This window comes from Pinus tabuliformis, chromosome 3_1 (assembly GCF_031772625.1).
Source record: "Pinus tabuliformis cultivar Carrire ecotype Pingquan chromosome 3_1, CPIR1, whole genome shotgun sequence".
NCBI lineage: Eukaryota > Viridiplantae > Streptophyta > Pinopsida > Pinales > Pinaceae > Pinus > Pinus tabuliformis.
In genome coordinates this window covers 108,427,675-108,571,853 of record NC_142301.1, presented here as the reverse complement: position 1 = coordinate 108,571,853, position 144,179 = coordinate 108,427,675, and the positions used below count along the sequence as shown (strand labels likewise).

General features: G+C 39.2%; 1 pseudogene; it reads right to left on the bottom strand.

Moving 5' to 3' along the window:
- Positions 1 to 55,356: 55,356 nt before the first annotated feature.
- LOC149186011 (uncharacterized) lies at positions 55,357 to 125,375 on the bottom strand (annotated as a pseudogene).
- Positions 125,376 to 144,179: the final 18,804 nt, after the last annotated feature.

Sequence of the window (144,179 nt, the reverse complement as noted above, 5' to 3'; positions counted from 1 at the left end):
CCTTATTCAATCCTGTTAAAGCATGTAAGGGAGATGCAATCAAGGAGAAGTTAGAAATGAACTTCCTCCAATATTATGATACTCCTAAGAAACTTCTCACTTCTGTAGCAAACCTGGGTTTAGGCCAGTTCACAATGACTGCCACTTTAGAGGGATCTATTTTCAATTCATTTCCCCCTACTATATGACCCGAGTAGTTTAGATATGTTTTGCCAAATTCACATTTTGAGAGTTTAACATAAATTTTTTCTCTTTTCAAAACATCTAATGTATGCTTAACATGCTTTAAATGTTCTTCCCACGTTTTACTAAAAATTAGAATGTCATCCAGATACATAATAAAAAAATCATCAAGAAAAGGTCTGAGTACATCATTCATTAATCTCATGAAAGTAGCAGGAGAATTAGTTAAGCCAAAAGGCATAACTAGCCATTCATACAATCCCTGCTTTGTTTTGAAAGTAGTCTTCCATGCATCTTGCTCTGCAACTCTGCCCTGATGGTATCCACTGTGCAAATCCATCTTGGTGAAATAAACAGCTTCTTTCAATTGATTTAAAAGATCATCTATGTGAGGAAGGGGATAACGATTCTTGATTGTTATCTTATTCAGTGCTCGGTAGTCAATCCACATTCTCCAAGAGCCATCTTTCTTTCTCACCAAAATTATTGGTGACCCACATGGTGATGTGCTAGGCTTGATGAAGCCTTTCTCGAGCAACTCCTGCACCTGCTTCTTGATTTCAGTGTCCTCTAAAGCAGACAACTTGTAAATCTGAATGTTAGGCAATGGAACATCTTGCTGCAAAATAATATCATGTAGTATTCCCTTTTTGGGTGGTAGACCTTTAGGTTCCTGAAATAAAACATCATACTCTGAAACAAAATTTTCTATATCAGCTTGCTGTTCAACATTATAGCCCTCAAATACATTGGTTTTATCAGGTTTCTTTTCCTTTACAACCACCAGTAAGAATTGTTTGCATGAATTTATCATTCTTTTCATCTATCCTGAGTTTATGAGAGTATAATTATTCTTGAGCTTATGAGCTCTTACAAAGTATTCGATTCCATCTTTAACAAGTAGATACTTGTTCTCAGCTCTATAGAAAATAGCCTTTCTATCATATAAGTAAGGACTTCCTAAAACAATTCCACATATATCCAAAGGAATTATGTCTAACTCAACCTCATCTACAAACGCTGATCCAAAAGAAACTTGAGTTTGCACTGTCTAGTCACTTGTAGTTGTGCTTTATCATTCAACCATCCTAATGGGTATGGTTTCTTGTGAGGTGTAGTTGCTAATCCCAATTTCTTTACAATTGCTTCAGAAATCAAATTTACTTGTGAGCCACTATCAAACAAAGTATCAATCTTTTGATTCTTGGAAATAACTCGAATATGGAAAAGCTCATGTCTTTTTCTCTATTTTTCTTCATCAATAATAGATTGAGTAGAATTACTAGTAGATGCTTTAGAATTCTTACCTTTTATACATGTGGCTGCTATAGTTGTTTCATCTCCTGAGTCTGACCCCAAATCTTTCTGAATAGCTGTAGTTGTCTTCTTCTTCTTTCCCTCAGACTTCTTAGGTCTCAGCTCTGGATGCAGAATCCAACAATGCTAATCATCATGCCCCTCCTTTTTATAGTGAGTTCATGAAGCTTTGGCTTTCTGTGCAGTTTTAGCCTTCCTTGATTTTCACTTCTACTTTCTTTTCTCCTTGCTCTTGCTTACAGTGGGCTGGGATGGTCCCCCAACTTCTGGATTGCCATTCTTTCCTCTAGCTTCTAGATGAGTAGCTTGTACAGATACCTCATCTATACTAGTGGTATTAAACATGAGGATGGTATGCCTCATGTAGCTGTGTAGACCACCAATGTACTTCAAAAGAGTCTCTGGTGAGTCTAATGAGATACCCAACATCAATGATTTCTTTCTGAATTCTTGAGTATACCCTTGCACACTTTGCCCTTTCAACTGTCAAAGAGTTTGCCAACTCATCATGGCTTGTTGCACGTAGGCCAATGGATAGAACTACTTTTTGATTACAGAAACAAATTTACTCCAGAAAGAGATGATCTTGCCATGTCTTTTCAGATCAGCTTTGGTTCTGCCTTCCCACCAAACCAAGGCAGTGCCTCCTAGGCATAGGCTTGCCAGCTGGATCTTACTCTTGTCTGAGTTTATTTTCTGTACCTTGCAATACACATCAATTTCTCTAATCCAATTGCCCAACTTTTCAGCATTTAACTCTCCATCATATATAGGAAAATAAAATTTCACATCTAGCTTAATCAAAGATGCTTTCTTATTATGCACATGGCTATTAGGAGGTGTTAGAATGCTTTCCTCTTTCCCCTTTCCTTTGGAGTGGTCATGGAAGTGAGACTCATCTTCTTCTTTATCTTGTTTAGAGCATGATGAATCTTCCACCATTTGCTTTCTAAAGTATCTGTAAATTTCTTCAACCATAGACTTTATAGCTAGGAAGCTCTCTATGAATTGAGGGTCTAGCCCTACGGAACCTTCCTCTGACATTGTCTTTCGAGGATAGACTCTCCCAATTTTAGGATTAGTTTCTACCAACTCTCCTTCTCCTAATTTGACCTTTGATCTTGTGAGCATTCACAGCTAAAACCAACACAAGTTTGTCTAACCTTACAACCTAGAGCTCTGATACCACTTGATTTGATATTCACCCTATGAGTGACATCAGTTAAAGATTTATTAAACTAAGGTATTACAGACTCATGTGCTGGTGTGTGTTTTGTGTTATTGAAGCAACAGATCAATCAGATTGCCAATACATAGACAATAAAATGGAAAGACAACGGAGAAATACAGTAAGCAACACAAAGACACAAGACATTTTAATAAGGAGTTCACCCTATTCTCCAGGGCTACGTCTTCGGTCCATCATTCAGTGATGGCCTTGTTTTATTGTGTCTTTAAGCAGAAAAATTACAATACAGGGACTCAATGTGAGTTCTCCTGAAGCAGATTTGCTTGGCAAGGTGGTTCTTGGATTCCCCAAGCCACTGGAGTGCACAGACTCTTCTTCTTCCTACCATCTCTATGACCTTCTGGTCTACAGTGGAAAGAGCCAAATGTGATGCTAAGTCCGGAAAGATTCCTCTATGGGATGGCTTGAATCTTCAAGCTCTCTGGTGCTCGATGTTGCCGCTGGTCAGATCGGCCGTCTGTCTCTTCTGCTTTGCTTTACTGTTCTCTGTGTTCTGTCCTCCTCTCGAGATTCTGGTTCCTTTCTATGTCTCCTTTTGTCTCTTGGACTTCGACTAACTCAACTGATTTGACTGTCTCTGTTCATGGCTTTTAGCCATTCATTCCAATGCCTGTTCGGTTCCTCTTCCGCCTCTGTCGATTCCCCTTCTGTTGTTGCGCTTGGAGTTTCCTGTTCGGCATCATCATGAACGCTCAGGAAGTGGCCACTTGTCCTTCTCTAAAAGGCACCGACATGCTTCATAGGTTCGTTTCTTCAGTTACATCGTGGATGCATTCTTCCTCCAGTGGGGTGGTCAAACGGATTCCAAATCCCTCTAAAATGCGGCTTAATTCCCTGTCGATTCTTCTTCCTCCATCGGCCGCAATCCAAGTCCTCCAAATCTGATGCCATATGCATGTTCCACAGGGTTGACTTGCTCGATTGATAGCACGTGATCAATGATGGTTTTCTCTCACCTCCGCTTGCCACGCGTCGATCGATGTATGGAATCGCTCTGCTCTCGTCCAAAACCTCTTACCATTTAAGGGTGCCCCAATCAAAACTGTCGGTTTCCAGAACGTGGGTCCCACCTTGTACTATCAACGCTTTTTCCTACCTTGTACTATCAACGCTTTTTCCTTTTCCACTCGTGGTCCTCTGGTTCCCCCATGCGATCGAGTGCTCGGGCTTTTCCTTCATGGCCCTGTTCGCCTAGTGATGCATAATTAGTGCTAAGCGATAATCGCGCATCAAATTCCACCTCCTTTTCCCATTCCGGGGCTCCCAAGGGCTACTTTGACCTCTTGTGCGGTCTCCATGGGCCTCAGTTAGTGTGCTTTGACCAAGGTCCTCGTCGTTCCACATTGGCTGCCATTGCCATTGGTTCAGGGGTGTTTTTGATTTCTTTATAGATTTGTCCCAACCTGATACAATCATGGTTCTTTGACAATCTTTTATGGATCCAACTCGGATCACATAGAACATTGATTTATATGGAAGTGTGAGCTAGTTAGATGATACATAGAATCTTGAGTTATGGTTTGGTAGGTTAGCTTCTTGTCTGCAAGTAGATTTGATAACTAGATGGTTGATTGCAAGATAATGTAGTTTCCTTTTTGCAAGTAGTGTAGCTCTTATCTTTTCATGAATTGATTGAATATCATTTGCAAGTTGAATTTAATAGCATTCCCCTATTCATATTTAGAGGTAGCTTCTAAATTGCACCTTCATTAGCTAGTTTTCATTCTAATTCAGTAGGAGGAATGGTCTTGGAGCACTATTTATCAAATGTCCTAGTTGAGGGTGGCATGAGTAGAATCCCATCTACTATGCATATAGCACTGTCACCTTGAAGTTTATACGAACCCCAGGTTGATAAATAGAGTTGAGGAGCCCTTCGGAGTTGCAACACTCTTGGTTCAATACCAGGGCTCACCACTTTTTGGCGCCATTGTTGGGGAGGTGTCTAGGTAGATTTTATTTCTGCTTAACCATTGTTTTAGGTTTTGCATAAAATTTTGAAGAACATAAAACAAAAAGAGAAAAAAATTATTTCATGCCTCGTAAGAGTATAGATACTCAATGAAAATTCTTGGCAAACACCCCCACACTCTCAAGCAGTCTACCTTCACTCTTCTTCAGTGACTATGAGCTTCCCTCTTTGACTATAGGGGAGTTAGAAGGCCCTCTAGGTGAGCAACCTGAAATATTTGAAGAACCTATTGGGGAAGAAGAAGAACCCACTTCACCTACCCAACCTATGGCTAAAAATAGGAACAATGAGGTTTTCTCTATCAGAGAGTCTAGTGGAGAGGCTAGAATGAAGAATATAAGCCCCATTGGCCTTCCACACTTCCATAGCTTGACCTCTAAGGATCTTGATACCTTCATGTTTGAATTTGTTTTTTTCTATAGGACCTACGACTATGCCTCTAATGAATAGAATTTGAAATTATTCCCCTCTACCCTTAAGGATGCAACCTTGCGCTAGTTTATGGGTATGTCTGGGGGTAGCATCACTACTTGGCCTCAAATGCAACAACCCTTGAAGGAAAAGTACAGGGACTACTATAGGTCCAAAGAAACCAATGAATAAATATTTATAATGACTTTTGGACTTTATGAATCCCTAGAATACTATGAGGATATATTTTAACTCAGTTATAGGAGGTCCATATGCGCCCTTGATCCTGAATCACTCAAACTAGTTCTTCTCTGAGGTATCAGGAAAGACATGTTGGAGACTCTAAACATGATGTCTAGGGGAGATATCTATTAGTTATCCTATGGTGACATTAAAATTGTGTTCAAGAATCACTCTAGGATTGTTAGAAAGAAGGGTAGGGCTATTCAAGGCTTGGCCAATTCCTCTCCTTCTACAACATACATGAAGAATGAGATTGGGAACATCTTGGAGGAATTTAAAAGTGAAATTATGCATATTTTTTCTTTGCAAATGGGTACCATGTAGACCAGGAGGAAACAAGAGGAAGTAGAGAGAGCCCTAACTATTTTCTTCCCTAAATGCACTAGAAGGCACCCTGAAAATGAATGCCCAATAAATGTCATAGAGGTATTCTCAGTCTGTGAGGAAAACCATGCCAATGATAAATTCCCTTCTTTTCCTGGTTTGAAATCTATATACCAAGGGGAAGAAAGTGGTGCTGAGCAACTCTGATTTATAAATCAAAGGAGGCTTGAAGGAACTCGGCCATACCAGCAGGTCATGCAAGGTGTATCTTACTCTTATTACCATCCCAACCAGAATGCACCCTTGCCACCGTGGTACTCTTCCACTCATCCATCATGGTCCACAACTCCTTCTTGGGTGTATGCTCCTTAATATCCTGCTCAACCTGTCAATCAACCATTTCAGCCATATGCTCCCCAACCTCCTCAATGGAACAACCCATCAAAAGGGTGGAGGCCTCAACTCAACCAACCTCCTACTTTACTACCTCCACCTGAGTATCAACCAAAACTCACTCATCTTTCTCCACCTAAGAAACCTCAGATGACTACTCAACCTAATCCAAACCCGAATAACAAGCAAGAACAACAGGTATATTGTGGAGAGACATCTTACCCTGCCTATGCTGTGGAGATCCAAGAGATCAACCTTAGGTCTAGAAGAGTGCTTCAACTAGATAACCATCCACCATTTCCACTTGAAGAAATTGAAGAGGAAAATGAAGAGAGTACCCCTGAAGTAAATATACCTCCTTTTCCTGAGAGATTGATCCACCCTAGCCATCACACCCCAAAAGAGATTGAACTTCTGGGAGAATTGAAGAATCTGAGTGTTAAAATACCCCTTCTCCAGGGTATTAAGGATCTTCCCATCTATAATAATCCGATCAAGGAGAAATGTTTCAAACACCCTGGGAGAAGAAAAAGAGACACCCCCACTATCAATTTTATTAGTCAATTATCTAATTTGATGTTGGGGAAAGTGATTTGTCCAAAATAATGAAACCTTGGAAGTCTTATAGTGGATGTGCACATTGATGGCATCATTTTCCCTCATACCTTGATTGATCTTGGGGCTTCCATCAATGTGATGAATAAAGAAACCATGTTAAAGCTAAACCTCCAAGGAGCTTTGAGAAATACCACTACAGTGCTGCAACTTGTAGATAGATCTACAATAGCTCCTAAGGGAGTTGTTTAGGATGTCATGGTCTTCATTGACTCTTGGGAGTATCCTGCTGACTTCTTGGTTCTCCAGCCCAAAACCAAGTTAAATGGGTATCCTCTTATCTTGGGAAGGCCATGGTTAGCTACTATTGATGCTTACATTAGTTATAAGGTTGGGAACATGACCATTAAGAATGGACATTTGTCCAAACAATTGGTATTGTATCCTCCTACTAAACCATCCATTGAGCATGACTTACCCTTGTGGCTAGAGGAGGAGGAAGAAGATGAAGTGTATCATACAACATCCTACCCAATATGTACCTGTAGTAGTAGCTGAAACACCCTCCAAAATTTTGGCCCGTACTCAAATTTCGGAGCCTACTGTGGATCTTGTGATCAATCGTTCCTTAATCGCTTATCGGTAAGCTAATGATCTCAAGCTCCCCTCTTAGATCTTAAGAGTCATTCACACTTTATCTTATTCAACATGTGTCATCTTTGGGCATGAGGATTATTGCTTGTCATGCAAAGGGAAGTTTTTTCTACTTCAAGGGGAAATCTTTTTGCGTATGAGTTGTTCTCATCACATAGACATGTCTTGCACTTAGTTGACAGACTCTTGTCACAAAGGTTGTTGCATTAAGCGAATTATATTCATATGTTCTATATGGTCTATGTTGTGTCACTAAGTGTTCAAGTGTGTCATTGTAGTCAAGTCCTATCACTGTTCACATCGGCCTCACTAATCCCACACTTAGGCCAAATTTTGGAGTTCTTCGAGTAACCGAGCCTCTTCTAGCTTTCCTAAACTGCTCACTTTGCATCTGCAATCCTCAAGCTTTTTCCCTTACCTGTTGGAACTGCGTAATGCGTAGAGACCCCAGCCTCCCTTGGCATCCAAAACCATGTAGTTGTTTCATCAAGTGTCTTTCCCTCACCCAGAAGCCACTATCTCCAAAAACTGTGCATTGTTGTCCCTCAGCTACCTAGTTTTCCTTGCATCCAAAAACTATGTAGAGGTGTCCTCCCAGAACCTCATCTCGTGGCAGTGTCTTGCATCCCAAAACTACGCAGTGTTGTCCCTCAACTATTGAGTCTGCCTTGCATCCAGAAAATGCTTAGATGTATCTCTCAGTGACCACAAGGAATGATGGCATTCAGATGACTCTTAAGGAGTTGAAGAGAAAGACCAAGGAACCCAAGTTATGATAGAATATCGGGACCGTATGAAGACTCTGTCGGATCCATAACCCTTTGGTGGGTAGGTATGGTAAGAAAAGAAGATATTTTTGATATACATCTCTTAGTGTAGCTTGAAAGACTTTTGCTCATTGTCATATCATTATGTCTTCAATGACATGCATGGTTGCAAGCACTAAAAATCATTCCATGTGTTTCCTCTACATGTCTTGCTCCTTTTCGCTTGTTGGACCAGTTTTCATATTTCGAATGTTGATTGCTTTGTTATGCTTGTGGTCTTGTTTTGGTGATTTTGAAGGATTGTCTTTGTGTGTTTGGTTTGTCTTCGCTCTATGAACATCCTTCATACACACATACAAAGTTGTTAGAACTGTCATGCAAGTGTCGTCACAGTCGTCCAAACGTTCATCTCAAGTGCCATGCTTGTCGCTCTTAGCTTTAAGACGGTCTCACAGGGGGCATGTTTTGTCTTATTGTCTTGGTGGTATATGTTGTCATGCCATCGAATCATGCTAAGTCTGTGATCAAAATGTCAAGTCTGCACAAGTTCACTTGCCTCCCACACTTAGCCATTTTCTTGAAGATCTTTCCGACTGGACAACCCTTTTCCACTGGGCCTTAACTGAGTTGCACTGTAGAGTCTCAGCCCTCATTGACCATGCTCTACTACCTGGAACTACACAGTGCTTGAGGTTGTCCTCTGGTTCAGTTGCATTGCGCAACCCCAGAGGTGAGAAACATGTCTTCCTCCCCAAAACTGCACAAAAGCTGCCTCCGTGCCTGATCTGAACAATGCATTCCGCAAGATCAATCATGAAGCTTCCTTCATGTCTGATGGAACCCCGCATTGCATAGAGACCTGGGCCTACATTTCTCTCAAAAATTATGTAGAGAATTCCTCCCAGCGACCTCCCTCAGTCGGGACTCACTGCTCTCCAAAACTGCGTAGAATTTCCCAGTTGTTCCTCTATTGCCCTGCTTTGTCTTCCCTCTAGAAACTGCACAGAACTGTCATGTTTCTCTGACCTTTCTTCCTCCCTAGAATTGCACAAAATAGCCCAGCATGGTCACACCTTGTAGCTGCCACTGGTGGTGTTCACTACACAATTATGCCTTCCAGTTACCACTGTGCTGTTTTCCCGGATAGTGAATATTATGCCTGGAGTTCCTCATCCTAGCCTAAGCTATTCTTTGTGCTGTCTCAGTGATTTGTCCTCCCTCTCTGTCACCCAAACATGAAAACAATGCATCATGCTAGACTAGGAGGTTTTGGATTTGATGTTGTCTCGTCATGAGTGAATTGCAAGAATAGGTACATTGATGGAACATGGCGAGATGATGAACGAGATGAAGAAGGGGTGCACATGCTAGAAGACTTACTTGTAGTCGGAGGGATGAAAAAAGAACATCAAACAGAAAGTGAAAGGAACACATGCATGGAAGCATATTACATGACCAAGACCATTTAAGACCTCGCAGAATCAAGCCATGTAGATAAGAAAACAAAGCATATCCAAGAAAACATATATCACTCAGCATTGCAACAACTTGGCATGGACACCACAGTCAACCAGTACATGTTAGTAGTGTGATGTCGAGTTGTGTCATGAGTTGTCTCGTCCACATCACTACTATGGGCCATACTTGTTGTAATCGAATGTAATGTAACGTGAAAGTCTAATGGACACACACATGAAGTTGAAAAGTCATAGGAAGTTGAATGATCATGAGGGAAGTCCAAGAGTCACAAGGGCCAAGAATCACCCTTGGTTATATATATCCCCTCATTGTATGAGCAAAAAGATTTTCGCCTTGGCTCCTCCCATGAAGCATAGAGAGTTTCCAGTTATTTCTTTGAAGAGCGAGGAGTGGCTCCAATGTCCTACTACTGGGGCTAGTGATGTATGATGTACATGTTTGCTTAACCTGTACTAAGATAGTTAAACTACTTTGGTTGTTTTAGTACTTACATTGTTGAGAATGTGTTGTATTGGTTATTAATGTTGTCTCACTCATGTGGACTACTATGTCGGACACTAGATAGACCCATCTTGTTTACTGATTATAACGACCATCACATCTATGTGGAATACTCTACTAGATGGTATACGTGTTTTCCCTTGCACTTTGGTTTTAACGATTATCGTGTCCACTGTGGACTATTCTGTTGGATGCTGGATAGACCATTCCTAGTTTTCATGTGTCTCTTCTTAGGTGGTACTACCACTTCTCACTTAGAGACTCACTTTTCTCCCCCTTTTATAGTAATAGAACCTTGACACATTTACATTACACACTCACCAAGCACATGTACCTTATGTAACACTCTCATGTGCTGACATCCAGAGCCAAGGCAGATCTCTAAGTAAATGGAAACTGGGTCATCATACCATATGGGACTCCTACACAAAGCGGTGTAAGATCTAGTTGGGACTTCATACCGGGGAGATCCCCTGAATGTTGGCAGGTCCAACACCGTCAACATTGCTGGCGCCTAAAGGAGGGCCACACTACAGGCTATGCCCGTAGAGTCTGGTTTGAATCTCTTATTTAAAAATGGCTCTTCTTGACATCATAATCCCATGATGTATTTCTACAAAGTTCAAATGTACGATCCCCGTGGATGTTATCCATGACCTATCCAAGTTAAAGTTCAGTGGTGAGGGTGAACCATATTTTCATGTGCATGTGCGCCAAGTTATAAATTTTTTCATATGCCACAAGATAGAGTATGAAGATGTATGGACCGTATTACTCATCCTCACATTCAAAGGTCATGCTCAATGTTGGTGTTACGCATTACTCTTTGCCTCTATCGATTCATTTGGTCAGCTTGCCGAAATGATGATTAAAACATTTGATGAGTATAGCCACCGGGATTTCCATGAAAAAATGTGTTGTTTAAGTATAGAGCCTGAAGAAACAGTTGCGGACTTTGCTAATCACTTCCTTAACCTCCGTTACGAAATTCTTGAACAATTTGTGAACTTTGACTTCTTGAGAGAAGAGTTTAAATGATTTTTCGTAGTTCTCAATACAATGAACCTCATGATTTCCCTTCCTCCTCAACTCTTGTGTATCATGAGTAACCTCAGATTGCAAAGGAGGAACCCAACACCCTATTTTTTCCTTGTCCTCCTCCCTTTCGAGTCCCAATGTCGGTGCCCCCTTGCGGTGATTGCAAAGCTGAGAAATCTGCGCAACATATCCCCAACCCATCTTCTCATCTGTCTCCCGATTCAATGGAAGAAATTCTAGAATGGCTCAGGAAGCCTACAACGAAGACTCACTCCTCTATTCCTCAAGAGAATGTCACCATTCATAACTCAAGTCTTGAATCTAATTTGCATCTCTTCCATCCTCCATCATTTACAAGCCATGACTCCTTGTACCATGATCCGCTTGATCAATCTGCTTCACTAGCTAGTTGTTCACATTCACTGATTCTCAAGCTGCTGGATCAAATTGCAGTCAGGTGCAAGGAAGTCACATTACATAAGTAGAGGACCAGAAAGGTGAGGACTCTATCAATATTCCCTCTCTGTTTCAAACTTGTCCGTATCAAAATAATGAGCTTCCATTCTTGAACGATACTCAATTTGATAATCCTAGTGGAATACCTTGTACAATCAATTCTTTCAATCAACCCCCAGTCTTAGGAAATCCTCGCTCCCATGATTCCATATGACATGATGAACACTTAAGAACATCATGTGATTTTCCATTTTCTCATGAATACTTTAACTTAGATCTAGAATATGCTTCAGTCAAAGAATATGTCCATATCAAAACTTCCTCTTCACCTCACTTGCCCTTGTGTCCTACCATTCACGATGCATCTACATGCGGCGAAGATACTCCATGTTCTCTTACTTCTCCATCCGATGATTTATCTCCTCAATTGACACAAGGAATTGAGTCTATCCATGATGTAGTTGAAAACAATTTAATCATTGAGTGTTCTTCCCATACCCCATCATCTCTTCATGTGCATGAAGACGACTCTTCAAATTAGCTTGATGAAGCTGAAAAATCTGGTGAAACCTGTGATAGAGATGGCTTCCAACTTGAGAGTAGTTTTGAAATCAGCAACAACAACCATCCTCAAGCCATTGATGATCTAGTTCAGGCTTCAAAATATGATTCTACAATTCTAGAAAGTTCTGGAACATACCAAGGAGTCAAGGCACTTCAATTTCTATTGATGGTTATGCTAGGACCTAATGACTTTGGTAAGCCCCCTGAACTAAATCAAATCTGGTTTCTCACGTATAATCTATCTACCTACATGGTTTCATTCAGTGTGGATCGTCGTGTAAAAAAATTTTGGTATTCCGGGTGTGATCTTTCAACTTTTAAAAATTTTACTTCTGATTGAATCCACAAATCTATTATAGCATGTCTATCTTCGTTTACATCTCTTACATCAAACTGGGTTTGGGAATGTACATATCTCATGAAATAATGAAATTGTGAATTCGATCATCTCAAAGACTATCTTTGCTCGCAATCATACTTATCGAATTTTCCCTCTCATGATCAGCTCCTCAGTCTTCTTGTACTACAAATCTGCCCACTCATCACACTATAAATCCCCCAGTGTGATGATGCACACACGAGCTATCAAATGAATAAATTTCCTCTCCCCAATTGGTTTCATGCATTCACAATGTTGGCATCTCTTTTAAATTCTTGTGATGACCATGATGCCTACGCAGTTTTTCACCAGTTGCAGGAAGGTGGTCCATCATGTCTAGCTCATAGTGAACTTGGTTCCATTGTTTAGAGAGTTCACAAGATTGTTCAAATGAATTTTTCTTTGTTCATTTCAAATAGGGAATCTGATGTCTCAACTAGATCATCTAATCATTCCTCTATCTTGGGCGACTGTCACTCATCTTATCATTTTCCCATCAGCACATCCAATGATAGTTGCTTTGCACTCTCTGATCTTCATTGTTTAACATCTTTCTCTTCAGATTTCTGTCAAGCATATGAGGCACTTCAGCCTGCACTGATGGTTATGGTAGGTCCTCATTGTCTTGGCATGACTATTGAGGATGATCAGATTTATTTTTCCTTACAAGATTCCCATCGTGATCCTGTCTGTCAAATAAAAAATCCACCCTTTCATAGATCACGAGGTTGTCCAAACAACCATTATGAATTTCACAACCCAATCGTTAAATGGTTGGAACAATCTTACTTGGAAAGCCATGTTGTAGGTAACAAACTTAAATCCTTCCTCGTGCTTTCTAAGAAGCTTGGTGCAGATAAGGACACATTCGCAAGAAGCTTCTGAGGTTTTTTAAGAAACGGTATCCATCATAGAGGTAAGCATGTGTATTGGGTGGTTGTGACACATCTTTTTACCCATAGGCAAGACCCTCCTTTCTGTGTGCAGCTTGTTCTAGTTTTCGTATTTTCTATTGCACACTACTGTTTATTTTTTTTAATTGGTTATATATTTGTGGGTGTAGGTCGGGAATAACTATGGTGGCTTCACTAGAAATTTCATTTCACATAACCCCGACCATGTAGATGTTAGGATAGGAGTAGAATTAGTTGCATATTAGTTTTCAATTCCTTGCACTCATCTTGTCTCGTAGTCCGTTATGGTTTTCTTATTATGGTTTTACATCATGTTTTCTTTGGTCATTTTGTTCTCTTGTCTTTTTTATTTTGTTTCCTGGTTCTGTGTTTTCTGCCTGTCTGCTTTTTTATCTCCCTTGTTGAATTTTCCTTTTGCTTCATTACAAGCATGAGTGTTTTTCCTTACTGTGTCCTAGCTCCTGAATGTGAATGTGGCTGGATTTCAAAGAGTCTTGTGACACTATAGTGCTTGGCTAGTCCTCTTTCTATCTTTCGTGTGTTTGGTTCCAACTTTTGGCTGATGACGTCTTGACAGAAAATACGATCCATCCGTAAGGAGAGCTTTGGTCCAACCATGAACCTATGTCCAGTCTGGGAACCTCATTAATATACTTAGTTTTCTACTTTGGTGTGTTCAAGCTTATCCAAGGAGAAGGGGAAAATCTAAATGAGCAATCCTAAATTAGAGGTCTTTACATGCTTCTCTAAAGGAACAACCTCTCCTGCTCTCAATAAGTTGGTATCCCTCTTCCTCCCCAAAATAAATAAGTGCTTATGCACATTTATCTTTCAAAAATAACAAAGGTGTGAGAAGAGAAAGGCTTCCTATATAGAGAGGTGAAGCAAGCAACTCCACCCGAGTACTGTCTAGGCTCACTGGTAGTGGAGAAATTATTGTGCTCCTGCATGACTCCATCGGGTACTGTTCAGGCTTGCTGGTAGTAGAGAAACACTAGAGATGAAAAACTTATACTCGAAAAATCTTAAGATCGTGAGCTAAACTACCCTTTCCAATTCAAAACACTCTAATATGGATGAATCTTATATCGTGTTCAACTGAGAAGGCACACAGGGGACCATGTATGCCATGGGGTAAGTGGGGAAGCAGAAGTAATATACACGATGAATCAATACTCCTTGATGGACCAAGGCCCTGCACTAAAACGAACCAAGACAGAGAAACTGGAATTTATCCAGTGTGTCGCCAAGTGTTGTAGTCGCTGCAACACCCTCCAAAATTTCGGCCTGTACTCAAATTTTGGAGTCTATCGTGGCACCTGTGATCGATCGCTACATAGTCTCTTATTGGTAAGATGATGATCTCAAGCTCCCCTCTTTGATATTAAGAGTCTTTCACACTTTATCTTACACAACATGTGTCATCTTTGGGCATGGGGATTATTGCTTGTCATTTAAAGGGAAGTTTGTTCTAGTTCAAGGGGAAATATTTGTGGGTATGATTTGTTCTCATCACATATACGTGTCCCACTCACTTCACACACTCTTGTCACAAAGGTTGTTGCATTAATTGCAGTGTGTTTTCATATGTTCTGGATGGTCTATGATGTGTCACTAAGTGTTCAAGTATATGATCATAGTCAGGTCCTATCACTGTTCACATCGGCTTCAATGATCCCACACTTAGCCAAATTATGGAGTTCCCCAAGAAACCTAGCCTCATCCAACTTTCCTAAACTACTAACTTCACATCTGCAACCCTCAAGATTTTTCCCTTGCCTACTGGAACTACACAATGTGTAGAGACCCTAGCCTCCCTTGGCATCCAAAACTATGCAGTGGTTTCCTCCAGTGTCCTTCCCTCACCTGGAACCCACTATCTCCAAAAACAATGTAGTCTTGTCCCTCAACTACCCAATCTACCTTGCATCCAGAAACTACATAGAGGTGTCCACCCAGGACCTCATCTCATGGCAGTGTCTTGCATCCAAAAACTACACAATGCTTCCCCTTAGTTGTCTAGTCTTCCTTGCATCTAGAAACTGCTTAGATGTATCTCTCAGTGACCACAAGGAATGATGATATGCTAGATGAATCTCAAGGAGTTGAAGAGAAAGACCAAGGAACCCAAGTTATGATAGAAGATCAGGACCGTACGAAGACTCCATCGGATGCATAACCCTTTAGAGGGTAGGTATGGTAAGCAAAGCACATATTTTTGAAATACATCTCTTAGTGTAGCTTGAAGGACTGTTGATCATCATCATATCATTTTGTCTTCAATGACATGCATGGTTGCAAGCACTGAAAGTAATTCAATGTGTTTCCTCTACATGTCTTGCTCCCTTTAGATTATTGGAGCAACTGTAATCTTTAGCATGTTGATTTCGTTGTCATGATTGCAGTCTTGTTTTGGTGATTTTGGAGGTTTGTCTGTATGTTTTTGGGTTGTCTTCGCTCTGTGAAAATTCATCGTATGCACAAAAAAAGTTGTAAGAATTGTTGTGCAAGTGTCATCATGGCCGTCGAAACATTCATCTCAAGTGTCGCGATTGTCACTCTTAGATTTAAGACAATCTCACAGGGGGCATGTTTTGTCTTGTTGTCTGGTGGTCTATGTTGTCATGTCATCAAAGTATGCTAAGTGTGTGATCACAATGTCAAGTCTACACAAATTCACTTGCCTCCCACACTTAGCCATTTCCAAGAAGATATTTCCAACTGGACAACCCTTTTCGACTGGGCCCCAACTAAGCTACACTATGTAGTCTCAGCCTTCGGTGACCCTAATCTACTACCTGGAACTGTGCAGTGCTTGATTTTTTCCTCTAGGTCAGTTTCACTACACAATCCTAGAGGTGAGAAGCATGTCTTCCTCCCCAAAACTGCGCAGAAATGGCCTCCATGCCTAATCTGAATTGTGCATTCTCCAAGAATAGTCATCAAGCCTCCTTCCTGTCTGCTGGAACCCCACATTGCATAGAGACCTGGGCCTACACTACTCTCAAAAATTGCGTAGAGATGTCCTCCCAATGACTTCCCTTAGCTGGGACTCACTGCTCTCCAAAACTGTGCAGAATTTCCTAGTTGTTCCTCCACTGCCCTACTCTATCTTCCCTTTGGAAACTACACAACATTGTCTTACCGCTCTGACCTTTCTTGATCCCTAGAAATACGCAGAACTGCCCAGTTGGTCCTCTACAACCATGTCTTGTCTTCCCTCCAAAAAGTGCGCATAACTTCCCAGTATGGTCCCACCTTGCAATTTGCATTGATGGTGTTCACTACACAATTCTGCCTCCCAATGACCACTGTGTAGTTTTCATGGATAGTGAATATTGTGCCCAGAGTTCCTCATCCTATCCTGAGATGTGATCTTCAATATCTCAGTGAATTTTCCTCCCTCCTTGTCACTCGATCATGAAGAAAATGCATCATGCTAGGCTAGGAGGTTTTTGATTTGATGTTGTCTCATCATGAGTGAATTGTAGGAGCAGGTACATTGATGGAACATGGAGAGACTACGAATGGGATGAAGAAGGAGCACACATTCTAGAAGACTTACTTAGATCTGGATGAACGAACAAAGAACATCAAGCAACAAGCGAAAGGAACAAATTCATGGAACCATCTTGCATGACCAAGACCATTGAAGAGCTTGCAACATCAAGCCATGAAGAGGAGAAAACAAAGCAGGTCCAAGAACACATCTATCACTCAGTAGCGCACCAGCTTGACATGGACACCACAATTAGCCAGTACACGTCAACAGTGTCATGTCGAGTTGTGTCATGAGTTGTCTCGTCCACATCACTACTATGGGCCATACTTGTTGTAATCGAATTAAATGTAAAGTGAAAGTCTAATGGATGCACACATGAATTTGAAGAGTCATTTCAATTGAAAATTCATAGGAATTTGAACGATCATGAGGGAAGTCCAAGAGTAACAAGGGCCAAGCATCACCCTTGGTTATATATATCCCCTCATTGTATGAGAAAAATAATTTTCACGTTGGCTCCTCCCACGAAGCATAGAGAGTTTTCAATTAGTTCTTTAAGGAGCGAGGAGTTGCTCCAATGTCCCATTACTAGGGCTAGTGATGTATGATGTACATATGCGTCTTGGAAACTTTTCTTAAAGCAAAAGCTTGTTAAGGCCAACATGTTTTCATGCATATCTTGTAGATGTTTGTACGACTATTCTTTTGGCATTTGCAATGCATGTTTGCTTCACTTGTACTAAGATAGTTGAACTACTTTGGTTGTTTTAGTACTTACAGTGTTTAGAATATTGTGTATTGGTTGTTAATCTTGTCTCGTCCATGTGGACTACTCCCCCAAACACTAGACATACCCATATTGTTTACTTGTTATAATGACCGTCACATCCATGTGGACTAAGCTCCTGGATGATGTACATGTTTTCCCTTGCACTTTGGTTTTAATGACCACCATGTATGTTGTGGACTATTCCAAAGGATGCTAGATAGACCATTCCTGGTTCGCGTGTGTCTCTTCCTCGATGGTATTACTACCTCTCACTCATAGGCTCACTTTTCTCCCCATTTGTAGTAATATAACCTTGACATAGTTACATTACATACTCACTAGACAAACGTACCTTGTTGTTTGAAGATACCAATGTAACAATCTCATGTGCTAAAATCAAGACCCATGGAAAATATCTAAGTAAATGGCAACCGGGCCATCGTACTAGATGGGACTCTTGCACCAAACTATGTGAGGTCTAGTTGGGACTTCATACTGGGGAGATCCCCTGAATGTTGGCAGGTCCAACACCATCAATAGTACCCTAGATGTTGTTATAGGAGGGGGGAAACCTGATGAAGATGAACTCATTGAACAAATCCTTTAGAACCAACCCCCTAATACCATGCCTCTTGATGAGCTAGTGAAATAATATGAGAGTATTGAGTTAAGCTCTGTTGACCCAAGTCCTGCCCATGTCAAAGTTCTACAATTTGGCCCATCTAGAACCTTGAAGATTAACCCCTCTCTCCCGGCCAATCAGGAAGAGAAATTGTGCAAGATGCTGAGAGAGAACTTAGATGCCTTTGCCTAGAACTATAAAGAACTGAAATGGGTGCATCTCACGATTTATACTCATCACATCTACATCAAGGAGGGATGAAAACCTGTACGACAACCTCAAAGGAGAATAAATCTAGCCCTCAAGGTCATAGTAAAGGAATAGTTACAAAATTTTCTAGATGGAGGGTTCATATACCCCATCTCAGATAGTTAGTGTGTCTCCCCTCTAGTCTTAGTCCCAAAGAAGAATGGGAAGTGGAGGATCTATGCGGATTACAGAGAACTAAACAAGGACACAAAGAAAGACCATTTCCATTTACCTTTCATTGACCAAGTTTTAGATGGTCTTGCAGGGAATAAGTTCTTCTCTTTCCTGGATGGATTGAGTGGTTACAATCATATCCATAGCAGCCCTAAGGACCAAGAAAAGACTACATTCACATGTCCTTGGAGTACCTTTCCTTATAGGGTCCTTCCATTAGGTCTATGCAATGAACCTGACACTTTTCAAAGGGTAGTTCTCAACATCTTTGTTGAGCTTGTCCATGACTTTGTGGAGATCTACATGGATGATTTCACTCCATATGGGTGTGACTTCCTGGAGGCTCTCTCTAATCTAGGTAAATCCTTGAGAAAACGCATTGACATGAACCTCTAATTGAGTCCTTAGAAATGTTAATTCTTAATGAATGTAGGGATTGTCCTTGGACATTCAATATCTCAGGAAGGGATACAAGTGGACCCAAACAAGATTGCAATCATAAAAAGGGTCCCCACTCCTCAAAGGCAAAGGGATGTTAGGAGTTTCTTGGGCTTAGCTGGATATTATAGGAGGTTTATCAAGGATTTTAGTAAAGTGGCTTCACCATTGTTTGGATTGCTGGGCAAGGACTTAGAATTTTGTTGGACAAGTAGCAGCCAAGAGGCCCTTGAGGTCTTGAAAGAGAAATTAACCACTGCACCCATACTTAGGGGTCCCAATTGGGTTCTGCCTTTCCATATCCATACTAATGCATCATAAAAAGATATGGGGGCAGCCTTGGGGAAAATATATGATAAGTTACCGTATGCCATTTATTTCAATAGTAAAAATCTATCTAAGGATAAAATGAACTACACTGTCACTGAAAAAGAGCTCTTAGTTTTTGTACACCCCTTAAACAAATTCAGGCACTACATCATTGGATACCAAACTTTTGTGCATACTGATCATGCAACTATTAAATATTTGATGAATAAGGATGCTTTGAATGCTAGAATCATTAGATGGTTGTTATTGTTACAATAGTTTGATTTGACTATCATTGGCAAGCTAGGAAAAGAAAATGTAGTTGCATATTTTTTGTCTATACTTACTTTGCCTGCAAGTGATGAAGGGATGGTCAATGATTAGCTTCCAGATGAGCACCTATTTTCTATCTTGGTTCTCTCTCGGTTTTCTGACATATCCAACTACCTAGTTGTTAGGATATTTCCTCCAAATCTGTCATTTAGGGAGAAGAGAAGAATTGTAAGGAAAAATGCCCCTTTCACTTGGATTAGGGGCAATATTTTCAAACTGGGACCAAATCATATTTTAGGGAGATGTGTCTAGGAAGAGGAATTATTTAACATCCTCTTAACCTTCCATGATGGGCCGTGTGGGGGTCATTTCGTTGCCAAGATAACAACTTTTAAAGATTTACAAGTTGGCTACTATTGGCCCACTCTCCATCAAGATGAAACAAGGTATACCAGCAGATGTGATTAGTGCCAAAGGATGGGGAAACCCACACCCAGGGATGAAATGCCTCTACAACCTCAAGTGGCCTTAGAGCCATTTGACAAGTGGGGCATGGATTTCATTGGGACAATTGATCCACAGTCAAGGAAGAAAAAGTACGTCATTGCGTGCACTGATTACTTGACAAAGTGGGCTAAGACAAAGGTTGTAAAAGTAGCAACAGAGGAGAAAGTGGTTGATTTTTTAAGGGAAAATATTTTCTACAATTTTGGGTTTCTAAGGGAGATAGTCACTTATCGGGGGGCTCAATTCACATCACATTTGATTGAGAATATTTTGAGGCAACATAGTATCAAGCAAAGAAAATCTATTGCTTATCACCCCCAAGAAAATGGGAAAGTAGAGGTTACAAATAGGGCATTGAAGGGCATCCTCACCAAGGTTGTGAGCAACAGGAGGAGATATTTGGAAGACAAATTAGTGGAGGCCACTTGGGCCTATAAAACCACTTGGAACACAACTACTGGGTTCACTCCGTATTATTGGCTTATGGGAGGAAAGCTCTTCTTTCTATTGATTTTGAATATAACACTTTGAGAATTGTAGCCCAGTTGGATTTAGATGTCACTAAAGCACAACAAGAAAGGTTGCTCCAATTGAATGGCTTGGATGAGTTCAAAATGCAAGACCTCCTCCACACTGAAGTTATACAATTACAAAGGAAGGTATGGCATGATAAGAATATCAAGGAAAAGTTTTTTCAAGAAGGGGATTGGGCATTATTATATGATTCTAGGTTCAAATATTTTAAAGGAAAACTGATGACAAGATGGTTAGGCCCATACCTGATAGAAAAATGTCATGACAATGGAGTTGTTCAAATCAGGACCATTGATGAGGAAGGGATCCCCTTGCTTGTCAATGGTTATAGGTTGAATTTATACAAGAAACCTATGTCTAAGGCAGAATTCATTAGTACAATCAACAGAGAAGTCAATGTGATTGAGAGTGTCATAGCTTCCAGTCCACAACACTCCTAGATATTTTTGTTGAAAAGAAAGAAAAAGAAAAAAAATAGGAAAAATGCCTGGATGAAAACCTTTATGAGGCATCTGAGGCCAACTCCTGGGTTGAAAACCTCTCTGAGGCCGTCTAGGAGCAAAAAAGAGAAGAAAAAATAATAAATATCCTTAGGTGAAAACCTCTCTTAAGGCAAATAGGGCAGGGATACAGGTTGAAAACCTCCTCTGAGGTATCCTGTGTGTCTTAAGAAAAAAGGAAGAAAACACAAAAGAAAGAAAAAACACAAAAAGAGGATTTATACCATGTCTGCTGACCCCTTTTTTCATTTTGAAGGATTATATACAGTGGCAGATTTCATGGCTATAGAGAAAAAATTCTGAAATATTTCTTTCATTATTCCATCCATCCACTTCCTATCCATCATCTCCACTCATGTGATCACCTTTCGCCACCATCCCATCAACCTAAAATTCAAGTTTCACCTCCTCTTTGGATTGCTACATGAAGGACCTCTAATTTCTATAGGAAGGTCCTGTGGTGCTACAATAGGGATCTGAAAAGCTACAGGAGGAAGATATGAGGACAAGGGCAGTGCAACGGGGACCCTATGACCTTGAAAATTATGAATAAGGTTCACCCATCATGGTCCATCATCCATCTATCACTCATCCACCTCATTTCACAAAACAATTCACTCAATTCCTCCACTCTGTCTTACCCCTGTTAAAAATAATAATAAAAACACAAAAGCCAGTATCTTCATTTATAGAAGTATACACTACTCCTTGATGGTCCTAACATTGTCCTCATGACTTTTTACAACTTCTCTCATCACCCCCATGCAGATTGAAGACCCTAGAGGAAAAGTAAAGCACTGCTATAGGGAGAAAACCTCCTCCTGTAGCAACCTATGCACATGTCACAGAAAGCATTGATCTTATTTTTTTCTCATTAGTGGGGGTGTGATGGAAACTTATGAAACCAATCTAACGTAGTCATATCACTCCCAGGAGGACTTTCCACCATAAGTAGCAGCTTGAACATCAACGAGGTACCTGCACACACAACAAACACAATAGTCAAGTATCATTAGGAGAAATGAAGAGGGACACAGGAAATAAGACAACAAGTCAACTACCTTGACACCAATGATATGGTCTAGCTCCAACATGCAAATCCCTGTAGCAGTTCAATCGTGAGGTGTTAGGGCCTAAATCTACCTCAAGCCGAGAAAGGCAGGATCTAGGGTAACATCAAACCATGCTTAACTTGGTAGCTAGCCCTACTAGGTCGGGAGAGGGCTCTCTCCTTGTCAATCTCAGAAGAATATGGTCAATAAAGCTTGATATGACTGATATTAATAATGATTTTAGGCTAGATATGTAAGCTAAGGAGTTTGATTGAATTTAATTTTGTTTTGCTGGCTCAAATGTGAAAGGCAGATTTGGGTCCGGGGAATGGACACAGTCTTGCAAAGATCTCTATGGGGCGAGGTAGGAAATTGGTTTAGCACTTAAAATTGATTGAGATGGAGAGCTTTAAGACTGGTGAGGAGTTGGAGAGGGCATGAGAGTCTTAGGGATCCTCTTCAAACAGCTGAAAACATAAATAACTAAACAAACCCTAGGTAGAGCACTGCAACTTCAATGAATTCTACCTTTATCCTTGTTTCATTTAGTTAAGATGAATAGAGAGAGATGATGGCATACATAAAACACATGTAAACTTGCAATTACAAAAGGAAACACAATACCATATTAGGTTGCCACAAGAATCCCATAAAGTGCTACAAACCCTGGTCTATTCCTTTGCCAAACTGCTGAAATGAGTGTACAATAATGCTCAAAGCATTCACAAGAGTCCAACCCTTACCAATGACTGAAAAACTACTAGATATAGGCAAAAAATAATTTATGCTAGGCTTTAGGGTCGAATTCATGAGTTTAGGAGCTATTTCAACAAGATCTAAACTAAGAACTGAAAAGTAGGCAGTGGAACAACTTGCCTCTAAAACTTAGGAAACTGATTCATTCAGTTGCAAACTACTTTTTCATGATGAATCTACCTCTATGAGTGAAAATTTAACATATTTACATCATAATCCATCAAGTCACATTAAATTACATCATGATTTTTATTATTAGAAAGAGAAAAGTCAAATTGTGAAGAAACTAGGCGAAAAATAGAGTTTTTTTTTGCCAAAATGAGAAAATTTCATCCTGTGTGCCGCACTCCTGTCCCTGTGCGCTGCGCTACTTTGGAGCTGATTTTGGAGGCCTTCCCATGCACAAAATTTGCTCTAAGTGGGCTTGTTGGAAATTTCTACCTGTCTAATTTCTAGAACAAGTGGAATTTCTGAATTTTGTCTCCATTTTCCTGTCCAAAAATGAGTTCTCCCAACATTTCTTCCTGTGTGTCCAAAAAGGGGCAGAAAGGTCATTTTTGAGGTGTGTTTGACCTTTTAAGAAGCTCAAAACTTATCAAAATTTCTTGGCCATGTGAGGGAATTCATATTTTTCCATGAGGAATCCAAAAATGTTGAGTTTTCCTCAAAAGGAGGTCTCTAGCAAAAGTGCGCACTAGGTGGCGCGGCGCACCAGGCAGAAAAACCTGTTTTTAGGCCAAAAATTCAAAATTTGCAATTTTTTTTCCAAATTTCTTGAAATTTGAGCTGATTGTTCTTCATCAAGTGCTGTGTTGGGCTAAGGAAGCCTCAGACAAGATCTAGAGTCTATCTTGCTCTTTTCTCTTCCTCATGGCTTTCTTCAACTTGGCCTTCAAAATCCTGATTCTCGCTTTGCACACCTTGTTTCTCGCCAAGTAGTGGTATGCCATGTGCCTCAACATATTTTTATCTTGGTTTGCCTTCTCTAGCATCTTTTCCAAGTGCATGTTTGTCATCTCGAGCCAAGATTCACGATCAGCTTGAATTTCCTTTTCGACTGTTGTCAACTTGGTTTTCCTCCTCTTGGCAGCTTGCCAGTTTTTCTTTATGTTTTTAAGCTCCATGATGGTTTGGTGATCCTCTAGCTGTTTTTTCCTCAGCTTAAAATAGTTGATTATCCACTTGGCTCTTTCCAGGTTGAGAGAAAAATGATGAATTTCATCTCGCTGTTCCCGAATGATCTCTTTGAGCTTTGAGCTCAAATCAGTGTCATCATCCTGAATGAGGATGAAATCTGCCTCTTGACCTCCTGAAGGTCCCTCATCATGCAAGGGCTTCTTGCCCTTGTCCTGTACCTACTCTGTTGATGGAGGAAACGAGACCCCTTCCACCCCGGGTGGAGATAGTACTCGTTTTGCTGCTGCAAACAATCTCCTAGTGCCCTTTTGGTATGTGACAAACACTGGCACACTAGTGGTTTGTGTCTCATGCACCTCTTGCTGATGTGAAGGCTCTCCTACCTCATGAAAAACTAATGGGGGCACTTGAGGACCTGTAAATACCTCATGTGAAATGAAATCCTCCCATGAGATATTCAGTAAACCAAGCTGATGCAAAACCACAATTTTGATTAGTGCAAAGTGATAGATGTTGTTATACTACTGATGAGGAGGCTTCCTTTGCACTAATGTGGTCATCTTCTCAATATTCCAGCAAATGAAATAGGGGATGTTCATCATTCTCACCCTAGTGAAGTGCATCAACAATATGATATGATAGGTGTACAAACAAGAAAATCTGCCCTCACAGCTGAAATATTTAATTATGAGTTTCATCAAGGGAGCATATGCGTCCTATAGGTACTTGAATGGGAAGACTCTACTGACATGTCTTTGAAAGCTAGCCTTGATATAAGGCTCATAATGATCTCTGTCAACCAGCTGCCCCTTATTCCATTGTTCACCTACATTCGGAATACCGGTTGGTTGAGCTATAGTCTCAGGTGTCAAGGTGAATGTCACACCTGCCAAATTGAATTGGCCATTGTGAAGATGGAGCACAAACAGTCTGGTAAGCTCATGGTGGTATTTGAATCTTTCCACCATCTCACAAAATTGAGGAAAAATAAATCACTGAACATGTGATTATGAATAGGCACAGGTATGGAAAAATATTACCTCCTCCCTATGTATGAATAACGAAAATGTGTAAATTTTGAGACAGTATGTTTTAATAAGATGGAGGTGGTAAATTAACTTGGCCACCCTTAGCTATTAAAATAAAAGTGATGGTGAGCTCTCATGCAATGTGGAGATGTCACATAAACTGAGTTGGGATCACTAATAGTGGGTGGTGATTATGAGAAAAGGAGAAATAATTACTCAGAGTGGGGCCAACTGTCCAAAAGAGGAAACCCTGTGTGACTGCTAGGTCAACAAAGCGCTCCAAGCCTCAACCCAAAAATGGCATATTATGTACTTGGGCTCGGCTTCTTTTGCATACTCACTCATTTCAAAAACAGTAAGGGAGAGGACAAGATCGGGGTGCCATCGAGGAGTTTTGAACCCCATTATGCAATTTCTACAGGAAAGCCTTCAATTGCTACAAGAGTGCCGAGAGACTGTTACAGGAAAGTTGAGAAGGTGGAGAAGAGCCACATAGGTTTGAATTGATCTTTGAATTACCACCTTCATCCCAGACTTCTTGATAAGAAGTAAGTGCCACCATCTCCTTCATCCATCCATCATATTGCATGCAAATTTTACTTCAATTCTACAAGCAGTGGCAGTCTAATTGTGAAATTAAAAGGTCTTTTTGAGTAGTAGAGTGATGGTAATATAGGCAATTGTCATTAACAAGGAATTTTTAACCCATGGCTACCACTGAATTACACATTGAAGCTATAAAAGAAGTATATATCCCTCACTTAATTAAGAACATTGAGAATAGATGGGAGTAGGATTTAATAGGAGGGAGCCCTTAGATACCAAGAGAATCCACCTACACCCTCATATGGTAGAAATTTTTAAAAGACACCAGTGGCTAGGATTCTTCGAGTTATTGAAAGGGTATGATAATGACCTTACCTTTGAATTTTCCATGGCTCTGAATTCACAAATTGAGGACAATGTTACCATTGTGGTGAGGGGGGTGGTTTTCTCTCTTAGCCCTAAAATAATTATCAGGGTAACAAAACTACCTCTAGGGATCAAGTGGAGCGGAGAAGAAAAAGCCACCAGTTTCACTGCTAAAAATAATTTCTTCACTGCCAATGAGATGCCTCTTGAGGAAAAGAATGGAGAGAGGAGGGAAAGCTTAACTTATCCTTGGGATGCAGTCACCTACTGTTATGAAACCAGCTCAAGAAACCAGCTCAATAAAAGATAGAAAAGATAGATCAATGCCTTAGAATTCAGCCTCTTCGAGGGGGCAACCTCCTATACATTACATAAATGAACAATTCTTGGATGATTCAAATGAAAAAACCTCCTTTATATATATAGGAGTCTAAGGAGTCACAATATAATCCAGCCGACCTACCAATAATAATATAAAGCCACAACAATAACAATAGAGGGATCCTAAGGGGCACAATAATAACAATATGGGGGCAATAGGGGCACAACAATATTAATAAGGGGTATAAATACAATAGTAATGGGGTAATCACTAGTATTATGGGGACCCAACATGCCCCTCTCCTTCAAAAAAGTCTTGTCCTCAACGCTTGAGTAGTTCTGGATACTTCTGCATAAAATTCTCATCCTCCCATGTGGAATCTTTAGCGGATAAGTTCTTCCACTTGATAAGATACTTTGAAATTGATCGATTTCGTAGCTGTCAAGTTCTTGTTTCTGTGACTGCTTCCGGTTCCAATATAATTTTTCCTTCCTCGTCAAGTTCTGGCAATATTGTTTGAACTGGGAGCTTGTCGCCTATAACCTTCTTTAAACATGAAACATGGAAAACTGGGTGCAATAGAGAAGCTGCAAGAAGCTCCAATTTGTATGCCATAGTACCAATATTTTGCAACACCTTGTACGGACCATAATACTTTGGTGATAATTTATTATCCTTCTTAGCTTGCTTGAGGGACATTTGCTTATATGGTTATAGCCGTAGGAATACCCAATCACCTACTTCAAAACTTCTTTCACTGCGATGTTGATCTGCCTGTTGTTTCATTCTATTCTGTGCCAACATGAGGTTATCCTTTAAGAGTTGGAGGACTTGTTGTTGATGTTCAATGTGATATTCCACAGCCTGAACCTTAGAATTTTCTCTTAAATATGGTGTGATGGATGGTGGTTGATACCCATAAAGTGCCATAAATGGGGTCATTTTTGTTGCTGTATGGAAGGAAGTGTTATACCACCATTCAGCCAGAGGCAACCATTTGACCCATTGTGTCTATTTATCATATACAAAGCAACGAAGATATCCTTCCAAACATTTGTTTACTATCTCAGTTTGCCCATCAGATTGAGGATGATAAGATGAGCTATGAGCTAACTGAGTACCAAGACAAGAAAATAATTCTGTCCAAAAATTTCAAGTGAAAATGGGATCTCTGTCACTTACAATAATCTTTGGGTTTCCATGTAGCTTTTGAATTGTTTCCATGAATGCAGTAGAAATTGTACTGGCTTTAAATGGATGTGATAATGCACAAAAGTGTGCATACTTGGTAAGTCTGTCAACTACCACCATGATGACACTCTTTCCCTCAGACTTGGGTAAAACTGTGATAAAATCCATTGAAACCTCCTCCCAATGTTGGCTTGGAATGGATAAAGGTTGTAATAGACTCGGTGTCTTAATTGTTTCAACTTTATTTTGTTGGAAAACCAAACATTCCGCCACAAACTTTTGAATATCTGATTTAAGGCCATCCCAAAAAAATTCCTTCTTAACCCTGTGGTAAGTTTTTAAAAATCCTGAGTGCCCTCCTAAGGGAGAAGTGTGCAATTCCATAAGAATCTTTTGTTTTAGCTGGGAATTCTTACAGAGGTATAAGCGATCTTTGTACCATAATGAATCATTTTGCCAGCTAAATGTATCAGACATACTGGAATCTTGTTGTAACTTTCAAATAAGTGCCCACACTTCTTTGTCATTCTTCCATTCCTCCCTTGCTTCATTTATCCAATCTAGTTGGATAATAGAAATGGCGAACAACAATGCTTCCACATCCTCATCCTTTCTTGAGAGTGCATCTGCCACCACATTTTGCTTCCCTTTTTTGTAGATGATTTCAAAGTCATAACCCAACATCTTTGTGACCCACTTTTGTTGCTCTTCAGAGGATAATCTTTGTTCTAAAAAGTATTTAAGGCTATCATGATCTGTTTTTACCTTGAAGTGTCTTCCCATTAGGTAGGGTCGCCATTTCTTAAGTGCATGGAGTATTGCCAACATTTCCTTCTCATAAATAGCTTTGCTTAAAAACTTTCCCTTGATTGGACGACTTTCAAAAGCAATGGGTCTTTCATCTTGCATTAGAACAACACCAATTCCATTTCCTGAAGCATCACATTCCACAATAAAGGTTTTTGTGAAGTCCGGTGTAGCTAAGACCGGTGCTTGGCACATTGCCTCTTTAAGATGTTCAAAGGCCTTTGTTGCTTCCGGAGTCCATGAAAATGCATCTTTCTTCAATAATGTTGTTAGAGGTGCTGCTATTCTCCCATAATTCTTAACAAACTTGCGATAATACCCTGTCAACCTGAGAAATCCTCGCAGATGCTTTATGGATGTGGGGATTTTCCATTCCTTAATGGCTTTAATTTTTCTAGGGTCTACCTTAACTCCTTCATGAGATACAATATGACCCAGATATTCCACCTCCTAGACTCCAAAGAAAAATTTGGATCTTTTTGCATATAATTGTTTCTCCTCCAATAGTTGTAGCACCTTGTCAACATGTTCAACATGATCCTTCCAAGACTTGCTGTAGATTAGTATATCATCAAAAAATACTAACACAAATTTTCTAAGGAATGGTTTGAAAATTGAATTCATCAAACCTTGAAATGTTGAAGGTGCATTGGTAAGGCCAAAAGGCATGACCAAAAATTCATAATGACCCTCATGAGTTCTAAATGTTGTTTTCGGAATGTCTTCAATCTTCATTCTGATTTGATGATATCTTGAACGAAGATCCAACTTGGTGAAGTAAATTGATCCATGCAATTCATCTAGTAATTCATCAATGACAGGAATGGGGAACTTATCTTTAATAGTGAGCTTGTTGAGCTCCCTATAATCCGGACACATGTGCCATGATCCATCCTTCTTGTGCACCAATACTACTGGAGCAGAGAAAGAACTTTGACTCGGTTGAATTATACCAGCCTCTAGCATTTCTGCAACCATACGTTCAATTTCACTCTTTTGGACATAGGGATATCTGTACGGCCTGATGTTTGGAGGAACACTTCCTGGAATCAGATGAATAGCATGATCATGATCACGCATAGGTGGGAGACCTTTGGGAGTCTCAAATACCTTGGAATGATTGTCCAAGACTTTTTGGAGATCTGGAGAAATAGATGATTCTGATGTGGAAACATCTAGCGAACATAATTGTGCAATTACACCTCTTTGCTCCTTTTTTAGAAGCTTTGTCATACCATTAGAGCTGATTATCTTTCCTGGTTTCCCTGCAATACCCCTTAATTCAAATTCCTTTCCTTCCGTAGAAAATTTGATGAAAATTTATTGAAAATTTATTGAAAATTAAAAGCTATTGTACCCAAGGATTGTAGCCATTGGACTCCTAGTACAACATCAGCACCTCCCATTGGAATGGAAAGCATTGGGCTAGTCAATACATATTCTCCCATGGATAGCTTGATATTATGGCACTTTCCAGAGCAATTTATTGTTCCTCCATTTGCAATCATCACTTGACACTCTGGTGCTGGATATAGGAAGCAATTCAATTCTTTTGCTACCTTACAATGAATAAAATTGTGGGTGCTTCCTGAATCAATCAACACTATTACCTTTTTCTTCTTGATTTGTCCTTCTATCTTGATGGTTTGAGGAGTGGTAATTCCCGCCAATGCATTACAAGATATGGTCGGATTTATTTGTTCTTCATCTAGGCTTTGTTCCTGGAGTATATCCTCTTCTTTTGACCTTTCTTGCTCCTTTTCTTCTTCCTCTTCACAATCTATGTAGAATAATTTCTTCTCAGCACACTTATGACCTTTAGTGTATTTGCTATCACAACTGTAACAAAGCCCTTTTGCTCTTTTTTCTTCCAATTTTTGTGGTGTCAACCTTATAGGTTGTGGAAGACTAGGGGCAACAACACTTCCATCTTTATAGTTGTGAGTGGTATGCTTCCTGGTTGCCATAATTTTGCTTTCCATTTTTCTTGCTAACCTGAATGCCTTCTCTAATGAATCAGGTTCCCAAAGGTGAACATCATGTTGGATATTATCCTTTAAAGACCCTATGAACACATCAATCCTATGCTCCTCTGGAATATCTTTTACCCTTATGTTCAATTTTTGGAACTCCTCAATGTGCTCCATTATTGAACCCTTTTGTTTGAGACTTATCAATTGGCTAAAAAAAGTGTTGCTTTTTGTATCCTCATAATGTGCTATCAATTCTTCCGTAAAAATTGCCCAAGTGATAAATTGTTTACGAGAGCAAAGCCATTGATACCATACAAACTGATTTGGTTCCAAATATAAAGTTGCCATACGTACCTTTTGTGTGTTTTGCACATTATTGAGATCGAAGAATTGCTCCATCTGTAATATCCATGTTGCGGGATCCTTGCCATCAAACTTCCTCATATCAATTTTTGGAATATGGTGGGTCTTCGATCCAACATTAGAGTCTATGGAATCATGATTAACATTTCTTTTGTTCTCATCATGAGTTTCCTTTACTACCCTTTCACCATTAGTGACCCTTTCTTGTAGCAACTTCTTCAATTCTTCCATGTTTGTCTTCAAATCTATCTTCAAATCGTCCATCTTAGCTTCTACACCTTTCTTTAAACCATCCATCTTAGCTTCTACATCTTTCTTTAAACCATCCATCTTAGATTCTGTTCCTTTTTGTGCAAGTGCCACTTGTCGCACTTGGTCTCGTAATTTTGCTATATCATGTTGCATTTCTTCCTCTTCTTCATAAGTCATGTTAGATATTTCAGGTTTCTTACTAGGTGTTTGCATTTTCTTTCCTGGGGCATCAATTACCGATAATAATGCTTTACTATGCCCTTTGAATTCCAAGCTTACGCAAAAATTTAAAAAAAAAACTACACACCTTTTTTCACTTTGTAGAAGCCTGATATTGAATCTGATGTATATCTGTAATTTTGAATCATCCAGTTCTAAAATTGTGATTTGTAGTAGCCTTCTTTGTCCTCTTTCCAATGCCACTAGTCTGATCAAAATTGGATTCTCCAAGAAAGAGTTATGCACAATCTCCCGCAGTGACCTGATTGTAGACTAGTTCAGTAGAGAGAACTTGTATGAAGTGCCACGTGTCACTATTTCAACCTTTGACTCTGAAAAATATATACAAGAAAACTACATGCTGTCCTCTTTCTATACCTTCTTGTGAAATTTCAATCTGATGCTGAGAAAGAAAGTTATGACAATTTTCCGCAGGTCACCGGTTTGGAATGTAATTCAGGAGTTTGCAAAAAGACCAACTTCCTCAGATCATATCTCCACAAATATAGTGCAAAAAGCTCTGAAATTTGGACCCAAGGTTCAGCGCGATTTCTTCTCAAATGGGTTTTTTTTGCAACTTCTGAAACGTTTCAGAAAAATTTTTATAGGGAAAATGCCACAATGACCTGTTTGGAGCAGCGAAACCCTAGAATCCAAAACTCTGATACCAAATGTTATGAAACTAGCTCAAGAAAAGATAGAAAAGATAGATCAACGCCTTAGAATTTAGCCTCTTCGAGGGGGAAACCTCCTTTACATTACATAAATAAACAATTCTTGGATGCTTGAAATGACAAAACCTCCCTTCTATATATAGGAGTCTAAGGAGTCACAATATAATCCAGCCGACCTAACAATAATAATATAAAGCCACAAAAATAACAATAGAGGGATTCTATGGGGCACAATAATAACAATATGGGGGCAATAGGGGCACAAAAATATTAATAAGGGGTATAACTACAATAGTAATGGGGTAATCACTAGTATTATGGGGACCCAACACCTACCATATTTTGAAATACATATCATGTGAGGGAAGAATGAGTGTGGTATATTCTTACCACTTTAGATTACTTCATGAACTCAGGTTCCAGGCAGAATTACCTCTTTCCAATGAAAATCCTCTTGAGGACAAGAATGGAGTTAGGAGGGAAAGCCTAACTTATCCTTGGGATGCGGTCACCTACCATATTTTGAAATACATATCCCGCGAGGGAAGAATGAGTGTGGTATATGCTTACCACTTTATATTATTTCATGAACTCAGGTTCCAGGAAGAATTGCCTCTTGCTCAAAGACTTAGTGTGTCATACTTCCTCTTGTAGTCCATCAGGGAAATGAGTCAAAAAGTGAGAGAAGGAAAACACCAACACCTAGGCCACCATGGCCTCATTAAACTAATAGTGGTGGATTCTTTGAGAAATTTGAGAATCCCTGTCCTTTGGTCCAAATTCATAGACATGGATAGAGAAACCTTCATAGAGACACAAACCCTCACACTAGGTGAGACCCCAACCTCTAGTGTTGGGGGAAGAGAGGGAAAAACAAAGGAAGAAGAAGAAGGGGCAAGGACAGAAGAGAAAGCAGCAGGTTTAGAATAAAAGGAAAGAGAGATATAAGTATAAAGGATGGTAAAAGAAGAAGAGATGAAAGAAAAGGAGGAAGAAGAAATAGAGGCAGAGGTAGGAGGAGCACAAGATGAAAAATAAGAGGGGGGGAATAGGAAAAATCAAGTCCTAAGAAGACTACTAAGCCCAGAGAAATAGAGATACCCCCAAAGCAAACAAGTTTGTCTCTAGGAACCACTGAACAAGAGGTAGCTACAACTTTAGCTACCTTAAGCACCCCAGTCAAACCTAAAAGGAAGAGACAAAGGCAAGCTACCTATATTTTAAGACTAGGAAAAGAACCAGTATCAAGCAAGGGAGGCCACAAACTCCCACAAAGGTCCCTATCACAATTGAGGAGTCCCAAAGAAAGAAATAGGAGGTAGGACCAACTGAAGGAAAAATCGAAGAGGTCACCTCTCCAAAACCCACAACAAAGACTCTTTTCGCATATGTAACGAAGCCTACAACCAGATAAACGTCCTTGAAACAAACCAAGACACAAAAAACCATCTAATAAGAAGAAAAAGGGAAGTTATAAGAGGGGAAGAGTATGCTACAAGAGGAACAAAGTATTCTACAGGAGGAATAAAGGATGCTACAATAGGGGGAAAATGAGCTACAAGAGGGGAAGAATGTGCTGCTAGGGGCAGAATGTGACACAATAGCTATAGGAGGCAGAAGCCTCCCAGAAAACATTTGAGAAGGACTTCCCAGATCGCGATGAGCTTATTCCAAAAATTAGCCTAATCTCCTACTACAAATTCATTGAAGGAGGGAGGATTATTCCCCAAAACTTTGCAGTCCCACTTTTTTATGAGCTAGAAATAGAAAGAGGAAGAACCCACAGGCAGCTGTAAATTGCTAAGTATAAGAAGGTAGAGGATGTGGGCCTTGTGGAAGAAAAGATCCTTGAAATGAGTAATGAATTAAGTGAACTGAGAATGAGGGATTCTATAATGAAGGAGAAACTACAGGTAGAAAATGTGTGGTTGAGAGAGAAGTTTCAGGAGAGAGAAACCCAACTTGCCACCATGGAGGCATTATAGTGCAAACATCCATCAAATTCGTATGCACTCTTTCTCAAATAACAATGGTTTCAATTCTAAATCAAAACCTTAACACAACATGGATCTATGATCTTTTAGGATTACAAACAATTCATTGAATTTTGAAACCAATCTAGCATGGAGGACAAAGAAAAATTGCTTGAGTTTTAAATACACAACCTCACTTTGATTGATATGAATTTTTGGGATACCAATGCAAGATTGGGGGATACACACCTGATGGCCTTAGCATCCAGGATGATTCATGAGGAGGAAAGAGTTGAGGAAGTGAAAAGTGTAATGGCAAAGGAGGAAAATAAACCATTATATATTAGCATAGAGCTAGTGAGCCCAATGGTTGCCATTAGAAATCATAGAATCATCTCCAATGATGTTTATTTAGCACCTAAATACCTTTCCAACCAGGAACAAGCCATCCTACATTTTGAAGACACATCTCGGTTGTTGGGAATAGAATTCTTGCAAGCCTTCCATAGGAGATGGCATGCCTTACCCCATAGCCTCTAGATCAAAGAATATCACTCTCGTGAAAGGCTAAGGAATGCCTTGGAGAGTAAACCCCTATACAAGAGGATCATGCAAATATTGAAAGTTAATTGGATAGAACTCAATATCAATCCACCCTTGCTTCTAGGCCTACAGGAAGGAAGAGATGAAGCAGAAGAGTATAAGGAGTGGATAGAAATAGAAAAGGACACATGTTTCTATCCCCAAGAAGGCAAACCATCTGAGGAGCCTTGGGATATCTAGGAGGCCACCAAGGCCATGAGAGAGATACATATGGATGATTGAGTTCCTTAGAGGATGAGCAAAACTTTCAATAGGGGGGTGATGTTAAGGCTCACAACAGGTAAATTATAAGGGTGACGATGCCATCCTCCAACTTTAGAACTCTCTCTTTCTCACATTTATTTACCTTTTTTTTTATATTATGCTTAAAGAGAAGGGTAAAATATGTTGGCTATGTAATGTGGCCTAATATGGTTTAATTGTAGGTAATGGATAATTTTTTAGATGATTTCTATGCAGGGCCTTGGAGTAGATAGTAGGGAGATATTCTAGGCGGTTTTCCACCTCTTTAACTCCCTCAATCAACCTAAGATCACAACACTCTCTCTCATCAGCTCGAGGTCATTGGAAGTCAAGCAAGACGAGGTCATTGGAAGCCAAGAAAGTGCAGTTAATGAGGAACAAGATCCACCATTCTCGAGTTATGGGAGACAAATATTCATATTTTCTAGGGAATTGCTAGTAGATACCCTCTTGTATAAATATGCATTTAAAAGAGCTCATTAGGGTTCGAGTTTTGTTTTTAGCTAGCTAGCTATTAAGGTCAAGTACTTGACACTGTTATTTTTTACTGTTATTTGATGTATTAGACATTGATTCAATGATAATGAGAAGTTTCTTATTGGTTCATCACTGTGTTAGTTCCAAGGGGTCGAGGCTCTTGGGTTTAAGCCCAACCCTAGTGGCTTAGGTCCCTCTTGTGTATGTGTATCTCTTTTTATTTCCAAGTGCTTATTAGTTTCTTGCATTTCATTAGAGAATAATCCATCAAAAATATGTGATTGCAACCTCTACCTCATCTCTCTCATGGGGTCATGAATAGAAGGACTTACAACCACAATCCAAAAGTATTATGTTTATGATTTCTTGGAAGAAAATTTATGTTGTTCATCTTGTTTTCATGTACTTACTGTAGCTTAGGAGTTGATTTATTGAATAGATCAGAGTTTTGGCATAGATTATATAACATTTAAATTCAACTCATCCTTTCCACTACTAGTTGTTTCATTTTGTCAATGATAAATGGGTATATGCATGTGATGATTGCAGGGTTGTTTGGATCTATAGGAAAGGTAGCCTTCACCACCTTCATCTTGGACTCCCTCACCTTCTCTTATGAATTCAAAATTTTGTCCTAAATTTGTGTTCATGAGATCATTTTCCTAGATCATCGAGAGTATCTCTCCTAGTGAAAAATAGGCCTTCAAAAGGCTATGAGCTTGGCTAGGGACTTTGGCCACCCTTCACTCATCTACCTCAACCTCCATCCACCTTTCCATACCTTGAACTCATCATTTCCACCTCCTAAACCTTCTCGGCAGCCTTCCTGTAGCATTACAGGCCTTCCTATAGCAATACAGGGCACATGTAGCAGCCTCATGTAGCACACATGTAGCAGATTGTTTCTTCACCTGTTTTGAACTTTACAGCCATTTGGACTTAGTTTAGAAGGATGTTGGCCACTAGTTGTGACTCTATGATCAAGGGAAGCTTCTAGGCCACTCCAAACCCTCCTTTTCCTTCACTGCAAAACATAATAGTGTTAGTTTCCTTATCACAGATTTGGCACAAATAGAACATTGATTTATATGCAAGTGTGAGCTAGTTAGATGATACATAGAATATTGAGTTATGGTTTGGTAGGTTAGCTTCTTGTTTGCAAGTATATTTGATAACTATATGGTTGATTGCAAGATAATGTAGTTTCCTTTCTGCAAGTAGTGTAGCTCTTGTCTTTTCATGAATTGATTCAATAACATTTGCAAGTTGAAGTTAATAACATTTCCATTTTCATAGTTAGAGGTAGCTTCTAAATTTCACCTTCATTAGCTAGTTTTCATTCTAATTTAGTAGGAGGAATGGTCTTGGATCACTATTGATCAAATGTCCTAGTTGATGGTGGCATGAGTAGAATCCCATTTACTGTGCATATAGCACTATCACCTCGAAGTTTGCACGAACACCGAGTTGATAAATAGAGTTGAGGAGCCATTGGGAGTTGCATCACTCTTGGTGCAATACCAGGGCTCACCAATTAGTTCAGAACTAGAATGAGAAATGACAAAATTTCACCTACATGTTGTAACTATACATCTTGCACCATCTGATAATCTCGAGAAACACCATTTAAAACATGCAGAAATTGCTCTCAATTTTAGATCCACACTAGATCAAACCAAATCTATGTTGATCCATCTTCTTCACAAGTAGATATCCTCTTCTTTTACAAAGATGTGTCCACAATGGAACTTGACACAATAGCAACAACAATGGATCTTCACAATTCTCCTTTGCATGCAACTATCCATAATCCACACACAAATCAAATATTCACAAAAATAATAAATCAAACGTTCTATTAAACCAATCTATGTACAAAGGAGTATCATGGGTAAAATTGCATGATCTCAATGCCTTTCTTGAGAGATTCAAGGTTGAACGAACTTTGATACCATGTTAGAAATTAGAGAGTGAGGCCATGTTAAAAATTAGAGAGTGATAGAGCGATTAAACACAACACTAAACACACTGTGATATATTTATTGATCACAACAGTTACAAATATATAGGACATAAAAATCTGAATACCACACATCTAGATCATAACTACAACTCATACATAGGAAACAACAACTTCTAAATAAACACTTAAGAACTCTCAATGATAACTCATGACAACACATGGAAGCTTTGCTTCCAATACTATTGTCACTAGACTGAGCGGTACTCGATTGATCCCTTTACACACAAATTTTCATCATTGATGTGTAATGGAATTGTAAGTTCCCTCACCTCGCTCCCTTGGTCAAGATCATCCACCTTTCTTTTATAGAACCTCCACATAAAAATTCAAATGGAAGAACAATAACACAACATAGCACCGATTCAAAAGAAGTATTTACCAAAAATCCATAGCTTGCTAAGGCACTGTTCATTCATATTCATGGGGATTTCTTAAATCAATTTCACACATGCCTTCATGACAGAGTTTCACACAAGAAAATTGGACAAATTATCCAAAATGGATCCTAGAACACCCTCTAAGTCTTCTAAAGATCAAAACTATCGCAAAAGAAGAACTATTAGAAATAGCGAATAACACTATCGGGAGTGAAGAAAACATGAAGAGATAGTGGAAAAAGAGAGTATCAGTGGTTTCAACAACTTTGCATAGGAGCTGACAGATCTGGCCGATCAATGGTCTAGATTCGATTGACATATCGCAATCATCAAAGGCAGGTGGAGGCTATCAGAGGCGAGCATATAAATGTTACGATAGCGATCAACGGGGCCAACGAGGACCGTCGATCAAGCACGCAGATCGATGATCTAGGTTAACCCGCCATATCACATCAGCAGATTACAAGGGAGCACTTACAATGGCCCAGGGACTATGCGATGTGTGATTGTGATATATATCGCATCACAATATCACGTCGGAGAATTACAAAGGAGCGGGGCCGATAACAAACACGACTTGCAATAACTAGGCCCGATAAGGTTACATATGATATTTTATATATTTTGAGATCTAAAAAATAGCATTTTCCTGTGTATTTTGTATTTCTGCTAAAATGAATGAAATACAAAGGAAATGCGCCGATGAAATGAAACCGGACCCGAAAGGGTTTATTAATGTAGTTGTATATTATTTCAAGTCCAATACGAGCCATTTTGCGGGATTTTTAATGTTTTAATTTATTTTTCAAATACAAAGGGAAACCAGAAAATGAGCGAGATTTCGGGCGGGCTGTAGGTAGTAAGTGGTTTTGGCCAGGCTCTGCCCGAGCCCATAAACTGGTTTCCACGTGGCCAGGCACCAGAGAGAGAAAACCACCCTTTTCGGGCGGTTAACACCCGTACGCATGAGCTGCTTGAAATGAATCTCAGCCGTTGGATCAAGTTCTCTCAAATCAATGGTGGAGATGCGATAAGCGATATAAAGGCGGACCCGATAGGAGTTATAAGGTGGAATTTATAATATTTCAAATCTGATAAACGATAGAATTGTGGATTTTCACAGTTTTTAGTGTATTTCTCTGTGTAAACAGAGAACGCTATTTTTGGGGATTTCAAACGCCCGATGGTCCCTTATGTTGCAAAACAGGTGGCCACCTTCCCTGAAGACGTTATGCCATGATTGCTAACTCTTATAAGGGAATTTGAGCAGATAGAGGCCGGGAGCCAGAGAGCTTGAGATGAGGAAACAAACTGACAACACCAATTGGCTTTAAAGCTGTAGACTGACAGAGATAGAGAGGAAGCAGTACTGAGATAGAGAGAAAACAGAGACAGAGAGTGAGAGAAAGAGTCTGTGTACTCAGAGAGGCTTGAGGGATTCAAGAAAACTCCTGCTGTTTTGTATTTGTTGTGTTGAGACTCAATTTGAGCTCACATTATGTAAAAATCTACTCTTGAATACATAATAGAGAGGTCACCATTGAAGGCTGGACCAGGAGACGTAGCCCAGGAGTTTTGGGTGAACTCCATATTAAATTTGTTGTGTTATGTGTGTTTGTCTATTATGTTTCTTTAACTGCTTCATTGCCTATATTATTCACAATTTTATTGATCTGTTGCACTAAGTAATGTAGGAAAATCCATGCACATGAGTCTGTAATACCTTAAAAGTAATCTAAGATCTTAATTTCAGATCAAGTGGTATTAGAGCTTTAGGTTTGCTAAGGTTAGACAAGATTGTGCTAGATTGTTGAATGCTAACTAGGTCAAAGCTCAAACTAGGAGAAGGAGAGCTTGTTGAGGCTAATCCACAAATTGGAAGAGTCTACGCTCAGAGGAGAATGGCCGGAGAAGTCCCATTGGAATCAGAACCTCAGTTCATGGACAGTTTCATGACCATAAGAGCCATGGTGGAAGAAATGTATCGGGAATTTAAGAAGGATCGAGGTGCAAGCACCTCAACACCTGAACAAGGCAAAGGAGTAGGGGAACCTCTTCTATTTGCCCATTCAGAAGGAAAAGGGAGAGGGGAAGAGCCTCCTCCATCAACTCCTCCTTCTAGCCCTGAAAAGAAAAAGAAGAAAACATCTTTGATTAAATTAGATGTAAAATTTGATTTGCCAATCTATGATGGATAATCAAATGTAGAAAAGCTAGATAACTGGATTATACAGATTGATGTATATTGCAGGGTGCAGAACATTGATTCAGAAAGGAGTAAAATTTAGCTGGCTAGCCTTTGCCTTGGAGGAACTACCTTAGTGTGGTGGGAAGGCAAGAGACAAGCTGATTTGAAGAAGCATGGTAAAATTCTTTCTACCTGGAGTGAATTTGTTTCTGCCATTAAAAAAAAATTCTATCCATTGGCTTATATGCAACAAGAAATGATGAGTTGGCAAACTCTTCGCCAATTAAAGGGGTAAAGTGTACAAAGATATACCCAAGAATTTAGAAAAAGAGCTTTAATTCTAGGCATTTCTCTAGACTCACCTGAAACTTTGTTGAAGTATATAGGTGGTTTGCATAGCTATTTGAGGCACATTATTCTCATGTTTAACCCCACTAGCATAGATGAGGTATCCGTTCAGGCTACACATCTAGAGGCTAGAGGTAAGAATGTGAACCTAGAGATTGGGGGATCATCAAAACCCACTGCAAGCAAGAACAAGGAAAAGAACAAGCATAAATGGAAAGAGAGGAAAGAAAATACTGTACAGAAAGAAAAACCTTCATGCACTCACTGCAAGAAGGATGGACATGATGATGAACACTGCTTGTCTTTGCATCTGGAGCTGAAACCCAAAAAGTTCGGTGGTAAGAAGAAGAAGACTATTGCTGCTATTCAGAAATATTAGGGGTCAAACTCAGGTGATGAAACAACAGTCGTAGCTACAGGTATAAAAGTTAAAAATTCTGAAGCATCTACTAGTAATTCTGCACAACCTATTGATAATGAAGAAAATGAGAGGAAAAGACATGATCTTTTTCATATTAGAGTTATTTCCAAGCATCAAAAGATTGATACTTTATTTGATAGTGGATCACAAGTAAACTTGATTTCTGAAACAATTGTAAAGAAGTTGGGATTACTAATGACACCTCACAAGAAGCCATATCCATTAGGTTGGGTATGTGATAAAGCAAAGCTACAAGTGACTAACAATTGTAGATGAGGTTGAGTTAGATATAGTTCCCTTGGATATATGTGGTTTTAGGAAGTCCTTACTTGTATGATAGAAAAGCCATTTTCTATAGAGCTGAAAATAAGTATCAACTCATCAAAGATGGAATAGAATATATTGTAAGAGCTCATCAACTCAAAAATAATTACACTCTCATAAACTCAGGGAAGATGAAAAGAATTGTAAATTCATGCAAGCAATTTTTACTAATGGTTGTAAAGGAAAAGAACCTTGATAAAACCAATGTATTTGAAGGTTGTGATGCTAAACAGAAAGTTGATTTAGAAAAAGTTGTTTCAAAATATGATATCCTATTTCAAGAACCTAAAGGTCTGCCACCCAAAAGGGAAATAGTACATGATATTCATTTGCAGCAAGATGCTCCATTTCCTAACATCGAAATGTATAGGTTATCCACTTTAGAGAATGCAGAGATCAAGAAGAAGGTACAGGAGCTGCTCGATAAAGGGTTCATAAGACCAAGCACAACACCATGCAGATATCCAATCGTGTTGGTAAGAAAGAAAGATGGTTCGTGGAGGATGTGCATTGATTACAGAGCATTGAATAAAATAACGATCAAGAATCGTTATCCTCTTCCTCGTATTGATGATCTATTAGATCAGCTGAAAGAAGCTGTTTACTTTTCCAAGTTAGACTTGTGTAGTGGCCACTATTAGGTCAGAGTTGTAGAACAAGGTGCATGGAAGACTGCTTTCAAAACAAAGCAAGGGTTTTATGAATGGCTGGTTATGCCTTTTGTCTTAACTAATGCTCCTGCCACTTTCATGAGAGTTATGAATGATGTACTCTGACCTTTTATTGATGATTTTGTAATTGTATATTTAAATGACATTCTTGTTTTCAGTAAAACATGGGAAGAACATTTAAAGCATGTAAAGAAGACTCTAGATGTTTTGAAAAGAGAAAATTTCTATGTTAAGTTATCAAAATGCGAATTTGGAAAAACATCTTTAAATTATTTGGGTCATATTGAAGGGGATGGTGAATTGAAGATAGATCCCTCTAAGGTCGAAGTCATTGTGAACTGGCCTAAACCCAAATCTGCTACAGAAGTTAGGAGTTTCCTAGGAGTAACACAATATTGGAGAAAGTTTATTGCTAACTTTTCCTTGATTGCAGCTCCCTTACATGCTTTAACAAGATTGAATAAAGTGTTTCAGTGGGGAGGCAAACAACAGAAAGCCTTCAACACCTTGAAAGGAAAAAATATTACAACACCAGTACTAGCATTGCCAGATCTTCAAAGACCATTTGAGATTGAAATAGATGCCAGTGACTATGCCATGGGAGCAATGTTGATGCAACATGGTAAACCCATATGTTATCATTCTGAGACATTTAATTCTGCAGTATTTAATTATCCCACATATGATAAAGAATTGTATGCATTAGTACAGAGTGTGAAAAAGTGGAAACATTACCTAATGGGCAAAGAAACAATTATACATACTGATCATCAACCACTTCAATATTTACACTCACAAACTAAATTGCAACAATCAAGACACTATAGGTGGATGGGTTTTCTACAACAGTTTCATCTAGTCATCAGGTATAAGAAAGGCATACACAATAAGGTTGCAGATATGCTATCAAGACCAATCATAAATGCATCTACTATACTTAAGCATAACTCAGTATTGCATGAAAGCTACATTGAACAATATGCTCAAGATGTAGATTTTAAAGATGTATATGAAACTTTAAGTCATGGAAAACAAGTAGAAGAATTGGATTATCATGTTAAGGACCAACTCTTGTATCATTTGGGAAAGTTATGCATTCCTCAAACTGAAAGAGTTAACATAATCCGAGAAGCACACACTTCTCTAATATCAGGTCATTTTGGTGTAATTAAAATAGTTGCACAGCTGCAAAGGTTCTGTTATTGGCTAAGAATGCATGAAACAATTTCTAGATATATTAAATGGTGTACCATGTGTGCTAAAAGCAAGCCCAACAATAGAAAATTAGGCTTGTACACTCCACTTCCAGTTCCTTCTCGTCCTTGGGAAAGTGTTTCCATGGACTTTGTTGGGGGATTGCCAAAATCTAGAAAAGGTCATGACTATTTATATGTTATTGTGGACAGGTTCAGCAAAATGTGTATTTTAATACCTTGTAACAAGCAGATTACAGCTGAACAAACAACAAAGTTGTTCTTTCAGCATGTATGGTTTCATTTTGGGTTACCCACTTCCATTGTATCTGATCGAGATTCCCGATTTGTTGAGAAGTTTTGGTCAAGTCTATGGGAGTTGATGGACACCAGATTGAAGAAGAGCACAAAATTTCATCCACAAACAGATGGCTAAACAAAGGTGGTCAACATTATAGTAATCCAGTTGCTCAGGGGCTATTGCAGCAAGCATCCCAAGCTTTGGGATGAACATTTGTGTTATGTGCAGCATGCTTACAACTGTGCTAAGCACTCTTCTACACAAAGATTTCCTTTTGAGACTTGTTTTGGTTTTACACCAAGGTCTCCCTTTGATTTTGTCTTTAGTAAAGTCATAGCAGTTGATGGACACAGTGATGTGGACAAAGCAACCAGGTTCATTGAACAGATCCAAGAAATTCACCAGGCGGTGCAGGAACAGCTGGAGAGAAGCCAGGCCAAGTACAAGGCAAGGCACTATAAGCATCGAATTGAGCATAGCTTCCAAGTTGTTGATCAAGTCTGGCTGTACATCAACAAAGACATAATGCAAGGTGAAGGTAAGAATATGAAGCCAAAAAGGTATGGGCCTTGAAAGATACTTGAGAAAATTGGTGAGAATGATTTTCGCCTTGATTTTCCAGCTTATATGCATATCTATTCAGTCATTAATGCAGAGAACTTGAGACTATTTGAACCTTCATTGATTGAAGATCCCGAAGAGCAAAGTCAGTTGCCTTCTATTGATGATTTGTTGCCTGAATATCTCAATGAGTTGCAGGAAGATACAGTTCTGGACAGGAAGGTGAGAACTACGCACAGAGGGGATGTTGAGTACCTCAGAATTAGACTCAAAGGTTCAAAACCAAGCAGTGCAAAATGGATAGAGATTGGACAAGTGAGGAAGCTGTATCCTCACTTGATTGATGCTTAAAAACCAACTTTTGGTGGTCCAAAAGCTTTTTCAGTGGGAAGGTGTGATCCAAAATGGATCCTAGAACACCCTCTAAGTCTTCTAAAGATAAAAACTATCGCAAAAGAAGAACTCTTAGAAATAGTAGATAACACTATCGGGAGTGAAAAAAACATGAAGAGATAGTGGAAAAATAGAGTATCGACGGTTTAAACAACTTTGCACAGGAGCTGTCAGATCTAGCCGATCAACGATTCAGATTCGATCAACATATCGCAATCGGTGAAGGCAGGCGGAGGATATCAAAGGCGACCATATAAATGTTGCGATAGCGATCAGCGGGGTCAATGAGGACTGTCGATCAAGCGCGTAGCTCGACAGCCCAGGTTAACCTGCCATATTGCATCGACAGATTACAAGGGAGCACTTACAATGGCCCGGTGACTATGTGATGTGCAATTGCAACATATATCGCATCACAATATTGCGTCGAAGCATTAGAAAGGAGTGGGGCCGATAAAAAACGCGACTTGTGATAGCCGGACCCGATAAGGTTACAGATGATATTTTATATATTTTGAGATCCGAAAAACAACATTTTCCTGTGTATTTCACATTTCCACTAAAATGAATGAAATACAAAGGAAATGCGCCGATGTGATGAAACTGGACCCAAAAGGGTTTATTAATGCAGTTTTATATTATTTCAAGTCCGATATGAGCCATTTTGTGGGATTTTCAATGTTTTAATGTATTTTTCAAATACAAAGGGAAACCACAAAACAAGCGGGATTTCGGGCGGGCTGTAGGCAGTAAGTGGTTTTGGTCGGGCTTCGCCCAAGCCCATACACTGGCTACCACATGGCTAGGCATCGAAGAGAGAAAACCACCCTTTTCGGGCGGTTAACCCCCCTACGCATGAGCCACCCAAAATGAACCTTAGTCGTTGGATAAAGATCTCTCAGATCAACAGTGGAGATGTGATAAGCGATATAAAGGTGGACCCGATAGGAGTTATAAGGAAGAATTTATAATATTTAAAATTTGATAAATGAAAGAATTGCAGATTTTCATACTTTTTAGTGTATTTCTCTGTGTAAATAGAGAACGCTATTTTTGAGGATTTCAAAGGCCCGATGATCCCTTCCGTTGTAGAACAGGTGGACACCTTCCCTGAAGACATTATGCCATGATTGCTAACGCTCAGAAGGGAATTCGAGCAGACAAAGGCCGGGAGCCAGAGAGCCCGAGAAGAGGAAACGAATAGACAATGCCAATGGGCTTTAAAGCCATAGACTGACAGAGACATAGAGGAAGCAATATTGAGATAGAGAGAAAATAGAGACAGAGAGTGAGAGAAAGAGTCTGTGTACTCAGAGAGGCTTGAGGGATTCAAGCGAACTCCTGCTGTTTTGTATCTATTGTTTTGAGACTCAATTTGAGCTCACATTTTGTAAAAATCTGCTCTTGAAGACATAATAGAGAGGTCACCACTAAAGGCTGGACCAGGAGACATAGCCCCAGAGTTTTGGGTGAACTCCATATTAAATTTTTTGTGTTATGTGTGTTTGTCTATTATGTTTCTTTAACTGCTTCAGTGCCTATATTATTCGCAATATTATCGATCCATTGCACTAAGTAATGTAGGAAAATCCATGCACATGAGTCTGTAATACCTTAAAAGTAATCTAAGATCTTAATTTTAGATCAACAAAGGAATAGAACTGTGGGAAAACATTAAATTTAATAGGAAAACATAACACCAGAAAACATGTTAATTCTATTAAAGTGAAAACCATTTAGAGAGAGATGTATCATGGGCTCTCTACCCAAATAATCTATCTAAAGCTACTTGCTACTTAAGCTTCTATCTCTCTTCTCGAGAGCTCTTCATAATATTTTCAACTAAGAAATATCTTCAATGGGAATTTAAAAAAAGGGGACACTTGTCCCAACTCTAAATTTATTTAACACCTTAACCAATATTTTTTACAAATGCAAAGTCCAATTGGCTTCAAATAACAACTCATCAAACTGATTAATAACTTGTTAGTCTCCATATTCTTCCAGGATTTGGACACTTGGCTCTACACTAAATTCTGTTGATTTTAATTTATACAAGATTACTATTGGAGGAAATTTATTTCCCCTTTGAAAATTTTAGAAATCTTTGGGGTCTAGATCAAAGTGCACCACTTAAGGATGATGATCCTACATCATTTTAATTTATTTATTTTGCACATTCTTCCCTCATAGATAAGTATAGGAAGCATAGTTTGCATCTCATCTTCCTTTCATTTGGTATTAGTGCTTGAACACCTCAAATCCAAGTTGTAAGATTAATTTTAGTTCCTAAGACTTAGACTAACATGAGTTGATCTTCCTTTCATTTGGTATTAGTTCCTGACAACATTGAGCTTTGGAAGCTTAATATGGAGGATCTTCTTGTAGATAGATATGTATGGATTGAAATATAAAAAAACTAACCCATTAGTATGACAGATGAAAAATGGGTGGCATTGGAGAGAAAGGAAATGAGTCTTATTAGGATTTTCTTAACTGATTTATTATCATTGAATGTTTCTAAAGAAGAAAACTACAACCACTCTTTGGAAGAAGTTGGTGTATTTTTATCAAGATAAATCCCTAATGAATAAACCTTTTCTACAAAAAAGTTGTTTTCCCTGTGAATTCATTATGGTGATTATGTATTTGAACACCTAAATGTTTTTAATACTATTGTGACTAATTTGGTCTCAGTTGGAATCAATATTATAATGAGGAGGATTTTTGTATGACTCTTTTGTTTTCCTTACCAGATCCATGGGATAACCTAGTAATGGCTACCAAAAGTGTTGTAGAAACATTAGTGCTCGATAAAGTTGTAGCTACCTTACTATAAGAGGAGGTGAGGTGAAAAGATTTTGAATCCACCAATGAGGCTTTTACCATTCATGGAAGATCAAAGGATAATGGAAATAAGAGAGAATATAGTATATTAAAATATGAAGGTAGACGAAAGTCGCCTGAAAAGTCAAAATTGAAATGTTAAAATTGTGGCACAGTTGAACATCTCAAAGGGGACTGTAAGGAACAAAAGAAGAAGAAGAAGAAGAATAAGAAATAAAATAAGTATTCTTATAATGGCTCAATAAATATTCTGAATAATTTGACGGATATGCCTTTGTTGCAACTTTGGCAACACATGCATGCAAATGGGCATGGTCAATAGAATTTGGAGCTTCCTACTATATGAGTTCTCATTAGTGATGGTTTTCAGTATATGAGAAATATGATGGTGGGTATGTCTGCCTTGGTAAGGAATCTTCTCTCAGCATAATTGGTCATGGCAGAATCTTAATTAGTTTACTTAATGGAAGAGTAAAGAGGATTAATGGAGTTTTTCACATTCAAAGTTTAGCACGAAATCTACCATTAGTAAGCACGCTTCATGATACAAGGATGCATGTTGTTTTCTTTGACAAAGTGTGCAAGCTATTTCATGGAGATATGGTACTCTCTAAGGATGTACATGTTGGTACATGTTTTAACCTAATGCATACACAATTGTGTAATTTTTCTTAAAATTTTGCAGTAGAGAGATCTAAGGATTCTACTATTTCACAATCAAAACCTCTTGAAAAAGCTTTGAATTAAAAAATTAAGTTACCTATGGATAAGACAATGCTATAGAACAATATATTGGCCCATATAGGTGAGAAGCGTCCAAAAGACGTGAAAAAAGAATATTGTTGTTGGATTGAATGATTGATATATTAAATTTGATTTGTGAGCATTGCACATATGGAAAACATATCCATGTTCAATTTTATTTTAATTCTCATAAACCTTAAAGGTTGTTAGACATAATTCATTTTGATGTATTCGGTCCAATTAAAGTTCCTTCAATTCCAAAGGCTTTGTATTATATGTCATCATTGATGATTATTCTAGAAATACATAGGTATACTTCCTTAGAACTAAATTTGAGGTTTCTACTTGATTCAAGAATCTTAAAGCTGGCTTGGAAAATCAGAGTGGTAGGAATATTAAGGTGTTGAAGACTGATAATAGTGGTGAGATTTCTTTTATGGAGTTTGATAAGTTTTGCAAGGAGAACAAAATTAAAATACATAAGAAAACTCTATACACCCCTCATCAAAATGGATTTGCAGAACATATGAATAGAAAATTGATTGAGAGAGATAGGAGTATGCTTAGTGGATTCAGCCTCGAAAATAAATTTTAGGCTAAAGTAGTTGCTAATTCCTGTTACTTGATAAATAGGTCTCCCACATCATTTCTTGTGGGAAATACAATTATGGAGGTTTGGACAGGGAAGAAGTTATTTGTTCAACATCTTTGTGTCTTTGGTTGTGAGGAGTATGCTCTTATGCCTAAGGAGAAGTGGTCTAAGTTGGATAAAAATATAGTAAAATGTATCTTCATTAGCTATAGTGTTGGTATGAAAGGGTCCAAGCTTTGGCCATCTATGGTTGTAAAAGTTATATATAGTAGAAATGGTATTTTTAAAGAAGCTAAGCATTCTCCCATAGTGGAATAGCTAAAAGAGGATGAGGAGAATTTAGCTATTTATCTACCACCAAATAATGAGAAATAAAGTGAACAAGAATTTCATGAAGGAATGATAAGGAGGGTTCAAAGAGTATAGAAGGAAAGGAAGAAACTCCACCTCAAAATTTGAGGAGATCCACTCATCAAAGAAGACAACCAAACAAGTAAATTATAGTCCTAATTTCATATGTATATTTTCTTTATCTACTAACACTAATGAGCCTAGAACTATAAAAGAGGAAATGGTTATGGAAGATAAGGATTCTTGGAGAGTGGTCATGGATGAGGAAATAGTCGCACTAAAAAAGAGCGATACGCGATACTTGGTCTCACTACTTGATGGATAGAAACCCATTGGCTATAAATGGGTATGCAATATGAATATTGAGAAGCATAAATTAAGGCTGGTTAGAAAATGGTATTCCCAAGTTAAGGGAACAGATTCTGGTGAGATCTTCTCCCTAGTTGTTAAGTTAACATATATTAGGTTTATATTATATGTTATAGCAACCCTTGATTTAGAGATAGAATATAAGGATGTGAAAATTATATTCATTCATGGTGAATTGAAGGATGAGATTTACATGACAAAGTTGGAGCACTATGTTGAAAGAGGTAAAGAGTTAATTGTTTGCAAATTAGAAAATATTGTTATGGTTGCAAACAATCCCTAGAATGTGCTACCAAAAGTTTGATTCTTTTGTTTTGAGATTAAGAATCCTAATATCCAAATCAAATAGTTGTTTGTATTATAAATAATAAGGTGATTGTTTCCTTATTATCACTATATATTTTGATGATATGCTTTTATTTGATATTAATAAGGATGTGATTTGTGATTGGAAGTCTCAACTTTTAGCCTAATTTGGAATGAAAGCATTGGGGACTGTAAAATATATCATGGGAATCAATACCAGGAGAGATAGAGAAAATAAATTACTTTGGTTGTGCCAAGTATGTAAACTCTATGCTACAACATTTTGGGATGGTAAATTGAAAAACATTAACTATTACAATTTTTCTGGGAACTAATCTTTCAGTTGAGTAGTGTCCTACAACATCCAAAGAGATTGAGAATATAACATTTATTCCTTATGCTAATGCAATTGGTAGTTTGATGTATGTTATGGTCTATACTATACTAGATATTTCCCAAGAAGTGGGAGTCTTGAGTGATTTCATGGCTAATCCTAGACATGAACAATGGGCTACAGTAAAGAGGGTCTTTAGATATCTACAAGGTACCTCTAAGTATTTCATTTTCTCTCATGGTAATATTTTATGGGACATAATCCCAATATGTATTCAGGGTTATGTGGACTCTAATTAGGCAAGGGATATAAAAAGAAGGAGATCTACTAGTGATTATGTATTTTCTTTGTTTGATGGAGTGCTAAGTTAGATCAAAGAGAAACAAGTTGTGGTCACATCTTCTACTCTAGAGGCAAAGTAAATGGTAATTGTTCATGCATGTAAGGATGTTATATGGCTTATGAAATTTTGTTCAAAAATAAATTTAAGTAAACGAGATATCATAATTAGATGTGATAATTATAATTCCATTTATCTAGCTGAAAATTGAACCTTTCATGCAAAGGAAAAGCTTATAGATATCCAATGCCATTTTATTAGGGATATGGTCAAGGATGAAAGGTGATACTTGATAAAGTTGACACTACGCAAAATGTTGTAGATTCATTGATGAAACCAATGAGTGAAGAGAAATTCAAGTTGTGTTGTGAGTCCATGATCCTTCTAGGCCTTAGCAATTAGCTTACAGTTTGATGGGTTCTCCTCTTTACGCTTACAAGGTGGGAAAATGTTGGGAAAGGTGGGATACACCATGAAATGCTACAAAGCATTTTTGTAATGCTATGGAGAAAATTGTACCACTATGAAGAAATTTTATAGCATTGCTAAGAACATTATAGTGTTGTGAACAATTTGTGCAGCATTGCTAAGAGCATAATAGTGTCATGGAAAATTTTTATAGTGTTGCTAGGATCATTACACTATTGTGGAGGATTTTTGTATTGTCGCTAAGAATATTACAATGTTGTGGAGAATATTACATTGCTGCAAAGAACCCTTGTAGTGCTACTGAAAACCTTATAGTATTGTAGATAACTTTTGTAGTCATAGAAATATTCAGTTGTCATGCAAAAAATATTTTAATAATTAGAAGAGAATATTTCAACTAGAAATAAAGGTGGGATACACCATGCAATGCTACAAAGCATTTTTGTAATGCTATGAAGAAAATTGTACCACTATGAAGAAATTTTATAGCATTGCCAAGAACATTATAGTGTTGTGAAAAATTTGTGCAGCATTGCTAAGAGCATAACAATGTCATGGAAAACTTTTATAGTGTTGCTAGGATCATTACACTATTGTGGAGGATTTTTGTAGTGTTGCTAAGAACATTACAATGTTGTGGAGAATATTACATTGCTGCAAAGAACCCTTGTAGTGCTACTAAAAACCTTATAGTATCGTAGATAACTTTTGTAGTCGTAGAAATATTCAGTTGTCATGCAAAAAATATTTCAATAATTGGAAGAGAATATTTCAACTAGAAATAAAATATTTTGTTAGTGTTATGTTGAGAATATTTCAATGGTTTTGAAGAAAATGATTCACTTGTTGTGAAGAGAATAATCTTAACAATGTGTAGGGAAATATTTTAGCAATGTGCAAGGAATAATTTAAGTAATGTGTGGGGAAATATTTCAGCGATTTTGTAAAGGAAAAATTCGAATTGTGGAGAGAATTATTTCAGTGGTTAGCAATGGCATAGAATAAGAATAATCTACTAATGGTTTTCTCTATGAAAAATAGAAAACCGTAAATGATTTATGGTTTTCTTATGCATTATAAAGTAATCGCTGATTAGTGGAATAAATTGTGAAAGTAATTTTTACCATATAATTATGCTCCCATTTTTTCTCTAGTGAACACAAGTAAATTTTACCTTATTGTTATACTCCCAAATATTCTTCAGAATTAAACCATTGTTGAACACTCTTAAAAGAGCAATTTTTTTTTTGTATTGTAACCATTAGTTGCTAAATAATATAAATGTATTTAGAGTGTGAGGTTTTTCTCCCATACTTCTACTAGTATATCTTCATGTTAATGATTTGATATGCATCCGGTATGTTTGCAACTATTTTACATCTTGAGTGGGTGACATGGTTAAGATCATATGTTTCCTCATAAAAGGTCACAGGTTAGGTTCAAATCTAAAGTGGGTAGGATATGTACACCTCCTTAGACCCTTGTCGTACAAACAAAGGGGTTTCATACACCAATTTTGTGTCTAGCTTAGTGGCCACCTTAGAAAAAAATTATTATTAATTTAAATTTTTTACACATTCTTCTATTATAAATAAGTGTTCTTTTAATATTGATATTTTAATCAAACTCAATAATGAGAAAAAAACAACATAAATATAGTAACGAAAAAAACATAAATATATAAAGAAAATTAAAAAAAAACAACCACAACAAGAAAAACAAGTGTAATATGCAAGGTTGCTGCTTAGTAACTACCTCTTATGCAAAAAAAATTAATTAATGATTATATATATATATATACAACTTGAGTGGGCATAATGGTTAAGATCATGTGTTTCCTCTTAAGAGGTTCACAGGTTGCAAAACAAGAGGGGTAGAGTATGTATGCCTTCATAGACTTAGCTAGGAGTTAGGTAGGCCCCTTGTCCCACAAAACAAACAAGGGGTCTCATACACCAATTTAAAATTGGATAATAATAATAATATTAAATTATGGTGTGCAACTATCACATGGCATTGTCTTTTGGAAATATTGCAAAAAACAACAATTATTATGAAACTTGGTCAATAGAAATTTTTTTAGATTTTTTATTTTTAATATAACTTTTATATCTCATAATTCAATTTAAAATTAAATAGTTAGTCAACAACTAATTAGAAAAATACAATTTAAGCTTTAGAAAAATAATTTTCAGAAAATTCATTTTAATAATTTTTTTTTTCAAAATTTTAATAAATTTCATAAAAAAAATTAAAACTCACTTAAAAACAATAAAAATAAATAAAAAAAAAACCTAATAAATATAATTTGAAAATCATGTTAGTCATTTTTAATTTCTTAAAAAAACTGTAATTAAAAATAAATAATACAACTTTTTTTTATTTGAGTTTAATAAAAACGAATTTATGTTGCCAAAAATTTATAAGTGATATGGCTTTACAAATTAAATATAATATAATATATTAAGAATGGACCTATCCATTTAGGTCAAAGTATTAATACAAACTTATGTTTGGAATGAGCTATATATATATATATATCTGTGGCTAGTATCTGCGGCTCTGCGGCTCGTATCTGCGGCTCTGCAGCCCATAAGTTTTGGGTGACTAATAGCGGCTAGTATGTGTGGCTCTGCAGCTCGTCCAGGCTCTGCGAGAAAGAGTATCTGCGGCTCGTCCAGGCTCGTATAGTTGACCGGTATAAATTGGGGCATGGTTTATATAAAACATTTTTAATTCATTGGAGCAGCGTTAACTAGTATACATTAGATATAGAGCGGATCTCGCTTTTCTAGTAGTGTATCGAAGGCCAGGTAACGCACCGAGAGCCTATTACATGGAATAAATGGAACATTTTCATCATCAGACCGAGCATTGATTTTCTTTTTATTTTTGGCCGATCTGCGGCTCTTTATATGCTCTACGGAGATATGCGGCTCTGCGGCTCTCTAGATCGGTGGCCCTTAACAGAATCGATTCGCCACCTCTGAGATCTAGAACGTCCGTGGGTTATGAACCTTCCTGTATGCCTCAATCGCTACGGCAAACCCTAATTCCATAAAGTCAAAGTTACCTTGCTTGCTAAGGAGAACATTCTCTAGATGGCTTCCAGCTTCGCGAAAATAGCTGTTGGCTCTCCGTCCGCCTCTGGGGGGCAAGCTCCTGCCCATATCGTCAGTGAAGCCCCAGTTCCCACTGTCCATGTGGTTCAGGCTTCACTCGATGAGGCTTTGAAGTTCTCTGAAAGTGCCCTAATATGCCGATTCAATGGTTTTTGGCCGCGGCTGACAGCTCTCCACAGTTGGATCTCGGAGGTATGGAAGCCTCTAATTCCTGATGCAATTAATATCTACCCCTGTGCTAGGGGTTTCTTTATAGTAGATTTTGAAAACCGTGAAAGCAGACAATGTATTCTAGATTCTGGCCCTTGGTTCTGGAATAAATCAGGCCTATTCATGAGGCCATGGAACCCATCTTTTGATCCCTCAACAACAGTCATAACCTTAGCCCCAGTTTGGGTGAGATTGCCAAATCTTTGGAATTTCTCTTTGCTAGAAGCCATTGGAAATGCAATTGGGAAATTTTACTGCAGGTGCCCAGAAACAGAGGAATATGCCAGAACCACGTATGCACGCATCTGTGTGGAAATGGACTTCAGCGCCGGATTCCCAGCGGAAATACACCTAACAAGTAAAGACTATGTGTGGAACCAGAAGTGTCCTCTTCAAATGTCGATCTTGCTTTGAGACAGGCCACCTAGCCAAAAATTGCCCAAAAACCTCCCAGAAAAATTTTGCTAGAAAAAATCACCACAGATTTACATGGTGGGAAGGAGCACAAAAAGAACACTACACTGTGATCTAAGAAGAATACTCTCGAGAAAACTCTGAATTACAAGAAATCGGGCAAGATAGAAACAACTCTCAAGACAAGCAGGGGAAAGCCCCGCCCAACAACAAAAATGTGAACTCAACAACCCCTCAAGCATCGACAGTTATGAGGTCTTGAATAACGCGCAAAATAAATCTTCATTTAACAGCGAAGCAGATCTCCTAGACCAAACTTCTTCTCCGACTATCTCCAAAAGGACGAACACAATAGATAGCGAAGCTAAGACACCAATGTCCCAAGAACCAGAAAAGATGAGGGAGATGCAAGATAAAGGAAGTTGGAAGACTGAGAAGAAAAAGAAAGCTACATCACCAATCTCGCCAAGAAAAACAAGAAGCCAAACAATTAAAAATTAAGAAATTATAGGTGGACGTTAACTACCATCATCATCATATATATTTACAAATATTATTAATTTAACCTGTATGTATTGGTGTATACTGGACCCAAATTGAATATCTCCACACCAAATGAATTGGACATTGAACCCAATTAAATATTTCAGTAACGACGTGTTGTGCTCTTGACTCAATATTTGATACGAGCTTCATAACCTATGTTGCCAAATATTTGTGCACTCTGGATCGGTATACCATTCCTCTGTTCAGTTTTATAAGCAGTGAGACATTGGGTCATATCAATAACTTATATTTCCAGCTTGCAGATGCTCTAATCTATGGGGGACAATCAAACCAGACCCAGACATTTCTTTCTCAACTATAGAAACCATAAAAAGAATGCGAACAGTAAACAGAACAGCGTTTCGTTATACAGGTACCAGAACGAACCATGACAATAATGGAAACAGTGACTTTAAAGGCTTCTCGTTATACAGATAAGCAAAACAAACCATGACAATAATGGGAACAGTAAGTAACCACAAAGGCATCTTGGTATACAGAGAAGCAAAACAAAACTAGATTTTTTTACGATAGGAGGATTATATAAACTATGCTAAAAAGAAAATTAATGTTAATGAGATTTAACATGGGTATTACATATTAACTCCTAGGTAACTCAATTGGTGATAGTCTTCTTGATAATGAAGTACATATTACATAAAGAAGTACATACTACATATAACAATAATTTTAGATGTCAAATAAATGAAACATTATAATCGATCGTCTTGATAACCAACTAATAATACATACCAGATGTGACAACAGTAGTTCTAGATGTCAAATAGATGAAACAGTGTAATCGATCTATGGATAAACTGGCTATAAGCTACCGCAGACTTATACATTTCTCTGATTATATTTTAGGGTTTTTTTCCGAAGGACCGGGCGAAGGAAGTGCATTGAAAACCCAAGTAATTGCTGAAATTTCTGCTAGAAAAGAAGGCGGGTGAAGACATGTACATCATCATATTTGCATAACTGTCTCTCAGCTTGGCTAGCAGTGTTTTAGGAGAAGCCCATTCGAATCTCAATTTGGGCACCGCTCTTAATCTCCAAACCCCGGATCTTCGTTTTGGGATTACCAGTTTCCACACTCTAACCCTCTTTCTCCTTTTATCTCTAAGTCGCTCGTATTTTTTCAAATACAAACAACTCGCAACGAAGTTGTAAAACGACGCAGACACTCCTGCCAATGAATTCAGTCCCATTCTTGCTTTTACCTTCGATTTCTGAATGCCTGAGTTCGTTCCTTGAAATGCAACTTCAAGCTCTCAATGCCTGAGTTCGTTCATTGAAATGAATCTGTACATGACGAAGAAATCTCAGTAGTATTATAGTCTCTAGACCCCGTGACAACCCTGGATCATTGGCTACAGTTCACAGATTTTCAACTGAAGTCTTTAAATGCCTGTTTCACAACCGAACTAGTTCACATGTAATGTAATAAACACCGATCAATGTTACTGTACACCGTCTCACATTGTTTCGTTGATATTGACGGGCTACTGAGATAATGACTTTGACATACTAGTTTACCAACTAAATGAGTAGAAGCCAAGCCCGCCAAATAGTTTCTCAAGTGAATATCTTGTCCAAATTTGGTTGCTGACATAACATTCTAACGGGCCATAGATTAATGGAGAGAAGTAATCTTCATCGTTATTTATCTCTTTTAAAATGGTGGCTTATCTAGGTTTTGTTACCCATAGAAAATTGTGGTTGAGAATGCCAAAACTTTTAACTTCGGCCAAAAATATAACAACACCAACTTAGAGTATTCATCGAAGCACTATTCCAAGGCAATGATCTTATTGAATCTTTTAACGAAAATTCATGAATGTTATTAAAAAACATAGAACAAAATAAGGAATTTACATTGGCATGAGTTAGTACAAAGTTAGGAGGAGGGATATCACCTTTCAAGTTAGTTTATGGTTTAGAAAGGGTTTTACCTATTTAGTTATATTTGGTTGTTATGAACTTGCAGCAAGACATGGTGGCAAAGTCAAACAGGATCATTGGTTGTTATGAACTTGCAGCAAGACATGGTGGCAAAGTCAAACACTATCATTGGTTGTTGTGAACGTGGAGCAAGACATGGTGGCAAAGTCAAACAAGATCATAAAAAGGATAAATCATGAGGCTTTAAGGTGCAAGAGAAGGAAAATCAAAGATATGATAGATTCTAGGGATATCACCAAAGGGTGATTAAAATCATTAATAAAAAGGCCAAGCTTAGGAATTTTGAACGAGACTTGGTTTCAATGTGAGTTTAAAAACTTGAATGCTCTCACAAATAGGAGCAATTTGAAAATTCATAGATGAGGATTTATATAATTGATTATATTTGTTGGAAAGAATTCAACTCTTTCCATTTAGCACACTTGGATAGAGAAATGATAAAGTGTTTTTTGTCAATTGTGGGTGTTATAGGCCATTTTGTCACATCTGGCCCATAGGCCTACAAACTGGATCCATCAACATCCATGAACACCTTGTCATCATCTCTACTCAATGCCCGAAGCATGACTCTTGAATCCCTAAGTTTTTGGCCTTTACTACTTCATTTGAGTGCTTTTAAGGCCAAGCACACCTTGGCTCCTTAGTGACCAAATTTGAGTGGCAGGTTGCTTAGTTTTGCACTTGCTCAGATCATAGTAGGTTTTCCCTTGTTGGGGGTGTGCTGATCAAGAAAATTTGGGAAAAATAAAAAGAATCCTAAAGCTCCCTCTTCCAAAAGCTTCGAGGATTTGTTACCACCATTTACTTTGGATAAGAACTTTGAATCGTATCTCCCCTACCTTGGAGTTTTCACCTTCTTATCTCTTGAGCTCATCCTCCCATCAGGAGTGGAACTCAAGCCTAGATCGGTAAATGGATAAGAATTTCTAAACTTCCATCCTCTCCTATATATTTATTGCCATCCACAAGCTAGAGGTTGGCTTGGGGAGATTAATCATACCCTTATGTTGTTGCTTTGATCATAAGAGAGACATCATTCCCATGCGTTAGGTGGCTTTGAGGCGTACATTGTGGCAAGGAAGGACAAGTAAACTTGGGATGTTCTCTACAAGATCAGCTTCCACTTTTGGTTGTAAACTACCTCCCTTCCATTTTAATACAAAGAGTATATCATTTTCCTATATGTGTTATGCTATGTTGTTTGTTTGTGTAGGTTCTAATTGTAGCATATGGAGCTACGATTGGAGCTGAAAAGCTGAGAGGAGAGAAGAGCTTGTGACGGATCACAAGTAAGTCATTTTTCCATTCTCCAATTCTTCTAAGGAAAACTTTATAGTCTTTGATTTATGTTGTTCTAGACTAGGCCATTAGGTCTAGGGAAGATACTTTTATCCACAGTCATAGATTCCATATAACAGATTGACAAACATATTGGGGATTAATTTGTAGTATACCTAGGGGGGATAATATGGGGTACAGAGGGAGGTACCCAAGGGAATAATGTAATAATGGGATGGGCCATAGTAATAAATAAGGTGGTTAACCCGTATCATGTAAAGGACCACAAGTAGTTAATAATAATGTAATAAGCCCATGGTATTAGATAGATGGTATTGAGGGAACCATGGTAATGACCCATGGAATTGTATGTATGAAGCCTATATAGAGGCTAGACACTCCCCATTGAGAGATGTCAAGGAATATTGTATGAACAGACATATGGTTTATGGAGTATTCTCCTCCCTTAAGGAGTGAATGTATGGTGTTGCTTTACCTTAAGGGTTTGATCAATAAAGAAGCATTTCTATCTATTTCTATCTTATTATTTGTGGGTATATTTGTATTTTCATAATTTTCACGTCAGATCTATAACAAGTGGTATCAGAGCACTTTCTTGGGCAAAGCAGATTTTTTTTTTTTTGCAGGAACTTTTTGTGGTGGCAACTTTGCAGATCAGATCTGTATGTTTTGGTGCAAAATCTGCAGAATCTAATTACAGGTCTGAGTTTTTGGCAAAATAATACCCAATTTAAAAAAAAAACAGCCGAATCGGAGTCCGGATAAGGGAGATATCGTTGATTTAAAAATCAGCTGTGTTGTAGACATTTTTCAGGGCGACGAGTTTGCAGATCAGATCTGTATGTTTTGGTGCAAAATCTGCAGAATCTAATTGCAGATCTAAGTTTTTGGAAAAAAAATACCCAATTTCAAAAAAAAAATCAGTCGAATCAGAGTCTGGATGAGGGAGATATCGTTGATTTAAAAATGAGTTGTGTTGCGGACATTTATTGGGGTGGTGAGTTTGCAGATCATATCTGTACGTTCTGTGGCAACATTCGTAGAAGCTAACTACAGATCTGGATTCTTTGCAACAAAATACCCAATTAAAAAAAAATTAGTTGAATTAGAGTCCGGATGAGGGAGATCTAGCTGATTTAAAATCAGCTCCTTTTTCAGAAATTTTTGTGACAGTGGGACAGCTGAAGCACGAATCTGAAATTCCAGTGCCTAGATCAGAATTTGATGAAGATGTACAAATTTGATGGCTCTGAACCGGAAATATGGGTAGCACAAATGGAACAATATTTCACTTTGAATCACATCATATATGATGAAACTAAACTAAGTGTGGCAGCCATTTACTTGGACCAAGAAAGATGGCAATGGTGGCAGTGTCATCAAAATTGCTATCCAAGGACAATTACTTGGTAGATGTTCACAAAATCCATTTGTGACCGCTTTGACCCTAAATCTAATTATTTGGGTCCTCTTACTAAGCTTAGACAGATAGGCACACAACCTAACAAAGATTTTATTTTTACAGGAAAGAAGGAAACCAAGAAACCTAAAGGGTTATTATTTGCTGGTATCTCCTTATTGTAGGTTCATGGAAGTATTCAGAAGGAGAAGATCACTGTGTCTATAAATCCTAGTTGCAAGCATAATTTTATCAATGTTAATTTGGCAAAAAAATTGCAAGTTCCAGCAAAACACATTGAAAACACACAGGTTGATGATGAGGATGTTCAAGTTTATAAGGATTTGAAGCTTTCTATGGATAAGTATGTGTTACATTGTGATTTTTATATTTCAGATATGAATAAAATGGATGTTGTTTTGGGATATCCTTGGATGGAATCTGTGGGTACTGCCAATATTAATGTGCAGAAGAAAATCATGAAACTCTGGTATAAAAAGAAGAAAATAACATTGCAGGATATTTCTATTAAGACCCCCACAGAGACTATGGAGGTAGAAACACAAAGCTCTAATGACACTTACACATCAGATGATGAGCATTTGATGGTCAACAATCAAACACAAACATCAAACCAGGTTCCAGAAAAACAGGTAGTGTCCAAAGAGGCTGAAGCAGAAAAGGTTACAGGTACTGATACATCAGATGAGGACTCAGTGGTTGAAGTAATATTGGAAGATAAGAAACAATAGCAGGCACCACAACATGTACTAGATACCAATAAACCTCCATTAGGTGGTGAATTAAATAAAGATATATTGTTGGTTAACACTTCAGCATATCACCACCCACATCACCCCGCAAGAAAACAACTAACAAGATGGAAATGAATTAGCCACAAGGACAACAACCCCCACATGACAGATAGAGAGGAGCGATGATCCACCTACTACACATCAACACAAAAGAGCCGCCAGTGTCAACTTCCATCTCAAGCGAGCGAGGCACTAGCTGGATCGAGGGTTTGCCTTTCTCTTGGATGGCTAGATGCACATGCATGGTACAAGTGGACTAGTCTTTTGAGTAGATCTTATTATTTGTGTTATTCGTATGTTTCAGGGATGAAACACGTTAAGGGGGTTGGAATGTAATATACCTAGGGGGGATAATATGGGGTACAAAGGGAGGTACCCAAGGGAATAATTTAATAATGGGATGGGCCATAGTAATAAATAAGGTGGTTAACCCGTATCATGTAAGGGACCACAAGTAATTAGCAATAATGTAATAAGCCCATGGTATTAAATAGATGGTATTGAGGTAACCATGGTAATGACCCATGGTATTGTATGTATGAGGCCTATGTAGAGGCTAGAGACTCCCTATTGAGAGATGTCAAGGAATATTGTATGAACAGGCATATGGCTTGTAGAGTGTTCTCCTTCCTTAAGGAGTGAATGTATGGTGTTGCCCTACCTTAAGGGTTTGATCAATAAAGAAGCATTTCTATCTTATTATTTCTGGGTATATTTGTATTCTCATATATTTTCAGGTCAGATCTATAACATAATCATACTTTTATGTTGTTTCTTTAATCATAAGAGAAACATCATTCCCATGCATTAGGGTGGCTTTGAGGTGTACATTGTGGCAAGGAAGGACAGGTCAACTTCAGAGGCTCCCTACAAGATCAACTTCCACTTTTGGTTGTAAATTATCTCCCTTCCATTTTAATACAAAGAGTATATCATTTTCCTACATGTGTTATGTTATGTTTATGTACATGTGTTTCATTTTTATGTTGATCCATCATATAGAATGACTTGATAATGCTACATATATGTCTTAGATCTTTGGCTTGTGTTGTTTCTTTTTGCAGGTTCTAATTGTTGCATTTGGAGCTACGATTGGAGTTGACAAGCTGAGAGGAGAGAAGAGCTTACGATGGATCACAAGTCATCTTTCCATTCTAAAAATTCTTCTAAGAAAAACTTTATAGTCTTTGATTTTTATTGTTCTAGAGCAGACCACTAGGCATAGGGAAGATACTTATGTTTGTGGTCGTAGATTCTGTATAACAGTGGGCATCTCAAGAATTAATTACATTAAAAGGGAAAGTTAAAGAGAATACCATCTTGTACCATAGAAAATTAAAGTTTTAACTCCTTCCTAGTTTTCCCCTTTTTCTTCTTTTCAAATATTCAATTCTTTGATATCCTTGAAAAAATTTATTATCAACATTTTGACTCCATAAACCAATGCACAAGGCACTAGCTTCCTCTATAAGGAGATTGTTCTTGGAACTTTGCAAACAGGATACTTTTCGTAGTAGGTTGATTTTGTTCCATGGAAACATGAGAGGCTCAAAAAATTTATCCTTTAGAGACCTCATATATCTATGAATGAGCACTAAAGATGTTTTCTTCACCACCAAACCAAGAAAATGATTTTTCATTTACCTAAGAAAAGGATGCGAACTTTCCAACTATAGTCAAATCAATGGTGGAAATAGAAACATATTGAAAATGGTAAATGCCCCACAATAGTGACTTATCTAGTGTTAGAAAATAGAGAGAGATCAAAGAGTGATTACACATGACACAAAACACACCCTGTGATATCTTTATTGATCACAACAATTACACTTTTTTAGGAAATAAATATTTGAAATCAACACATTTAGATCATGACTACAACTCATACATAGGAACAACAACTTCTAGATTTAGGCTTGGGAACTCACAACAATACATGCAAACATTACTTCCAATACCCTCCTTTAATGCTTACATGGAAAACATTGAAAACACATATTACAACAACAAGGATAATCTATGTTTGAATGGTCTTCATCAACTCTCACACCCACTCTGGAATCTCGCAAACACCACCCTTTCACCACCACATCTTTGAGATTTCCCTTGACCTCCATTTAAAATGTAATCTTCTCTGACCATCTGTAACAACCCTGGTGAAAATTTCATGTAATAAAAGTTAATAAAGGAAAAATAAGACCACGGTTAAGGGACACTTATTCCAAGCTGGATGTTGGGAAAATATATCCTAGTGGGCATCACTAGATGTGTGTTATTGGCTAAGGAAATTGGAAAAGGCTAAGGAAAAGGCATTAAAAGGCAAAATGCCATTTTTGTCACATTTATTTATGAAAATAAAGGAAATTAGGAGAAAAGTAAGGTGATAGGTCACAGGTTGCATGTGAGGAGGAGATTGAAGGAAAATAATGGAAAATGAATAAAATAGAGGCCTCATTAATAAAAAGGCTTCTAAGGATCAGTTGGTAACCTTTTTTCAGTTCAGCTTTGGAGCTCTCATTATTCTCTCTTTCTCACTCTTGGTCACTTAGAGTTTTCTTGGAGCACTCTAGCTTTGGATCAAGGAAGGGAAAAGAAAGCAAAGGGAAAGGAAGGAAAGAAAGGATCAAGGAAGAAGAGTAGGATCAAGCAGCTTCAACAAGAATACTTGCAGGTAATATTTTGCGACATGTGTTCCTAGCTAGTTTGGACATGCATGGATTTACATGTTGGTGTATGCTTCTCTTGTTGTTGATGACATGGTTTTTTCAGGTTATGACAATGGCTTTCAACCTAGCCTTGCCTTTTTACAGATGCCATGGTATGTTGGGATGTTCATCTCGATTTTGAGCTTTGGTTTACCAGATGGATTTCAGAATCAGGAGCGAAGGTGGTCACAAGTTTCATTCCCAAAATCATAGGAATCCCTTGACTGGTTTTCGCGAGATACATGGTAAATTCTAAGGGAGAAGTCTCGGTTTAGGGCCTAGTGATCCACATTTGGATTGTAGTAAATCCTGAGAGACTTGTCTCGGTTTAGGGCCTATCGATCCAGGATTGGATTTCGTTAAAGCCTGGGAGACAAGGAGACAGAAAATTCCTCAAGGATAGTGATGGATTTCAGATGGCATTCCAAGTTCAGTTTGGTTGGGATCAGAGAAATGATTTTGGTGTGATCACAGTTTGATGAGGTGGAGGTGGTTTAATCTTTGGATTCCCTTGGTTGTTCAGGGATTAGTTGTTCTATGAGATCCCACATTCATGCTTGGAATATGGTATGGGGGTGACTGGTTGAAAGAAAGATTTGGTTCAGCCATGTCTATAGTCGGGTGGTATGTGGAAGTCCTGAACCTGGTTAGATTTTCCTATGATTAATAAAATCTAAGTTCTCTTAATTTTTCACTTGTTTATAAGTGGATTTAATGGTTGTCATGTCTCTGATATTTATATGGTTTTATGTTGGTTATAAGCATGATTAAATGATTGGTTCATGTCATGGGTATTTCATGTATTTACTTGTAATTGTTAAATGGATGAATGCAAGATCTAATTGATGTTATAACAGTTCACTGGAGAAGGTGGTGATCCTTCTGGTTATGTTTAATAAGTTCTTTCTGTCATTTATGCTTTGTCTTGTATCCTAAACCTGTAGGTTACATTGATGTCAAGTGTTTGAAATAATGTCAATCTCGGTTGGGGATGCTTAGTCTTAGTCCTGAGGTTGATTTTTGATTATTTTATTTTGTCATCATGTCTTTAATGGATTCTTGGGGTTGTAACAAGTTTTGGGCATAGGTAGGGATTCTAGGCTAGAAAATTGGCTTAAATCTTGAGGACGATGGCACATGTCTCCTGGAAAAAGTCTAGGGGTGCTGTCACATAGGCCTTTGAGAGTGACTTTGGCTTTTAGTTGTTGTCTTGCCTATAGAATGAGAGCGACTTGGGGTTAAAAGGCTTAAATCATCTGTGGGACTTAGGGACAGGATGTCTGAGTGGTTGACATGTCTCCTGAGGGTGTTGTTACTGATGTGGATGGGTTTGTTTGATATGTTCTGTCAGTTCCATTTCTTTAAGGTCACCAAGGAAGTTGAATCCCTTATAGTAGCCTCTCTCGTCACATGTTTACCTAGGCTATCTAATTGCTTGTGTGGACCTGTGAGGAGGGGGTGTTACAGATTAGTATCAGAGTGTGGTTTCACTCTCCTTGGGTGAAAGTGTTGGCTGTGCATGCATGTCAGTTGCGTGTGTGTCTCTTACACTTACATTCCACGTACTTGTTGTATTGCATCATGTTGATCATGATTATAGTAAGATTGTCATTAGGAACTTGGTGTGATTTTGTGGGATGCATCGTCAAAAGTATATGATTGGTTGCATATGGTATATGTCGCTTACAGGTTGATTATATGTCACTTGACTACATCCTTGTATGTCATGTGCATTCTTGAATGTTTTGATTACATGTATCAGTCTTGTAGGTTGATTACGAGAATTGGTCATTTATGCTCAACCACATGTGTTCATACGTATGTGTAGTTGATTAGGCATTTCTTATGCTTGTTGATAGTTGCACGTGGAAATGTGTGCAATGGAGTAATGGTTGTTGTCATGCATGAGTTCATAACATGCATTGTTGATATGGCATTCCATTGATGACTGGGCCCTAACTAGAATGATGTTTATGCATTGATACACGTATTCGATATATGTCTATATGATGTTATGATTATGTTATACGTGTATCACTCTGATTTCATGATCTTTCTGACAAGGTATCCTCCTAGAATTATGCTAAGGCACATTGGTTTATTGTGATTTGGTTTAGCTGACATAGTATGCCTTGCAGGAAAGACAACAGATTGTTAGCGAGGTGGTAGACTACATATAATTTCCCTGTGCATCAGATGGGTAGCATGGTGCAGGTTACTTTCTAAATTGGCAAGCACATTGAGAAGCCTGAAGGAAGAAATAAGGAGTTGCAAAGAAGACTATGACAAAATCATGCAGGAACAAGACAAACAAGTAGAGGTGAATGTGGTACTACTTCAAAGTTTGTCAAATTTACAGTGATAGGGACCACTTTGGATTAACCATGGACATGAGGACACAACTAATGGGCATATGGTAGTAGGTATCCTAGTAGACACAGGTCAGATAGATCTGATATGATTAGAGATTGCAGGTTGTTGGACATGCTTGATAGGAGAGGTGATCGACACATGTACTATTCTAGTTATGGTTTTGATAGATGTCATGATTTTCATCATTATCCTTAAAGTATGAGTGATAGGGGATAATTTTCGGATGAGTTTAAGAAGACAAATCCACCTACCTTTGATGGAGAGATTAAAACATCACATGTTGTAGAAGCATGGTTACTTGGTATGAAGATGTTATTATGATTGCATGATATTCAAAAAACATGAAAGAAAAGATAGCTACTTTCAGTATCAAAGGTAAAGCAGATATTTGGTGGGAAGGCATGAAGAATGTCAAACGTATACATGAGGAGGATTTAACTTAGCATGCATTTGAAAGTATTTTCAAGAAGAAGTACTTGTCAGAGAGGTGCTATAATGATACGGCTAGGGAGTTTTATGAGTTGTGGATGGGTTATATGACAGATGATGAGTATACTAGCAAAATTTTGGATTTATTGAGATATGTGCCTTACCTCAGGGAAGAGAAGGCCAAGGTTTAGAGATTCATTAGTGTACTTCCAGTTTCATACAGAGACCAGATTGAGTTTGATGAGCCTAGATCATTGGAGGAGGCCATTCGAAAGTTGAAATATTGTTATGAGTAGTCGAAGCGCAAAGTTGAGCCTAAGCATGACTTGAAAAGAAATGAGAAATCTAAAGGAAAATGGCCACCAAAGAGAGGAATACCTCAAGATGCAAGTGAGAAATAAAATGTAGTTCCTTACAAGAGATTCAATACAACTGAGAAGGGACATGGAGAGCAGAAAGCTAGAGGCGGTGTTAGGGAACCATTGCAGTGTTGGATATGTGGTAAGGATCATCGTAAGAGGGATTTTCTGTAGTATTAGAGTGTTGGTAGACCCTAGATCTATAGTGCTAAGGAGGCACATACAGTTGGTGATGTTGGTCGTAGCATTCCTCGAATCTATGTGGCTATGGAAAACAGGTAGGCGAACCATCAAGCATCAATCATGGAGATAGACGATAAGATTTGTGATCAAGTTGTTTCTATTTTGCTTGATCTTGGATCTAACTAAAGTTATATTATTCCTGACCTAGTGGATAAGTGTGGTTTGAGAAAAGAAATGCATGCAGAATATTGGTTGGTACAATTGGCTATAGGTACGAAGATGACAATTCACCATTGGGTGAGAGATTGTGAATTTGAGTTAAATGGTATTCTTACAACAACACATTTGAATGCATTTCCATTGGGATCGTATAGTATGATTTTGGGTATGGATTTACTATACTGTCACAGAACCAAAGTGGATTGCTTCGATAAGGCCGTTGAGTGTGTGGATGATAGTGGGGAAAAGAGGACTTTGTAGGGGAAGAAGAAGCCTACATCAGTGAGGATGGTTATCGCTATGCAGGCTAAGCATAGTTATAGAAAAGGTCATGTGATGTTTGCAGTGCACATTTCTAGTGATAAGGGTAAGGAGGTTGAGGATGTCAATGTGTTAAGAAGGTACCCAATTTTGTAGAAGTTTCAGGATGTATTTCCTGAGGACATTACAGAGTTGCCACCTCACAGGGAGTTAGAATTTTATATTGAGTTGGTTCTAAGGCCAACTCCAACATTAAAAGAAACTTACAGGATGAGCACATCTAAGTTGGTTGAGTTAAAGTTGCAGCTAAATGAAATGTTGGACAAGGGGTACATTAGGCTGAGTGTATCACCTTGGGGTGCACCAATGTTGTTCATGAAGAAGAAAGATGGTACTCTCATATTTTGCATTGACTACAGGCAGTTGAACAAGGTAATGATCAAGAACATGTACCCTTTGCTGAAGATTGATGATTTGTTTGATCAGTTGAAGGGAGCCGCTATGTTCTCTAAGATCGACTTGAGATTAGGATACCATCAGGTATGCATCAAGGAAGAGGATATATTCAACACTGCGTTTAGGACTAGGTATGGGAATTATGAGTTTGTTGTTGTTCCATTCGGTTTGACTAATTCTTTGTTATAGGAAAAATTGACCTCCTAATCAAATCAGAGGAGAAATACAAGATGACTGAAAGAATGACCACAGTTGCAGACCTAGAATCCACACTAATGCTCTCTATACACTAACAACCTCCTTTATAAAGCTTGTTTACAAGCATAAAGGAGCATTAGTCAACCTGCTAACTCTTGTTGTTAGACTTGGGGGAGCGTTAGCGAAATTTAGTGATGCTCAAGTGGTTATGTCAACGAATCCGCCATTAAATATATAGATATTATTTCCCTAAATTTGTGCAAGAAAAATATGGAATCTCAAAAAATCAAGATATTTGGAGAAATTCTATTCCGGAAATAGAGGGAAATGGAAAAAAGTTGGTAAACGAGGAAGGTTCATGGTTTTTACCCAAATGAACTACAGGGGGAGTTGGGCAACCCTAAATCGATTGCTATATAAGCAACGAGAGGGCCATTGCAAAAGGGTCAAAGAATTTAGAAGGATAGTACATGGTGTTGTTGTGATATTGTCATATTGTTGAAGGAGCTAGCTGAAAGAAGGAGAGAGAGAGAGAGGAAGAAGGGATAAGGAAGGTTGATACAACAGGGTTGTTGTAATCACTCTTCTATTCTAAATATAGGACTGTGGTTGTGTTCCCTACTCAAAGTGTCGGTGATATTGCACATTTATTTGTTCATTCTAATGCTTGTTGTGTTGAATAGATAAGTTATACATTTATACTTGTTTTTTACAGATTCTTACATTAATTTGCAGAAGTATATGATGTGATTGGTTTGCTTCATTCTTTTGTGAAGGAATTGTCTTGGAGCTGGTCAGGAGGAGTTCTTCTTACCGCACGGAGATCCCCAAGCGAATCTAGAAAGAGCCAAAGGTGATCCTTTCTCCATATCCTGTCAATATATGTCAGATAGATGAACATGTGTGTAATAGGTACCTTTTGCACATAACCTTACAATCTGTCGAAAGTCCTGGGAATACTTTCGAGGGTAGTTCATCCGGTGCATTTTACCCCATAGCAGAATTGGCGACTTCGTTGGGGACTATACATTTAGTTCCTATTTATCTGGACTCCTCTCAGATCTCTTCTCTCTTCTATGAGCTTCCCGCTTCTTCATATACTTCTCTGATCCACCATCTAACTTGTTGCATTCGGTAAAGTTGCTTTCTCTTCAGAAATTGATCCAAAAAGCCCACCTTTTGAGCTCCTTCCCTCACTAACGCATGTTGCTGGTCTACACAGAGCTTTATAAATCTCTTTGACTATGCACAGGGTGTGTTAGTGCCCAAGCTAAAGCTCTGTTTACACACAGACAGAGCGTTAGCCTCCCATTTCCAGGTTTTTCAAGAGATTTTGTGGACCAAAAGGGGGGGGAACTTGTCCCAAGGGTTAAATTAAGATCTGAAACAATATCATGCTAACAAATTTGGTGTCTTAAAATTTATTTTTTAAGAAAATGCTTTAGTTTTTCTCTCATAAAAGGAATTTTTGTTGAAAGAAAAGTTGATAAACTGTACATCTCCTTTTGTCAAATTAATTGTAGGCTGCTTTGTTTTGGTTCAATAGTTGTTAGGGAATATTGAGAAAAGGAACTTTTGGTTATGCAAAGTGTTGAATGACTTTAGATGCACTGACGAATACATGAATATGTGAAATAATACATGTGTAGAATAAGACTTGTTTGCATAAGAAATTGAATTTTTTTTAAAGCATTGTTTTGCACGGTTTATTAAGTCGAGAGTCTCATCATATTCATACGTCAACACCCCCTCCGAAGACAAATAAGAAAGTACACTAAAATTTACACTAAAATCAATTAGATACTCTTTTTAGAGCAAACCAACATTAGATAGATTAGGACCTTGGGATAAGAGAGTGAGTCAACTACCCAAGGTTGAAAATCAAACTAGTGTCGTTAAAGAGTGAAAAATCCTTCTGCACTCATATTACCAGGACCACTCCACTCACAACAGAGCTAAATACAAGACAACATCGGATTGTAATCGAAGGTAGCTTGCCTTCTTTTACAACTCCTTTGGGCATTCTGTGTAACGGGGGTCCCTTCGGGTATTTCGGAACTGATTCGTGGACTTAGGTATCCTACCCACATAGCGTGCTGTCTACGACTATGTCCCCCCTAATAATGTCTGTGATTTGAGGTATCTCTAGTGGCTAATACTTCTAGGTACTTACCTAAGGTGACTAGGATGGGCTGTCCTGGTACCTCAAACAAACTGACCTACTTTGTCTTCATTTTTTGGGAGGGTGCTCGTCTTCATGAGAATACTTGGCCCCTCAATCTGAGGTTCGGGCGAAGCTCAAAAGTAACCATAACCGTAACCATACATTTGGCCATCCTTCTCTGTTACTCATTGAGAGACTGGGTTTCATCTCCAACAATCGGTGTTTATCAGACAAGGTAATTTCACTTTGTTTGCTGACTGTCATTTTTAGTGTTTTTTTCTTTTTAGGTACCTGAGTGCTATCATTTTTGAGACTTAAAGAATATCACCTTAAAATTTATCTGATAAAATTTACTAGTCATTGTGGCTACATCCAGCCCTCACCGTCAATCCAGACGGTTGTTAGGACTTCCTCCACTCACTGTGGAGGATCTATCGAGATCCACTGACTCGGATTCCTCATCTTCAAGGAATCAGTCTCCTAAATCGCACACAGGATCATTCTGGACGACCGATGATTCTAGTTTGCCGGAGGATTTCTTCACAGAAGGATTTCTTCCTCATTTTAACACTCTGCTTACAAATCTATCGGATCCTGTTATTTCTCCCGTCATACCAGTACTTCACTCTTCACTAGGAGGAACTCTCCCATCTATTCAGTCGACACCTCAAGGGTTGTGGAATTATAGAGACACTATGAGTCCTCTACCACTTCCCCAGTTCATGGTCATCACAACACCGGCAATGTGGAACCCTGCAATCCTGTTTGTCCCAAGTACTGCAACTCACATAACACCCTCTATCAGTGGAACCCAACAGATTCCAGGTTCCACTCCTATGGTGCACCAAAGCATACCTTCAACTAGTGCCACATATAGTGCTCCATATAACACTCAATGTGGCACTATGGGCGCAGTTCCAGTTTACCAAAACCGAGGTCGGCTGCCAATGTATGGTTCTAACCCCCAGATTCAGATATCTGGGGTGGTTCCCAATATGCACATGCCGGCGGGGAATCTCACAATCCCCTCGCCGTTCTCAGGCATGCATGGACAGTCACTGATTGACATGAGTTTTCCCTCTGTCAATCAAATCCATATGGTTAGTTCAGTGTCGGTTGGGAATCCACAAGGGATCCCCACCCAATCCATGGGGGCACCCTACTCGAAAACTCAGATGAGTCAAGAGGGCACGCTTATACTGGGGGCAACTTCATACCCCAGTATCAAAATCCTCATGGTAATCCACTTTACAACACCGTACCATAAAGCAACTGCTACACCATGCAACCCATGTACACCATGGGGAACCAAACGATGGGAGGAGTGTAGAGATCCTCAGGTCATCCATCATCACAATGGTCCGAGTCGGGGGCACCCAAAAATTTGCCTTTTTTGGCAACGTTGGATATCCCCAACTTATACAAGTTGACTAACGACCCCATCTACCATAACCTACAATGGCTGCCGATCTCGCATAAAATACTGGCGGATATTCCTAAGTTCGACGGAAAACAAGGGGAGGATCTGGGCACTCACATCACCACCTACCATCTATGGTGTGTTTCTAACTCCATGGTGGATGACAGTGTCCGGTTGTGTCTTTTTCCCTGCATCCTCACTGGCAATGTTGCAAAGTGGTATATTGAGTTACCATGTGCGTCAGTGAATACCTTTGACGCTTTAGCGATGGAGTTCCTAAAGCACTTTTAGTTACCTACCCATTATGAGACAGGGACGAAGATCCTTACTTCCTTTCGCTAGGATACCGCCACCCACATCTCCGATCATATCCATGAATGGAGACGTAGGCGGAGGTTATTCAAAGCCCCCATCCTTGAATTTCTCTTAACAGACTAGTTCTGTAAGTCGTTACTCCTGCAAATTGCTAGAGATGTCGCTCTAGGTGGTGCGGTCACGGAGGACCAATCCATACGTCGTGCCCAGCACTTGGATTTAATCTATTCACAGTCTGGCACTCTCTACGACATTATCTCCTATGCTCCTAGTAACCCCAATCCCCCCATCACTCAGCGCCCTGGAGCACATGCCGACGAGATCATCGATGCAACCTCCACGGGCACTGTAAAACAACTCAATGGGTCCATTGCCAAGTTGGCAGTGGACCCCTCTACCAAAAAGGTTGCTTTTCCTGCCTCTGCGATTTAGTCTATGCATTCTACACAGAAATCTAGTAGCAAGAACAAGAAGAAACAAAACAAGACCACTCCTTCTGAGGAGTAGTCATCTAAGCAGCCCAACCAGAAATAGAAGGCTGTTGCACCTATTGATGTGGAAAAGGATAAAGGCACCAACTATTTGTGCTAACTCTATCTTGAAGATCACGTAACCTAGCATTGTCTGCATCTTCAAGAATGCATGGATTACCTTACCAAGAAAGATTCTGGTAAGACACATGCGGTCCTATGAAATCCTTTTCCTAATCAACAACAACAACATCTCGTTTCCAACCAACCGCCACCCACGTCAGGGGGCAGTGATTGTTCGCAACAACCTTCAGCTGGCGAAGGAAGTTCTACCGTTTACATATTTGAAATGGTAGACCTAACCACAAGAGCCAAATCATATGAAGCTCATGTCGCTCTGGCAGCAAAATCATTCACAGGTCAAAACCCATCGCCGCCAAATGATTTGCGAATCAAAAGGCCGGTTGAGGACTTTGTAATTTGACCCCCGAAGGGGGCACTTCGATGCACAACACACAACACATCTACATGTGCTGCCCAACACTACAACATCGTAGAGGATTTGGCGCAAGCGCCATCGGCCATGTCGGCGCTCAAAGTATTACAAACATGCCCCAACCAAAGGAAAGCTTTGCTTTTGGCTATCGGGGTATTGACCCTATAGATTCCATGCTTGCCATTTTCGACATGGAAAAGTGTAAACCTCCCCTTTCCCACCAGCTTGCATTTCAGGTGCATATCACTTCGAAAGGTAAAGGTATACACCGAACTGTCATCGACGAAGGTGCTTCAACCTGCGTCATGTCGGCTTCATGTTGGCTCACCTTGGGTTCTCCAACCCTCTCCCCACCGTTAAACTCCCTTAAAGATTTTGATGGCCACACCTTTGTCCCAAAAGGATACTTAGCCAGTTTTCCCATCACTTTGGCTGGGAAAATAGTAACGGTGGATGTAGAAGTCGTAGACCGAAAACTCGACTATAATCTGTTACTAGGTTGTAGTTGGACATATGCCATGATGGCCGTCGTATCCACTGTCTTTTGTATCATCCTATTTCCATTTGATGGAAAGGTCATAACAGTGGATTAGTTGTCTTTCTGCACCTCTGATTATTCAACATTACTAAACGGCTCCGTACCCCTGGTAGGAGGTGTAACTGATAGTTTTGTCAGTATCGGTACCGGTCTGTTGAAGGCTTCCTCCTTGATGGGTTGTTTTCCTCTACGGCCACCACGGGTTCCACAAGCGGTCAACATGCTTTCATCAATTCCTCATGAACTGACCGATCCATGGATCCCAATGGCACCTTCATACCTTGACACATTCAGAGACCAGATTTCGTTGTCATCAGCTGAATCAACCTACCAAGGCATTCAATCAGCATCCACATCTCCAGTAAAGTTGGCTATCACCGACAGTACCATCCACCTTCCCATAACGCTCTTCCTTTAGATCCATGCGATCAACTCCCCTCAATGGATGAAGCCGTTAGAGAAATCATGAGTTTTGGAGAGAAACATTGGGAGGAATGGCATATTCGGGGTTCGACATCTGATTCAGACAAGATGCCTCTTCAAGTCTTGTCCTCTGACACAAATGAAATCATTTCCCCACCCTATAAAAGCATCCAAACTTATGGGTTGGAAGAAAATATGGACGACACTTTTAGGTCAATTCCCATAGATATTTCAATCACGACAGGCACCATGGAAGATACCCAAATGATCACAGATTGTAGTCTTGAGGAAATTGCAAACTCCACCTGCCTACATGAGGAATTCCATGAAGAATTTGTTTGGTCTCAGGAAGAAATGCCTGAATTTAACCCATCGTTTGTCGCGCATGAGATCCAAATTTACGATGGGCAAAATGGAATGGGTGGCCACTTCCTTCCCTCGATATAGTCGTTGAACCCATGCTCGACACTACGGCCGAAGAAGAACGCCTACTATACCTCAAACAACTGGATAAAACCCATAGAGCTACCGATTTAGCACTCGCAGCTCACAAGGAGCAGGTACAAGCCAGATTTGCACAAGCAGTTAGGTTTTCTTCTTTCCAAGAGGGTGACTTCGTATCACTCTATCATCCAAAAGATAATATCTTGGAGGCATGCACTTTTCAACCCATTTGGCTAGGTCCCTATGTCATAACTAAAGTCCTCCCCTCAGGGGCATATGAACTACAGGACTAGGATGGAAACCCACTTAAGGAGCCCACATACGAGCTCTATCTGAAAAAGTATACTACTAGTGTCATGCTAGGTAAGTGCTCTGTAATTTTATGTATTCATAACGTTTTGCATCCCTTTTTTGATGTGATTGGATTGTTTTGTTATTTAGTGGAGTACTTGTCCCATGCATTCTGTTCACAATGCAGATGTTGTAGTTGCCCCTAGCGTACATAGGATACGTGGATGGTGCCATTCGTCACACATGACACATTGCATCAGCTGCTTGGGTCATCTATACACCCGAGTCAGAACTATTTTGCTCCGGGGGGACTTTCTTGGTACTGCCACCAACAACATTGCTAAGTACATGTCTGTCATTTCGCTTCTCACGGAAGCGTCATAAAGGGGCATCTCCAATCTAGTGGTCAGGTTAGACTCCCATCTAGTTGTTATGCAATTGACCAATCATTATCACATCCATAATCCAACTTTGTTACGTAACTATCTAAGGGTACGCTTCTTGGAACGTTGATTTGACACAATCACATATGAGCATGTTCCTTGAGAATTGAATACTATCGTTGATTCATTAGCTAACTATGTATTAGATAGAAATTTGTCACATTTGTTATAATAGCATGCATGAGAAGTAAAAACATTTACTAAAGTTAAAAATTTGTCACAAAAAACATTTTTTAAACACATTTACACCACCAAAAATACCAAAAAATATCTGTATATATATATATAGATAGAAATCCAGTTTTTTACATAAAAAATATTCCAAAACTTGGATGAGTTAAGTACAAAATGGCTCAAAGCCCAGCTATAAATGCTCATATGGCTATGCCAGAACACCTGCTAAAATGAGCCTATTGCTCCAGAAAAGCTAAAACAGCTCTAGCTACCCTCCGAAGAGGAACCAGAAACTGCTTAGGTACACCAACGGTGTGTCGCTACATATGAGCAGGAATCTCCCTCATAGGAAGGGGGGGGGACACCCATAGTCAAACCCTCTAGGTTCCTCAGAACCTCACGGAGACTGTCGGCATCGCCCCCTCCAGCATGTAGTTGGCCACCTCGTCGCACATAGCGAGGTTCACCCACTGGTTGTACTGGCACCACATCTGTAAAGTTTCATGTCAATTCTTATCTCATCGTTAAAAAACACTACATATACATTCAAAAGTACAAAAATACTTAAGTACTATCACAACTTATTCTCACCTTAAGGACCCCAGTTGGTCTCGGGCGGTAGCATCAATTCCGGGTCTTCGGTAAAGTCCATGCCTTCATAGGCATAGTCATCAACAATCACAATTTGGTTGCGAAGCCACTAGAAGAAGTCTTTGTCAAAAAAATGTTGGAGTGGTCCTCCTCCTGTGTGAGGATCAAGTGATGACCAGCAACCCTACCTCGGCTCCCTCAGATCAAAGGGACCTAAGCTCACCCATGGGCGCATAACAGGTACCCTATCAAGGAAAAATGAGACTATGATAGTACCGTACCCAAAACTGTGTTGGCTACGGGTCCTGCATGCTGTTAGTTTTACCTTCAATTGGCGAAGCACTGCTTCACACCAGTTGAACATCTAGGGTTGGACATAGTCAATGGCAAGCAAAAGTTGGGCCTTTGTTGCTACGTGGGGACTTTTTGACTGCCAAATGCACAATCAACCATAAAACCGCCCTCATAGACCGAGATCGAATCCTCTCTGTTGGGACTCTATTGCTAACTAGTCCACTCCTAGGGATGCAGTAGATATCTACCAGCTCTGAAGTAGATTGTGGATTTGACTTGCCACCGGTAAGGTTTGCATGTGCCCCACGACATGAAAAACCAGTCAAAAAGTAAATTTCATCCCAGTCAATTGCCAACTCTTAATATCTAATCCTGAACACTTGCTTGTGTTCATCCCAGCGCTGTATGATCCATCTCAGTAGCTCCTCCTGTCCTTTCATCAACTCTAGTCTTTCATATTTCAACAAACCACAGTGGTGCAATGCAAGTATGCAAGCTGGATCATTTCACATCAGCAATTCCTCATTGTCATGGGCCCGTTCTCTCCATAGGTGAGTCATTTCAGCTCAAAACCTGCACAAAATAACCCTAAAATCAGTTAAAATGGGGCAAAATCACTTAAGAAATCCATGCATGAGGGTTTCAAATGTGCCCTACTACCTTAACGCCCCTCCCAGTGCTGCACAGGGAGGATTAACGCCCTCCCATGGCTCATACAGAGTGTTTAATGCTCCCTACTGGCCTGTTGAAGGGCATTAGTGTGCAAACATGGCTCTAGGGTACCTCAGATCTGCAAATTTCCACCCACAAAACTGATAAAAAAAGGTTTAATAAAGCATAGAGCAAGGTTTTAGCTCTCACCTGGGACTGACAGCACGTCGAATGGTTTCCCGGATCTCCTGCAATGGTCCGCGAAAAATCTTCTCCTCTTTAGCTCCAACTAGCTCTCACAAACTTCAAAATAATGCAAATGATGCATGTGAAAGCTCCAAGCATTTCTTTATATAACTTTGAGAGGCATGATTTTTTGAAAATCATTAAAGAGGAAATAGTCCATTCTACATGATTTTTTATCATGCATGAACCCAGATAATAGGAATTGCTGCTTTTTTACTACTTTTGATGAAAGTACTTCAGGAATGAAAAGCAGTAAAAGCTGCATGCAAGACTTTTTAGAGCACTGTTAGCAGGGAAAATTTTAAGAACCCCCCCTAAATTTACATGTATAATAAATGGGTGAATCTCCATGGTCTATAGGAAAAAAGGAAGGCGATTTTATCAATAATATGATATGTATATATAATTTTTTGGCGAATCTCTCACTAGGCATGGTGAATATTTTACTCAATTATAAAATCTTGTGTTTATTGAATACACAAATGAAATCATTGCATTTCTTTAAAATATCTTTTGAAATCAAAATTACCGAAATTACATATTGATAACCTAGTGGGTGTAGGATAAAATTCACCCATGCCATTCACAGAAAGCATGAGAAAAAACCTAATACTATATATAAAACCAAGAAAATTTCAAATTCATCACTTCTAGGGACCTCGTAACCACCCTGCCAATACACAAGTATGTTCCTGTTTGCAATTAGAAAAATTACCCAGATTACAATCTGTTTACTCCAGCATATGTTGGAAAGTTATAGAAGGATGACTAGTGCAATCAATCCATTCCTTTTAGCCATGGATTTGTTTTAGTTTAAAACGGAAGTATACAAATATACTTGTCCAATGTCTATGCTTTAACCATTCACCTTAAGATGTTTTTACAATATAATTTCCTAAGTCTATTTAATATCTTCATTACCATAAAAACGAACCTATATCCATCTTAACTCCACATCTGTCACTCTTAGGGGGATGAAATCTATTTATCCCTCTGAGCACTTGGTAGACCCAGAATTAAGATGGATCTAAGATGATAGAATTTCCCCTTTAAATAGTCTATGCTCACATGAATACCATGGTATTACCATGGGTTATCATATACCTGGAGCTTAAAAATTACTATTAGTAATTTATAAAAATTAATAAAATTAATAGTTGATTTTTATTTTATTTTTTATTTTAACCAAGCTAAAATGTTTAACATACATTAAATTACAACATCCATTTTCACTCTTGATCGAATCAAATATTTTTTCACTCTATGCTAGTTTTCATATCACGATATTTGATACCTCTCAAGGGTTAGTAGATCCAGAGTAAAGATGGATCTATGCTAGTTTAATTCCCCCCTCTCAGGGGTTAGTAGATCCAGAGTAAAGATGGATCTATGCTGGTTTAATTCCCCCATTTAAATAGGGGGCATTCCAGGTGAATACCATGGGTCAATACCATGTGCCATTTTGGTGAATATCATGGGTTAATACCATGTGCCATTTTGGTGAATACCATGGGTCAATACCATGTGCCATTTTTATTTTTATTAATACTAATATTAGGGTTAATAATGTTTTTTTGCATGGTATTAATAACAATCTAGTCCATGGTATTTGTCCCATAGGTTTCACCTAAATATAAGGCATTTTTTGAGCGTCCTTAAATATAAGGTGACTCATGGAGTAAATATAAAAAATGTTTTATTTGTTTACCATACCTCTCATTTATTTATATTTTTATTAATTTACCATACCTCTTTTACAAATATGGTATTTGGCCCATAGGATTCACTTAAATAAAACCTTTTTCTTGAGCCTTCATAAATAGAACGAGGGTTATGGACAAAATATAAAAAGAGGTTTTATTTATTTACCATGCGTCCAGTTTATTTATATTTATATTTATTTACCATACCTTTTGAGTAAGTATAAAAAGACATTTTATTTATTTACCATACCTCCACTTTACTTATATTTTTATTTGTTTACACCCTTGCATGTATATAAGGTGACTTATGGAGTAAATATAAAAAATGTTTTATTTATTTACCATACCTCTCATTTATTTATATTTTTATTAATTTACCATACCTCTTTTATAAATATGGTATTTGGGCCTTTGGCCCATAGGATTAACTTAAATAAAACCTATTCTTGAAAATGGGTGAATGGATTCACTTAAATAAAACCTATTCTTGAAAATGGGCAAATGGAAGTTTGTAACTCCTAATTTCAAGGGCTAAAGTTACCTTTATTAACCTCTCCCTTAAAATAAGGTGGGCTATTTGAGGTGATTTGTAAAAATGTACTATGATACAAAATATTCGCCCATTGAAAATTTAAACCCCTTAATTTCGCCAAAGGGTGAACATTTGCCCCTAAAATTTTCTATGACTGTTAGGGATATTTTACTGCTCTTTATAAAATATAAACATCCCCGAGTTTTAATCGTTAATCTCATTAAAATCTATCTAACTATGATAGAGCACTGTTAGGGATATTTTATTGCTCTTTAAAAAATATAAACATCCCCGAGCTTTTGTCCTTGAGCTCGTTAAATCTAGGCAACGATAAATAGAGCACTTTTGTAGACATTTTATCGCTCTTTAAAAAATATAAACACCTTCGAGTTTTTGTAGTAGAGATTGTTAAAAATATATACCACAACCCATAAAGCACTTTTAGGGATATTTTATCACTCTTTAAACAATATAAAATTCCCTGAGTTTTTCGTCATTTGCACTCATTAAATATATGCAAATAATGCTTTGAGCACCTCTTTTTTGATCTTGTTCCAGCTCATAAACTGAAAAAGACCAACAGAGCATCCTTTTTAGGCACTTTTTTCTCACTCTTTAAACTGAAAAAATCTTGAGCTGTGTCTTGCTGCTCATTAAACATGCTAAATATGACCTGAGCATTCTTTCAGGTACTTTTTTCAAGCTCGTTAAAAAATGAAAAATCCCGCGTTTTTGTTACTCAGCTCGTTAAAGTGTCACAACAAAACATGAGTTTAGTTTTCCACCTCGTACTTGTAACAAAATGAGGTCGACATCTATTGGAAAACAGTTTCTCTTTATCTGGGTCCAGTGGATTAAATATGGAAAAGTAACTGATATGGGTATACTATTAACCTTTTGTCGCACCTGTTTAACAACTATGACAAAGGGACCACCATGGAGTCTCTCTTTACGATCTTTTCAGACTCTCTGAAGATGGAAAGATCACTGAGTTGTCTAGTCTGGACTCTTTAAATACATAGACAAGATATAGATTGATTCTTTTTACGATACTTTTCAGACTCTTAAAAGATGAAAAAATCAACGAGTTTGCCTGTCTGGACTCATTAAACTAATCAGATAGGGCAAAGAGTAATTTTTTTTGCGATCCTTTTCAGACTTGCTAAACATGAAAATATCGATGAGTTTACCCATTTGGACTCATTAAAAATCAGACGGGGAAAGTGGAAATACAACCATATCCTAAAGCATGGTTTGGCAGCAAAAGTTCCCTTGAACATGGCACTCCCTCAGATAAACCATCATTTTGATAGCCTCTCAATATGAACCCTACCAACCTATGAATTTTTAGCCTATATACCTTGATGCCATTGCATCTCCATATCTTAAACACTCTGTAGTGTTCATGAGTCTAGTGCTGTCTGGTTAAAACCATTGTCGTGCCTTCTATTGTTCAAGGGTCCCTACTTGTTTCCTTAATCAACTGACCCTACATATCCTTTCATCATGCCCTCCGTTGTTTAGACCCAAAAACTCAAAGATTATTTAGAAAACAAAATCATCCTTTTCTGGTTTCATGTCGACTGATGTAGGACACGTCATTGCCTACCTTTTGATAGGTTCCTTCCTATCGACTTCAACACTCTATCTAGGAAGATAACCCAGAAACACATTTAGTGCCTTGGTGCTTGCAGACATTAGTGGTAGGTTACCTTGTGCTTGATCACGGGTTTTCATCATTGGCGCCTAGTTAAGCGATTCTATGAGTGTTTGACGACAAAAAAATATTTCACACTCGCTAGTTTGCACTGTGCATCTTGGAGACCATCACCATTATTAGTGGCCTTCCTCGCATCTGTTATACAGTCTCCATTATTGGCTGGTAATCAGACGATTTCATTCATGTTCGACATCAACTCATTTTATCACATGTACCAATCTATGTTGTTCGGTGAAGCAGGAATGAAGACCTTGGGTAGAGTCTTGCATCATTCAGCCTTGTTTCCTCTCCCAAGCTGCGATATTGTTCTTTGAAGACAGCCATTCCAGGATAATCTATTATGACACTGGATCCACCTTTTGCCATATTGGCGGCCAACATTGCTATATCTTTGAGGAGAAAGTTACTCTGACATAGCTATTGAGCATGGGAATGCCCGACTCAGGACATGATTTTAGCAATTCATATATATGTACTTTTGTTGTATCAGGTTTTCCTTATCGCCCGAAACTTCTCTCTCTCTACAAATATTTTCACGGGAAACTACAGTATTTTCATAAAGTATTTCGGCCATCGTCTCTACCTCTGATCTCATACTCTAGGGGGCATCTGTTATAGGACAAATTGACCTCCTAATTAACTCAGAGGAGAAAGAAAAGATGACTAAAAGAATGACCACAATTGCAAGCCCAGAATCCACACTAATGCTCTCTATACACTGACAACCTACTTTATAAAGCGTTTTTACAAGCATAAAGGAGCATTAGTCAACCTGCTAACTCTTGTTTTTAGACTAGGGGGAGCGTTAGTGAACTTTAGTGATGCTTAAGTGGTTATGCCAACGAATCTGCCATTAAATATCTAGATATTATTTCCCTAAATTTGTGCAAGAAAAGTAGGGAACCTCCAAAAATCAAGATATTTGGAGAAATTCTATTCTGGAAATAGAGCCAAATGGGAAAAATCTAGTAAATGAGGCAGGTTCATGGTTTTTACCCAAATGAACTACAGGTGGAGTTGGGCAGCCCTAAATCGATTGCTATATAAGCAACGAGAGGGCCACTGAAAAAGGGTCAGAGCATTTAGAAGGATAGTACATGGTGCTGTTGTGATATTGTCATATTCTTGAAGGAGCTAGCTAAAAGAAGGAGAGAGAGAGAGGAAGAAGGGATAAGGAAGGCTGATACAATAGGGTTTTTGTAATTACTCTTCTATTCTGAATGTAGGACTACGGTTATGTTCCCTACTCAAAGTGTCGATGATATTGTGCATTTATTTGTTCATTCTGATGCTTGTTGTGTTGAGTAGATAAGTTACACATTTATACATGTTTGTTACGGATTCTTATATTAATTGTCAGAAGTATATGCTATGATTGGTTTTCTTCGTTCTTTTGTGCAGGAATCATCTTAGAGCCGGTTAGGAGGAGTTATTATTACCGCACGGAGATCCCCAAGCGAATCTAGAAAGAACCAAAGGTGATCCTTTCTCCATATCCTGTCAATATATGTCAGATAGATGAACATGTGTGTAACAGGTACCTTTTGCAGATAACCTTACGGTCTATCAGAAGTCCCAGGAAGACTTTCAAGGGTAGTTTTCATCCCGTGCATTTTACCCCATAGCATTCTCTAGCTACATTCATGTGTTTGATGAATAGTGTGTTGCATCCCTACCTGGACAAGTGTGTTATTGTATTCGTTGATGACATACTGGTATATTCTAAGAATAAGGAAGAACATGCTAAGCATTTAGAAAAAATGTTGAGATTGCTAAGAGAGCATTAGTTGTATGCTAAATTTAGCAAGTACAACTTCTTTCAGAATGAGGTACATTATTTGGGGCATGTTGTCTCCAAGGATGGCATAGCAATGGATCCAGATAGATAAGGGAAATCATGGAGTGGGAAAATCCTAAGAATGTGGATGAGGTGAGATCATTTATGGGATTGGTAGGTTACTACAAGAGGTTCACCAAGAACTACTCATGCATTGCATATCCTATCACATCATTGCAGTGAAAAGGTAAGAAGTTCAAATGGATAAAAGAATGTGAGGCTAGTTTTGAGCAGCTTAAGCAGTTGTTGACACATGCACCAGTGCTAAAGATTGTGGATCCAGACAAGGAGTTTGTAGTGTGTAAAAATTATTACAAAAGACAGCTTATGTAGTTCTCATGCAAGAAGGATAGGTAGTGTGCTATGAGTCACAAAAACTGAATGAGCATGAGCATAACTATCCAATGCATGATCTTGAGCTAGCAGCAATTATAAATGCATTGAAGATGTGGAGACACTATCTTTTGGGCATTAGGTATACATTGATGAGAGATCACATTGGGTTGAGGTATTTGTTAGGTTAGCCGAATCTAAATTCTAGGAAAGCTAGATGGTTGGCTACCCTTAGTGAGTTCGACTTCGAGATCAGATACATCAAAGGGAAGGAGAACTGGGTTGGAAATTCTCTTAGCATGAAGGTACAAGTAAATCATATAACAACTATGAGCTATCGTGGGACAAATTTATAGGATAGGATCTTGTAGGCAGGACAGTGGGATGACAAACACATGGATATTATGCACAAGTTACAATAGAATACCGGTACAGGTGATCGGGATGTAGACTATCGTCACACGATAGATGGTTTGGTGAAGTTTAGAGACAAGATCTATGTACCGAATTGCAGTGAGCTCAAGAATCTTATCTTGAGGGAATTTCACGCTAGGCCATACTCGGGTTATCCAGGATATCAAAAGATATTTATGACAGTGAATAATTTATACTATTGGCCGAATCTGAAGAAGGAAGTGTCAAAGTTCATGGTTAGATGTTTAGATTTTCAGCAGGTCAAGGCAGAATGTAAGCATCCAGGTGGTTTAATACAACCTATAGAGATTTTAGAATGGAAATGGGAGGTCATTTCCATGGATTTCATAACAGGTCTTCCGATGATAGTGAGGTAGCATGATTCTATTATGGTCATGGTCGACAAGTTGAGAAACTTAGCTCACTTCATTCTAGTAAGGCCTATATATTCAGCCAGTGAGGTAGCACAGGTGTTCATCAGAGAGAGAGTGAGATTGCATGGTGTTCCAAAGATTTTTTATTTTTTTTCGATAGGGATGCAAATTTCACTTCCAAGTTTTGGAATGCGTTATTTTTAGGCTTGGGTACAAATTTTGCCTCCATTACAGCTTATCATCTGCAGACAAATGGACAAACAGATAGGGTCAATAGGATCTTGGAGGATATGTTGAGGATGTACATGATGCACTAGCAGAAGAAATGGGAGGATTATCTTCCATTGGTTGAGTTCGCATACAACAATGGTTATCATGAGTCATTGAGGATGAGTTCTTTAGAGGATTGTATGGATGGAGTTGTAACACCCTCATCAGCTGGAGTGATCCAGCGAACAAGGTACTTATTGGACCGGATATGTTAGCAGACATGGAGTAGGAAATGTAGGTTATAAAGAAGAATCTAAAGGCAACAAAATATAGATAAAAGAGTTATGTGAATCAGCACAGGGTGTTCAAGTAGTTTCAAGTTGGGGAGCATGTGTATTTGCACATCAGACCCAAGAAAAGCTCTTTGAGGATTGGTTCATGTGCCAAGGTGGCACCATGGTATTTCAAGCCTTTCGAGATCTTTGAGAGGATTGGACCAGTGGCATATTGACTTGCACTGCCTCCAACAATGAAATTCCATGATGTTTTCCATATTTCATTTCTTAAGAAGTATATAAAGGATGTTGATCATGTTATTGGTTGGTCTATATTGCAAGTGGAGCAAGAAGGAGAGTTCCATCTGGAGCCTCAGTGCATATTGTAGTGGAAATATCTCATGCTTAGGAACAAAGCCATAGAGAAAGTTCAAGTGTAGTGGAAACACTTTGGGCTCGAAAAAGCTACATGGGAGATCATGGATCAGATGTGGGTCCTGTATCCTTCATTTTTTGTCGATAGAGGCAAAGCAGTTTTGGTTTGATGTCCATATATGTTTGGCATATGTTTTTTGTATGTTTTGGTATATGTATATATGTGTTGGATACCTATACCAATAGGTTTCATATTTCATGATTGGCCAAGGAAAGTCCAAATATGCTCTGCTTTGATATCACAAAGATCCCATATTTCCTAGAAAACAAGAGGTGTGTAAAGTGTTTCAAATATTGATGACCTTATTTCAAATTTTGATGGATGGTCCAAAAGTCTAATCTGGATCATGCCATGTTTAAATTTTCTGTTGTAGAATAGAGAAAGGAGTCTGTCCAAACTGCTTAATCTTGGCAGACAACTAGTTTAGGTAGGGAAGAAAAGGATCCCAACAGCCTAATCTGGGACCTTGGAAGAGATAAGGGTAGAAGTAGATAGAAAAGAATAAAGAAAAAGCCAAAGAAAAGAAAAGGCAAGTAAGGGTTTGCAAGTCCAAGTGCACCCTCCAATGGAGAAACAAAAAATGCTAGGAAAATAGCTGGGTAAGTAGTTGTGGTTGCAGAAAGGGCATTTTCACCATTGCACATATGTCAAAAGATGTATTGCCAAGGCAAAATCTATCAATGGACAAAGTGGTTAATTCCATCAAATTACAGCAAGGAGCATGACTAACCTCCCTTTCCCCCTTCACTCCATTATTAACATTCCCTTTTCAGCTGAGATTCATGGAGAAAGACCATGGTTTTATGGTGGTTCTTGTTCACACAAAGGCCACATTTCTTGTCTAAGATCTTTTCATTTTGATCTACTCTCAAAACTAAATCAATTTCAGATAAACTCAGTGAGATCCCCTTCATTTGCTCCCTCATTCATATTAACCTCTAATTCTACTATATAGCTCCCCTATCTTACCCTTCCCCTAATAATATTAACACTATGGTGTATAAAGCCCCAAATTCTATAAATACTCCTCCCCTTGGCATTATAGCCATATGTTCTTCAAAAGGAACCAAAGTGACCTCTGGTCACCTTGGTGAACCTATCACGTCCCATTCCCCCTTGCTACAAGCCAACTTGCTCCTCAAACCACCATTTGCATTGAAAAAACCCTTATAAACCCTCTTTTACCCTTAAATCCTTTGCAAAAATTACCCAAAGTCTAAAAAGCCCGCCTCTGGCACATTTCCAAAAGGTTAGCGCGCAGTTTGTTTTAATGGAAAACATTGAAAAAACATCAAAAAACCCACAACCCAAAGTTTTCCGCCCGCGCATATACTCCGAGCACGTTGTTGCTCCGCCCACCGTCGGATCAGGTCCCGAGGATCCGACGATCCACAGCAATATCGGAGCGGCCCCCATGGTGGTTCTTTACCGCCCGAGAAAGTGACGTTGCGTCACGTCACGGGCAGGCCACGCGTCAAACAACAAGGGCTCTCGGAGCCAGGCCTGACACTTCCAGCGCCGTACCCAGACCGCCCCGAGAGACCGTAGCGGCTAGCCTTAACCGTAACCGCTACGGTCCTGACCACCAGCTGCCCTCCTATGTCATATCGCCACGTCATTTTTGCTTATCCTTTTGTCGTTGATTGGTCCACCTCGCTGATGACATGGCTGCCACCTCATCGCCCCCATGGACCAATTGCTTATCGCCACGTCACCCGATGACGTCAGCTGACGTCACTTGACCTTGACCCGCCAATGACGTCATGCTGACGTCATCACTAAAAAGCGCCAAAATGGTAAAAAGGTCCATATTAACCCAAAAAACCGTGTTTTTCTCACTTTTTACTCCTGTCGCTACTTCGGCTCTGCATGGCTGTTTACGTCCAAATTTTCGCCAACCTGCTCAGTTAACCAAGGCGACCTCCAGAGCTCCAACCGTGCATGCCTATGCGACCTCTGTTCGTCAATTAACAGGTATTTACCGTTTGCTGCCCTCCATACGCCTGTTATTGAAATTAAAGTTACTCAGAGGGCTAAGGAGACCTTAAAAATTATATTTTCACCGGCCATTTCCCTCTGCACATCCACATTTGCAACTGTGAAGTCCAAAAACATCAGCCGAGCCTTAATACCTGTAATTTCGCTCAAAAACAACATTCACTGCATATTCCCGGCAAATTTCTTGTTAAACTCAATTCACCCGCTAAAAGAGGACATAGTGAGACCATAGAGAAGCCCTGCTCCTGAAACAAACAGTATTTCAACTGCTGTTGTGTAAATTCCTCCTCTGGTATCTGAGATACAAACTATTTTTACAGAAAATCACTTCTATTCTGTGTTGCTTCCATTGAACCATCCACCTACAATTGTTGAACTTTGAATAAGATCATGGAGACTCCCATTGCTCTCAACATCAAGCCCCTCAATGCCCCTCACCAGGAATTGGAGTGGAAAGCCCTGGGAGATATGGATTACCAAATGCTGGACTGGTTTCTTATGGGCTCCAAATACAATATCCATATGCTGAATGAGTTGAAAGCCCAGCACCTGAGTGGAGCAGACATCTTGGGGATTTGGGACTCAAACCTGCCAATCTACAACCTCCCCCAGGTAAATCCTATGCCAGAGTTGATATACAGCTGCCAGGAATGCTATGACCCAAACCAAAGAGCTGTCATCAGCCCCATAGGCTCAGTCCTGTTCCAGATCACCCCAGAGAGTATTAATGAGATGCTGCACTTCCATACTGCCAAGCAATTGACCCCCCTCAATATGCAGAATTTGATAAAGAAAGGGAGCAAGCTGTCAATTGACCAAATCATTAAAATCAATCAGTTGTTTGTAAAACCAGGCTCTGAATCAGTCAGAACTCCTCCTATTGGATATCAGTACTTGAATGAATTGGGCAGGATGTTAGTGGATTTGATCAGCTATGCCCTAGGATTCAAGGGAATGGAAGATGTGGATGAAACCATAATAGCAATGCTGTCTCTATTCTCTCCTGGTAAGCCCCCAGCTGTGCATTATGATTATGCTACATACATTGCAGATAAAATCCATGACCAGTTTATGAACTTGAAGAGAGAAAGACTATTCAGGTATATATACCACCTCTTCTTGTTTTATCAACCAGCTACCTTCTCTTTTCCTTTGAAGCAACTCAATGCCCAAGGAAATCCAAGATCAGTGGTGTTCTGGACCTCTGTCTTTCACTATACATCTGTGTCACCTTACACATACAATGAGTTCATTGACTTATTCATTTATCCAGCCTTGAAAGTATTGCATGGTGTTCCTCCTCCAAGGCTAACTGATGATATGAAGAGAGTTATTCACCTAAACAAAACCTACAGCATTGGTAATTGGTACCTCTACCAAAACCACACAGTCATCAGAATATATGGCTGTGAGTTGACACCTTTTAGATTGCCAAGGTATGTCCCCATGAGGCTTTTTGCCTTGGAATATTTCAGACAGTTTGGCAACTCAGACTACCTGCATTTTCAGAGCAAGAACAAGAAGTCACAGCTAAAGGTGAGGAGCCAGCTGGGTCCTTTCCTATATAACAGAAAAGAGGAGGGATGGAAAGAGGCAAACACTATCCTGGAAGGCCTCAGACTGCAAACTAGTTTTGAATGGATACCCTATGACCCCAATCATTTTGTCTCCCTCAGGAGGATAAAATACAAATTGGGTGGTTATGCACACAAGAGACAACCTGAGATTGAACAATATGCCAATGCATTAAGCTGGGAAGAGGGTACCTTAGAAGAAGAAATAACTGCTGAAGAGCTTCTAGAAAGAGAAGCTAGAAATATACAAAAGCAAGCTGACTTGGAAAATTGTGGACATGTTCCTCATTCATACAGAAGACAGCTTGGAGCAGCTACTACATCATCAACAACACAGCAGCAAGCTGCCGGGAAAACACCACAAATAGCCAGTAAAGATAAAGGGAAACAGGTGGAACAACCACCTCCATTGACAGAAGAGCAAGTGGAAACATTGCTACAACAGCAAGAAGAGATGGAACAGCAGGAACAAGGGCAGCAGCAAGAAGAAGTGCCACTTAAGGAACAGCAACCCTTGCAGCAAGAAAGGGTGATTGACACTCCTAGTTCCACTGAGCAACAGGCTCAGAATATAGTGCCTCCTAGGGCAGAAACTACCTTTGATACATCGGTCCTCCAAACCCCACAAAAGGAGGACTTAACCAGGAAAAGAGATAGAGAGACTCCCCTGACTTCATCCATCAATCAGGGAGAGAAAAGGCAAAGGTTGAATGACTTCCCAGAAGATGATGAGGCAATAAGACAAGCATCGGGCATGGGCCCACCCAGCCGAGAAGTATCAGCCAGTTCATTCCAGCATGAACATGATAGAGCTATGGGAGGGGAGGTCAGCTCCTCCAGCCAGCACAAAGAAGGACAGGTAAGCATCAAACAGCAGTTTATCGACATTAAAAGGAGGAGTGATCCTATTAAAGTACAACTGTACAATCATTTGCTGAACCTGGCTCCCACCAATCAGCAAAGACTCATGTCTGCCTTTGATGTAAGTGAAGGCAAAATGATCATGAGTCACTTCATGCCCACAACTCTGCACCCCCAATCTACCTCGGATTACCTAAGGACCAACATGGAGGTTCTGGCCAAAGATATACACCCTATGGATAAAATCGAACTGCATAAACAAACTGGTGAAATGGTGTATGCCTCCTTGGCAGATGAAACATTGGAAAACTACAAATTGAAGAGCAGCCTTGATAATACAGCCTCTCAGCTGGAATTGGAGAGAGCATCATCACAAGCCAAGGACAACAGAATCAAGTCCTTGGAGGATGTAATTATAGAAATAGGACATGATCCTAAAGATGTTAAAGGTATCCAGGAACTGTTGAAGATAAGGGATCAAGACATGGCTGCCTTAAGGAGGAAAATCAAGCTCCCAGCCACCATCCATCCTCAAACAGATGAAGTTGCTCAGCAAAGGCTAGAAAAGGATGCTACGGATTTGATGATATCCTTATACAAGGAGCTGGTTCGGACTCAAGACCAGCTAGGACAATCAGAAGCTGCAAAGGCAGCATTACAGACAGCATTAAAACAGAGAGAAGAGGGCCAAACTTCCCAGCCCCCTCCGGAAGTAATCAATCTTGAAGAAGCCCCTCCAACAACTACTCTTCCTCCTCAGCAGACAGGAACTACAGCACCATCTACAGCAACAACTACGCCAACAACAGAGCAGACTCCTAGTCTGGATATGCAGAAGCTGCAAGCTGAGATCCGAGTTCTTGAATCCCAAATGAAAGAGCTTGATGAAGTCAAAAGGTCTTTGACTAAGGTGAATGAAAGATTTGACAAAAGCAAGCAGAGTGAGGCAGCAAAGGAAAGAGAAATAAAAGTTCTAAAAAAGAGAATAGTTGAACTGGAAAAGGAGCTTGCACTAGAAAAAGTAACAGCAGAATTAAAAGCAGTCCTCTGGGGCAACATTGGTCGATCCATCACCAATCAGTGGCAGTATATTGAGACTATGGATGAGCAAATAGTACTCATCACAAAGGCAAACAAGGAAATACACAGAGCAAGAGCAAGCCTTGGCCACATGCCAGATGCTGCCAGCAGAATGATCAATATTTTAAATAACAAGACAAGCTCTCAGCTGGCCACCATGGGAATTACTAACAGGACTGAAACAATCTCAGTAGTTAAAAGAGTCCTGACACTAAGAAGCCTAGTTGGAACACTGGAGAGGAGAACACAGGACATGCAGACCGAAATCAACAAATTCCTGGACAGATTCCTGGCATTACAAAACAGAGGCCTCCCCAGCATATTAAGCAGTGTAGGAAGACTGCTTACCCTGGAAAATTACATCAAAAGGGTTGATGCCCATGCTGCAGCACAAATTGCAAAACAACCTAGTACCTCAGCAGAAACAGGGCCAGCATCAGGGCAGAATTTGTATGATAGGGTGGATAACCTGTTTTTTATCATGAATGAAATTGATCACCTGTTTGATACACCACCAAATTTCTTTAAGTATACAGAAGCAGATGAGACTATGGGGGCAATCATAAATCACCAATTGCCCACACAGGAAGTATGGAGGAATTTGACACAGATAATCTTATCAGGCCCGAACCTGTAGCGTTAATTTTCTCCAGTTTACGAACAATCATGCACAGGCAGAATTTTGGTGGATAACTCCACAAGGAAAGGACAGATGCTGAGCCAACTCAGCAGGGCTATTTACTCACCACAGCAGCAATCACAATCACAGGTGGCAGACCCAAAATATAGCGCACGAGCCATAAAGTCGGGTTCTCCAGCATTTGATCAAAGTATCCCAACCGACTTAGCAGCTCCCAAAGGCCAAAATATCTTCTGACAGAACATCAAGACGCCTTTTTTTTGTATTCAATGCTGTAATAAATTTCTGATAATAATATCTCAAAAGTTGGTGAGAACATTAAGTCTGAGATAACTTAGAACTCAGATATTTTTTGTAAAATCGTATGTATATATTCGCCCCCCACTGAAGCTTAAGGGGTTGTTGTTATTTTCATTTTGGAGATCTCACTTGCTGTAAAATTCTCAGAGAAATAATACAAAGGGTGAATGGAATTTCCAAAGCTGGGCATACCTTGATGCATTGTGATGAATGGTGAATGTTGCAGGATTCCAGAGTGTTTCATAAAACAATAAGTCTTTCTTAAATCTCTGTGTTACATGTTTTCGAGGCTTTTGTTCTCTTTTATTGTTTAAATGTTTTATACTTAATAGCAAAGTAGAAGAATAGTTCCAGGATTTAATCACTGATTACCCTGAACTCAATCTAAGCTATTATCCATGTTTTCTTCAGATACAGTGAATGAAGTGTAATTCTTAATTGCTGCACTTTAAAACTATATCTTTTACAGTGATAGACATTCCCAGGGATTCAAGTTTGCTCCTGAGACATCTATCCATTTCTCATACCTAGTTTGGTGGAAATACTTGAATACTTTAGTGAAAATTCTTAATTGCTTTCACTGGTTTTTTCACCTGTTTGTGTTGTAAATCAAAAATTTTGTTATATGAAGTATCCAAATGGCCCTGTAAGTTTCACCAATTCACCTCAAGGTTTCTAGACACCTACAGCCATAGACTCCATTGCCCAATGATATTTGACTCTTTGAACATTATATCACAAGACCTGAAAGAAAATCTTCAACCAAAACATAAACAAAACCTGTGCGTAATACCTAGCCTAAAACACTATCATAACAGATACAAATCATAAAGAGAGAGCCCTCTCTGATCACAGTTTGGCTAGAAGCAGTGATCCAAGGATTGGTTAGTGGTTACCCCGGCCGTATTCCCTTGGGAGTCATAGGGAACAACCTGGGTGTTAACAATATGTATATGGATGTAAATACTGCCATGAGCTAAGATATAAATCTCCAATAAGCGGTATGATTGTTATTTTGTCATGTTGTCATGATGTTTTTCTTTTGAGCAAGTCTTTCATTGTAAATACTGCAACAAGCTAAGTTGTAAAGCTCCATGGGTAGTATGTTTATTTTTTAGTGGTTTTGTTGAGGCCTTGGTGTGGTTTAACACCAAGGATAGTGTTCCCCAAGGGGGAGGGTTTTGTAACAACCCTGGTGAAAAGTTCATGTAATAAAAGTTAATAAAGGAAAAATAAGACCACGATTAAGGGACACTTATTCCAAACTGAATGTTGGGCAAAGATATCCTAGTGGGCATCACTGGATGTGTGTTCTTGGCTAAGGAAATTGGCAAAGGCTAAGGCAAAGGCATTAAAAGGAAAAATGACATTTTTGGCATATTTATTTACGAAAATAAAGGAAATTAGGAGAAAGGTAAGGTCAAAGGTCAAAGGTTGCATGTGAGGAGGAAATTGAAGGAAAACAATGGAAACTGAATAAAATAGAGGCCTCATTAATAAAAAGGATTTTGAGGATTAGTTGGTAACCTTTTGCCAATTCAAGTTTGGAGCTCTCTCATTATTCTCTCTCTCTCTCTCACTAGAGTAGGATGAAGCAGCTTCAACAGGAATACTTGCACGTAATATTTTGCATGTGTGAGTTCCTAGCTAGTTTGGACATGCATGGATTTTCATGTTGGTGTATGGTTCTCTTGTTGTTAGTGGCATGGTTTTGCCAGGTTATGATAGTGGTTTTAGCCTAGCCTTGCCTTTTTCTAGATGCCATGGTATGTTGGGATTTTATCTCATATTTGAGTTTTGGTTTTCCCATTGGATTTTGGAATCCAGAGCAGAGGTTGTCTCAAGTTTCATTCCCAAAGGCCTAGGAATCCCTTGACTGGTTTTGGAAGGATAAATGGTAAAGCCTGAGGGAAAAGTCTCGGGTTAGGGCCTAGTGATATGGGTTTGGATTGCGGTAAAGCATAAGGGACTAGTATTGGTTTAGGGTCTAGTGATCCATGATTGGATTGTGGTAAAGCCTGAGAGACAAGGAGATGGAAAATTCCTCAAGATAGTGATGGATTCTGAATGGCATTCCAAGTTCTCTTGGCTGTAATCGAAGCATTGGTTTTGGTGTGATCACGGTTTGATGACGGTGGAGGTGGTTTAACCTATGGATTCCCTTGGTTTTTCATAGATTGTTTGTACTATGATATTCGACATTCGTTCTTGGAATATGGCATGGGGGTGACTGGCTGAAAGAAAGATTTGGTTCAGCCATATCTACGGTCGAGTGGTATGTGGAAGTCCCGATCCTGGTCAAATTTGCGATTGATTAATAAAAGAAATTTTTTCTTGCTTTTTCACTTGTTTATAAGTGGATTTAATGGTTGTCATATCTCTATAGTTATATGGTTTTATGTTGGATATAAGCATAATTAAATGATCGGTTCATGTCATGGTTATTTCATGTATTTACTTGTAATTATTAAATGGATGGATGCAAGACCTAATAGATGTTATAATAGTTCAATGGAGAAGGTGGTGATCCTTCTGGTTATGTTTAATAAGTTCTTTCAGTCATTTATGCTCTTTTTTGTCTCCTAGACCTGTAGGTTGCATTGATGCCAAGTGTTTGAAATAATGTTAGTCATGTTTGGGCATGCTCAAGCTTAGTATTGAGGTTGATTTTTTATTAGTTTATCTTTTCATCATGTATTTAATGGATTCTGAAGGTTGTAACAAGTTTTGGGTAGAGGCCAGGATTCTAGTCTAGAAAAGTGGCTCAAATCTCGGGGACATTGGCACAGGTTTGCTGGAAAAAAGCTAGGGATGTTGGGAAATAGGCCTGTGAGAGCGACTTTATATTTTGGTCATTGTCTTGCCTATAGTATGAGAGAAAATAGGGGTTAAAAGTCTTAAATCATCTGTGGGACTCAGAGGCAGAATATCTGAGTGGCTAACATGTCTCCCGAGGGTGTTGTTGTTGATGTGGATGGGTTTGTTTTATATGTTATGTCAGTTCCGTTTCCTTAAGGTCACAAAATAAGTTGAATCCCTTATAGTAAAATTTCTTGTCACATGTTTACCCCGGCTAACCGACTACTTAGGTGGACCTCGGAGGAGGGAGTGTTACAGATTAGTAGCAGAGCATGGTTGTGTTCTCCTTGGATGAAAGTGTTGGTCATGCATACATGTCAATTGCATGTGTATCTCTTACACTTGCATTCCATGTGTTTGTTACATTGCATCATGGTTATCATGATTGTAGTAAGGTTGTCATGAGGAACTTGATGTGATTTTGTGGGATGCATCGTCAGAGTTATATGACTGGTTGCATATGGTTATATGTCACTTGACTACATCCTTGTATGTTAGGTTCATTCTTGAATTTTTTGATTACATGTATCAATCTTGTAGGTTGATTACAATAAATGATCACTTATGCTTGACTACATGTGTTCATATGTATGTGTAGTTGATTAGGCATTGTGTATGCATGTTGATAGTTTCAGGTGGCAATGTGTGCAATGGAGTAATGGTTGTCGTCGTGCATGGGGTCATTGGATGAATTGTTGATATGGCCTTGCATTGATGAGTGGACCCTAACCAGAATGATGTTTATGCGTTGATACACTTATTTGGCTCATCAGGGATTCTGAGATAAGAGTCTTCAAGTAATGAACCATCCTATGGACCAGCCACCATATGTCAGATATTTTGCTTTTAGTTGTCCATTAGTTGCTAGGATGGAGTTCTGGATACTAAATTTGTTCAAACATTGATCAAACAACTTGAACTTACTAAAACAAAAGAATTGATGTTTTAGACATTGGGGATTCCAGTTTAAGAACAACCAAACCTTTTTATAACCAATAAAAACACACAATAATTGATGTTTGGAACACTGGGGCTTCTAGTTTAAGAACAAATAACCCTTTTTATAACCAATAATGAAACAAACACCAACCACCAAAACGTATAAAGACAAAATCAATGACTACTCTTTATTGATCTGTGCAAATCAGATCAAATATAATAATAATAGCTTTGTATATTAGTATTTTCCATCAAATCTAAAGTGTTTGGATCTCAATCTCTAGATAAAAAGTACTACATTATTTTATTAGTTCATATCTAGAATGAGAAACACCAACATTTCACATGCATGTCACAATTGTACATCTTGCACCATCTGATAATCTCTAGAACCACCATATAAAACATGTAGACATTTCTCTCAATTGTAGATACACACTAGATCAAACAAAATCTATGTTGATCCAACTTATTTACAAGTAGATCTCCTCTTCTTTTACAAAGATTTGTCTACAATGGAACTTCACACAACAACAACAACACTAGATCTTCACAATTCTCCTTTGCATGCAACTATCCACAATCCACACACAAATCAAATATTCAAACAAACAATTGATCGAGAAATTTATTAAATAATTTATGTACAAAGGATTTTCATGGCTAAAATTGCATGATCTCAGCACCTCTCGTGAGAGAGTCAGGGTTGAACTATCTCTAATACCATGTTAGAAAATAGAGAGAGATAAAAGAGTGATTACACACAACACAAACCACACATTGTGATATATTTATTGATCACAACACTTACACATATATTGGACATAAATATCTGACTTGGACACATTTGGATCATGACTACAACTCATACATAGGAAAGAATAACTTCTAGATTAACGCTTGGGAACTCACAATGACAACTCACAACAACACATGCCAAGCAGTACTTCCAATAGATAGAGACTTGGATCATCCTTGTATATTTGGAATGATTATTCATAGCCATATACAGGGAGTTGGGGAAATGGAAAGATGAAATGGCCTAAGATGTTGTAAATGGTTAGGATCATCTTTTCCCATCTACATGGATTACTCAAGCATTCACACATGTTTGAGAGAAATATGATTGCAAGATAATAATGCCATGAATGGTAGAGATCTCACTAGTTAAACTAAAATAATTGTGGATATCCATCCACAAAAATTCCTTTAAGACTTTTACAAATGGCACATGAAGATCCTAATAATTTAAATCATCCCTATAGGTGAATATCAATGGTTAATAAAATATTTATGGGGGGGTGTTTCATTTAGTTGAAAATATTGTGACATGATGAAGGGTTGATACCTCACCCACTCATGGAGATGGACATCTCCAATTTGTTTGCACAAAGTGAAGGAAGGAAAAATGGAAGAGACAAACATCATCATGAATGACCTAATTCTCGCTAGTGTGTGGAGTTTGAGAAACCATTGGTGGGGGTTTGTTTCCTTATTCAAAAGGATTTTGGCATGGTAGATGATTGATAATGGTATTGTAAATGAATATTAATGTGTACCTAGGTTCCTCTAAGGGGTTCTCATCATGTTTTTATGAAAAGTACTAAAGTGCCACAAACAACACAAATAATCCATATTTATCTAGATTGAAAATTCATGATCCATTGATGAGTGGTTCTCTCCTTGGTGTTTAAAAAAGTGATGCTTAGAAAAAATAAATTAATGGAGTTAGGATCTAAGTTTCCATCTCTCACTAACATTTTAAAGGAAAATATATAATGAGTTATGGTGCATTACTTAGAAAGCGAAGGTAAGATAACTGACTTCAATTTAGAACTAATAAGTTACAAAATATAACTACCAAGGATATTAAGAGAAAGTAAAACCCATGACGTTTCAATTGACTTATTTGTGTTCTTTGTATGCAACTAAAATGTTATATTTAGATATATGTCATAATTTATATAACCAACATTCTTCATTTTGAGTAGGTATATAACTATGAATCATGATAAATATATGCAATGATAACATGAATCCACAAATCATGAGACTGTTTTAATCTCAAATCAAGAGTTAAGAACAAATATTTAAACACACTTGCAATAAGATTTCGGGGAGGGAAAGAAGAGAGGGAAAATTTTATTTATTATGAAAAACAAGTATATATAATTATTAATAATTTGTACTAGCATCTTTATCACATGAGTTTCGACCCCTCCTATTTGGAAAAATTATCTACTTATGCTCCACCTATGCTTTCCAACTTTACTATGGTTGGGTGATCCAGGTGGATCCACAAATAGAAGTGGCCTTGAAAATAGTTCAAAAAATAAAAGTCATCAGATAAAAGTGAAACTAGGACCAGATCATAGTGCCCATCACCCTGATTCCAACAGTGCAAATGACACTCAAATCCGAGTTCGTATTCTCAAGTTATAGTTGCTCAAAATTATAGTCAAACCGGGCCAAGCGATATTCAATAACGAGGAAATTATTTGGTGAGGGGATGGTGCATGGAAAATGACATTCGAAAAGGGAGAAATTGTCATCTCCTTAATTTTTCTAATAACCCGTAAATTTAGGCAGGAAAATTTTAACTATATTATCATAAAACACAAAAACAATATGAGTTTGGGGTGGCGATCCACCAACCCCACCAACCGCCAACAACATTGCATATATATATATATTGTATAATATATGGGCAGGCCACCATAGGCAGACCCTCCATCCCTCCAAAATTCACGTGTAAACACTACCGGGACCGGTAGGGTTTGAACTCACCCAGCCAGCATGGCCAGCTCGCCTCTTAGGTGGTCCCAAACCAAAAGCTTGCAAAAATTTAAATAATGCCAAACTTAGAATGTAACTACCATGCCATATGGGGAGCCGTGAGGGTTTGAACCTTGTCTACGTCCGACCTAAATGCCACCGCCACCAACGGGCGAAATTGTCGCCTCCTTAATTTTCCTAATAACCAGTAAATTCAGGCAGGAAAATTTTAACTATATTATCATAAAACAAAAAAAACAATATGAGTTTGGGGTGGCGATCCACCAACCCCACCAACTGCCAACAACATTGCACATATATATTGTATAATATATGGGCAGGCTACCATAGGCAGACCCTCCATCCCTCCAAAATCCACGTGTAAACACTACCGAGACTGGCAGGGTTTGAACTCACCCAGCCAGCATGGCCAACTCGCCTCTTAGGTGGTCCCAAACCAAAAGTAGCCAAAAATTTAAATAATGCCAAACTTACAATGTAACTGCCATGCCATATGGAGATTCGTGAGGGTTTGAACCTTGTCTGCCTCCGACCTAAATGCCACTGCCACCAACGGGCCAATGGCCTCACGTTGCTTGGTCTGCCCACAAAACATTATATGAACCTTCATTAAATGCATTCAAGGAGACTGGGTAGAGGAGCGGAGTGCAGAACCCTGAGCAGGTAGGAGGTTCAGAATCATGAGTGAGGAATCTTGCTAGATGCTAAAAATATTCCCTTGGGGGCCAGAGGTGCCAGTGTCAGATCAAGACAAGTTTATAGTCGATTTTGTATGTTTTTGTGCCAGGAATCCAACCGTGTAGTCCATTTCTCTAATCGAGGTCTCCATTTTTCGTCCATGATAGAGATTGGAGGTATAAGGGTCATTTTTATAAAGTTGATTGTAATTCATTTCTTTGTTTCCACTTAATGAAAGAAGGCCCCCCCACTTTGAGCAGGGCTTGGAGATGTAACCCACATTGGGTGTACTCTGTAATCAAATTGTTTGTGTGCATTTGATCTCATGGTTGCTTTATGATTTACGCTTCTTTTCCATGTGTTAAGTTACTTGGTTAATATTTTATTTTATGTGGAATTATGTATGCATCCTTAAACTTAAAAGATATGGATCAATTTTTGTCTCAGAGCAAGTCTTCTTGATGCGAGTTGCATTAGTGAATGCTAACTAAGAATAAGCTCCAAGGAGGTGAAGGAAAAGCGAAATTATTGCAATATCTTCTTAACCCTGGCAGAGAAATTTAACAAGTTGTTTTCAAAATATGAGAAGACAATCAAGCCTGAGAAGAAAGAACCAGATGATCATGCCTCACTAAATCATGAAGGTGGAGGAGAAGAGCCTCCTTCCTCTCCATCCTCCAGTGAAAGTTTTTCCTCTTCCTGTTCTCATCATTCTAACAAGAATCAAAGTAATGCATCTAAAAATCCATTTTTCAAGTTGGATGTCAAGTTTGATTTACTTGTATTTAGTGGAGAATCTAATGCAGAAAAGCTAGATAGTTGGATAAGATAGGTTGAAGTGTATTTCCACATAAAACAAATCAAAGAGGATGAAGCCAAGATCCATCCAGCATCCCTTCGATTGAATAACAATGCTCTTGACTGGTGGGAAGGCAAGTTGCAGCAAGGTGGTAAGATTTGTCATAAACTTCTTTCATCTTGGTCTAAGTACATTTATGCTTTAAGAGGATAATTTTACCCATTGCATTACAAAGAGAAGGCCATGATGGAATGGAAACATTTGAAACAAAGTAAAGGTCAAATTGTTCAGAATTTTTAGAAAACAAGCACTAGCATTGAATGTTCCACTAGACACTTCTGAGATGTTAATGAAACAAATTGCATCTTTGCATAGTTATTTGAGTCATTCATTATTATTATTTGAACCTAGGTCTCTTGATGAAGGTAGTGTGAAGGTTGTACATATTGAAAGAATGGGGGAGTATGAGCAAGATGACCACCTGAAGAAGGCAACAACAAATACGAGAAGAGAAGTAAGGCCCTATTGTACTCATTGTGAGAAAGAAGGGCATGATGAGGAGAATTGCTAGGAACTGCATCCAGAATTGAGGCCTAAGAGGAATGACAAAAAATAGAAGCAAAAGATAGTTGCAACTGTGCATCGAGTTTAAGAATTTGAGTCAGAGAATGATGAGAGTATCACAACTTCAATATTTGTATGTGTTGGACCAATTGACGTGGGATGGGACTTAGGTGATGAAATGAATATTGCAACTCTTGGGATTGCAAAAAATGGGCCTATCAACTTGAGTTCCAATTTAGACGATGAGACAAGTATTTGAGAAGATGTTGTGCCAAAAATGAAAAGGGCACCAAATGCGACATGGCTCCAAGAATTCGAAGAAATCAAACAAATCATTCAAGTAGAGAATGTTTAACTAAGGAGACTCCTACAAGAAGAAGAGAAGGAGAAACAAAGGTTGCAACACCAATTACAAACCAAGGAAGGGGCCTTGGGAAAGTTGCAGCGTAACAAATCTAAGGTAAAAAGTGATTCTTCAATTTCATGTACTTTTTATGATGATGATTTCCCTACTTTTGAGAAACAAACTATAGGAAATGGTTCAAAATTGTTAAATAAAATGGGGTATCAACAAAATGGCCTCGACATTAATGGCCAAGGAATTGTGAATCCCATCAAAGTGGAGGAATTTCCTCATTATGCAAGACTTGGATATGTCAGAAAAGAGGTTGGGGAATCCTCAAAATAGCCAGTGACCAACCAATGATAGATGATGAGAGCGCTTCATCACATTCCAGTGATAGTGAAGGTTCCATACACACTTATCATAGGCGCACCAAAAATAAGTGTTCCAAGATGATCGAGAATGTTTGGAGGAGAAAGAATCATTATAGTCACTGCATCGAGGTTGGACACCAAAGAACCACGTTTCAGATGCTACTGTTGAAAATAGCAACAAGAAATGCTAAAAACAGAAGTGCTCAAAATAGCACTGCTATAAATAGCAGTTCGGGTTCTAGTGTTGGACATAGCAACAAGGAATGAAAAATGGAAGTGCTAAAAATAACATTGCTATAATTAGCATTTTGAGATGGATTCCAATTTTAGTTAGTCCTTGAACTAAAATTGAGAAGTAAATTCGAATTTGATCTTAGAAACTATTTGTAAAATAATTAATTAATTCATCTTGAGTTAATTAGCTGTAGAAAATCAAACATGAAGTCTATGTGGGGACATGCAACAGTTTCTCCATTAATTGAGGAATTTATCCATCAGTTAAAGAGATAAGGATGAGTTTTAATTTGAGTTGTAATTAGTTAGCTTAGTTAACTAAGTTAAGTCCAGTTAGATTAGTCCAAATAGTTTGTTGAACTAATTGTGAGTGCAATTAGTTAATGCATGCATGCATGTAACTGTTGCACTTCAGATAACTGAATATTCTCTCATAAATAACTCATGCATGTCAGTTCAGACAAAGACCCAGTTGAGATTAGATGAAGGGACAATGTACTATCAGTTGGAGGATTTTTCCTATATAGGAAACTCATCCATGTAGAAGGAATTATCTCCTTCAGGATTGTGCAGTTACTTTTGAGTTTAGTGAGCAGTGTGAGAGGCCAATTCACACAGGTGGCAACATTGGATCCCAGGAGAAACTGCACAAGTAAATAGGAGGCTTGGAGGGCAGAGGATAAGGTTTGTGAGAAGCCTTTGACTGTCTATGAGAAGCAAAGGGATTGTAGTGAGAGCTGGATAGCTTTTGAGCTAAAGCATTGTGTAATTCGGACATATTTCCCCTTGTATGATAATACAGAGATAGGGGCTTTAGGCTGAGGCTTTCCCTAGAGTATTCTTCTGTGTTTCATGTGTATGAATTCTTCTTCTCTGTTATATGTGTTCCGATTGATCTTACTCAAATTGATTAAGCTTCTGCAAGTTTGTTTGTAGAAGTAGATCAAGTATTTTCTTTAGTATATTGCATTATCAGGTGATCTACAGTGGGAATTTCTACATGGTATCGGAGGCAAGTTTATCAGAGTAGTGAACAATATAATAGAGGAGATTTCAAAGTTTTTAGTTTTGGGCCGCGAATTTTTAGAGAAGATCTGAAAATTTTTGTGAAAAAATTTTGGAAAAAAATAACAGATCTGGATTCCTTGCGGAAAAAGACCCAAATTCAAAAAAAAAAATCGGCTGAATCGGAGTTCAAATGAGGGATATATCGCTGATAAATCAGCTCCTTTTCCAGAAAATTTCGTGATGGCAAGAAAGATGAAACAAATTGGTGTGCTAGCCAAGAACCTGTATGCATTTGAGGTACAATATGCATGAAAATACTTGAGGAGCAAGGCAAAGGTTATATACTTGGTGGTTGAGAGGGAGAGTAAATCACCTCTCAACATGTAGCGCCAGAAGAAGTCTTAGACAATTGTGGAGGAGCCAGAATTGGTGAAGCAGCTTAAGGAGGTTGTGGAGTAGCCACAACTGGAGAAGCCGAGAGGAGACCGAGTGGAGGCATCCACTCATGCAGAGATCTCCAGTAGGGGGAAATTTCGAGTCAAGTGGGCAGAGGGATCACATGCATCCATATCTCTAGGTAGGAGGTGGGGTGATGTGGAGTGACAGTCCCAAGAAGGCTGGAATAGGGGCAGGATCATTGAGGTACCCAACCTCTTTGATTAGACCTTGCTACGGGAGCCTCGACGAGGAGTAGCAGGACTAGCTGAGTGGGTAGAGGAAAATGTGGATGGAGCGGCAGAGAGAGCTACAGTGTAGGAATCCCAAGACAGTGCAGAGCTAGCAGGATGCAACAATGCTAAAGGCACAGGAGTGTTGCACCAGTGCAGGATGGCATAGAGAGGTGTGAAACAATGCGAGATGCATGGAGTGTTGCAGTAGCTCAAAGGTCACAGAGGGGTCACTTGTCAGCGGCAGAGGAAGCTTTAGCATCAGAGGATGTTTCTAGCCGAACAAAGAGGTCAGTTGGGAGACTTTTTGTTTCTAGAGTTGCTGGAGCAATAACACTTGGGAGAAGTGTTGCATGCAAAAAATTCCAAAGGTTCAGGATCAGGTTCAAGTTGATAGCCTTTCTTGTTGAGAGGGAGTGTTTAAAATAGCAACAAGAAATGCTAAAAATAGCACTGCTATAAATAGTAGTTCGAGTACCAGTGTTGGACATAGCAACAAGGAATGAAAAATGGAAGTGCTAATAATAACATTTCTATAAATAGCATTTTGGGATGGATTCCAATTTTAGTTAGTCCCTAAACTAAAATTGAGAAGTAAAATTTGAATTTGATCTTAGCAGCTATTTGTAAAATAATTAATTAATTCATATTGTGTTATGAAACCAGCTAGAGAAAAGATAGAAAAGATAGATCAACGCCTTAGAATTCAGCCTCTTCGAGGGGGCAACCTCCTTTACATTACATAAATGAACAATTCTTGGATGATACAAATGAAAAGACCTCCTTTCTATATATAGGAGTCTAAGGGGTTATAACATAATCAGAGCCGACATAACAATAATAATGTAAGGGCACAATATTAACAATAGTGGGCTTCTATGTGGCACAATAGTAACAATATGGACACTACCTGGTTACATCAATATAATAAGTCGGTTGTACTAACAACAATAAGAGGTTACACTAGTAGTATAGAGGCCTAACATGCCCCTCTCCTTCAAAAAACATTGTCCTCAAAGTTTGAGTAGCTCTTGATGCTTCTGTATAAAATTCTTGTCCTCCCATGTGGAATCTTCGATGGGTAAGTTCTTCCACTTGATGAGATACTCTGAAATTGATTGATTTCGTAGCTATCGGGTTCTTTTTTCTGTGACTGCTTTAGGTTCCAATATGATTTTTCCTTCCTCTTAAGTTTCTGGCAATATTGTTTGAATTGGGACCTTTTGCAACTTTTGAATAAGTGGCCATACTTCTTCATATTTCTTCCATTCATCCCTTGCTTTGTTTATCCAATCTAGTTGGATAACAGAAATAGCACAAAACAATGCTTCCACATCCTCATCCTTGAAGAGTCTGTTGGAAATATTGAGAGGGGGGTGAATCAATATTTCTTTTTCCCACTATTGTTTTCTGCTAGCTAAAACATATATATTCAGAACACAAGATGAATAGCAAGAATAAATGCTTTTATTAACATAAAACTGTGCAGCAAAATAGATACAATATATAGATGGTTACAATTAGTTTCCAAGCTCCAACTTGGACTTTGGTGAGGCTCCAACTTGGACTTTGGTGAGGCTCCAACCTCCAGAGCACCAGCTCTATTTTTCCAAGACACCAATCTTGGACTTAGGAGCACCAACTCCCAAGGACTTCAATCCTTCCTGATTTTGAGGCACCAACCCCAAGGACTCCAATCCTTCTGCTCTCAGAACTCTTCTCTGCTGAGTTCTGTCTATTTACAGCTTCACTGTAGTCTCTAAACTACAGTATCAATGACAACCATGTCTTCTTATGGATGAGTCTTCACAGCTCTGCACACTGCCCACGCATAGTCTCCAATAGCCTTTACTGCTGCTGCTGCCTCTACAACCTCCGCTGCTTCTGCAGTATCTACAGCCTCCGCTGCTTTTACTTCCTCACACTCTGGTTCTTCACCCCCACAACAGCTCCAACAATGTTCAATAGCCGCAGCAGTGTTCACCAGCAAATTCATAGAATGCTTGACCACCTCTGCTGCTTCTGCTACCTCATATTCTGATTTGTTTGCAACAACAACAACCTCATGCAGTCCTCTGTTTACTGTTTTATGCATTCCTGTCTTTGTCCATTCGTTTCCTCTTTCTCGCTGGCTCTTCGGCTTCCTTCTCGCCTGCTTCAGCTTCCTCACTGTTGGCTTGTTTGTCGTTGTAGCTTCCTCTGTCCATTCGTTTTCACAGGACACGTTGAATCAATGGGCAAGGATCGAGTCATCCGTAGAGAACACAAGTTCAAAAACTTGTAACAGTGCTACTTTGCCAATGATTGTGGGCATACACAGGGATGGCATTATTTAACGGACAACCACGTCCTTTCGACAATAATAGCAGGCATACAAGGATTTTGTTTCATCTAACAGATAGCCACATCCCAATTGCAATCATTCTTGCCATGAGTTGGTCTCCCGCACTATTGGGATTGTTCCTTATAGTGTTTTTGCCTCCACACTTTAGAATCGGAGCCACCCTTTTATCGCCGCTTTTATGTCTATCGGAAGCCACCCCCAACCGCGTCCACACATACAACCAACACAAGTATTGCAATATATGTGCCTTAAGGCTTAAACCTGCAACCACATATAATATATGGGAAACATTATAATACCCCCCTTTTGAACCTCCGGTCACATATACATTAATACACGAGAACCCATGTAACCCCGCTAAAATTAACATTCGCGGATTTCAAATTTTATGCACCTGCCTCTATACTTATCGGTGGGTCCGTCCATTCGGCAATCGAAATAACCACTTGACTCCAACCCTCGACGCCCTCGCGGACCCGATACCTCTTACATCCCTTCCTATAATGACTTCGAGTCCGGGATATCGGGGTTATCGCGGCCTCTTATGATGTGATAGTTCTGCGAACCTGACGGCCCTCTATACTCTGCATCTTAATGATTTCGGGTTTGCCATTTCGGCAGGTTTGCATCAGCGGTTTTGTAATACAAAGGGTCTGCGGACCCGACGTCCCATTCAATCTGCTCTTTATAATATTTCGGCTCCGGGTTATCGGCGATGTCACATATCGCATCCCCCGATCCTTCCAACGTGATCGCTCCGATATGCTGATTAGATCTCTACCGTCCATTATTCCTTCAGATTGGACGGTCATCGCTAAATCGCATATCGCGTCCATCACATATCGCATCCTCCATTCTTCATTCCCTGATCGCCCGACAACTCCCGATGGAGTTAAAACATGCATATATGGCCTGATGACTCCCGATAAAGATTAAGCATGCATTCAAGGGTTTTATAAGCCCGATAGTGTTAAACAATATGTATCTAAGTCTTCTACCTCTGATACAGTATTCCTTAAGCACTATTGCTCCGATAGCTGTGATTGCTGCGTCCCATGGATATATGGCTCCCGATAGTTGTATGCTCCTCTTGTAGGTCCTTTGTGGGCATGTATTACATGCAGCACTCCTCCGATATGGCTCCTCTTGCTCTGATATCTTCTCCTCTTCTTTGGCATATATATATGGCATATATATATATATATATATGCTCTGTTCCATTTGCTCTGTTTGCTCCTGTAGCTCCGCTAACTCTGTTTGCTCCATTTCTCCTCTTCTTTGGCATATATGTATGGTCTATAAATATGTTGCTCCTTTTGACTCCTCTTGCTCCTCTTTGTGCTCTTGGCTCCTCTTGGCTTCATGTCATCCTCTAGTATCCATAATATTGCCATATTGACATCAATGACAACCTAGGTCAACAATCTCCCCCTTTGTTATTGATGGCAATATTCTTCTTCTCTCCCCCTTTGACATCAATGGCAAAGGAGTGCTCTGGGACTCCCCCTATCAAATTGATTCTGTTCTTCATGAATGGTAGATCTTCATGGGTCTGTGACTCCCCCTGTCATAGTGCTCTTCTACTTCAAGATAGAAGGATTTATGCTTTATCATCTTCATGTCTTAGAACTGCTTTATCATGGCTTCAATAATGCTTAAGGATGCTCTACTTTAATGCTTTCATTCAGATTGAAAATGGCCATACACCAAGTGTCCAAGTCCAGGCTTTCATGCTTCAATCCATATTGCTATCTCTACAAGTAACATTGAGAGACCTTCATAGTCCAAATCAAGAGAGAGACTGCTACTGAGATTGTCTTTCCTCAGATCTGAGTTTATTTGTGTCTTTGTGCTTCCCCTTAAGTTACTCCCATCTAGTATTCAATCATCATTGCATTTGGACAAAAATGTGAGGGGTTGTGCCTTACTGTTGCTATATTTCTTAAGTGATCTGTATTAGCTTAAGTTATGCTCGACTGCACAACATTCTCTTTCCTATGAGCCATCTTTTCCTTGCGTTCTTGTACATATCTCTGTAGATTCAGATATCCAATATGTGGCTGCCTTTTAAATACAATCGCTGATCTGCATCCTTTTACAATGCTTCAGTTTGTTATATGCTGCTAGTTGCTCTTACTTCAAACTCCATTCCAGATGTATCTGTTTGTTTGAAGACTGCCTCTGTCAGTGTCTAGAATTTATCTGTTCTCACATTTAATTCCCGAGTTAATACATTCAACATCTGTAATATCAACACCATAATTATTTCTCCAATTACAAAATCATGTTCTTCAATGGAGTATTCCTGAGAAAGGATCTTCAGCAAAGAATGATTGTTAATATAGCTCAATAAGGATTTCATAGGGACCCTTTCACTAATAGCTTCAGCAATAATGATCAAGAATTACAGGCTCCCCCTAACTGTATGCATCATCTCCTTTTGGCAGAGTCTTCTCATAAAATGCTTAGATTGGCTAGAGAGCTCAAGGGACTTTCAGACTGTATTTCCTTCCTTCTCCATACTTGCGTAACTTTCTTCTTTTGCATGGTTCTAGCTTGTGTAAGAGCCCATGTTAAGTTAAAATCACGTGCCATATGACCAATGTTATGACACTTGAAGCATTCTACATTGTTCATGAATAATAATTCATGATTTCTTCCTGTAAAATTATTTCTTGGAGGTTGTCGGAGACTATAGCATCTATTTCTATGAGATGGTTGGGGACCATAACATCTGTCTTTATGATATACTTTACAGTCTTTTGCCATATGACCAAAGTTTGAACAGGAATAACAATAACCAAAAAATGAACTTTGGTACCTGGGAGATGGAGGTTTCCTTGATGTACTTATGAATCCTTTCTGCCTTGATATCCTTTGATGATAACCATTGCCTCTCGCATCTTTGTCATCATCTACATTTCTTCTTGGAGCTGGTTTTCTTCTTGGAGCAGGATTTGTTCTATTGTAGTCTTGATTTTTCTCCTTGCCTTCGCTGGAACTGGGAGTTTCACTATTTCTTTCTAGCTTCTTCACATCTCTTTTGTTTGAAGCATTTTCATTCTTGTTTGAGGATTCACCTACATATCCGAGACCTGATTTATCAGATGGATTTCTATGATAGCTGAGCATGTCATCCAAGGCTTGAGAGCTCTTCAAGATTTTGTTCATCCCTTCAACCTTTTTCTTGAGGAGGACAATCTCTTTTTCCAATCTTTCATACTCACTATTCTTCTTTGCGAGTTGTTCCTCAGTTTCTTCCTTGCTACGAGTAGCTTCAGCTGCTACTATTTTAAGGGAGATGATATCTGACTTCATTTTGAAGATTTCTTCATTCTTTGCTTGACTGCTCTCCATTCTCTTCTCAGCTCCTTGTGCCTGTTTCCTGGCTTCTGGTAATTGATACTTAAGGGAGGAGACCTCTACCTTGTACTGACCAATCTCTTCTTCAAGTTTTTTCACGCTCTTGTGCCTTTGTTCAAGTTGACTTGACAAGATATCTTCCTGCTTCTTTGCTTTATGATATTCCTTCTTAAGCTTGGCAAGCTCTTCATCCATTTCTTGTACTTGAAACTTGATGAGATCAACTTTCTGCCTTGTTTGATCTTGGTCATCAACTGGAGCTATCTTATTAAGTGCCTCATTTTCCTTTTTCAAATTGTTATTCTCTTCCATGACATTCATAAGTTGAGCAAGGAGTTCTTCTACAAAGTCTTTTTCATTCTCTTCATCTTCTTGGTCTGCTACAGCCTTGATGTCATCATTCTCATTTTCAGCTTCTATGATGGGTTCTGGATTTCCTTCTAGATTTCCATTATCTTCTTGACTGATGGTCAATGCTCCTTTGGAGTGAAGGTCATGAAGTTTATCCCATATATCCTTTGTTGATGAACATTTTCCTAGATTTTTCTTTACAGAATCAGGTAGCCCATTCAAGATTGCCTTTATTGCTTTTGCATTGTACTCCTTGGATTCTTTATCCATCTTGCTATCAGCAATCACTGATTTCCAGACTTCAAAGCCTTGAGTCTGTAAGAAATTCCTCATTCTTGCTTCCCATATATTAAAGTTACCATTGAGCCTTGGAGCTTCCTCAAATAGATTGTCTTCTGTTTTAGTAGTAGAGGGAGACACATCCTTAGGAGGATTGGAGACTTTCTTCCTTGACCTTGCCATTTGTGTTCTAAATGTCAACCTTCAAGCTGTTAAGCTTTGAATGAAGGAACTGGCTCTGATACCAATTTTTGGAAATACTGAGAGGGGGGTGAATCAGTATTTCTTTTTCCCACTATTGTTTTCTGCTAGCTAAAACATATATATTCAGAACACAAGATGAATAGCAAGAATAAATGCTTTTATTAACATAAAACTGTGCAGCAAAATAGATAAAATATATAGATGGTTACAATTAGTTGCCAAGCTCCAACTTGGACTTTGGTGAGGCTCCAACCTCCAGAGCACCAACTCTATTTTGCCAAGACACCAATCTTGGACTTAGGAGCACCAACTCCCAAGGACTTCAATTCTTCCTGCTTTTGAGGCACCAACCCCAAGTACTCCAATCCAATTTCACTTCTGAGGCACCAGCCTCAAGGACTCCAATCCATCTCACTTTTGAGGCACCAGCCCCAAGGACTCCAATCCTTCTACTCTCAGAACTCTTCTCTGCTGAGTTCTGTCTATTTACAGCTTCACTGTAGTCTCCAAACTACAGTATCAATGACAACCATGTCTTCTTATGGATGAGTCTTCACAGCTCTGCACACTGCCCATGCATAGTCTCCAATAGCCTTTACTGCTGCTGCTGCCTCTACAACCTCCACTGCTTCTGCAGTCTCTACAGCCTCCACTGCTTTTACTACCTCACACTCTGGTTCTTCACCCCCACAACAGCTCCAACAATGTTCAATAGCCGCAGCAGTGTTCACCAGCAAATTCATAGAATGCTTGACCACCTATGCTGCTTTTGCTACCTCATATTTTGATTTGTTTGCAACAACAACAACCTCATGCAGTCCTCTGTTTACTGTTTTATGCATTCCTGTATTTGTCCATTCGTTTCCTCTTTCTCGCTGGCTCTTCGACTTCCTTCTCGCCTGCTTCAACTTCCTCACTGTTGGCTTGTTTGTCGCTATAGCTTCCTCTGTCCATTCGTTTTCACAGGACACGTTGAATCAATGGGCAAGGATCGAGTCATCCGTAGAGAACACAAGTTCAAAAACTTTTAATAGCGCTACTTTGCCAATGATTGTGGGCATACACAGGGATGGCATTATTTAACGGACAGCCACGTCCTTTCGACAATAATAGCAGGCATACAAGGATTTTGTTTCATCTAACAGATAGCCACATCCCAATTGCAATAATTCTTGCCATGAGTTGGTCTCCCGCACTATCGGGATTGTTCCTTACAGTGTTTTTGCCTCCACACTTTAGAATTGGAGCCACCCTTTTATCGTCGCTTTTATGTCTATCGGAAGCCACCGCCCAACCGCGTCCACACATACAACCAACACAAGTATTGCAATATATGTGCCTTAAGGCTTAAACCCGCAGCCACATATAATATATGGGAAACATTATAATACCCCCCTTTTGAACCTTCGGTCACATATACATTAATACACGGGAACCCATGTAATCCCGCTCAAATGAACATTCGCGGATTTCAAATTTTATGCACCCACCTCTATACTTATCGGCGGGTCCGTCCGTTCGGCGATCGCAATAACCACTTGACTCCAACCCCCGACGCCCTCGCGGACCCGATACCTCTTACATCCCTTCCTATAATGACTTCGAGTCCGGGATATCGGGGTTATCGCGGCCTCTTATGATGTGATAGTTCTGCGAACCCGACGACCCTCTATACTCTGCATCTTAATGATTTCGGGTCTGTCATTTCGGCAGGTTTGCATCGGCGGTTTTGTAATACAAAGGGTCTGCGGACCCGACGTCCCATTCAATCGGCTCTTTATAATATTTTGGCTCCGGGTTATCGCCGATGTCACATATCGCATCCCCCGATCCTTCCAACGTGATCGCTCCGATATGCCGATTGCTGATTAGATCTCTGCCATCCATTATTCCTTCAGATTGGACGGTCAGCGCTAAATTGCATATCGCATCCATCGCATATCGCATCCTCCATTCTTCATTCCCCGATCGCCCGACAACTCCCGATGGAGTTAAAACATGCATATATGGCCTGATGACTCCCGATAAAGATTAAGCATGCATTCAAGGGTTTTATAAGCCCGATAGTGTTAAACAATATGTATCTAAGTTTTCCACCTCCGATACAGTATTCCTTAAGCACTATTGCTCCGATAGCTGTTATTGCTGCGTCCCATGGATATATGGCTCCCGATAGCTGTATGCTCCTCTTGTAGGTCCTTTGTGGGCATGTATTACATGCAGCACTCCTCCGATATGGCTCCTCTTGCTCTGATATCTTCTCCTCTTATTTGGCATATATATATGGCATATATATATGCTCTGTTCCATTTGCTCTGTTTGCTCCTGTAGCTCCGCTAACTTTGTCTGCTCCATTGCTCCTCTTCTTTGGCATATATGTATGGTCTATAAATATGTTGCTCCTCTTGACTCCTCTTGCTCCTCTTTGTGCTCTTGGCTCCTCTTGGCTTCATGTCATCCTCTAGTATCCAGAATATTGCCACATTGACATCAATGACAACCTAGGTCAACAGAGTCTTCCCATTCGGTAAGGTCGCCATTTTTTAAGTGCATGTAGTATTGCCAACATTTCTTTTTCATAAATAGCTTGCTTGAGATGTAGCAGTAAAAATACCCAATCACCTACAACAAAACATTTTTCACTACGATGTTGATATACCTGTTGTTTCATTTGATTTTGCACCGAAGTGGCGTTATCCTTTAAAAGTTGGAGAACTTGTTGTTGATGTTTGATGTGATCTTTCTCTACTTGAACCTTTTTCTTCTTGATATGTCCTTCTATCTCTAGAGTTTGAGGAGTGGTAATTTCTTCCAATCCTTTACAAGATATTGTCAGATTCATTTCTTGATGCTCGATGTGATCTTTCACTTCTTGAACATTTTTATTCTTGATATGTCCTTCCATCTTAATAGTTTGAGAAGTGGTAATTTCAACCAATGAATTACAAGATATGGTTGGATTCATTTCTTCTTTCTCGATGTGATCTTTCACTTCTTGCAACTTTTTCTTCTTGATATGTCCTTCTATCTTGAGTGTTTGAGGAGTGGTAATTCTTGTCAATGCTTTACAAGATATGGTCTGATTCATTTCTTCTTTCTCTGGGGTGGGGTCCTGGCGTATATCCTCTTCTTTTGATGTTTCTTGATCATTTTCTTCCTCCTCTTCATATTCTATGTAAAACAATTTCTTCTCAGCACACTTATGACCTTTAGTGCATTTGCTATCACAATTGTAACAAAGCCCTTTTTCTCTTTTTTCTTCCAATTGTTGTGGTGTAACCCTTGTAGGTTGTGGAAGGCTGGGAGAAACAACACTTCCATCTTTATAGTTGTGAGGGGTATGCTTCCTGGTTTCCATAACTTTCCTTTCCACTATGTCACAAAGCCCTTATACTCTTTCCAATTGTCGTGGTGTTGCTCTAAAGAAGGTGTTGCTCTTTGTATCCTCATAATGTGCTATCATTTCCTCCATGAAAATTGACCATGTAACAAGTTGTTTATGAGAACAAAGACCTTCATACCATAAAAATTGATCCAGTTATAAATATGAAGATGCAATACATACCTTTTGTAATAGTGGTACACCATGTAGATCAAAATATTGCTCCATATGAAGTATCCAATTTACTGGATCCTTGCCATAAAACTTCCTCATCTTGCTTTTTCTTGATTTTAGGAGCTCGATCTTGAAACGACTGTAACTCTATACTTTTGGATTTTTCAGTTCTGAAATTGCAACCTATTGTAGATGTTTGTGTCCTCTTTCCAATGCCACCCGTCTAATCCAAATTGGATTCTCCAAGAAAGAGTTATGCACAATCTCCCAAGATGACCTGATTATAGACCTTTCCAGAAGAGCGAACTGGTATGAAGGGCCACGTGTCACTGTTTCGACCTTTGGCTCTAAAAAATATATAGAAGAAACTACAATCCATCCTCTTTCTTTAATTTCTTATGAAATTTCAATCCAATGCTCAGAGAGAAAGTTATGACGATTTTCCCGAGGTCACCTGTTTGGAATGTAATTCAGTAGTCTGCAAAAAGACCAACTTCCTCAGATCATATCTTAGCAAATATAGCGCATAAAGCTCTGAAATTTGGACTCGAGGTTCAGCATGATTTCTTATCAAATGGTTTTTTTTTTAGTTTCTGAAACGTCGCAGAAAAAAAGTTATAGCGAAAATGCCACTATGAACTATTTGGAGCAGCGAAACCCTAGAATCCAAAGTTCTGATTCCAAATGTTATGAAACCAGCTCAAGAAAAGATAGAAAAGATAGATCAACACCTTAGAATTCAACCTCTTCGAGGGGGAAACCTCCTTTACATTGCATAAATGAACAATTCTTGGATGATACAAATGAAAAGACCTCCTTTCTATATATAGGAGTCTAAGGGGTTATAACATAATCAAAGCCGACATAACAATAATAATGTAAGGGCACAATAATAACAATAGTGGGCTTCTATGTGGCACAATAGTAACAATATGGGCACTACATGGGTACATAAATATAATAAGTCAGTTGTACTAATAACAATAAGGGGTTACACTAGTAGTATAGGGGCCTAACATATTGAGTTAATTAGTTGTAGAAAATCAAACATGAAGTCTATGTGGGGACATGCAACAGTTTCTCCATTAATTAAGGAATTTATCCACCAGTTAAAGAGATAAGGATGAGTTGTAATTTGAGTTGTAATTAGTTAGCTCAGTTAACTGAGTTAAGTCCAGTTAGATTAGTTCAAATAGTTTGTTGAACTAATTGTGAGTTCAGTTAGTTAATGCATGCATGCATGTAATTGCTGAACTTCAGATAATTGAATATTCTCTCATAAATAACTCATGCATGTCAATTTAGACAGAGACCCAGTTGAGATCAGATGAAGGGACAGTGTAATATCAGTTGGAGGATTTTTCCTATATAGGAAACTCATCCATGCAGATGGAATTATCTCCTTTAGGATTGTGCAATTACTTCTGAGTTTAGTGAGCAGTGTGAGAGGCCAATTCACACAGGTGGCAGCATTGGACCCCAGGAGAAACTACGCAAGGAAATAGGAGGTTTGGAGGGCATATGAGAAGGTTTGTGAGAAGCCTTTGACTATTTATGAGCAGCAGAGGGATTTTACTGAGAGCTAGATAGCCTGTGAGCTAAAGCTTTGTGTGATCCAAACATATTTCCACTTGTATGATAATACAGAGATAGGGATTTTAAGCTGAGGATTTCCCCAGAGTATTCTTCTATGTTTCATGTGCATGAATTATTCTTCTTCGTTATATGTGTTCCGATTGATCTTTCTCAAATTGATTAAGCTTCCACGAGTTTGTTTGTAGAAATAGATCAAGTATTTTGCTTTAGTATATTGCATTATCAGGTGTCTACAGTGGGAATTTCTACAGCTCCAGGCCCAGAAATCACCTTTGGAGAAACCAATGGGAAAATTCATTCATCAAGCAAATCAACTCCAGGATGATCACCCCTTCACTTTTTTGAGTAAGAGATAGTTTTACTAGATATATTAGCTTGTCATGGCCACATTTTGTAAATCATTTGTTGAGAATAATTGTAAAAGTGATGATGTGTTTTCCATCGCTTATTAAAGCAATGATGATGTTTTGGGCCTTTTGTTGATAGTTGGATTATTGGTTTCTATTATGATGTAAACTTGAATAAAGAGTGTGTGTTATAAACTCTTGGAAAGTATGGGGATGTTTGAGTCATCTGTGGTTTTGTATGTGATTGCAAATAATGTACCAGATTTGCATGCAATCCAAATTTTGAAAGTGTGGCTTGATGAGGACACAAGTAGTGTGCAGGATATGTTTATTTTTTTGGAGGACCAAAATCTCCTTAGTGGGGAGGAATGATCTAAGTGGATCCAAAAATAGAAGTGGCTTTGAAAATAACTGAAAAATAAAAGTCATCAGATGAAAGTGAAACCATGACTAGATTGTAGTGTTCATCACCTTGATTCCAGTGGTGTGAATGACACTCAAATTCGAGTTCGTATGCTCAAGTTATAGCTGGTCAAAGTTCTTGTCAAACTGGGCCAAGTGGAAATCACTAATGAGGCAAAAATTTGGCGAGGTGATGGTGCACAAAAAATGGCAGTCGAAAAGGGCAAACTTGTCGCCTCCTTAATTAACCTAATAACCCTTAAATTCCAGTGCGAAAATTTTAACTATATTATCATAAAAAATAAACAAAACAAATATGAATTTGGGGTGGCAGGGCACCAACCCCATAACCCAAAACAAAATTTCATATATATCTATATATATATATATATATATATATATATATATATATATATATATATATATATATATATATATATATATATATATATATATATATATATATAGATATATATATAGATATATATATATATATATATATGGGCAGGTTGCCATAGCTGAACCCGCCACTCGTCAAACACCGTGTGTAAACACTATCGGGACCGACACAGTTTGAACCCGCCCAGCCAACATGGGTAGCCAACCTCATGGGCGGTCCCAAACCAAAAGTTGCCAAAAATGTAAATAACACCAAAATTATAATGTGACCACCATGCCATATGGGAGCGACAGGGTTTGAATCCTATCTACCCCCGGCCTAAATGCCACCGCCACCAATGGGCCAACAACCCAACATTGGTTGGTCCACCCATAAAAATTCAAATAAACCTTCATCAAATGCATTCGAGGGAACTGGGTGGAGGAGAGGAGCACAGAACCCTGACCAACCAAGAGGGCCGTAAGCATGAGTGAGGAATCTTGCTAAATGCTACAAAAATTTCCTTGTGCGGTAGAGGTGCCAGTCTCAGATCGAGACAAGTTTATAGTCGATTTTGCACGTTTTTGCGCCAGGAATCCAACTGTTCACTCCATTTTTCCAGATGAGGTCTCTATTTTTCGTCCATGACATAAATTGGAGGTATAAGGGTCATTTTTGTAAAGTTGATTGTAATTAATTTCTTTTCTCCCACTTAATGGAAGAAGCCCTCCCCACTTTGAGCAGGGCCCAGAGACGCAGCCCACATTGGGTGAAATTTGTAATCAAATCATTTGTGTGCCTTTGATGTCATGGTTTCTTTATGATTTCTTCTTCTTTTCCATGTGTTAAGTTACTTGGTTAATATTCTCTTTTATATGCAATTATGTATGCATCCTTGAAATTAAAAGATCTGGATCATTGGGAAAACCATTGTGTTGTCTTAACTTAATTGAAAACCATAAATAGATTAAACAATTGGAGCCTTTGATGAGTGGAAACAAATAAAAATGCAATATTATTATTTTATGAATTTCTCTAAAATATCCTTGCTTTCGAAGGACTCTTACCCCTTCTCCCAACCAATAACTTGATCTATATCAAGAAAATGTAGTTAAGATAGTGGGTTGCGCAAGGGTAAAAATCCCATGGGTTCCACTTAAGTGTGCATACTTAAAATCAAGAAAATTTAGTTAAGATAGTGGGTTGCATAAGGGTTAAAATCCCATGGATTCCACTTAGGTGTGAATATTTAAAATCCTTCCAATAATTGGATTGATTTGGAAGGTACAAAAACTAATAAACTTATGAAAAAAAAAAACAAAAAACTATGTTGATGAGGGACCTAATGTAATTAGCAGTGTTGTAATATCTAATCTCCAAAAAGAATATGATCCTTTATTACATTAGCTAATGTTGTGAATTCGATACTCTTGATAAACAAGTTCATAGGCATAAGAAGGGAGAAAATTTCACTTGATCCATATAAATGAGTATTGTATGTCTATTTTCAAATTCATTCAAAAACTATGTTTACCCCTATGGAGAGAAGATCTAGAAACAATGGAAGGAAGATTTAAATCATCATTTTGACAATGATAAGAAAGGGAGGGATAATCATTCAAATGAAGGAGGAACTCCAAAGATCCTTTTTTATATCTATATATATGTATATGTATATGTATATGTATATCTGTGTGTGTGTGTGTGTATAGATATAGATATAGATATAGATATAGATATAACTATGGTATTTTCAGGCAGTAGATTGCTTGACTGAAGGAAAATGAAGAATTCAAATTCCACACAGTACCAAGCCCTCTGGTATAACACGACAATTTTCAGGCTTTACACAAGTAATTATAAGGAAAAATATCATCTTCATAGCAAAAGCTATGGAAAAATTTTAATTTTTGGTTTCTTGTTGGAGTTTGCTTGAGAAGATCTTCAACATTTTAGCTTCACAACATTTTTCTACAACATTGGCTCCAACTGGGGAATGCATCCCCTTGAGGGATGCAAGTAATCATAGACCAGGTTCCTTTACTTTTAGGCTAATGGAATCAATTTAGAAACTACTTTTTATCATCTTTGAGGACTATGAATTTTGAAGTCTCCTTGAAGAATTTCATTCATTTATCTCTATTGATTTGAAAACTTGACAAGATATGTACAAACTTCAAACAAAACCAAATGCTCATTTGTTGAGCTTATTTATGTAAATCTCCTATTCTAATCAGTTGAACTATTTTACTTAGGTGTATGCAAGTTTCCAATGTAACCACATAAGAAATTGGTTAATTGATATTCCTTCATGTGTACATATGAAAACATGAAGAGAACATAATATATGCAAAAAAACATATGGACAACTTACACATACTATTGTTGCAAATAGTTAGCATGCCAAAGTGTGTAACATGTGGGACCCTTGAAATAGAAGACTTAATCCAAACTGCAATGGGGTCATGAAACTCATAGTGAAATAAGAGTGGATACTTTGAACTGATGAATATATCTAAATAGTCTGCTATAGAATCTTGAGAGAAGTTAGGAACAATGTCAAATACTTCTTCTTTCGGTTGAAAATGACTGAATTCAGGAAAAGAAAATTCTTTATCATAATCTAATAATATTGTTTTTTACTCTCAGAGATATGTCTACATAATTCTTTGTTCAGTCTTTCACATAAATATTGACATGGAAAGGAAAATTTGGAGAATTTTCTACACGCTCCTGTTCAACAAATTGATTATATGAAAATTATTTATTGGGACTTCAAATGTTTTGACCAATGTTAACAAGATATCCTGTACAATGTGAGTATGTACAATCATACTTTGAAAAATCATCTTCAAGAAAACTCATAGAAAAATCATCCATATGTTCATAACTGGAAAATTTTTATACTATACTATAACATCATCTTGCCGATAAAAATGTTCTAGATATTTGAAAGTAGAAAAATATAAGTTACTAGTTGTGACATGATTATAAAAACTTAGATATGATCTTTGTTTTTCATATTCTTCATCCTACTCCTCTGGATCCAAATCTCCATGCAAAATTTGATTTGGAAGTTTTCCACAAATCCAAAGGTATTTTCAATTTATTCAACACCATTAAACATTTTCTCTAAAATTATATGTTTCCTATCCCAAAAATATAAATCCAAATCAGGATGATGAGCTGCTAAGTAATATAACATGGCAGCGGCCTCAGACGTTTTATTGTCATTAGGAATACTAAGATAAAAGCTTTGAAATCTTTTGTTAAACCTAGTAACAATTTCATCCTTCTTCCTATTCATAGCATATAACCCAAAAAGGTATTGGTCATAAGATTTTTTTTCACCACAATATGTTATGTATCTAGATCAAAATAACGCAGACACATAAGAAAAGTTAGATCAACGACTTGATAATAAGACACTTCGAGGGGGAAAACTCCTTTTACATCACATAAATGAACAATTATTGCATGATTTAAATGAAAATATCTCCTTGGTATATACAAGATCCTAAAGGGTCAAAATATAATTAGGGTCTACATAGCAATAATAATATAAGGGCACAAAAATAACAATATGGGGCTACACTAGTATTATAGGGATGTAACATGCCCCTCTCTCTCAAAAATGTTGTTCTCAACACTTTAGTCATTTTGGATGCTTCTATATAAAATAATCATCCTCCTATGTGGAATATTTAGCAGGTAAGTTCTTCCACTTAATGAGATGCTCTGAAATTGATCGATTCCATAGATGTCAGATTCTTGTTTTTGCGATTTCTTTAGGCTCCAATATGATTTTTTCTTCCTCATCAAGTTCTTGCAATATAGGTTGAACTGGGAGCTTTTCACCTATAACCTTCTTTACGCATGAAACATGAAAAAATGGGTGGACTTGTGAAGATGAAGACAACTCCAACTTGTATGCCATAGTAAAAATCTTTTGCAACACCTGATAAGGGCCATAGTACTTGGGTGATAATTTATTATCATTGTTAGCTTGCTTGAGGGAAATTTGTTTGTATGGTTGTAATTGTAACAGTACCTAATCTCCTAAGTCAAAACTTCTTTCACTATGATGTTGACCTACTTGTTATTTCATTTGATTATGTGCTAGAGTGAGGTTTTCCTTTAATAGTTGGAGAACTTGTAGTTGATGATCGATGTGGTGTTTCACTACTTTAACCTTACAATTATCTCTTAGAGACAATGTGATGGATGGTGGATGATATCCATAAAGTGCCATAAAAGGGGCCATTTTTGTTGGAGTATGGAAGGAAGTGTTATACCGCCATTTTGATAGAGGTAACTACTTGACCCATTGTGTTTGTTTATTAGATACAAAGAAATTAAGATATATTTCCAAAAAAAAATTCACTGTCTTAATTTTCCCATTAGATTAAGGATGATAAGATGAGCTATAAGCTAATTGAGTAACAAGACAAGAGAATAATTATGTCCAAAATTTTCCAATGAAAATGGGATCTCTATCAATTACAACAATATTTGGGTTTCCATGTAGCTTTTGAACTATTTCCACAACTGAAATAGTGATTGTACTAGATTTTAAAGGATGAGGTAGTGCACAAAAGTGTGCATACTTGGTAAATCTATAAACTACCACCATGATGACCCTCTTTCCTTTGGATATGGGTATAGATGTGATAAAATCCATTATACCTCATCCAAACACTAACTTAGAATAGATATTGGTTGTAAAAGACTTGGCGTCTTAATTTTATTGACTTTATTTTTTTGAAAACCAAACATTCTACCACAAACTTATGACTATTAGATTGAAGGCCATCCCAAAAGAAAAATCCTTCTTAACCATGTGGTTCATTTTTAGAAATACAAAGTTCCCTCCTATAGGAGAGGTGTGCACTTACAAAATAAACTTTTGTTTGAGTTGGGAGTTCTAACATAGATATAAGTGATCTTTGTACCACATTGGATCATTTTTCTAGATAAATGCATCAGATGCACTAGGATGTTGCTACAACTTTTGAATGAGTGTCCACACCTCTTCGTCATTCTTCCATTCACCCCATACTTCATTTATCCAATCAGGTTGGATAATATAAATGGCACAAAGAAATGTCTTCACATCCTCATCCCTTCTTGAGAGTTCATTTGTAACAACATTTTGATTCCCCTTTTATAGATGATTTCAAAGTTATAACCAAAAATATTTGTAACCCATTTTTACTGCTCTTCTGAAGATAATCTTTATTCTAAGAAGCATTTAACATGATCATGATTTGTTTTTACCTTGAAGTGTCTGCCCCTTAGATAAGGGTAGAATTTCTTTAGGGCATGCAGTATTGCCAACATTTCCTTCTCATAAAATGGGTTTTCTAAATTCTTTCCCTTTATTGGATGACTTTCAAAAGAATGAGGCTTCTTGCATTAAAAAAACACCAATGCCATTTCTTGAGGTATCACATTCCACAATAAAGGTTTTTGTAAAGTATGGTGTAGCTAAGACTGGAGCTTGGCACATTGCCTATTTAATATGTTCAAAAGGCCATAGTTTCTTATGTAGTCCCGAAGTTATTCAATAATTTTGTTAGAGGTGATGTTATTTTCCCACAATTCTTAATCTACTAAGGAAATATTAACATGGTAAGGAAAATTTGGAGAATTTTATACACGCTCCTCTTCAACAAATTGATTATATGACAATTCTTTATTGGGACTTGAAATGTTTCCTATTGGCTTAGTGGGGCCTGATCCAAGTTCAGAGGTGATTAAGCCAAGTGAATCCCGATATTATTGGCCCTTTCGGCAATAGTCCACGGAGTGCAGACTAAGGTCTCACCCGAAGTAGTATGGTAGGGTGCTAGAACCAGGTTTCCGCACCCTGGGGATGTCTGATATGTTGGGATTGGTATGCAGTCCAACCTTCGTGCTCACTGTGTTGTGTGCATCAATGGGCACCTCGCGGCCTACGATGTTGTCTTTGTGCAGTCTTATTTGTAGTGCAATCCTTATTATTTACCCAAGTCTGTCTTAATTATGCACTGTTAGCTGGTTACTTAGATTATTTTCATATATAAGTATTCTGAACCATACAAGCATTTACTCAACTGCACGCAGAAAATAAACAGAGAAAAAGTAATGCATAACAACAGAATAACGATTCAAGACTAGATGCACAGAATTAGGATAAACTTCTCTTTATTAGCTTTCTGTCCCGATTATAGACTCAACTCCACCCTGCGCACTCAGCTGCAGGGGTCCGCGCACTCAGCTGCGGACTCTACTAGGCCTCTGCGCACTCAGTTGCAGAGCCTCTTCCTACTACTACAACCCAAGACACTTAGAATTCTATTCTAGGATTGAACCATTCCTTCGATACCCATTCCATCATTCATTATCTTTACAACTTTAGAGCCTCACTCTATTTATACAATCCCATGGTCTGCAAACCATGGGTAGGTCGACATGACTTTACATTACATTACATTACTTTAGGCCCGACAACCCTATGACTCAACCTCTACTTCGCGCTCTGCACCTGTAATTCGTGAAGTCTTACAAAACCTTTGACCAAAACATGGGCTTTGAGCCCCAACAACCTACTATGGGGGGATTCCATGCCCAACAGGCCCCCAACACAATCATCGTGACTCATCCTGAGTCACTTTGCTGGTGCGGAGATCTTGGCATGGAGCCCTTCCAATCGATCCTGTGTTGCACGAAGGTCCGCAACGCACTGTTCTACAGTCTGCTGGATTTGTTCACTCTTTTGGCTGAAGTCTTGATGTCAGGGGCACATCCTTGTCTTAAGGCATGCATCACCTTCATTTGTGTGAGCTTTCCTTCAATGTCTATAGTGATGAGGAAGGCCTCATCAATCCAAGGCTACACATGCACTTTAAGGACTCCCTCTTTCTGTTGCGTGGCATCCACCTATTCCTTCAACGCCTTTGCCTGTTGTAGCTTTGCAAGCCATTGGGTCAGGACAACTGTCTACGCCATTCTGCACACATTGTCATATTATACTTGAAGCTCCCATGCCTCCATTTCCAGGCGCTATATGTTGGGGTCCTCCTGTAATGAAGTGAGGTCTACGAAGGATTCTTCCAACATAGCGGTGCAATTCTATACCTCCTGGCTTATTTCCTCCCGCCCTTTTTTAATAATTCCAACGTGTTGTGCCCTAACTTCTGGGGGCGTAGAGTGCTGCACCTTTAGTCGTAGCTCAGAAATCTGAAGGTTGAGGTCCATCTATACCCTCATTGCTTCTTCCTTTGGCTCACAGAATCCACTGGCTAATTTGTGGATTCACACTCCAAATGGTAGGTCTATCACAATTTTGAGCTCTGGAACGTAGCGACATGCTTCCTCTACCATTTGCTCCAGCTGTTGATTCTGTGCAAGCACTTCATTGCGTTGTAGACTAAGTTACTCAATGTTGATTCTCTGTGTGTTGAGCAACTGTACTGCGCGTCCTTCCCTAGCGCAGAGTTCTGCTGTCGCTCCATCCTGCAGTTGATATAATGTATCCTGTGGAAGGGCATCCAAGTTTAGGCAAAGTCCCTTGATCCTGCCCAACACGACTCTGTCCTCCTCACTTTCCGTTGTTAGTGTTCCTTCCGGTAGCACTATGGTGTTGGCCATTTTTGCTCACAGTAGTTGCTCCGTTGTTGATGTACCCGTGGCACTGTAGGCGGCTATTGTTCCTTCCTGTGGGGCCTGCACCTACAGTTCTTGCAACTGCGCCTTTAGGGCCCGCAACTGATGCAGGGTTACCCCCGCTTACACCCACAGTCTGCATGGATTATGCACATAGCCTGTCTGTCCCAGGAATTTTAACTCTCTCCCAAGTTAAATCTTCTGAAAGTAAGGTTTAAGGGCCCTTTCATACATGTCATGTTGAATGATTTATCAACACTCAACCATAGTCTAACCTCTATACAATATTCCATTATCGGAACTTTAATCAACCCTTAACCTTCATTAATGTTAATATCGAGACTTATTCACCCTTATAAATCTTTTCTAACCCTTAACCACACACACACACACACACACACACACACACACACACACACACACACACACATATATATATATATATATATATATATATATATATATATATATAACCTTTCCCCTCTTTATGCATTGGTTACATATAGAAATTAACACATGAACCCCTTATATCCTTTGATAACGTTGGACTTATATATAAACCTCATATATCTGAGCTTAATCCATTACAAACCATTTACAAAGGAAATATGCATAAACATACCTTTTCTGCCTTTTATATGGCCTCTGCATAGTTATCAAGATACACCTTTATCGCTAATCGCAATTTCTCCTCCGTGGGGTTTCGTTAACACAGGCCTCCTCCATATCCGATATGATGATAACGCAATATCAGATTCCAACTATATAACTGCACCTATACCCTTATCGGGTTTTCCTTCATCACATGTTTCATTCCTTCCCCGATCTCGATTAGCACTTCATCGGCAATCAGCGTGTCGGCCATTGCAATATCACATTTATATTATCCGCTGTCGCTTGCCCTTTGCCGAATTGTGATTTGCGATTAGATCGTGATCATTGATGTGGTTTCGATCCAACGGTCCTTAATAAATTGGCGATCGCTCATCGCAACTACCCAAGGCCTGATTCTGATATCTCCATAAGGATCCCTCCAATGTGATTTACTCCTGGATGTTGATCATAAATATCCAACGACTACTATGCGCAGATTTTTCACTTCTCTGCTCTTCCGCTTCACTTAGATTTTACGTTGTTTTCAGTGTTCGCTGTGGTTCTCGGGTTTCTTCAGAGGTTTCAGCCTTTCGCTCTTCCACTGCTCAATTCACTTCTGCTTGAATTTAACTCTGTGAATTCTTACTCTCGATCGTTCCATAGAATTACTTGGGTTCTCCAATTGTGTTCTACGCCCTTTACGATCCTCTCTCTTCTCCTCCTCTATGTATCCGCCTCGATTATGCCTGCATATATAAACTATGCAAATCTCTTATTACATCATTCAATATTCGAATCACACACTTACACTCAGGATCGAATTCTCTGTATATAAATATAAAACAAATGGTTACATATTGAGACTCTATCTCTCTGGGCGGATTATTCTAATTAGTGGCCTTTGCTTCACACTCTACTCGTAGGCTTACAATCAAATCTATCTCTCCCATCTAACCTTTTTCTAACCTTTGACTAACTTTCTAATTTCTAATCATGCCTTTTTGTCTTACATTTATACAAAGGGATTCTAAAACCAATTTTTGTTTTAGATCCATAAATTCCTTAACAAAATTCCTAAATCTCTTCCTCATTCCTAAAACTCCTCTCTAATCCATAAATTCATGAACTGACTCCTAATCTAAGTTTTACAATTAATTCTGAAACCTCTCATCACTCAACTATCCTAAATCTCTCATGTTCTCCTACATTCGAGAACATTTACAAATATGCCTCACAATATTCAATTAAATCCTATTCTCATTCAAATCACTCGAAACCCTTAATAATTACATTAATTCAAAACATAGGAACCCAACTTCCTTAAAATACAAGACCCCTATGTCTACTAAAGTACAATGATTTTATTGGGCTGAATTCTCCTGCATCACCAACACATTCTGTTGCTCCGACATAGCTTCCTAGAGCGCTTCACGGGTGACCTCGTGAACTATGTCACCGATGTCATAGAGGTCACCCTCTGTCAATGTAATTGGCTCGATGTCTAGTTTGGAAGCCTTGGCCTTCTTTCATGGACCTGACCACTCCGCGATGTGTTGTAGTTTCAGTTGGGTGGATGTTGTGCTCGGGTCTGTGCCTTCTACTGTATTTGGTCCCAGTCCTATAGACACATTTTGGCCCCCTTCCTCCTACATCACGGTGGCCCCTGTTGCTTGTGCTACTACTTCTCTTTCAACGGTCTTTTCCCATTCTGTGGCTTCCTTTGTTTCTTTGCGGGTGGCCCTTACCTCTGTGGCTGCTTGTTCATTGTGCCTCTATTGGGCCAACTTCGTGACACGCAACTTGGTTGCATCCTTCTGCTTCTGTTCTACTATTTTATCCTTTTCTGCCAGGTCCAAGGTGCGCCACTCAGGAGGCCATGATTCAAGCATAGAGAAGATGGCATCATTAATTGTGATGAAATGAAGCTTGGTCCAGTTCTACACCGGATCCTTACACACCTTGATATACAGAGTGCATATCCACCTTGAAGTCTGCAATGCTACGCAGACTGTTGTACACTGTGGGGGATAGGCGCGGCCTCCTGTTAATCCACATCTAGACGCTTGCCTCCATGAGCACCCATAAGATCTTAGTTTCTCGAATCTGCATGGCATCCTTCGTAGCCTAGTGCGACACATATTTTGTAGCCTCTGACATGTCTTGTTCAATATGAGGGAATTGACTGTCCTCAGGTAGTTCCCCTGTCACCAATAAAATAGACAAGAGCAACCATGCATAGTGGAAGGTCTTGCCCAGCTCTTGAGATTCCTTGTAGTTGGTTAGGAATTCTTCACAGAGGAACTCGACCCATTTGAATTGGACCCCCTATGCACATTGTTCTACCAGTGCAACCACCGACATTGGTAACTCTTCTCTGCGGCATTTTGTTATCACCTTCCCGGTGACACACACCCCTTTGTCCTTAATACTACTGATTGCATAACCTCTCTTCTTCTTTTCCAATTTGTACTTTTTCTTCATGGTCTCTGCGAGCACCAAATCTCCGCTTTTTCCAGCTATCTCTGCGGGGTCCTTTCCCTTACAAGGAAACCGGGAAATCCTATGGATAAGCTCCACCATGATGGGAATAGGCTCCTCCACCCATAAGTACCCATCGTGCACCAGGAAAAGCAGTTGCCTGATGGAAAAGATCAATAGGTGCGCGGTGAAAATGAGAAATCCATAGTAGGTGGAGTAGCCCAACCTTCTCCACACTGCGCAGCCATTTCTGCAGCTCTAGCGCTGTAACTGACCCCTCCTTGCTCTGTTTCATGAGGTTCTCAGTCGCTAAATGTGGGAACTTTTCGCTGTCTGCGAGGTCCCAGTCCTAAAATTTCATTGTGGGCATGCTGCCCAGGGGCGAGCCCTCAAACAGAATCCCATCTGGGAGGAGCTGGGTTTGGAGTGCGTTCTTAGCGGCATCCAAATCCTTGGGTATCTTAGCTTTCCCTTTCCACGAAGGAATGTACTCGGGCAGTTTTTCCACAGCGCACATTGGCTGGATGTCTTCTTCCATTTCTTCATCCACCTCTATCTCATCTACGAGATCCTGGAGGTCCTCCTCCTCATCATTTGTCTCAATATTGACAGCCTTGCCCTTTTCTTCCATGGAAGGTTTACCAAACTGTGGATTTCGTGGGGACATGTAGACTGGTCCCACTGCCTGTTTATCCTTCTTTTGCCTCGGCGTCTGAGGTGATTTCAAAATTTCTGGCGAATCCCCCACCTGCACCATAGGGCTCTGCGTGGCTTCCTCAGTAGTACTCTCTACAAAACTGAAACCTCTCTTGGTAGTTGTCAGCTTGTTCGAACTGTCGTTGGTTGTTCATGAACTTGGGGACTCAAATACTGCTTGGCACTCAACACTCTATGCTCTTCGTAATAGCTCAAATCTAAACCAAAAAAGTGTTGTCTCATGGCTAGACTTGGGAGTTTTATAGCGTCTTTTGAATTTTAATTTGATCGTTCCCCCAACTTCTGAGTCATTAATTCTCTCTTGACAGTAGATCGTCCCAAATCTAGCTCTTAATTCATGTCTTAATTACCACCCGCCTGCTCCCTTTTGCCTTAAATTAGACATCTCGTCATGAATAGTGACACCAATGGTTACTTCCCAGTTTACCCACATGGTAGCACAGCCCCCCGTGCACGGGCGCGAACCTTGTACCATGTTGATTTTGCGTGCACCTCCTTTACTGTGTAGTTCCCAAACAGACTCATCTAGGGTCCCGCGCTCTCTTTCAACTATCTATAATGCTGAGACTGTGCTCCCTACAGCTAGTTAGGTGGTTGCACCATCTGTGCGAGACTTCAATTCACCTTTCAGTATAGTCCGTGGACACTACTCAATTACCCTCGCGATAGCTAGCACCGCACGTTCTACCTTATGCGGTGCGCTCCCCTAGTTACTACGGTTGGTAAGGTGCAGTTGCAGCCATGGTAGTAGAGTCATAAATTCTTGGTGACAATCTTCTAATGTAGTGGTATGGTTTTTCGTATCTTTACTTGTCATCCTTGGTTTATCGACGAGACATGCTTGCGTGATCTCGTTTTCTAGTTTTTTGATCTCAGTGTCCATCAACATGATTTTCTTCCTCAATCATACCCAATCTTCTTCGAATTCGCAAAGTCTAAGGTTACCTCGCAGAATGGCTTCCTGAATCCTTATATGTTCATCCTCGCGTAGCTGTGTGATTCCTTCGTCCTGGTCTTCGCACACTGTCCCAACTATGGGATATATTATGCGTAGATTACTTTCTTCCAAACTTATGGTTGCGACTCGGTTATACATCTTTGGAATCATCTCCATGCTCAAGTTTTTTCACATGGTCCTATAGGCCCATCAAACTGCTGGCATGTGTAGGTCCCAATCAGTCTGTCTCGCCCGGTGAACCTTGTTCAGTACTCCGCGCATCCTATGGAATGCCTTGTTGTGGAGGATTAGTAACACATGTCACCTTTCCTGCTGTTGTGGTATATTCTAATTCTCTGGGCTGGGGATAGTGTGCGCTTGTGCGAATTGTACATCATATGTATGTACCCATCGGGAAAGGTGGGCGTGCAAGTTGTTCCACCCTAGCTGATTAGCTTTTGTTCGAAGCTGGGGTTTTCTAAAACGTAAGTACATCATCCTTCTACATCTGTTCCAGTCTTCAAAAGCTCCTTGAAATGTACCCCACCATCGTATGGGTGTTGCGAGCAGTGCCCACTTCATCGCATCGAATCGCTGCTGTTCTGGTACTGCACTTTCGAATTTTCCTTGAAATTCATTGTTGGGTAGGGCAAGCCCCGCGGAACGGTATGGGGTGCGAAGCCTGGAATTTTGGGTAATATTAGGATAAAAGACTCTGCGGAAAGTGTGGAGCATGAACTATAGGAGTTTGAGTCAAAGGGTAGTCCACCCAAAAATAATGTAAAGAAATAGTAATGGAGTTGGCCCGCGGAGGGATTGCGGGCCAAGGGAAAGTATAAATAGAGCGTGGCTCTATGAGGGAAAAGTAGTTCTTTTGGAAGATGGAATGTAATGGGTTCTTAAAGGAAATAGCCTAGAAGCATATGTAAGTCTGAGTCAAGGGAGTAGGATAGAAGGTATAGGCTCTGCAGCTATGTGTGCAAAGGCCTAGAAAGACCACAGCTATGTGCGTGGAACCTTGCAGCTGAATGCGCAGGGTGGCACTGGATGTATTGTTGAGGATTGGTAATAAAGATAAGTTTCTTATGAATTCTGTGTTAATTGTGACTCTACTATTTTATAATAAATGAACTATTATGATCTCTGCATTTGCTATTACTGAATACATGTGAACTAGGTTAACCTTGATGCGCGAAGTAACCAAAAGTAATAATTTTTTTCTTAAAGACTGCGTTACCTAGATCAAAATAGTAATAATGGATTCAATCTGTAATAAGTGCAATAAGGGTATTCCGATCCCGCAGATATGGCACAGTGCGGGGTTGCAGGACAGCACGCGAGGCCCAAACCACATCCAAGACATCCCCAAGGTGCAAAAACCTAGTTCCAGCACCCTCCCCTGTAACCTTGGGTGAGACCTCAGTCCGCGCTTTGCGGATTGTTGTTGAAAGGGCCGGTAGCTGTGGGATTTGTTTGGCTAAATAATTCTTCTGAACCTGGGTCAGGCCCCAATAAGCCAACAAATGGTTCCATTGCTCGGACCAGGATCCACCTAAGGGGTGTTTGGTGTGAAAGGCAGGGACGCTAGAGAAAAGAGCAACGAAAGATCAGGATGATAGTAATGGCAAGTGCCATCCAGTTACCAGTATTCAAAGGAGCAGGCAGTGAAGATCTGGAAAATTTTTGGTTTGTATTGAATTCATTATGGAACACACAGCAGATCACGGACCCCGCATTGTTGGGAATAGACTGGGCCATTGACATGAATGAGATTATTAATCTCAAGTAGAGGAAGATGATATTTGAGAAAAATTCATGCCACGTAGTTGTTTTGCTAGATCCAACCGAGGGACCCTGCTACACGGAACCTGTGCGCAACGACGAGCAGGATGAAGCATTGGATTGAATCTACCAAATTGCTGCACAAAGGCCAATTAAGGGTAAGGTAATGGAGGAACAAAGAATTTCACAGGGTTACGCGGAACCATTCACCGATGATTCGGAAGAAGAAGACGAGCAATGGTGGAACAAAATGAATGGGGAAATTACTTTAAACTGCAATATGCTGACAAAATTCGTGTATTGCGTTAAAGCTCAGGACCGTGGGCTGCCGATGTATGATGGGCTCACAATAGTAAATGAATTCCTGGAGAAGTTTGAGAGCGCAATACCAGAATACCAGTGATTTGATGTGCTCAAATGGGCATTGCGTGCGACATCGACGCGATGGTGGGGTACCCATGAAGGAACCTTCACAGATTGGCGAAGCTGTAAGCTCATGATGCAGATATGATTTGGGAAGTTAGCGTTCCAACTAATGGAGAAATATGATGGGCGAGAGAATCCGCACATACACCTAAGCAAATGGACCAAAGCCTATGGCAAGGAGCTGCAACCAAAATGGGTGCACCTATTTTATCATACCTTGGATGTCATCCCAAGGAATTGGTATACTGACACAGAGCTCAAGCATGGCACAGGAGAGTGGGATATCTTGCGCGAAAGGTTTCCTTCAACATTTCTTTTTGAGGATCAATGGATGGATACATTGGACGATGCATTAAAGCTAGTAAAGACCGCAATTTTCAAGATTCCATTAGAACTAGAAGAAGTTGTGCAACCAGACTGGTCGCGACAGCTGAGCCAGGCCTTGGAATGTTACAATGTAAAAGTAGAAGGTGACGAGGATGATTTGGACAACATCAATATACCAGAACTCGAATGAAGTCGAGAAGTGCGTGGCCCGAAATAGAAGATCTAGACGTCGCAGCACCATTAAAAATGAAACAAGTGAATATCGAAACAGAGGAAGAACTAAAGTATGCTACACTTGGGGATTACTGGGATGATGCTACAGTGGAAAAGGTTGTCGAGCTACTCTGGAAGCATCGAGACCTCTTCCCTACCAAGATTATGGAACTGAAAGGGATTTGAGGCAAACTAGGAATGATGAAGGTAACTTTGAAGCCTGACACGAAGCCAGTAAAGCAACGACCTTACCTATTGAATCCAAAATACAAAGCAAAAGTACGAGAATAACTGGACAAGATGTTGGCAGCTGGGATCATTGAACTAGTGGAGGAGTCCGATTGGGCAAGTCCGATGGTGGTACAGGAGAAGAAACAGAAGGGTGAGATCTGCATCTACGTGGATCTACGAAAACTCAATGATGCTTATGTTAACGATCCATTTCCCACACCTTTTACCGATGAAGTCTTAGAAAATGTGGGCAGGTAGGAAGCGTATTCCTTTACGGATGGGTTCTCTGGATACCATCAGATCAAGATAACGCTGGAAGATCAAAGCAAGACAACGTTTGCTATAGAATGGGGTTGTTTTCAGTATACAGGGATGCCATTTGGGCTGAAGAATGCATCGTCAATATTTTCCCGCATTGTGGTAACTGCATTCAAGGAATTTATACACAAACTCTTGGAAGTCTATCTTGACGATTGGACCGTCTTTGGCCTAGTTAAGAAACATACTGAGAGCTTACGATTAATGTTGGATACCAACTGTTGACACCATATTGCGCTCAATCTAAAGGAGTGTACGTTCCTTGTTCCTTTTGGGAACTTGCTGGGCCACATAGTTTGTAGGCAAGGCCTAATGGTGGATCTGGCAAAGATCGCTGTCATACTAGGTCTGCAAGCACTGCGCAGTGTCAAACAGCTACGCGCTACACTGGGACACACGGGGTACTATCGGAAGTTCATAAAAGGTTACGCACAGATCACGACTCCAATGGAATAGTTGTTAAAAAAGGATGCCACGTATTTTTGGAACGAGGAATTTAACAAAAGCCTGGAATTGCTAAAGGAAAAAATGGCATCTACCCCTATCTTGATATTTCCAAAATGGGATGTGGAGTTCCATGTGCATGTCGACGCATCATGTATCGCGTTAGGAGCAGTACTTACTCAGGAAGGAGAGGAAGGATTTGACCACCCAATTGCGTTTGCAAGTCGAAGGTTGTCGAAAACTGAGAAGAATTACTATACTACTGAGCAAGAGGGATTGGCAATGGTGTACATACTCCAGAAGTATCATCACTATTTTCTTGGAGGACATTTTAAAATGTATACTAACCACTTTGCGCTAAAATACCCAATGAATAATCCTGTGTTGGGGGGGCGCATCTGTCGATGGTTATTGTTGTTTCAGGAATATGATTTTGAGGTTGTTGTAAAGCCGGGACGTCTAAATGCAGGTCCAGACCACTTATCCCAGATTGAGACGGGAGAGGAACCCATGAATATAGAAGAAGGACTCCCAGACGCCTAATTGTGTGCAGTGCACATTGCGTATGGCCTCTTTGAAGATATAATCTATTTTTTTACTACCGGCACTGCGCCGCAGGGGTATTCTGTGCAACAAAAGAAGGAATTGGTGACATGAGCAACAGATTTCATTGTGATTGCTAGCCATCTCTACAAGATGGGCCATGATGAGCTATTATGCCGATATGTACCAGAGTTTGAGCGAGAACATATCCTTACTGAAGCACATAGAGGGGATCTGGCGGACATTATGTGGGCTGCACCACATCCCAGAAGGTTCTTCGCACCGGATTATGGTGGTCCACCCTACATCAAGATTCAAAAGCATAATATTGGGCCTGCAATGTATGCCAATGAATGGGAAAGCCATTGTGAAGGGATGAAATGCCACTTCAGCCACAAGTAATGCTACAACCATTTGAGAAATGGATGATTGACTTCGTCAGGCATATTGAACTGCGAGGGAAGACGGGCACACACTATATTATCACTACGACCGAATACTTGACCCGATGGGTAGAAGCATAACTAGTTAAGGATTGCACAGCCATGACAGCGGCAAATTTCTTGTTCGAGAATGTGTTGACTAGGTTTGGGTGTCCTAAGATTCTCATGAGTGATCGAGGAACGCATTTTTTAAACGAAACCATAAACGCGCTCACTGAGGAATTCTAGATATATCACCAATAGAGCATGCCATACCATCTGCAAGCAAATGGGACTGTTGAGGCATTCAACAAAATTTTGGAAACCACGCTGACTAAGATCTGCAATGTGCGACAAAATGATTGGGACTTTCACATCCCTGCTGTGCTATGGACATACCGAACCATGTGCAAAAAGTTGACAGGCCAAACACCGTTTTGACTAGTCTATCGTAAGGAGGTCATGATGCCTATGGAATATATCGTGCCCAGTCTGTTGATTGCGGCAGCTACAGGAATGGTAGATCATGGGACCTTGGAGGAAAGGCTCGCACAACTCGACGAACTGGATGAAGAACGATTTCTAGTGAGATTTCATCAGTAGGTACAAAAACAGTGTGCGAAAGCATGGCATGATTTCCATATCAAGGTATGCACGTTCAAGAAGGATGATCTCGTGTTGCTATATGACAGTAAGTTCGAGAAATTCCCATGTAAACTCCGCATGCATTGGTTGGGACCTTATGTCATTAAAGAAGTAACTGATGGGGGCACATTTCAATTGGCTAAGCTCAACGGAGACCCCTGGGCCTGAAACTCTATACAAGTAGGCCGACCACCTGACTTCCAAGGAGAGTCTCACCACTCTGACCAGTTGAAAAAGAGTGAGGGACGATAAAGCAGTCTAGGGGATAGATGCACGGGTATCAGGGTGCACGTACATTTGGCCAACAATCAGGGGCATGGTTCCATGGACAAAGCTACGCGGGTGCGCCACTCCAAGGAATGATGACCATTAATACCATTGTTCATGACAAGAGGGCTGCATTATGGCAAAAGGAAGCAGGCAGCGGGCAATTAAGAGCAATAGTATGAGCCAGATATGAAATGATCGGCCACAAATTTCACACGGGAAGGTTACACGAGCTGGAACGAGCGGCAAACCAAGTATTTGAATTTCTGGTATTAACATCTCCAGGTATCTCGCGGGCTGCAACATCACTAGCAGGGGATGTACCGGAAAAAAGGGAATGCGAAGTAGAATTGGTCCAGATGTTGTCGCCCAACCTAGGGGTAGGATGGTGCACTACAACAAAACAGCAGAAGGATGGACAGACAACAACCATGGGTGGAGATGCAGTCAATAAGTCACCTATGATGGTTCTCAATGATTGGGATCCTGTGGACAACAGCCCGGGTCTTGAAAATTGCAACACAGGTTGCAGCGGACAATGCAAAGAGAAGATATGATGGTCAGAAACGGCTATGGTGGTACCAGGAGGTCTCATATGCGGCTCCCCGCTCGTGCTAAAATCCTCGGAGGGGGTGTTCTGTGTTAACCGAGTAGAGAAAAATGAGCATCATCGGTTGCGAGATGTGATAGAAACACTCAAGCAGGAGACGGATGAAGCGTTGCAGGAGACAAAGCAGGAGCAGTCGGATGACGGGCGCCACTCAATGGGAGGCGAACTGTGAAGCCAAGGTAGAGTGTCAAGCCACGCCATCAAGTGACTCGAGATGAGTCATGATGATTGTGTTGAGGGATTGTTGGGTAGCGCAAGCCCCGCGGAACAAGTATGGGGTGCGAATCCTAGAATTTTGGGTAATATTGGGATAAAAGACTCTGTGGAAAGTGTGGAGCACAGACTATAGGAGGTTGAGTCAAAGGGTAGTCCGCCCAAAAATAATGTAAAGAAATAGTAATAGAGACATCCCGCAGAGGGATCATGGGCCAAGGGAAAGTATAAATAGAGTGTGGCTCTATGAGGGAAAAGTAGTTCTTTTGGGATATGGAATGTAATGAGTTCTTAAAGGAAATAGCCTGGAAGAGTTTGTAAGTCCGAGTCAAGGGAGTAGGATAGAAGGTAGAGGCTCTACAGTTGTGTGTGCAGAGGCCTGGAAAGTCTGCAGCTATGTGCATGGACCCCTACAGTTGAGTGCGCAGGGTGGAACTGGATGTATTGTTGAGGATTGGTAATGAAGATAAGTTTCTTCTGAATTCTATGTTAATTGCGACTCTACTCTTTTATAATAAATGAATTGTTATGATCTCTGCATTTGCTACTATTGAATACATGTGAACTGGGTTAATCTTGATGTGCGAAGTAACCAAAAAGTAATAAATGTTTGCTTAAAGACTACGTTACCTAGATCAAAATAGTAATAAGGGATTCAATCTGTAATAAGCGTGATAAGGGTATTCCGATCTGTGTAGATTTGGCACAGCGCAGGGTTGCAGGACAGTACGCGAGGCCCAAACCACATCCAAGAGATCCACAAGGTATGGAAACCTGGTTCCAACACCCTCCCCTACTACCTCGGGTGAGACCTCAGTCCGCGCTTCGCGGATTGTTGCCGAAAGGGCTAGTAGCTACAGGATTTGTTTGGCCAAATAATTCTTCTGAACCTGGGTCAAGCCCCAATAAGCCAACATTCATCCACCGCTGACAATCCATCATATGTCGGCAACTCCCTTGCCTCTATTGTTATGCAACACAATGACCTCATCATCATGTTGCAGTTCAGTGTTGTTACTTCGTGCAGTCGATTCTGCCATCGCTCTATCTCTTCGTCTAAATTGGAAGTGCAGGAGCTTCCACGCTCCCATGAAATCCTTCCATCTACAGTTGTATTCACCCAATCCTCTCCTTGCACAGTTATCTTCTAAACACAATCAAGATCATCATAACTATCACCATCACACACTGGTTTAGTGTAGCGCGCTCCTTCGGCTAGATCCAGTGGTACTACTATGCGTAATGACTTTTTCTCAAAGATCATTTTGCGGTTCTTCAGATTTATGACCCCGTTCATATCGATAGCCCAGTATATCCCAAGTAGCACAAGATAGGGATTGTTGTCATCGACAATCTCTATCACTTCAAAATCTGCCTACGCGCTCACACCTTCAATATCAACTGTCACCCCTTGCAATCTTCCCATGGGAAAAATATTCTGTTGGTTCGCCATTCGTTACTGAATAGGGGATCATTGTAACGCGAGTTTTCCCATGTGTTCCTAGGTCTATTTTGGTAGTACATTTGCATCCGAACCCAAATTTAGGACTACCTAGTCCATTTCATATTCATCGATTTGTGCAGTCAACCTCATTTCCCTTCTGGTGCGCAATGCATGCTTTCCCAGTTTCTGAACCACGGACGATTCTCCTGACCCCGCACACCTAGTGATAAGTTCTTGTAGCCCTTTGACTACCTTGTTGTCACGCAGAAGTTTCATGCATGTCTCCAGAAAGGTAGTGAGCATTGAAGGATCCATCCTTCGTTCTAGTTGATCCTTACTACCTGAAGTGGATGCCTCTGTGAAGCTATTCTTAGCTTCCATGAATGTCTACTTTGTGCGTTCTAAGTCAAACTCAAGTTCCTTTGTAGGAGCCTTGCGAACCTGCATGTTTTTTGCTGGTTGTTTCCCTTTATCATCTCCTATGGTGATACCACTCCTGAGCATCATGTTTACATTTGGGTCTTCTTCACGCAGTTCATACCTCATCATTTGTATATTCTGAGTCGGATGGGGCTAGAGTACCCCCTTTTTGCTCATCTTTTCTATCAACGAAGGGCAAGCTTCTTCCTCATGATCAAACTGATTATAGTACCAATATGATATCCTAGTCAAGTTCGTACAACCACCGGCATAATGCCCTGGCCCCCTGCAACTGTAGCAAATTATCTGTCTATGACCCCTTCTTGGCGCCATTCCACCTCGACCTCGAACGTGGCCCTGAAACCCAGTGTGCACCATCCCTGCAGTTGGGTCGAGGGCTCGCGTTTCGGTCTACACCCTGCAGGTAGGAGTCTAATCCATCATTATTTCATAGCTTCGGTAGGTGCATTCAGCATGGCCTACCAACCTGTAGAAATTACAAAATAATTTTTTGGACATCTGTGTATACTTTTACAAAATATGGAAATTATCTGTGGTATGTTTTCCTCCTATCTGGTAGATCACGCACCATAATGTAGATGCCGCGCTCGGTCCTGCCTATGCTTCTAGTCTTAATGGCATCGGCCCTCCCCCTACCAAGTAGTTCACGAACACAGGGAAATGATCCCTTTCATGCCCTTGGACTTTGCATTTTATGCACCATACTTCCTCGCGCACTTCCGCCCGAGTTGTCCTATCCTGTTTCAAACTCTGCATCTCTAGACATAGATTCTGCAGTTGTGCGTGGATTTGCTGGACTCTCAACCCAGGGTCTTGTATAGGGGTCTCATGTAGTCTCATTACCATCTTCAACGCTTTGGCCTGGGTGGAATGTTTTTGTTGTAATAACATCGTCCTTAAGTGCGGTGTCAGAGATGCTACAAACCATGTGTGATGATGTGCATTTGTTAACGTTATATTGGCTTCACAGATCATACTCTTCATCCTTTGGTCCAGATCCCACAGGGTATCGCCCAGGAGCATCGCAATCTCCTTAAACCCAATGATTGGTTGTGTCTTTGATTTTGGCCTGCTAAATTCTCTGTTTAGTGCAGTTTGGATCTCTGCAATTCCTGTGTTCGGGTGGTCATTAGAATGCTTGATATACCATGTTAATGCACGATCCTATAGCATGCTCACCAGTGTGGCCTTTTTAATATTATCATCCACGATGCCCTATGCTTCCCATACCACTCTTACCACAAACCAGAATTGGTCCGGATCTTCATTCCCTACTCCTCTGAATACTGGTAGTTTGATTACACTTACCATATTGAACTATGGAGGTAGTGGAGGTGGAGTGGGTGAAGATGGAGGTGAGGGGGGTGAAGTGGATGGCGGTGTGGGTGGGGGTGGTAGACGCAGAATTCGTTGTCTTATCAAACTGACCATGCTTCTCGGAGAAACATTCGCGAGCTCATCCTCGCTCTCCTGTGAGGGTAAAATTAAGGGCCTGTTTTCTAATTCTTCACTACTTCCACTTCTGTAGATCCTTCTGCTTCGTGTAGTCCCAAACATTAATTTATTTGCATAACCCATTTTTCACACAACATCATCTTAATCCAAGTGTTCAAAGATTTAATATACTTACCTCGCGTTCCCTTGAGAAAACGCCACTCTGCCTCATTATAGCTGATGGTCGTGTCTACTGCGAACTCAGTGATAAATCCTCCTATTTTTCGGTCGAGCTAGTGGTCCACATCTCGTGCTATCTTATCTTATGAGGCTTCTAGTCTGTGCATTAGTTCCGGAGTCCACACTATTGGTTTGTCAAGCCTACACCTTCCCTGGTTGTTTTCTAACTTCGTGATCCACTCATACAGCTCAGACGGAAAAGATGCAAAGAAAATTCTGTGGATTTCAGAGGTGATTTAGCCAAGCAAATCCCGGTACTACTGTCCCTTTCAGCAACAGTCCATGGAGAACAGACTGAGGTCTCACCCGAAGTAGTATAGGAGGGTGCTAGAACCAGGTTTCCGCACCCTGTGGATGGCTAATATGTTGGGATTGGTACGCGGTCCAACCTTCGCGCTTACTATGCTGTGCGCATTAGTGGGCACCTCGCGGCCTGCGATATTGTCTTCGTGCAGTCTTATTCGCAAGGCGTTCCTTATTATTTACCCAAGTCTATCTTAATTATGCACTGTTAGCTGGTTACTTAGATTATTTTCATATATAAGTATTTTGAACCATACAAGCATTTACTCAACTGCGTGCAGCAAATAAACAGAGAAAAAGTAATACATAACAACAAAATAACAATTCAAGACTAGATGCACAGAATTAGGATAATATTCTCTTTATTAGCATTCTATCCCGATTACAGACTCAACTCTACCCTGTGCACTCAGCTGTAGGGGTCCGCGCACTCAACTGCAGACTCTACTGTGCCTCTGCACACTCAGATGCAGAGCCTCTTCCTATTACTACAACCCAAGACACTTAGAATTCTATTCTAGGCTCGAACCATTCCTTTGCTACCCATTCCATCATTCATTATCTTTACAACTTTAGAGCCTCGCTCTATTTATACAATCCCATGGTCTGCGGACCATGGATAGGCTGACATGACTTTACATTACATTACATTACTTTAGGGTGGAAGACCCTATGACTCAACCTCTACTTCGCGCTCCTCGCCCGCAATTCGTGGAGTCTTACAAAACCTTTGACCAAAACGTGGGCTTTGAGGGCCAAAAACTTATTGTGGGGGGATTCCAGGCCCAACATTTCCACCAATGTTAACAAGATACCATGTACAATGTGAGCATGTAAAATCATACTTTGCAAAATCATCTTCAAGAAACCTCATATAAAAATCATCCATATGTTCATAACTGGACAAATTTTCTACTATATTATAACATCATCTTGCTGATAAAAATGTTATACATATTTGACAGTAGAAAAATATAATTTACTAGTTGTGACATGATTCTAAAAACTCGGATATCATCTTTGTTTTTCACATTCTTCATCCTACTCCTTTGGATCCAAATCTCCATGCCAAATTCGATTTGGAAGCTTTCCATAAATCTAAAGGTTATTTTCAATTTATTCAACACCATTAAACATTTTCTCTAAAATTATAGGTTTCCTATCCTAAAAATATAAATCCAAATCAGGATGATGAGCTACTAAGTAATATAACATGGTAGTGGCCTCAGAAGTTTGATTGTCGTTAGGAATACTAAGATAAAAGCTTTGAAATATTTTGTTAAACCTAGTAAGAGTTTCATCCTTCTTCCTATTCATAACATATAACCTAAAAAGGTATTGGTCATAAGATTTTTTTTCACCACAATATGTTATGTATCCAGATCAAAATAACGCAGAAACATAAGAAAAGTTAGATCAATGACTTGATAATAAGGCACTTCGAGGGGTGATCCGGATTTAAACAGGAATGCAACAAATCACAGATATAACCATAAATTCAAAGATGCAGTAGAAATAACACTTCATTTCATTAATGTCAAACACTAAAATATGCTTACAAACAGAATGGAAATAAGGATAGCTCAGGCGATGGTAGCTTATCTCTGAGAAGAGATGTGGCAACTACATGCCTCTGAACTGTGTTACAATGAGGCTCAAAGGCCTATTTATTATTAAGAAACAATGGAAAACCCTAAACATCCAAAAACCTAACCCTAGGAGATGAAGTGCCAAAATTGTGGGCCCCGTTTGGGTAAATTGGTACATCAACTTCCCGGGGTTGTAACTTTGGCATACGATCTCTGTTTGGCTATCATAATACCTCGTTTCGAAGATCTCAAAGAGAAGGCCAAAAAAAAACTAGTAAGCTAGTTTGGGACGTTTATGGTCTCTCCATTTTTCCTAAAAACACCATTTAGGGCCTCAAAATGGCTCCAGAAGTTCAGGACCTGAAAAACTGCCCAAAATAGTAAAATGTGCTACAGTTAAGGAAATCGAAAAACTAAAAGAGACAGTGTTGGGGATCCAAGTGGAATAGGCAGGTGGCCACAAATATCCACCTGGATCATTGGGGAAAACTCTTTTTACATCACATAAATGAACAATTATTGCATGATTTAAATGAAAATACCTCCTTGGTATATACAAGAGTCTAAAGGGTCAAAATGTAATTAGGGTCTACATAGCAATAATAACATAAGGGCACAACATTAACAATAGTGGGCTTATATGGGGCACAAAAATAACAATATGGGGGCGACACTAGTATTATAGGGACCTAACATGCACCTCTCCTTAGAAAATGTTGTTCTCAACACTTTAGTAGTTTTGGATGCTTCTATATAAAATACTCATCCTCCTATGTGAAATATTTAGCAGGTAAGTTCTTCCAATTAATGAGATACTCTAAAATTGATCGATTCCATAGATGTCAGATTCTTGTTTTTGCAATTTCTTTAGCCTCCAATATGATTTTTCCTTCCTCATCAAGTTCTGGTAATATAGTTTGAACTAGGAGCTTATCACCTATAACCTTCTTTAAGCATGAAACACGGAAAACTGGGTGGACTTGTGAAGATGCAGACAACTCCAACTTGTATGCCATAGTACAAATATTTTGCAACACCTGATAAGGGCCATAGTACTTGGGTCATAATTTATTATCATTGTTAGCTTGCTCGAGGGAAATTTGTTTGTATTGTTGTAGTTGTAACAATACCTAATATCCCAAGTCAAAACTTCTTTCACTACGATGTTGACCTACTTGTTATTTCATTCGATTATATGCTAGAGAGAGGTTTTCCTTTAATAGTTGGAGAACTTGTAGTTGATGATCGATGTGTGCTTTGGGAAGTTTTAGTGTCTTTAGATAAATTCCTAATCCCCTAGACTAGTAGCTAAGTCTAGAACAACAATGCAAAGCATTCTCTACTTTTTCTATGACCAATAGATTAAATAAGAGGTAAAGAAGCCTACCTGTAGCTTTCACTTACTCCTTATCTCCCTTGACCACTTCTGTTGCTCCCTTCCATACTTAATCTGCTTGAAAAGTACCTACACAAAGAAAGAAGACAAAAACCGATCAAAGCATATGACAATGATCTATTGATTAAACATAGCATGGAATCAAGTACATAGTACACATATTAAAGCATCAATGAATAACACAAGCATATGGAAAACGATTTTAACACTTTATTAGTAAAAGGAAGAGTTACAACCCAATTTTCTTCATTCAACATCACTCCTCCAGTTCAATCCCATCCTCTCCTCATAAGAAGCAAGACATTTTGACATCATTACAATACTTGAAACCAACTCAAGTGTCATACTAACAACATCTCCCTATAATTCAATGATTTCCAGCCCCTAATCACTTAGATGAGTGGTCTTCTTATAGGCGAATGAAGGAAGTTATGCCATAAATGGTGATAATGAATTCCATCCCAAACTTAGAATTTAGTTCCATGGAGGAAGGGATAAAGGGATTAATGTTCTGTAACTCCCTACCTCATCCAAATTCGAGCCCAAAGGAGTCGATAAACTTGGGAAACTTCTAGATGCATCCAATGGATAAGAATATTCCCTAACCCCAATGCAATTTCGCTCAAATTCGCCCAACATAGGCCAAAGAGGGCTCAAGTGCACTGAATAGCACCCTAGTAGTGTACTGGACTGCACTGTAGCGCACCCTAATGAAGGCCTGCCTATGGTGATCTTCTCAGAGGCAGTTTTGGGATGATTTCAGTCATGGAACTTCTTGGGAAGCTAGGCATTTTGATGGTTGACTTCTTTAGGGCATGTAAAAACTAAATTAGGGTTTGATGGGCCCTAATAGTACTAATCTATAGGTTGGGGTTGATGTGCCCAAATGGATCTGTAATAGTTTCCCCATAAAGCATGAAGTCATAAATATGTATGTTGAGTGAAATGATTTATCATGTGGAGAGGAGGTTTTGAAGTGGAAGGTGACCTGCATCAATTACAATACATATATCATGATAATTTGATTTTTTCTCATGAACTTGCTGAGGGAAGGCATACCATGCTCAGCTTATAAAATTTCATTACATGTACAAATATAGTCGTCTATGGATATAGACCCATGAATGGATGACCATGAATGTAAGGCCATTGTATATTTGATTTAGTACTCCTGAAAATATTGCAGCGTGGATGGATGAAACTAGATATGGGGTCTTCAATCTCATTCAATATTTCGCTCAAGTACAAGTCTAACCATGTGAATAGATGATCTGAAGTCGAACATGGGAAGACATCGTCTGATTACCAGCCAATGATGTAAGCCATTAACAGATGCGAGAGGAATCATCGATAATGATATTGACCCTCAAGGTACTACAGTACATTTCGCATGGTGTGAATAAATGATTGCATGTCGAACACCATAAAAAGTCTTTCATTCGAAGGCCATTGATGTAAACCTATCGCCGGAAGCGAGAAACCTGCCATTGATGTATGCAAGCCTCAAGGTAATGAAGGGGTGTTTATAAGTCAAATTCTTGGATAATTTGCTGATGTCGAAAAGAAGCGACTCGTCGCAAGAGGGCCTTGATGTATCTCACATCAACGACACGAAACGAGGTAAATGATTTTGGAGATGAAAATCGACTGACGACAGAAGGTTCAGGAATGGTGATCATGAAAATGAAGGTTTACGGTATTGCAAAGGATGAAGTTTGAACTGAATGACTTCTCTTGAACATGTTGGTGAAACTAAAATGATTTGGTAGCATTGATCCAAAAAAAAGTAATGGATGGTATGATAGACAAATGGTGTGATAACCATCAAGCTGAATGATCCAACCCACATATTCACGGTGATGAGGTGAAAGTGTCATGTTCAAGAGCAACTTGCTACCATAAAGTGTTTTCCCCTTTTTCCAATTTCCCCCAGTCATTGCTGACCAGTACCTCTTTATTTTTATCAAGCTTGCGGAGGATAACATATGCTTGTTCTATAATTTCACCCTTCAGGTGAATCCATCACTATTTGATACTTTAACGAGTCTAGCGAAGGTGAAACTCGGTCTTGTCTAGATGGACAAGTTTGTCGCTATTTGATGTTTTTAACGAGTTTAGTGACAAATATAACTTGGTCCTTTTCATGTTTAGAGAGTTTGAAAAGGGACGAAAAGGAAAATCCAAAAGTTCTTTTTCGTAGATTTGTCTCTCAAGTCTAAAAAAGCGTAAAATAATACAAGAGAGATATCATTTCCAATCTGTTAACAAGCTGGAAAGGACAAGCGCTCGACAATCTTTTCATATTTAGAGAGTCTGAAAAGAGCTCAAAGAAGACTCCACTTTGAGGAATGAGTGGTGTCTAAGGTAGCAACTGGTTCCAGTGACGTTGGAACTTCTAAAAACATGTTAATTTATGTGAAGAGGCTAGCTAATAAGACAACTCATTACAACTGTGCCTAAAAAGAGGTAAAACAACCAAGTGAAAGCGTATGATCAGCCAAAGGGATGGTGGTGATGGGATGAAAACAACCAAGGCTCATCTAATGAAAAGGCTAATAGAATGGAAATCACAAGGGTTAAAATGGAAATGGGTTCATTTTTAGACAAGCTTGAACCATCTGGAACTATGCTTGGATTCAGTTTCATGTTTAGACAAGCTTGAAACAAAAAACTATGCTTGGATTCAGTTTCATTTTTACACAAGCTTAAAATGAAAAACTATGCTTGGATTCAGTTTCATTTTTACACAAGCTTAAAATGAAAAACTATGCTTGGATTTAGTTTCATTTTTACACAAGCTTGAAACGAAGAACTATGCTTGAGATTGGTTTACATGCCCCAAGCATGATGAAAGGGAGAGTCTCCTGTAACCAGATGGAAGTCGCTGCGGTGAAGCAGGACGGTTATCCAACACCTTTTTGGCTTCATCCATATAGGGAAAAAGGTGAATGGGGTGATTCCCTTCACATAACCTACAGGGAAACTTATCTTTACCATTAGGTGCATGCCCCCTAAGCTTCATTACATTCACCTAAGTAGACTACTTGTGGCTATCAGGTGGATGGAATGAAGGTTCATTGACGAGATCAAGTAAAAGACTCGACTGGGATTTTATGAGATCTAATCAAAGACTCAACTTAGAACTTAGGACCTTGTTTCATTTTTTAATGAGCTTGAAACAAGACAAGGAACTTTGCTCAAATTCCTTGTTTCATTTTTTAATGAACTTGACACAAGACAAGGAACTATGCTCATGGGCCTGTTTCATTTTTTAACGAGGTTAACACAGTAAAAGAACTATCCTCATTGACTTGTTTCATTTTTTAATGAGGTTGACATAGCAATAGAACTATCCTCATACACCTTGGTTTTATTTTTTAACGAGGTTGACACAAGACAAAGAAATATCCTCATGGGAACTGTTTCATTTTTTACTAAGGTTTCCACAGTAAAAGAACCATCCTTGTACTCCTTGTTTCATTTTTTAATGAGGTTGACACAAGACAAGGAACTATCCTCGTATTCCTTCGATCACAACCCATAAGAGGTCATGAAGGAGAGATCTGGTTCCAATGCCCCTAGTATATGATGTACAACATCATTGAATTGATTGTTAGTTGATGTAGGTATGGAACAGGTTTCCACATAATTGACCCATGGCGGGGATGATACCATTGGTACAAAAGGACCAATTAGGGAATATGGTTGACTAGGAGCTATATTTGGACCGGGAAATGAAAGCTGGTCAACAATGTCAATTTTTCCTTCATGCGGGAAACAAATCACTCGAAAGAGTGTTGAAACAATAGCTCCCATGTCATAAACATAGTCACACCCAAGTAGTAAGTTATAATCTAAAGGGCCT